Here is a 144,179-nt window from a genome sequence, read left to right as displayed (position 1 = left end):
GTTTTAACGACGCTCACTAGTCCCAGGTTCTTCAGCAGCAGACAGGTTATAAGTTAACTTTTTTAGAAGTCATCATTATGACATTTCTATGACAAAGTCTTTTTCAAATTAACTTGACGTTGGTCTCATAATCAGTCGGAGCTGTCAAAGAACTAGTCATAAGTAAACCTTTACCAGTCAAAATGTCAAATAACCAAGTTAACTTGTTGTTAAGGTTATGACTGGGCAAAGTCTATATATATATAAAAAAGACTGCATAAAAGTAAGAAATACCCGAGTAACCTGATATCAAAGAAAAATAAAATCCATAGCCATAAAAGAAAACAATAATATGTATAGAAATATTTTTGGTCCGCAAAACATCCCACGAAAGAAATTGGTAAACATTAACACTACTAAATTTTTGACATTTTTACCTGTTATGTCTGTTTGCTTTGGTCACACATTGTTGTCAAAATAATGAAATTCTATACGACTGTCATACAAGTGAGAGGATTAGCTAGCTATTAAACCAGGTTTAATCCACCATTTTCTACATATGGAAATGCCTGTACCAAGTCAGGTATATGACAGTTGTTTTCCATTCGTTTGATGTGTTTCAGCTTTTCATTTTGCCGCCATTTGATAAAGGACTTTCTATTTTGAATTTTCGTTGGAGCTCGGTATTTTTGTCATTTTGCTTTCTTATATTCTCTGGAATGGTGTTGTTAGGAACAGAGTGTACTAAGCTAGGAAATACTACCAGGGCAAATCAAAGATAACACAAAAAGTAAAGAATTGTTATGGACCAAGAATATCACATAGAAAACAACAAACTAAAAACCCAAGGATGAACTTAAATGCATCTGAACTGTTAACAGGTCTTTTTTCAAGTGAGGACGTTTTTCAGAAAGACATTTTTTTTTGTTTCAAGTAAACTCATCATAGATACCAGGCTTAAGTTTTTATTTACCCCCGACGAATGTTTTGTCTACAAAAGACTCAAGTTTAAACTTAACATAAGATCATTCAAAATACGAAATAAATGACATATCCTTTTGAATCAATGGCTTAATTTTCGACCAAAAAAATATAAATCACATTTTCTGTTTATCTTGTTTTCCGATATTGAAATAGACAAATAAAGAAATAGAACAAGACATGTGAATAGATTTTGATGCATTTTTTTTTTCTACTGGGAGTTTTAAATTCACCTAAGGAAAATATCACACTGAATCCTTACATACATTCTCACTGAATATATCTCCAGAGGTTACTGTTTCCTTGAATTGTGATTGGATGAAACAACGAATGATGTACACAGAGAAAAATATATTAATTAGGAATTGTTCGATCAGGTTTACAAATCTGCTTGCAATTGATTCTAAAGAGAACACTGTTATATAGATTTTCAGACAAGTAACACGGAGGTTGCTTTTATTAAACGGATCTCTACTATATTAGTACAGTTTCAGAATTATGAGGGTAAGTAAATAAAAAGATTATTTAATTTTCATTTTTTTAAATACTGTACATAAATCTAATTTTAAAAATGCACAAAGTGAGATATATAAAACAATTTGCACTCTTAAATTGATGGTTTAATTTGATTGAAAATAATCATTGTAAAGAATAAACCAGTTACTCCAAATATATCTTACCTGAAAATAAGGAAAAATAAAATAAAGCGTTCATGAGTTCAAGACATTTTGTCATACGAAAATTTTGGAAACAGATTTTCCAACAAAAATAAACTATTTAAACAAAGAACGGGATTTGTTTAAACTTCGTTGAAAAGAGATCAGCAAGTTTCTTGTTTCGTTGTAGTATATGTGTTGTTTGTTTTGTTTTTTTAGGGGGGTCTTTTTTTCAAACATAAGGTACCATTAAGAAAAATAAATGGTCGTCTTTAAAATTAAAACTCATTTGTTCTAGGTTTTGATTTTGGTTTAAATTGATTCTCTTCTCCTTCTGATATTCAAATGATAAATAATTACTATATATGTGCAGTGCTAATGATATTTCAATATTAGTTTGAAGTATCGGCATAAAATCTAATTAACTTTTAAATGGGATGAAATTTCAGTAAAGAGGAAACTGTCCTACTGTTGCCCTTTTAAATAGACGTCTTCTTGATTGGTGTACATATTTTGCAGAGCATGTAGAAAGCTTTTTTTTATATACTTACCGAATTAATCTTTCTACTAACGAAAATTGTGATGCACCGAATAAAAAAAAAACAGTTTGCATGTGTTAAAATTGTGCCTATAGATGACATCTTCTCTATTTATAGGTTTAAATGAACACTTTTATTCAAACAAATCCGCGTTAGAAAAAAAAAAAAAACAAAAAAAAACACTATCACCAGTTTTATAAGTCTTGCACGAACGAAAAAGAAGTTACTACGATTACTAAAACACTAAGTCCTGTTTTTATAAGGGTCATTTTCGTTAAACTAAAGAAGCTGTTTAAACAATCCCGTATTTCATATTTTTATCTTTAGAAAATTTAGGAATGCAAAAACTTTTTCATTTTTTTCAAGTGATCCGATTTCTACAATATCTAATTTATCAATTATCACATGTGTACGTGGTCGGTTCAAGGGCTCCTCTTATTATATTTTTACAGCTTGATAATTGACACTAAAATACATGACTTCGTGATCATTATGAGACAATATGTTCAAAAATATCCCTTAATATCAAAATTAAAATAGTGCAATTATAGCATAAAAGTAGAGCATATATATACAATTATCACTTTACAACAAGATTTAAATATTGCAATTACAATTACGATTATCACGTTCGCAATGAAATCGAATTGACCACATTATTGATGGTGAACTTGCAATTTTGTTAATGAAAGTTGTGGTATTAAGAAGTTTGTTTATCTATACATAGTCATTCTTTAGAAATATGCATAGAACAAAACAGATAGGTTACCGATGCCTTGATTAGTCCAAGTACAGAGAGACAAACACTGAAGTGAAAACGTGAACTCCAGACGTAATGCGACTAGTTGTTTCGACATGGCAAGAATCCTGTTATGTTTGCATTAGCAGTATAAATATACAATATATGTACATTGTCGGAAAATATAAAATTTATTTGTATGAGCTTTAGAAACAGGACGAAAATCGAGGCTCGCCGAGCTTTTCTCCTGTTTCGCAGCGAGTACAAATAAATTTCATATTTTCCGACAATGTACATATATTGTTTTTATCCTGATATTTACACCCAACACAGTTGTTAAAATCTAAATCATTGTCTCTAATTTTTCGACATAGTTTAAACGCGGACCGCGAAGAGGACCTCAAAGTGAACTGGTACGCAAAAAGAAATATCCACATTACCGCTTGCTCAACATGGAAGAGGGGTAACAGGAGACTTTATTTGTACAAGTACAAATAAAGCAAAAATGTATTTATGTACCTGTTATTTGTACAATAGTTGGCTGATTGCAGGATAAACAAATGGTAAACACGGGTGGAATTTGGAACAAACAAATGAAAATACATGGCGCGTCTACCTTAAGTATAAAGGGGCATTTTTAGTTTTTGCTTTGCACATACTGATTTGTGTCATGAATAGATATCCCGTATCTTTTCTTTTCTATCAATATTAAACTTAAAATTTTACGGATTGTGGTGATTCAAACAGAAACCAAGATTTGGCTACAAAATCCTACAAGTGAATAAAGAATAAGCGCAATATTAATTAGCGTACGACAGCAATGTTTATATGTATAGCTTGATCTATATTCAACCAAGCTACTGCGTGCATTCAGACTAGCTAAATGTGTTCCTATCTCACAACTTATTTATTTCTTATGATACTGCTAAACTGATGTTACAGCAGGTTTTTATTTCAAACAGAGAAAAGTAATGTCCTTGTAACTAAGACATACATTGAAAAACAATGATAACTTAGATGAGCATGCACATAATGAAAAAAGCAAAATATCTATGGATCGTATTCAAGTTGTTCCAAGATGAAATGTGCACGATGAACTGAAAGTGAATTCCAGTCATTAAAGCTTACACAAACAGAAGCAATAGTTATCTATTACTTTTCTTCTTAACTTTTCTTCAGTTAGTTTCCTGTTTATAAAAACCCTTTAAGGAAGTTCAGACTCTGTGTACCCTTATTTTGTGAAAAACAATACAGCTACATAATCAACTTTGATATTATCAGAATTAGCAAAATATTTTTGCTTGAATACCTTTGCATGTCAATCAACATAATAAAGTACTTTACACTAGAAAGAAAGTTAAGTCTTAAACCAAACGAACTCCCTCGATATGTAAACTTCATTGAAGAGATTGTAAGCATGACAGAGTTTCATTCATGATACCGTTTATACCACAATTATCACCACTATTCCCATGGCGCTGAAATTCATTGTTGTTCACTGCAGGATGAAATTGTAATTTAAATTTCATCTTCAGCGCATGTTTTTTTATTAGTCATTGACATGTTTGGCTAATTTATTCACATTACTCCAGACGGTGTTCAGATAGAATAATGAGTAAATAATGTGATGATCAAAACATGTAAATCAAAGTTTATCTAAATATAGGAATATTCAGACATAAAAAAAAAGTCAGATAGTGCAAACCTATAACTCTTTTGTTATCATTTTACATTTAATATTGTAAAATAATGTGAAGCCATTTTATAATAATGGCTATTCTATTGTGATGAGTACCGTTTCTTTGCATTTCTTAATATTACATTACCATATATGGTATTATTAATTGGTTGTTAGCTCTGTTGGTTGAAATGACAAAGGCTCAAATTTGAATTAATTGTATACACGCAACACAATTCTACTTTCTAGTGCTTTTAATTTTTTTGTTGCACACATTTAGTAGATTAAAAGATAAAAAATCGAAAAGCCATTATTGTAAGCCATATTAATTTCCAAGCAAACCAAAAAATATTTACATGGTTACCAAGGGATTAAGACTAATTATTGCTTTTCTACATTTATTTTGCTTTTGATGTCTTAAAACATCCGCCATGAGATTTTCTTTAACTTTTAAAGCGTGAATACAAAGCTATTACCTTTTTTTCTCTTCTTTTTTTTAAATGAAAAAGCAACTTCAAAAGGAAATTCACTAGTTAAAAACATTATATATTAAAAGATTATTCAAATGAAATTGATTTAAGTATGTTTACATTTTTTTCATAAAAAGCTGTACATTGAATACATTGCGGTCATCGATCGTATCCGCCTCCTAATTTCCCTTGTGTAGAAGTCATCCGGATTCTGGTGTCGATTCCCTCTTTATATCGCAGCTTGTTTCTTCTCTTAAGGTGGCACGGTAGTATTTGCATTCCGGAATTTAGGTTGCGCTTTTGTGTACCATACTTAAGTCAATGTATCTGAACAATGTGATTGGACAAAAAATACAGTATCAACTGAACATACTTTCCTAACTGAGGGATGAATCAGGTGTAGAAAAATATGAAATAATTTAACATACAGGTGAAAATGAATTTTTGAGAATTTTTTGAAATTTTGTATTCACTGCATGATAAAAGACCTAAAAGCACTAGTGGCCTTAGGTTTTTAAAGATAGCAAAAAAGGTAACGGTCATGATACATAGTCAAATTCATTTCTGAATATTATAATGAAAGTACTTCAGTTAACTATGTATGTAGAATTTTGGGCAGTGTTAGACAGTGGTGAAAATTCTAAAAAGGCTACCATTATCCCTATGGGCCAGGATATACTACCGTGCCACCTTTAATTCTATGTTATACTGTTGATGGATACACAAATCGCTATTAATGAGAACCCTTCGAACACACATTGATTAAATTTGTTAAAGTACGGGTTGAAAAATTATACAATTGCATATGATTGAGAGAAGCTGCTTTACCATTTAATTAAAGAGTATTAAACAACTACATAATATCTTTAATGACTTTCTGACGTTTTTTTTTGTACTCGTTTAAAATCTGAAACATTCCAATTATGTTGTGTTCGTTGTTAGCAACAATAGTACATTTAATAATTGCTGTTCAATTACTTTACCTGTGTAAGCATTATATGAATACCTTTAGTATTTGAAATTAAAGCTGATAAAAACGTTTTATCAACCAATTCCATTAAATATTCCAGCAATTGATCTTTCCTTTAGAATATTCTAAAGCACCATTTTTATTAACATTTATGTCCTATTATAAAGTTAATGAATTCGAGAAGACTAAATATTGGGTCGATGTAGATGAGACAAAGATCCCTTGAAATAGAGCGAAATTTATGCAGTGCATTGACGACGGATAAGTTTGTGTTTTATATGAATATAAACAAAAAAGAATTTTAATGTTTGTATTTTTCCATAAAATGTAACATGCTTGTGATTGCTTTTTTTTTTATAATTTTTAGGTTATTTCTAAGGTGCATTGATAAAATTATACCAACAGAAATAGAGCGCAGCTGTAAAACATTTTTTAAACCGGTGTTTTTCAATAGAAAGTCCCTTTACAAACAAATATTTTGTTGTATTTGTTTCATCATGTTTTCTCGTTTACCAGTCATTTCGAACTATTGAGTTTTTATACTTCTCTGGAGTAAAAAACGTTTGATTTCCTTTGGGTTGGTTGCTATCTCATTTACCTTATCGTATTCCCCATATCTCCTTTTCCATTTATCTAAACTGATTGTAAGGTTCTATGGTAGGGTAAGCATTGATTGGTAAAAGGTGATTGGTTCTGTCTGAAGACAGCTTCAAATACCGGTATACAGATAGTTTATTTGATTTGGAACCACCTATTTCATACAAATACCTAAAAAAAATATAAGTAAGAATAAAATTGACTACGAGATTGTATATTTGTATGAAATGGTTGCATTTTAAGTAACATCTTTAATAAATTAATTATTTATCATCGTACAGGGTGTTTTTGATGAATCAAGAAATCCATTAGAAGGAAAATGCACACAAGATTTGGATCAATTAGTCTGTCAGCTTACCAATCCTACTCTTAATGTAACTGGTAAATCTCATTCATTAGACATTCTATCCAACCCGTCGGATCGAGAATTAACGAGATCTCCCACTGAACTATCGACAGATATAAAATATAAATGTTCTCTCGCACCAGAATCTCCAAAGGACAAAAAGTCAGCGAAGAAAAATTGGAGGAAAAGAATTTTGGAAAGAAAAAAATGTCAAGGAAAGATTGGGTCATGTGACATCGACGAATCTGTAGAGCTATCATTTGATAAAGACACACGTGATGTCAAAGACATGTCTTTTGACAGTACATCGTCTAAATCATCATCAGGTTTGAAAAGTACACAAGTATCATTCAACTGTGATTCGTCATTAGACGCATCTGACCTAGAACAACAACCGGAAGCGAGACCGCCATTTCTGAAGAAGATTGATGACTCTGTGGATCCGGAACAACAGTCTGAAGTGAAAGCTGTCAACATGAATAAAAAAGATAAGGAGTCTAAAAGACAGAGACTCAAGCGGATAATCACTCGACCATTACGGCGGAGTCAGAGCGCATGCTGTGAAAATGAAATCCCATCACATGCATTATTTCTTGATTCGAAAGGCAGCAAATCTAAGGACACTGTAGGTATTTTTTAAATCGTTTATCGTGACTCTCAAAATTATTAAAATTTTCCTTCAATGGCAGCTAAACTTGAAATTTGAATTTGAGCTGAAAGCGCCACAAATATTGAAGAAAGCGGTATTTTCTAAGTAAAAAAAAATGTTTTAAAATCTGTTGTACCTGCCACGCGAAGGTTTCAGAAGTATAGGTACTCGAGTGGGAAATAGACTAACTGCTGAATAAATACACAATGGTCTATATCCAGTGTTAATTTTTCATACACGCTGTAAATGTATACATGTAATAGATATATCAATCAAAATGAAATATTCAAATAATGCCATAAAATCAATAAGCATGATATATATATATATATATATATTTACAATCTTATGTTTTCAACTTAATATTTATACATACATAATAAGTTGTATCAAACAATGAAAAATAAGAGAAAAATAAGATAAACAGCGACATTTCCTATCAATACCATGCCTCTAACACATGAAAGAGTGTTTTATGCCGCGTATACACCATTCCTTCACCCTTATGTGTCTTACGACTGTCGTACAAATATTCTGTAAAGTATTAACTTATATTTATCATTTTCTTTTGTAGATGGAAAGTCGTGCTATGGACCTACTCCTGTATCAAAGACTTTTTGGTGAGCAGGAAGACAAAACAAAACGATTCCATAAGACTTTTTCGGCTGAGTCAGCATTAGCAGAGAAAGAAGAACTACTCAACAACAACTTTTCTACAAAATCGAAATCCAAAAACTTGTAAGTGTTTTTCGAAGGTTTTTTTTTCTCATCTAAAAAATCTAGAAAAAGTTAGAATCACAATAACTCCAAATGAAGTCATACCTGGGGTGCCGTGGGAAGGGTAGCTATCCGGATAGCATGCATCACCGTCAACGTCATCTGATTACAAACAAAAGTCCAGAAGAAGGTGACACAGTCAGGAACTCGAAAAGATATGGATAATCACATTGACAGAAATTTTAGCATGAAACGCTATAAAATACGGCATTATTTCTGAATGGCGCCACAGTTTGACTGATAGACATCTAGAGTATGTAACAGTCAGCCAGGGGGAATTAGAAATGGATTACACCAGACAAAGTTTGTCAGTTGTTTTAGTTCTATGTAGTTTTGATGCTCCCAGGTTTTTTAAGGGTTCGGGGTTATAGATATATTTTTGGTATCACCGTTTTCTGATCTCGGTTGTACGATACAAGAAAAAGCCCTTGTGCGAAGAGAGATTATAAATAGTCTTGTGACATGATGTTTCGGGTTTTTAAAACCGGTTGGTAACTTTTCCCTGTAAGATACGATATTTATCCGTTCTTGGGGCCTGGCTTTTATCGTTTTTGTTTATAAAGTTTAACAAGATTCCCATCTAATTTATTTATTTTGGAAAATGCAATTATATCAAGGTTTTAAACGTTCTATTTCAAACGGTGGATCAATATTTATCTGTATTCATTGATGACAAAAATATGTGAACTGTTTGAGAACATTGTCCATGTAGTCTAATTACTGTGAATGGATTGCAATATCTATTTTTTTCCAATTAGCGATAATAGCCTCATTCACATCACTTTATCAAATTACAATTTTTAAATCAATGAGCGGTCGCACAGAGGCATTAAACTTTGATATTTTAGATCTATGCTAACCTTTCCGTGACTGTTTCTCGTCTGGGATAGAATGTCATTATTAGTTCCATTTCGAAGTTGTTAATTCATCGTGTGTTCTCAAATTAAGGATTTGTATCTGCCATTAATGATATACTTCGTATATGATTACGGTAAAAACTTACCATAGGTGCAATCACATCATAATCCCTAACAGGCTAGATATGGATGGCCGAAAGAATAAATACGACACGACAAATAGGTCCACAAACAGAAAAATAGAGATTTAGTACACATGGCCGAAAGAATGAATACGACACGACAAATAGGTCCACAAACAGAAAATAGACATAAAGTACACGAACCCAAATAAAAGTATATTTTGTATAAATTTTGCATGCATTGGTTCCTATACCATATATTATGTAAAATATTTAAAAATTTAATAATTTTTATCCATTCCATTATGTTGATCGTAGGTCTTCATACAAAATGATATTACCAAGTACAGAAAATGCTGAAAGACATTCTTAGTTCTGGCAATTACAATGAAGTTTTTATATATTTTTTTTTCAAATGTAGGGCTACATTTCTTTTAAATACATTTCAGGGCAAAGAATATGAAGAAAAGATTTCAGTTTCTGAGAAGACAAAACACAGACACAGTCGTGGATCAAGAAAACTCTTTTTCCTTTTTTAGTGTAACAACGTATGATCAAGCATTACAGTGGAGTAGATCAGTCGAGGATCTCCTTCATGATAAAAGTAAGACACACGTTTATATTTCCTTGTATAAAGTAAAATCGCAAAAATACTGAACTCTGAGGAAAATTCAATCGGAAAGTCCCTAATCACATGGCAAAATCAAATGACAAAACACATCAAACGAATGGACAAAAACTGTCATATTCCTGACTTGGTACAGGCATTTTCAAATGTAGAAAATGGTGGATTGAACCTGGTTTTATAGCGCTAAACCTCTCACTTGTACGACAGCCCTGTCACGGGGGGGGGGGGGGGGGGGGGGGGGGTGCCACAACATGGGATTTTGGGTACAGTTGTGCACCTGGGATTTAAAAAACATCCCCATTCATATATTGAATAATTGTGAAATCCCTACCTATACATATATTTCACAGCGAAATCATAACCCATTCATATATTTATCAGCTCAAATAGTACCTATATGCATATACAATTTTATTATATATTAAAAACACTGGTCAATTACTACCTATTGATATATTTCCTCGGTAAAATTGCACCCCATTGATATATTTGACGTTTCAAAAAAGGGACCCATTCCAGCGGCACATATGTATATACCTTCATATAGGAAGAGACCCCTCCCTCCCCGTGAGCCTTGTATATGACTGTTCTATATGTGTTTGTGTATTATATTTTGATGTAATCTGTTTATCTTATTGTTGTTTATAACTCTGTTTATGGAAAATGCCATAGAAATTGTTTTCAAATAGTTCAAAAATATTTATATACACAAGTAAATGAGAATTAATATTAGACACGATTACCGCAGGATATGCTTACCATTCGAGAGCAACTGAAATCACTCCTGGTTTTGATAGGATTCGTGTTGCTCAGTTTGTAGTTTTCTCAATTGTGTTTTGTATACTGTTGTTTGTCTTTAGATCGTTATTTTATTTTTTGCCATGGCATTGTCAGTTTCTTTTCGACTTATGAGCTTGAATATCCCTTTGGTAGTATATTTCCCCTTTCTTTTTCATAGAATAAAACGACTAAACAGAAACCATTGTTACATGAATATAAGGAGACATTCATAAGATGACTTTATTTTCTTGAAGTTCTCGTAAGATAAATTTTCTATTTTTCAGATGGGTTAGAACTTTTCCTTGGATATCTGAGATCAGAGTTTAGTGAAGAGAATTTGGAATTCTGGATTGCTTGTGAAGAATTCCGGTCGTGTAATGAATCTAGTATGGCGGTAATGGCAGAACAGATCTACAATGATTTTGTGGTTTCAAAAGCACCAAAAGAGGTAAATATAACATATATTAAATAAATTTCCAAGCTTTTTATTATTGTAACTGTTATATTCATTCTGATCCATATAAACACATACAACAATTTTTTTGTAGTTTTACCAAAAATTCTTTTTAGTATGAAGTTATTTTAACAACTTTTCTTAGTAATAAATATTTTCGACTTAAAATAATGAATATCACGTAGTTCAATTAATGAATATCACGTAGTTCAATTAATGAATATTCACAAAGTTCAAACAATGGCAAAGCACAAATCCTAACATTTATGTATATGACGTATACAGTAATAATGCTACCGCCGCAGCGGAGGGGGCATTAAGTGTTACCCTTGTCCGTCCGTACGTCCCAAAATTAGATGTTCGTTCCTCTGGTTTTTCACTTTTTGTCAGATTTTCGGAATCCTCTTGTTTTATCCATGTAGTGCCATTAAAACATTTGCCCACTAACCCCTACTTTTCTTTTCATAATTTTATAACATATCGTTATATGTCTGTTCCCCCTTTTTATTAGTTATCTTCCAATTTTGGCGAGCCGAATTTTCTTCAAAAGAAGTTCAACATTTTGCTAAAATAGATTCGAATTACACAACACAGTGTTTAAGATAACATTTCTTCTTTTAGTCATTTTGTTGCCAAAATATAAAAAAGGATAATACAAATTACTTGCTCAAAAATCTTAAGATGTCGTTTTTATTCTGTAGGTCAACTTGGATTCCGACACAAGAATGGAAACAGTTTTAGCATTGGAAAATCCTTCAAGAGATACCTTTGATGTAGCACAGTACAAAATCCAAGCTTTGATGGCCAAAGACTCCTACCCTAGATTTCTGGAATCGGAACTCTACCAGTTTGTTCTGGAGAATATATCCAAGGCTTAGATGAATGAAAATGTTGAACTTACATATGTTTTTCCTGTAAAATTTGCAGATCCAGAATTTTTTTTGATATAATTTTGATTAGACTTATTAGAAGATTATAGTTTTAGCGAAGAAGTAAATTATCACTGTTACTACATGTAACCTATTCTTGGAAGATGGCAATGAAAACTATAAACAGAATGGAATTAGGTAAGAATTTGGTCACATTATGCTAACTATTAACCATACCACGCTTTGTATTAACCACATTATACTTAGTATCAAGCATACTATTCTTACTAGAAACCATTTAATTCTTAGTATTTACCATACTGGGCTAAGTATCAACCACACTATGCTTACTATTAAGCGAAGTATGCAAATTATCATTCATACAATGGTAAAAATTAACCTATACTATGCTAACTATTTACCTTAATATGAAAGATATTAACCACTCTATGCTAACTATTAACACACTATGCTAAGTATTAATCATAATATGTTAAGTATTAACCAGACTATACTAACTATTAACCGCACTATGCTAAGTATTAATCATAATATGCTAAGTATTAACCAGGCTATCCTAAGTATTAACCAAACTATGCTAAGTATTAACCATACTATGCTAAGTATTAACCAAACTATCTTAAGTATTAACCAGATTGTACTAACTATTAACCACACTATGCTAAGTATTAATCATAATATGCTCTAAGTATTAACCAAACTATCCTAAGTATTAACCAGACTATGCTAATTATTAACCATACTCTGCTAAGTATTAACCAAACTATCCTAAGTATTAACCAGATTGTAATAACTATTAACCACACTATGCTAAGTATTAATCATAATATGCTCTAAGTTTAACCGAACTATCATAAGTATTAACCAGACTATGCTAATTATTAACCATCCTCTACTAAGTATTAACCAAACTATCCTAAGTATTAACCAGACTATGCTAAGTATTAACCATACTCTGCTAAGTATTAACCAAACTATCCTAAGTATTAACCAGACTGTATTAACTATTAACCACACTATGCTAAGTATTAATCATAATATGCTCTAAGTATTAACCGAACTATCCTAAGCATTAACCAGACTTAACTTACTATTAACTACACTATGTTATGCTTCATTCTGTTCTAACTGGATTAATTCTTCCAACTTTTTTATCTATACATATTACGTACTTTTCTGTATCATGTTTATTATATTTCGATTTATTGGTATATTTTAGGTATGGTTATTCAAGTATAGAAAAGTTGTGATGATGAAGAACACATTGATTGGTTCTCAATTTCTACCAAAGCGTCGATTAAGATGACAAGTCTCCATTGGTATTTTTTCCGAAATTTAGACATTGCATGCACACTTACATGTTTGATCTCTACAATTTGACCTTATTATACATTATTTTTATATAATTCTTACCAGTGTTTTCTATGATTGAATCAGTATATTGATGGCAATGGTACGAAAGATAACAACTTATTTAAAACATTTATGAATTTAATATTTATTTGAAGCATTTATGAATTTAATATTTATTTAAAGCATTTATGAATTTAATGTATCATTCATGTTTATGTTAGGTGATACAATGTAGTGTGTTCTGATTTATTATTAGAGAAACTGTGAATGAAAATAGTGAGCATTCCGACGTACAATTCTTTGCTTTTTTATCTCGATTTTCTCCTTTGTTTTCACTTATCGATTTAGAATTATTCACATGCAAGGCGAAATGCCTAATATGCTGCCAAAATCGTGGAAATAATTTTGCGTGTAAAAACGCCTAATACCCGGATTCATGTATTTGTATTTGACAAACACGAAATGACTCGCTGACCAATTTTTAAAAGGAGCGAAACTAAAGCTGTTCCTAACATTATACATGCTCTAAAAAATGTATGTATTATAATAGTTTACCCCTAAATTTGAATAGGAAAAAGAACGATAAATCCGTATTGGACTGTTTAAGTTGTTCGAAATTGTTCGATTCAAACGGACAATTATATTTAGGTCCTTTTTTGTCATGAAACTCTTCATCTATTTCGGTTCTTATACATTCTTAATTTCAAATATTCGGCTTTGAGCGTTTCTGGTGAAGAAGTAGACATAAGCTTCAGTATCATTTTATAATTTATTTTGTCAAATATGTCAACTTCCTTACATTCCATTATTGATATTTACAATGTCGTGAAATATTGAAAAAATGCAGGAGTCAACTAGGTAATATACGTATCAATTTCCATGCTAACAAATCATTGAAAAATGAAATTTTTGTTTCATTTCATTTAATGTTTATATGCAAGCACAAGTGCTCATTCCGAACGATTTTTAATATTTACGTTTATCAAATAAATTTTCGTGATTTATTGCATTTTGTTTTGCAATTGTGACATCATTATGTGAAGTTTGTTGTACTGCAGATTTCCATAGTTGTATAACTATTGTGACTTATCATTATATTATAAAATATCTTTTTATTGTTGATCTTTGTAAAAAAATCTGTTAATGTATATATAATATTTTTCTACCAGTTTGAATCTTATGCCCCTTTTTGCACACCATTCCATTGTTATATTTCTATTTTCTTATATTATTAAGCACAATAAAATAATGAAAATACAGTCACTTAGCATTTATTGCCATTTACAGATATATATTATAATTTTTCAAACCATTTTAGTTTTGTTGGGGTTCGTGTTGCTTAGTCTTTAGTTTTCTATGTTGTGTCATCTGTACTATTATTTGTCTGTTTGTCTTTTTATTTTTGGCCATGGCGTTGTCAGTTTGTTTTCGATCTATGAGTTTGACTGTCCCTCTGGTATCTTTCGTCCCTCTTTTAGTCCATGCTAGGTATACAACTAGGCGGGAAGTTGTTATTATTTATTTATTATTTATCAACTGTTCGTTGAAATTGGCTTAGAAAAACTTTTAAGTCATTGAAAGTACTCTTAGTCTTTCTATTAGTTTTCTTTTTTTTTTGGGGTGGGGGTGGGGGGGGGGGATGGTGGGGGGGGGGGGGGGGCTTATTGCTCATCTGATGAATCAAGCCCTTTCCAACTGATTTTTAAAGTTTGTTCTTATTCTGTGTTGTTAAACCGCTGCCGTAGGTTAGACTGAATGTTGAGTCCGCTGTATTATTAAGGTACCTGTCCCAAGTCAGGAGCCTGTAATTCAGTGGTTTTCGTTGGTTGCTGTATGTCCTATTTGTTTTTAGTTATTGTCATAGTATAAATCAGGCCGTTGGTTTTCCCTTTTTGGATTTTTGCTGCTCTACGATGGCTACATAAACGCCTGAATGTATAGTCAATGAAAAATCGCAATCAATCATTCGGTTTTGGTCTGGATTTACCCATCTCGATAAAATTAAACTGACTGCTGATTGTTCCCCTGTCGTACAGGGCACCAATCAAAATTAGAGTTTTTAATGTACGACAAATTCAAGAAAGAGATCGATAACGAACAGGGACTGAATTATTCGGGTTATCGATTTGAGTTTTGATGATTACTGAAGGCCGTGCGATGACCTAAAGTTGTTTCAATCATATTCGGTTGGTCTCTGGTGGATATTTGTCTCGTTAGCAATCATACAACATCTTCTTTTTTTATATCAAGAACATATGCTCTTGAATTGTCACACATTTCCAAAGCCAGCTATTGAAGTTCCCTTTTTCATATTAACAAATAAATGTCAAAACGAATCATTCGTGCAGGAAGCAATTCCAAGGGAATATTTGACCTTTAGATATAAAGATGGCTTATATTGATTTCAATATTTAATTATATACAAGTAATTAAAAATAGATAAGAAAATTTCTTTTCCTAATCTTTAATACCACTCGATATTGGTTTTTTTAATCATATTACTGATTTTGATTTTTTCTCGTGATAACGTGCACGCACGTCTAGTGCGGGTGGTGGAATTCATCAATGCTCGGGCGGGGGGGGGGGGTATCAAAATATTGAACATTTGTATTTGCTGCTTTTACGCTTAGCACAAGATATTTGAGTGTAAGAGCGGAGACTGATCGGCTATCAGAAGACCGTTTCCAGCTTGGATAATGTCTTCATGATGTTACCATGCGACCTAGGTCGTTGAAAATCTAATTCAGTGTGTCGGTCAAGGTTAATGTAGGACTCATCTTCATACCAATATACGGTATGGTTCGTGTCTTTAATATGATTGAAATATTATTACGTGGACATTAATCATCCATTCATCCGCTCAATTTTTTTATTCGTTCTGTGTTTGCTGAATCTTTTTTTAATCTTCATTATAAGGCTTGTCACCATTGAATTTATTAACAACTTAGTATTAATACTCCAGGGTCTGCTTCACTAGTGACATCCGTCAGTGCCAATGTTAATACCGATAAGTAAAAGTCCCTGGTAAGGCTTCATTCCATAGCAGATTAGAAGGCGTATAATGTCTATCTTCACGATATAACCACAAATGTATGACCCTTCCATGAATATCTATTCTTTTAAAAAACCTTAAACATACGTGAAAATTTTAAAAGCAAATACAGGTAGTTTCTCATACCTAATGATAGACGAGATCATCAATTTCATAGATAAACGAATCATTCCTACATAATTTCTGCCAAGTCTAGATCAGATTTTATATGCAGTTTTAAAGAAGATGAAGATGTGATTTCAATACGGTTCTCGGCCAAGCATTTACAAAACCTCATGAGAATATTTGTTAAAAGATTCCCGATCATATTTCAGATAGCTGAAACCATATTTGACCTGAATTGCTTCATAGATAGAGTCTAAATTTGAAAACTAATAAATCATAATCAATAAACGAGTTTAAATGCAGTTGCCTGAACAGAACAAAACAAGTAACTTTTATGGAAGACCTTTTTAACATTATCTTTCAAAAGTTGGTTTAATTTGTCTCAGTATTTTTACAAGAAAGAATAAAATTAGACGGAAAGAAATAAGTAGGATGTCAAACGGCAGTATGAGCTTTTTGCTTGGTTGTATAACATTTTCCAACCAGGTGCGTCTGTACCTTCAATAGATAACCCAGTAACGTTTTCGAAATTGCACTTGATGTGCTTTTATTGAAAAATATATTATATAACTATTCGGTGTTCTACTTTTAGGACCAAAGTCAATGGAAGATTGAATTCTGTCGTTTCTGTTTGAGTAATGTATTTATTGCCACGATTCTTACATTTTTCATTGAAAAAACTTATTTTTATAACGTAATTATCAGAAACTCAACTAGTAAACAGGAAACGTAGGGTTCTAGAAAGTGATTTGTACCAATTTATTTTCTTTTAATGTTCTTATTATTACAAAACATGACAGCTAGTTTTCATAACAAAAGTCAATAGTGAAAGAGGAATGCTTTATCCAATGACCATGGCATGAAACAGCAAATTTCATCATTTATCAGGATGGAACAGACATCATTTATTTCAACTTTAAAAAGCTTAAATACTGATTTTAACAAAATAAATCGGATACTGTTTGCCATTAAATTTCTAATTGAAAAAGGTAATCTTATTGTAACAATCGATCTGATATTTGTGAAATTGGATATACCTCAAACTGGGCCGTCGTTCTTCGTATTGTTTTATTGAAAATCAATGTAATAACACGACAGGCCATCTCCAGTAAATGTTCATTCTTTATCAACTGTAAACTTTCTACCTACTTAGGCCAAATTTGTGTTTTCTTCGTTTTTCGTCCGCTTGCTTGGTTTGAAGTAAAACAAATACATATATATCAGAAAATCTTTTAAAAAAAACCATTATCAAGGTGACATTTGAAAATTATTCACATGAATGTTCGAATATTATTTGGTTCAAACTAACATCATCTTTAGTGTAGATTGCTAAATTGAAAAAATTTAACAAGGCAAATTTTGATTTTAAGAATTGGCATCAATCTGTATACATTTTAGTATATTATAAGTGTCTATTTATCTAAGTGTATCCTTTCAGGCTTTCCATTATTGCTAGCTGGAAGTTTTAAGAAATTTCACGTCACACAAAACAAATTGAAAAATAGACACGGCCTTAACAGAAGCATATACCAGAACAGATCTATTGAATATGATATTGGTAATTTAATTTGCTTTTAACTGTTTCAATAAAGTATTTGATTGATGTTTTACAACAAGGAAAACAGTATACAATGACTGACTGATAAAATCTGTCTAGATTGAATGGCATGGGAATAATTAGAGTGGATATGGTGCAGACATGCAAAACCCCTTTTACGACACAATATTATGCAATCAACACAAAGTAAATATTTTTCCTAATTTTTACCACACAAGAACAACAACATTTCCATGACATTTCACATTATGTCAAGGATAAACTTATTGTTGTTGGAATTTAAATGTTATGACTAGGTCAGAAGCTAGCAAATTCAGACTTGGTCTAAATTTCAGTAGCTGATAAATATAATAGTCACTGCATGGCTTCCAGAGGCGGATTCAGGATCTTTGAAAAAAGGGGGACGTTATACCAGAAAACGGAATATATACTGCCGAGCGGAGCGATGCGAAATTCTAATGGACTATTTAATGCTTAAAAATTATATATTTTTCAATCAAAGGGGTGTATGCCCTCTACGCTCCACACTCTTGAATCCGCCGTTGGCTTCTACTTTGAAAACTTTTTGGGAAAAAACCAAAAAAAACCTTATTGTTCTCTTGTTTTCAAAAGTTGACTGTCAATACAGCTTGATGGGCGCTTGTCCTATGCTTAATATCATTGAGATTTTTCAGAACATGTAATTGATAACAGGAATAAAATCGGTGTGAAAGCTACGTGACCTTTTTTATCATCGTGATCTTGTATAGCATCGGGACCTTCTATTTCATCGTGATCTTCTATATCATCGTGACCTTCTATAGCATCGTGACTTTCTATATCATCATGACCTTCTATACCATCGTGACCTTCTATAGCATCGTGACTTTCTATAGCATCGTGACCTTCTACAGCATCGTGACAAATTAAGAAAACCTGACAACGAAATAAACGTCCATATTTTGATCAGACGTAGCGGCGTATTTATACATCCCGCATAGCCAAAACTCATCAAAGATACCAGGCTTATAATTCGGTATGCCAGACTTGCGTTTTGTCTACATCGGACTCATCAGTGGCGCTCGAATCAAATCAGTTGAAAGGCCAAAGAGAGTCAGATCGAACCTTCCAAGAGGACGGCACAATAAACTCATCATAGATACCAGGATTAAAAAGTGTAGGTTAAACCCTAGGTAACAATTGAGATTTTTGATGTTATGCTTTCATTCTAAGAATGTTTATATAATAGATAATTTCATATTGGCTATATAATTTTTAAAAAAAGTGTTTTTTTTCGGGACACGTCAAATGTAGTCGTTGAGACAAAAAAAAAAGGACAGCCTTTCCAAAATCTATGATATTATATATATATATAATATTGTTTTGTTGCGAGTGAGTTACAATTTAAATCACGAGGAAATGAAGTGAAAATTTAATTGTTTATCTCGTGTGTTATTCCGTCTTGTGTAAAATCTCATGATTATATAGTACAGCTAACGGCGCTTTTGCCAAAGCAGTGCTTAAAGATGACGTGTAGTGTGTTGTATTTACCAGCCACAATTGTTAAAAACACCTGGAAAAAGAAAACAACACTTTAAAAATTTCATTCGTTCGAAGCGCTTTTCTGGATTAACCTTCATCAGAAACGCTAAAATGCGAATATTTGAAAGCCAAGGGTGTATCAGAACCGAATCAGTGGAAGAACTATATGACCATCTGGATTTACCTTCGTCAGGAACTTTCAAAACCAAATATTTGAAAGCTAAGGATGTATATAACGAAACAGTTATTATGCATTAACGTGTTTATTGCTTCAGATAATTTAACCCACATGTAGGTTGGTGACTTGTTACCAACATTCGTCTTGAATTCCTTCCGAAATATAATTACCAATTACTTAGATACAATACTATATTACTCTTTGATGTGCTTGGATACAGTTATTAATTTTGATAGTAAAAGGATGGTAGTAAAGGATAAATTGAATTGAAAATATTTTGAACTATGTCCTTATTTTCTATATTTCTATCGTATTTCATGAATAATATATTGGTATTGATAGTTCTATCCTGAATTGGTTTCATATTATTTAATACGTAGGAGGAACAACTCACCATCTAATAATGTAATGTTCCCAGAGTGTCATATAGATAGATTTATAAATTGAAAATATAATATTTTAAGTATGGTTCGACTATTACCTTTTTTGCTCCATTTTATTCTTACAAAACCCTTTCAGAACAATTAATGTCCAGTGGCGGATCCAGAAATTTTCATAAGTGGAGGCCCACTGACGGCCTAAGAGGGGGCCCGCTCCGGTCATGCTTCAGTGATTCTCTATATAATCAACCAAATTTTTCCCAGAAAAGGGGGGCCCGGGCCCCCTGCCCCCCCCCTAAATCCGCCTCTGATGTCTCAATCAAAACTATAAAAAAAAAAGTAATTATCATATCTGTTTTTCTATAACTGTATGATGCAATAATATGCATATTCTTGAAAGCTAGGTATTAAATTTTATGGCTGAAAGTTTCAAAAATGTCCTTGCAAGTGCACGTTTCGAAGGAGGAATAATGGCTCCTTCTTACAGTTACCTTAATTAGGTACTATATTCTACGAATTAAAAAAAAAACGAATGGAGACAGTGTGGTAAGGGGGAGAGAGTCCTTATCCTAATGTTTAATCATTGCAAGTATTTCATTCGTCCAACGTAAATGTATTGGGAAAATATTCTTGCACCTTTTTTACACTCAAATCTGAATCTAAATTGAAACATAAGATGTATAAAGATTTTCTTTCATGCTAGATGCAAACAGGCTAAAAAAATGTGTTATTTCTTTTGCCCCTGTAATACAAAGAAAGTGTAAAAAAGGACACGTCAATTTGCTATGGTTATGATGTAATGTATTTATGTATATGTGAAGAATCGTCGAGGAAAAAGTTGGGTATGTAAAAGGCTTAACTCTACAACATGCAAATATTAATTTTAATAATCATTCTAGGAAATTTTGTCACACATATTATTTTCGTACTTCTACCATTTTCAAATAATTTTGAGGTTTCTTTTTTCTTATTCACCAAAGCGCACAGACATTTTTTTTACTGTAAGAGTCCTTTTCCACATGTAGAGATGCTCTTGCACAATATATCCTTGTATTATACGAATAAGGCAAATAAAAAGCACATGTATACAGAAGAACAGACAACATAGGTCGATCATATACATTAAAGCAAATAAAAAACACATGTATACAGAAGAACAGACAACATAGGTCGATCATATACATTAAAGCAAATAAAAAACACATGTATACAGTAGAACAGACAATATAGGTCGATCATATACATTAAAGCAAACAAAAAACACATGTATACAGAAGAACAGACAACATAGGTCGATCATACACATTAAAGCAAATAAGTGTCAAAGAGACAACAACCCGACCAAAGAGCAGAAAACAGCCCAAGGTCACCAATGGGTCTTCAACGCAGCGAGAAAATCCCGCGCCCGAAGGCGGGCTTCAGCTGGCCTCCAAACAAAAATGTGTACTAGTTCAGCAAAAATGGACGTCACACTTCAAACTCCGAAACATGGTAAATGAACCAAAATTTAAAAAAAAAATACAAGACTAACAAAGGCCAGAGGCTTCTGACTTGGGACAGGCGCAACAATGCAGCGGTGTTAAACATGTTTTGTGAGATCTCAACCCTCCCCATACCTCTAACCAATGTAGAATAAATAAACACGCAACAATACGCACAGTAAAACTCAGTTTATAGGTCGATCATATACATTAAAGCAACACAGATCTTTGATAGCCTGTTAAATGCATTCATATGTTTAAACTCCAGGAAATTAAGATCTTAACATATTGTAGTAACGCCTTTCAATTATCATTAAAGCCAAAGCTTAGCATTACACTAACTGAAATCAGATACCAAGAGTTACATAAGGTGATCTGGCAGCGTAAAAATACCTTGCTCTGCATGCAGTAGCCGTCGTATTGCCCAGTTGCCCCTGACTTGTGTATAGAAATATGGTAACCAGATTTTCTCCCATCACGAGTAAAACATTTGCTAAAGAGGGCGCTCGTTTGGCATTGAGGGATAATTAAATACGGAGCCACGTCCCGTCAGAATGGGGACGTTAAACCGTACGCTTGCCATAGGTCTCTATGGGGGATTCCTATGTTGCCTGTTGTAAGACAAACTATTGTACCTCTCCATTTTACTCTTTTTACCATGCAGTGGAAGTCTTAATTTCCAGGCCTCTATCCCGGTCCGGTGTGTATAAATTGAGATGGAACCCTAAAAAAACGGACGATCTCGTATCTTACGTTTCGTTTTATAATGATTTTATTGCCTTAACAGAAGACTTTATAAAATTTGCACTGAATTTATTTAATACCAAGGCAATTTCCAAAAAAGTATTACAACACTAAAGCTCCTTGAGGGTACATTAAGTTTCAGAACAGGATTTTGTCATATTTCCCAATACGTAACAAAATATATATTTCAGCTGTCAGGCTTAAGACTCCAATTTAGAACAATTGATGTCTCAATCAAAAGTAATTATTATAACTGTTTTCCCTGATTGTTTGATGCTAATATGCATATCAGTGCTTGCAAGTTGGATATTGAATTTTATGTAATATGTCAATTAAAATTTTAACTATAGCAGACCTCATTTTTTACTATGAAATATTATAACACGAACTTTAGCGTTCATCTCTATGTTGAGACAATTCAAGCTCAGACAACAGTTTATCTATTATTCATTAGGTTGAAACTCTAGTTATATTATATGTGACTGTTTGTCCTATGGTATATATCCCGCTAGATATAATGACAAGATAAGGATTGTTGTTATTGCTATTGTTTTAGAGGTTAACATCATACTGTCCATGAACTCAACCGATAATTGAATTTCAAATAATACATACAGGTATACATACAAAAATGTTATATTTGTATAACATGATTGAACAAACAAACAAACAAAAATTGCCTTAGTCTTACATTGTATTTTGTTGACCAATTCATGTCTTGATTAGCTCTGGTCAGTAGTCAGTACTTCGGTACTGACATAATTTATAACAAAAATTTAAATCACAAAAATACTGAACTCCGAGGAAAATTCAAAACGGAAAGTCCCTAATCAAATGGCAAAATCAAAAGCACAAACACATCAAACGAATGGACAACAACTGTCATATTCCTGACTTGGTACAGGTAAACCCTTCTTTAAATTGTCCCTCAGTTTGAAAATTCCGAAATTTTAAGAAATTTATAAGGTTTCAACTCCCTCAGGCAAAGTTTACCCTATATAATGATTTTGCCCTAATTTTTAGATCCCTGTTTGGTCATATAACTCTTCAACTGTTTTTGGTTCTTGTACATTCCTAACATTCAAATATTCGGCTTGGGGCGTTCCTGATGTAGGTAAATCCAACAAAAAAAACTCTTCGGACGCATGAAATTTAAAAAGTGTTGTTTTCATTTTTTGTAGGAGATAATAGAATTTACTGTGCTCTCTCTCTCCTCTCTTTCTTTTTACATCTACTATCACAAAATCAATAATACTCCAAGGTCAAACGTGTAATTTTCTCGTATACGATGTACCAAAATAACAGTAAGCTCTTTCAACATTTCTTTATGGTGTAAAGATATATAAAAATATTTTATTTTACCGGATAAAAAATATTGTGTAGTAAACCAGTAATTCTTAAGTTAAATATAAATGAATAAAAGATATTCCGGGTATACTTCAATGAGACGGCAAGCCAAAGGCACAAATAACCAAAATACGTGTATATGACAACATACAGTATTCACCAATAGACAAGTGTCTATACAATAAAGCTATGTTAGATTTTACTACACTTGAACTTAGAAAAAGTCCGATCTACTAACAGTGTTATACAATATCAAGTTTTTTTCCCATTTTCCTAGAAAGAGGGTAAAATATCTATACATTTTAAAATTGTGTTAAAGAAGTATATGAACCATTTTTAAACGTCCTAATTTTCGAAATATACGAGGGTAAAAAAAAATTAACAATTGTGATAGTCTATCGACCAATCATCTTCTTCATTTCTCTTGGAAACGGTAATACATTTATACCTCACTGTGTCTACCCCTAATTTGCTATGTCATGAAAAATGTGTGTGTAATTCTATTACTTGTGCGGATTTATTCCAATATTTCAAATATTCAAGATCTTTACAGAACAGCAATCAGTCCGAATTATACAATGTAAATAACACTTTACAAATATCGTGTGTCCGAACCGCTTTTCTACATCAGGAATGTTAAAACCTCAACATTTTCGAAATTCTCAAATCTAATAATCAGGAATGTTCAAAACCTAAACATCATCATGAATGCTCAAATCGAACCTAAGCATCATCAGGAATGCTAATACTTAAACATCATCAGGAATACACAAACTAAAACATCATCAATAATGCTCAGACCTAAACATCATCAGGAATGCTCACGCTTAAACATCATCAGGAATGATCAAACCATACGTCATCAGGAATTCGTAAACCATACATCACAAGGAATGCTCAAACCATACGTCATCAAGAATGATCAAACCATACGTCATCAGGAATTCGTAAACCATACATCACAAGGAATGCTCAAACCATACGTCATCAAGAATGGTCAAACCATACATCATCAGGAATGATCAAACCATACGTCATCAGGAATTCGTAAACCATACATCACAAGGAATGCTCAAACCATACGTCATCAAGAATGATCAAACCATACGTCAACAGGAATTCGTAAACCATACATCACAAGGAATGCTCAAACCATACGTCATCAAGAATGATCAAACCTAAAAATCACAAGGAATGCTCAAACCATACGTCATCAGAAATCCGCAAACCTAAACATTATCTCAAATGCTCATTCCTAAATATCATCAGGAATGGTCAGACTTAAACATCATCAGGAATGCTCAAATCAAACTTAAACATCATCAGGAATGCACAAACTTTTAAATTATAAAACCTAAACATAAGCAGGAGATGTATAAATAGAGAGGAACTTTAGGAGCTACATGCATATGACCAAAAAAGGACCTAAAACGAACAGAAAAATTCCTCTAAGGTGTGCTGCCTGAGGGAGTTTGAACCTGAGTTTCTTAATAATTTCTTTATTGATCAATGGAAAGTTTAGAAGATTTGTTGAAAATCATGTCAGTGCAGAAGGAATGAACTCCTCGAGTTGTTAAAAATCATGTCAGTGCCGATGCACTGAACTCCTCGAATCGTTAAATATCATGTCAGTACCGAAGAACTCTCTACTGAGTTGTAGTGGTAATCTATTAGAATATTTGTGCATGTCTCTATACCATTGTACTTTGGTTTACGAGATTAAAGATATATATATAACCCAAACTGTCAATTGACGTATGATTGAGGACGGTATAATTATTACTGATCCCATCAAGAATGATCAGGATGGATGGAATTAGTATCGCGGTCTCTAAATCAACATTATTGATGTTTCCTTTGTATTCGATAAAAAATATTTACGTATTGAACAAATTATTGCACTGCAATTCAGTATTTAAGTACGTTTTGAAAAGATAAAAATTTTATACAATATTTTCATTGATAGGATGTGAAATGTCTATACATTTAACATTAAGTTTAAGAAGTATAGTTCAACGTATTTATTTTCGAAAAACTATGCAGGTAAAAAAAATCAACAATTTTATATGGACCAATCTCCTTTAACATTACTGTAAGAAACAAGAACAAAAAGTCATGTTTTATCACTAATGTGTGAATCCATAAATAAATTTGTGTAATTTCATGACTTACACGGATTTACTCCCAAACTATTAACTCTGACGTATGATGGATAATGGTATAATTACAACTGATCCTATCAAGGATGATGAAGAATGATGGTAAAAGTCTTCTGCTGTTAATTACAGATGTTCCTCAATCAATAGTGTTGATGTTTCCTTTTTCTCAAATTTTTGTGCTATTTTCACATTTCTTGAGCGGTGTGAGAAAAATATTTCTCCTCACTACTGCAATATCTGTTCTCAGCAAATGATTGGTCTATTGTTACATTAGTGCATCTTTGTTACTTTCAAGTCTGGTGTTTATATAGAAATAAGAAGATGTGGTATGATTACCAAGGAGACCACTCTCCACAAGAGACCAAATGACACAGAAATTAACAACTATAGGTCACCGTACGGCCTTCAACAATGAGCAAAGCCTATATCGCATAGTTAGCTATAAAAGGCCCCGAAATGACAAATGCAAAACAATTCAAACGAAAAATAACGGCCAAATCATTTACAAAATAATGAACGAAAAACAAATATGTTTAGGTTTATGTTGTTTTTCAAGGTCGGAAAAAAAAATCAACTTTTTTGTACAAGGCTCAGAAATTGGAAAAGACTGAGGTTTACCAAGATCTGAAACAATTCGTAAAAATTGATATTTTCAGAAAATGATCTTATCTTGTTTATTTACTGCAGATATATTGTAAAATTTTACAAAAATCTATAAATTCTATCAAAGTATTCACAAAAAAATTATTTTAAGTGCAATTGTGAAGCAAGTCAGTGATTGACATGAAAATGACACGGTAAAAATATGTCTAACTCACTATATTTAGAAAACAAAGAAAACAGGCCTGGGGCTATTGTAACTATAATATAAATGCTGTCCTTACATTTGTATTACCCACTATCGTTTTATTAGGTTTTTCTCTATTGTTCTTTCTGCACTTTTCGGTTCACCTCAGTTGATCCATACCTGCAATATGAAGAAATATCTGCATGTTTGCGTGTTGTAATAATGACTTGTTATTGACACGAAACCGCCTGAACCTCCTTAAACATGCACATTTCCATTTACTTGCAATTGATCAATGTATTTTAATTTGAATAAAAGCAATTAAACAAATTGATACTACAGATGCAATCGAAATTGCTCTGAGGTATATTTCACCTGGGTTTTATTAGTTATCAGCTAATATATTTTAATAGCTCTTATTGACACGGGAGTTATCAGCTTAAAAAATAATATGAACCGAATCTTTTTTGCTACATGTTGTATGCGCGAATGCATTTAACTTTAGAAATTTTATGTTGTGTGTGTGTTTGTGTGTGTGATTTAGTGTGTGTGATGTAATTATGTAATCAGTGTGCAAAGTGAATATGAAATAGCGATACAGTCCGAATAAGAAGCAATAGAGCACAAAAATACACATCTTTTATTCACGTTTTTTTTTTTATAGAATACAACAATAGAAAATAAGCCTTATTAAAAAGGTCACTGTATAAAATGTTACAGAAAACATTGTAATTGTCCCAGAGAAATTTTTGTACGTCATCGATTTATTCTTCCTTCCATACGGCACAATACAACCAGGACAGCGAACTGTCACATCGTCAGTTCATTTAGTACTTACAATTACAACAAACAATCTTCTGATGCTATTATCATCAATCTCTGTATATTCTCCGAAAGAGCAATATCCAACATAATCTCCTGTAGCGGATTACCTGGTGTTTGACGTCACAATTATACAGAAACCCTTCCCAGTTCTTATTTTCTAATGTCAAATGAAATGAAATAAATACTGTAGAATTTGACAATAGAAGTAAGTAACTACATTTTCCTGTATAAATCTTTGATGAATATGAGAAAACTTGTAAAGGATTAGATTGATGAATCATGAAGATGAAAAAAGAACAAAATATATTTTGAATGGAAAACGATTACTATTGCCTTGTGGTGTTGTCATATTAAGTTCGGAATAAATCTTCTACTAAGATCACTCTTGAATCTCAATCGCTTAAAGCTTAAGTTATTTATGATAAAGAATTTAAAAAAAGTTATTTATTTTGGTCGTTATGACTTTGTCATTTTACAAGTAACAAAATATGAATGAGTCATGATTGAAAATGACAATTACCAAATTCTTAGAAAACATAATTTTTAAAGTCATTATTTTTTGAAGTCAAGTTTGGCAAATGGACTGAAATCTTATTCCTTCAATAATAATGCATGTTATAAATGTATAATTCATGTGCACTAAACAAAATGATGATAACAATTATGAAACATAATATAAACAAAATAATAAAGTAATTTACCTTTTCCATGATTTTGATATGTTTTAATATGCTTATGAAAACGATCGCGAGTTTATTTTGTATAAAACACATACTGTTGAATTAATGTTAAACATGTATGGCACTTCAGTTGTTTACATTTATGACATTACATATGTGAAATTAACAATTTGATTTTATATAAAACAATATGAGTTCGTTACCCAAACTATCAGTTATATACAATTGCGCAAACATCTTTCGGTCTCGCCCTACATGATTTTGCAGAGTGGAAAACGACATATAAATAAGGTAGGATAAAAAGAGTGTTGATATTCAAAAAGTTTTTCGAAAAATTACACTTTGACTATTTATTTAAAACATCTATTTTTTTTCAAATACAGACATACAAACGATTTGATATGTTTTGTTCGAATCAATTAAGAGTGCAAATTTCTGCAAACAAGTCTTTTGTGTGTCTATTTTATTTAGAACTGCATGATTGTTTGATTGTTGTTCTGTTTTAAGTCAATGGAACAAATATTTCATGCATATTCATGACGAGAACTAATTTATAAGAAATTGGTTGCTTCTGCAAATTGAGTCGATCGGGACAAATGGCAGGAAATTTAGACAGCAACTGGTGAAGAGGGTGGATAGGAGCAAAAGTTTTGCCAGCAATATCCCACCTCCGAACCCCTCAAAGAGTTTCAAGAGTTCTTCAACGTGTAGAGAGCGTAATATTCACACTGCACGGGCATCAGATCTAACGTCCCCATTCCGAACGGACGTGATTGCGTATTTATACATCCTATACAACCATACGGGCGATCCTCTTCAGCCATGGGTTTTACTGCCGGCTGGAAGAATTATTGTTGATCATATTTCTATTCCCCAGTCAACCCTTTTTAAGACAGTACAAAGTGACAATATACGGGGCGGGAGAAATGAGAAAGGAAAAATAGTTGGAATGGGTAGTAGAGCGAAGAATAAGAATGCTTTCTCTGTTCGTCTTTTCAAGTGTAGCAAGTCTTCTTGTGACCTTGTTCTTGTAAAAAGTAAAATAACAAAAGTACCGAACTCCAAGGGGAATTCAAAACGGAAAGTCCTTTAAAAAATGGCAAAATCAAAAGCAGTAAGAAATTGCTGATAATATTGTAGTTTCATACTCTTAGGCTACAAGGCTCTGAATATTCTTGTCGTAGAGGAGCATCCGTTTGGCTGTGCTGGATAACGATGCAGCAATATCCGCTTAGAATGGGTATATTAAACTATATGTTTCAGGTAAAAAGACATCCACGTTCGCTGCAAGTTAAGAGGGGTCGACTTCTACCGAAATTTAATTCGGGAGAAGTCGACGCCCCCTTTCCCCCATTTTTCCTTTAATTTGGTCATCCACTTTGCACAATACACAATTGGTTTTGATGTTTATTCGTTATTTCCCTATGTACACAGGAAAATTTAATATTTCTCACTAGGCTTTAAGCAAAAATAATCAATCAATGATTGGTAGCAATTATAAATGAATACCTAAGAGGAAAATACTTAGTTTGTTAGATCTATTAGCCTTCTTAACCTTGTTGTAAGCTGTGATATATTTAGATTATCGTTGAAGATCTGCTTGCAATTACCAAGATGAAGAATAGCAATATAAGTGCTGTTATCGTGACATGTTTGATAATATTTTGTGTGTCTTATCAGTATCAAACCCTTCCCGTTTTCTTTCATTCAAAGTAAATTTATGTTTGCTATTATTATTCAAAGAAGGAGATGTTGTATGATTGCCAACTATCCAGAGACCAAAGAACATGTGCGTAAACAATTACTTAAGGCCTTGTATGTCATTAGAACAGAATTACTGATAACAAACATTGGCGATTTTGTTTTATAGTTTATGGAAATTTACTATAAAACCTTTCTTTAAAATTCGTTAAAAGAATATCTTTAGTGGATCATAAATCGATATTTTATTAATGTAATGCGAAAGAAAGGAGATTTTGATGAGTATCATATTTTCCCGGTTATCCATTAGTAAAAACATAAATTTACTTCAATAATTACACTTTTTTTTTCAATTTGATAGATGTATCACAGCTTTTTAAGGATGCTGACTCAGTAACCGAATTATTACTTTGTATTGTAGAGTAAGTTTCTTGTAACGCCAGACGGTAATGAATCAATTCAAGTTAAAAAAAAAAAACACACGCATTAGAAAAACCCCAAGGAACAGACACAATGACCGTTCAATACGAAACAAAAGCTCATAGTTCATGTTCAAGACGGCCTCAAACACCGGTGAGTGGAATTTTTTGCTAGTGGTCAAGAACTATACAGCTGTGCATGGAAGACTGACACAGGTGCGGGGTAAGGCCAGACACAGATGGCGGGGGTAAGATTAAGATGCGGGATAAGATCAAACAGTTATAGGACAAAACGAACAAAAATATCAAAACAAAACCGTCACAATTTGCCGGCAATTTTCCTACAATATCATCACAGAATCAATAAAAAAAAAACACAACCACGGGCATATCAAAATATTTGTTAGAAAACTTGACAGAAAATAATGTATGAGTAAGGCAAATATACAGATATATATAAATATTTATTTAAAAGGTTTATTTAAAAAATGGATTTGCTTACCATGGCCAACCAATTAAATCACATATAATTGGCCTCTATTGGTGTTACTAATTGCATGTTTCGCTAGAACATGTCCTGTCTGAACGAAAAAGTAATAAAAGCAACGAAACAGACTCACGAAACTATAAACAACTGTCATACAAGTGGAAGGTTTAGCTATCTATTAAACCAGATTTAACCCTCCATTTTCTTCGGAAAATGCCTGTACCAAGTCAGCAATATGGCAGTTGTTTTTCAGTTGTTCCGTTGATTGATAGCGTTTGATTTTGTCAGTTTTATGGACTTCCCCTTTTTGAATTTGCCCTGGAGTTCAGTATTTTTGTTATACTTTTTCACACTATAGTTTTCAACAATCAGCAAAACCCATACCGCATAGTCAGCTATAAAACGCCTAGAAATGACAAATGTAAAACCATTCAAACGAGAACACTAACGGCCTAATTTATGTACAAAATAGTGAACGAAAAACAAATATGATACATAGCAACAAACGACATCCACTGAGTTACAGGCTCCTGACTTGGGACAGGCACATACAGAATTCGGCGGGGTTAAACAAGATTGAAGGCGCCAACCCTCCCCTAACCTGGGACGGTGGTGTAACAGTACAACATAAGACCAAACTATAAAAATCAGTTGAAAAAGGCTAAACTCATCAGATGGATGCAAATAAAAATACATATAACAAAAACACAGAGTGGACGTGGCAGGGTAATTATACATCCCCACAACAAAAAGACAGTAAGTACAGATCTGAGAGTACTCGCAGTCACTGACAGATAGTCCAAAGCTAATGAAAACTAATAAAACAAATCATGAATCTAAGACTAAAACTCCATTCAGTACACATCCAACATCCAATGGATTTAGTGTAAAGACGTCATTAACAGTCCGAGAAAGACATGACCTTGTGCAATGCCAAGATACAAGTATCGACAGATTGTAGAGTCATGAATGTGCATATACATATTTAAAAATAATGTTTAGTTTGAATTCAATTTACTGATAACAAAATAAGTTTACCCGGATCGTTTCTAACTTTCCGGGCTCGGTATAGATTACGTTCATTGAAATCCAAAACGTCACAACAGACATGGACATAGCAAACGAATTGTATAAAAACCGTAAGATGTTGCCAAAGGAACCGTCCAAGATAGGAAAATTAACAATAGGGAACGAAAAATAGTCCTTTTTGTCGTACATTTAGTGTAGAGTTTCCCGTGTATAACTGAAATATCTAAATCCAGGAAAGGACAGTTACTACCGTTTATATTTTATTTATTTAAAGTAATTTCCTTTGGGTAAATTTCGGCAGTATATTTAGAAAATTCTTGATTATTTAACGAAAAATATCATCTAGATAAAGTTGAATTTATCAATTAAATGCTATTTAGACGGGTCTTTACTGAGTTTGGTCATAAACTGTGATTCATAACAGTACAAGAACAAGTCTGCTATTAAAAGGGCGCAATTAGTGCCCATAGGAATACCTATACAACCCGTCGATAAACTTTATTACCGAAACGTACATAAATATTATCAAGGAGAAAATTAACAGCTTCAATCATCTCATCACACCTCCAGTAAGTATATCTAGCATATTTAACCTTTCTCATTAGAGAAGAAGGCTTTAAATGAGTTGCAGCAAATATATTTGCATTTAAATTTACCAAACGACTATTTAATTAAATAGGAAAATGTTTGTTTGATAAGATTGTGTGGAAGTGTAGTGTAAAGAGTTGAAAAGTCAAAACTGTCAACAGAATCAAAAGGACCATCAAAACCCCGTAATTAATCTAAAACATCAAAAGAATTTGTTACACTCCAAAAATAGTTAATTCCACTATTGTCATATTCTTTATTACAAAAGTTAATGATAAGTTCTTTGATAGTAGTTAAGGAACTAGTTAAAAGCGCTGACAGATTAGTTGTAGAACATTTACTACAGGCCGCGATAAAACGATATTTTACTGGTTTTGTGTGTAGTTTAGGTAACCAATACATATTTGAGACCTTCAAATGTTCAGAAGAAGCCTTAAGCTGTGATGTGGTTATGCTATGATTGTTTACTATATGACTCTCTGTGGAGCGCACGGACTTGAATGTAGAAGAATTTAAAATTTCATCCTTAAGAACGTCCGTGTAGTATTTGCGGCATACCACCACCACATTGTTGGCTGCTTTGCCGTTTTTTATTTTTAATGTGCATATTACAGGCATATGAGACGATGAAATTTTACGTTGAACATATATAACATATATATATATATATATATATATATATATATATACAAAAGCAACCGCTTAACTCGAATAACCAAACAAAGTTGTCCGTTGGACGTTATATATGCACCCGTCAAGGACACGTTATAAGTATAAATAAGCTCCCAATTAATTTTATTCCTTTTTTTGAAAAAATAAAATTTATCATGTGAACTATTTTCTTAAATCAGGAAATAAAAAAAAATCAAAGTTGTAAGTCATTTGCTTATTTTGATACTTTAAGTTAAGTTTTGAAATAAATGCGCTTGCTGTAAATGATTTAGTGGATTTGCATTCGGTCTACAGATACAATTTTCTTTCGGAATTACATAAGGGGAAACAAAAATCATTCGACACAAAATTGTTTCTGTATAATTGCACGATCTCATAAAACAATGAGACGACCCTGAACAGTTTGTAATAATGTTGCCAATGTATACACGTTTTCTTTTATCTTTTTCTTAAGTTATTTGATTTTAATTGTTAGTGATATGCAAATACCAGAAAGTATAGATAAAGTTTCGGATTGCGCTGCTGGATGACAATCATGCATTAAAAATGATCATTAGAAATGATTGTACTTTGTCGTAAAAGAATAACCGACTGGCGATGATTGGTCCAAATAACATTCAGTGAAAGTTAGTTGAAATAATTATGTCGTAAATATATAATGCGTTGGCCGATCTCTTACATTGCATATTTTTTTTCCCAGATGTTTATGATTTATAATAGTCCCCGAGGGTATCATCAAGTCAGTAATCAGTGCTTCGGTACTGACATGATGGATGTTATACTGTTCTTAAATTCACCGTTGATAAATTTAGAAACTAAGGTTCCAACGCATATACATTTGTTTATTATTTTATGTCACTTATTGTCACATAGCTCCTCACTTATTCAGGTATTTGTACATCCTTAACCTCTGAAATTTGTTGGTTTGACCTACCTTATAAAGGTTAATCCAGAAAAGCGGTCCAGTTGTATTTTCATTTTATGTTGCTTCTTTACTTTATTGTATTTAGAACTTACCATCTATAACTTTTGTTCAAAATAAAACTGTTCATTAAGATTATAACAAGCGAACCTCGCGTTTCACCCTTTTCCTTCGACGCATTATTGACATTTCATACGTCTGTTTTGTTTACGTACCTTATTATAATCGAGTACATTTGCACCAGAAAGAGAAAGTGCGTAGATATATAGTACAACCAATCGTATATTGCACTGATCAATAACTCACAAAAGTATTGAACTACAATAAGGTACATGTGTACTGGATAATGACAATATTTGTTTTTCTGAAATCATTTAACGGTAATTAGTTTATTTTTCAAGAATTGTGATATTCCTTACTAGGTATATACGTTTTAAGTTTACGATTTGACTTTTGTATTGTTATTGTATTTCAATATATAATTACTTTCAAGAAGGACATATAACGACTTGCTTTATACAAAACTTTTATGGTATATGGTTCTAAGTTCCGGAAATAGTATTCGATCATGCAGCTTTTGTCCCTGATGATCCCAAATCATTTGCGACGATTTAAATTCAACAATAACAGACTATTTGCTAAATCGCGTAATAGACCCTGTAATTAAAGATCCATGTTTAGTTGTCTCCCTCAGGAGGGACATAAATTTACATTGGCAACGGAGATCTTGCGGAAAGGGCAATTGCATTTGTTCGTTATGTGTGTTACCTTTATGCTTTTCAAAACTTTTAATTACAGTTACTTTTTTGTTAAGATAAAGCTTTTGATACCATTAGTTATTTTCACTTAAAATTGGTTGAAACGCTGATATATCACTTTCAACTCACAAACATGTATCATAATTTGCGTGGGCAGAGGTTAATTTTGTCCGGTAAAGAACAAGGCAACAAATGACAAAGGGAAGCAATTTGTGTAAAATGTCTGTAATAACAGATAAATAACAGAATTAAATTGGTAATTGTCAAATGGACTATTGTGGGCAATACTTACTGATGAATCGGCATCAGATTCGAGGTCACATACGGTACCGTCTTGATAATGCGTTAAGGTATGAGAGACGTTCCAACAAATATAAAGATGAAGAACAGCAATTTAAGTATTATTTCTTTGAATAGAGAGATTAGGGCAAAATTCCCATGCATTTGTTTCACTAACTTGGGTCAAAATAAAAAAAAAATGATAAAACTTACTTTAATTTTATATAACAGAACAAGTCTTTGGTCAAACTAAAGTTGGAGAAAGGAAACCAATTTTGGGACGAACGGACGGACGGAAAAGAGTAACACTTAATCCCCCTTCACCTATCGGCGGGGGCATAGAAATAAAAATGATTCATCAATTTTATATTTTCCCACACTTTCAAAATGTCATTTTGAGCTACATATCGCTATGAAAATGACATTGAAGACAAATTTTTCATGTTTTTTTGTCAAATTTTTGTTCGAAAGACATTATTTCCCAAACGAGATTTTTTTTATTTACCAAATAAGATTAGATTTATCCTAAATACAATATAGGATTCTTTCCAGTGAATTTTGGTTTTGTTTTGAAATGAGCTTCATAAAAAATATTGTCTAAATACTACTAAAATAACGAGGTCCAATTTGTTAGCCGGCATGACGTTAAATCGACGATAAAAAAAATCAACTTTATTTATAACTAATATAAGATAATAGTTTTGATTACAAATTACACCATTCCAGGCCCTTTTGTTTTCCACAAAATTAATATTTTCAGATAATCAACAAGTTTCGGATCGAATCCGATACCGATACCAATAGTATATCTCACATGTAGTTTCTGGTTGTAGTAAGAAAACCAGGAAGGGTTCAAACAGAAAGATTTTGGAAGCAGAAAAAACTGTGCACTTTATAATCAGCATGACTTTATCAGATGACAATACGAATACTAAAAATCCAGACTGAAAATAAGGCGTAGTTACTTTAATTCAGTCGCGATGTCGCGGGTGTGTTCTAGTAATTATTGAAAATTAATGCAAACATAATATAGATATCGCGGTTATGAAGTATTTGCCCTATATCCTTGTTAATTTGTAGCTTTATGTATCATATATATAATAGTGTTTTATGAGATTGTTGTCAAATTTGTATTTACCAAATAAACTTGCTTTTCAAGCAATCTAAGCTACTTAGAAAATATAAAACAACAAGTTTTTATTAAAACTATTATATGATGAAAACGGTTAAACATTAAAATCGTTAATGTTTTTCTAAGTAATATTGCATCACGAAACAGTAAGTTTTAAGCAATACATATTCCATTATTTCTGTATTTATTACCAAAACTATCATAAAATCAAATCTATTCCTATTTTATCCTACATGCACTTGTATGTAACTATAAAAATTCCCATTAAATGTAAACCTTTTCTAAATGATAAAAGTTTATTTTCTATCATGAACTGGGTTTGGTATTGGATTGATTTTATTAATGATTAGAATTTTAATGTTGTTTTTTATAAACTTAAACCTGATACATGCATTAACACGATGCTTGTTTTTCCGAAGTTTTACAGTCTTCAATTAATTTATTTTTTATGTCATAGTGGAGAAATTCCAGAAATGATGTTTTTCAGCATATTGTTATTTTTGTATTTACTCCAATGTTTTAGATTTATGACCATCCGTTTACGCTCGGAATTTTAGAAAATTTTGAATCCGTTCTGACGCAAAAAAATGAACATATGAATAAAAACAAGATTATATATTTCAGAAAACATTTCATAAAAGAGGGACGAAAGATACCAGAGGGACAGTCAAATTCATAGATCGAAAACAAACTGACAACGCCATAGCCAAAAATAAAAAGACAAACAGACAAATAATTGTACAGATAACACAACATAGAAAAACTAAAGGCTAAGCAACACGAACCCCACCAAAAACTGGGGGTGATCTCAGGTGTTCCGGAAGGGTAAGCAGATCCTGCTCCATATGTGGCACCCGTCGCGTTGCTTATGATATTACAAATCCGGTAAATAGTCTAATTCGGTAAGTCACATTCGTGAAAAGGGAAGGGTATTGTAGTTACGACATAAGGAACATATCCGATATCATCTGTGAAACGGTTATTCCATAACGGTCAACCAACTCGTGATGGCGTCCGTAAAATTTACGAAGGGATGATTTCAACTTCACCATTTGGAACTCTTGGCTTAATAGCTTCCTTGTGAGCAGCAATCCTCTATCAAGGAAATCATGATAGGAAACACAAGCCCGGGAATATCGTATCAATTGAGAGATATATACTCCGTATGCAGGCGCTGCTGGAATGTTGCTACAGAGAAGTGGAAAGTTCACAATTGGGAAGCTGAAATCATCTCTTTTGTCGTAAAATTTTGTTTTCAACCGACCCTCATTGTCAATTTCTAGATGTAAGTCAAGATATGAGGCAGACTTAGCTGTATCTGTAGTATCCTTTATCTCTAGTTCGATGGGATAGATTCGTTCAACATAGTCACCAAATTTTGTACTATTTAGTGAGAGAACATCATCTATATAGCGGAACGTAGAGTTAAAGGATATTGCTAACTTCTTATCTTTCTTCCTAAGAAGTTCCTGTATAAAGTCAGCCTCATAATAATAAAGAAACAAGTCGGCAAGAAGAGGGGCACAATTGGTTCCCATTGGAATTCCGACAGTCTGTTGAAAAACACGTCCTCCAAACGTAACAAATATGTTGTCAATCAAGAAATCAAGCATCTTGATAATGTCAGTTTCAGAGAATTTTTTGTTTGAATCAGAGTGATTCTTTACAAAGTAGGAATTTATCCCTCCCCAAGACAAGATACTTGTATCTACGTTCGCCATTCTTTTTAATGAAACAAAGTAATACTAACTCTTTCAATTTGTCCTTTAGTTTGGAATGGGAAATACTTGTGTAAAGTGTAGAAAAGTCAAATGTTTTAATACTATTGCAAGATGAGAGAGTCTTAGATTGTATGTACTCTAAAAGATCTTTGGAATTTTTTAGTATCCACATCTGATTCACGCCACCTCTAGAATAGGCAGTTTCACAATAACTTTGGAGCCCGGCTTTGATTGCTGATAAAATAGATGTTAATAATTTAGAAAGAGGTTTCGTGGAGCACTTGGAAGAACCAGCAATATACCGTTGTTTGTAAGGACACTTATATAGTTTAGGTATCCAATACAGTGATGGAAGATCCAGTTCTTCATCTTTGGTTGAAATCCCAAAGGAACATAGAACAGACCTATGATTGTCCAGGATTTCCTCTTTGGTAAGTGTCGTGAGGGTATATGTTGAGTTTCCAAGTGAATTGTCAATACCTAATCCATTTATCAAGCAGTTTATGTAATGAAATTTACACACAAAAACGATGTTGTTTGGGGCTTTATCTGCGGGGACAACAACAAATTTGTCATGGAGGTAGGACAAGTGTTTTGCAACATTTGGGTCTTTAAAAATTGATGTAGCGTGGGTATTGATATGCCCATTTAGTTTCTAAATTCTGATTTGTATCAACGACCTCACAGCCTTAATCCACTCGGAAAGAGTATCTACGTCTTCTTTCTCGCGTTTAGCCCATTGCCTGGTATAATCCTCGACTGAATCCATCAGTATTTTGAAGTTGTATTTCCAATTGATGGATTAAGGCTCACGATATTTCGGACCTTCGGATAACAAATTTCGCAGGGAAGTGTTATTGGCAATGTTGAGGTCTCCGGTAATAACGTGGCCAGCCGTATTATATGTGAATTGAGAACTAGCACAGGTGCAATCAGGAAGTTTAGACTTGAAGTCGTCAATGTTGAGATCCTGCAAAACGTGTTTGTAATTGAAAATTTTAGTTGCAATAGGTTTGGTATAGGTATAAGAAATTATTGGTACAGACTGATCTTTAAAATAAGGAGGTATTTTTGACTGAACTAATTTATGATGAAGGATATTGCCTAAGTTGACGCCATCGAGACCTTTGTTGGCAAAGGAAAGTTTAAGAAAAGATCTTTTCTCTTTTTCATCTTTTCCAATGCGAACTGGTTTGGAAAGTCTGTGACTTGCAATATCCGAAATGATAGCTGTAAGTTTGTATTGGTTTGAATGAGGGTTTGTAACAGTGGTTTCCAAACATAAATTGAACAAAGAATGAAGTTTTGAAAGTGGTAATGAATACAGTTTCGTGCGAATGTGATGAATACCTAACGGCTTTTTTATAAATGGCAGCAAGTCATTAATAGAGACATCATGCAAAGTAGGTGATGTATAATGACGATGACCATGACTGCGTCTACAATCGAGGAGTAGAGTTGAAAATATTCATCACATTCACCGAGCTACAGGAAGGACTAGATAGAATACCTATACCATAAATTTTGTCATTGCAACCATATGGTGTCGCAGTTCCCAATTATCGAATCCAGTAGTCCTCTTTTTGTCTACGGAGAGGCGTTGCAAGTTGAGGATTGTTAGTCTTGTGGTATATTTTTTTCGATTATACGAACTGTCATAGAAACGATGGAATGGTCAGGCTGATTAAAATGCTGGTACAGAATGTCGTTTGCATTGAGGTTGATATCTGATCTATGGCCGCACATACGTTTGTTTAGCCTTCCTTTCGTTTCACCGACGTAAACCAATCAACAAAGGTTACACTCTAATCCGTAGACGACATTTATAGATTTACAATTCAGATCATCGTAACTTCTAGTAAAGTAAGACTGTTTAGTTAAATTGCTAGTGAATTGAGCGTCTGTTCTTGGTCATAAGTCTGTTATTGGTCATAAGTTTCAAGTGTAGGATTAGAGATTATATTTTTGATTCGACGTGTTTCATTTTCAGATTCGAAATTTTCATATGTTTATGGAAACCATAGTTAATTCCTGTAAATATAAAGTATAATTTCTGGCGGTACACTATACATTTCCATATAACGTCAACTATTGTTTTCTATCCATATATTAATATTAAAATTATGTTTATAGAGACTGTGTATTAGAACATATGAGGGGAAATTGTTACCCTGTAATTAATGTGAAGATGAGATAATGTAAATGTGAAGTCACCTATGTTAATTTCTCTAAAAATGTAGTGCAAAAATGTATAATTAAATTTAGGTACTTTTGGGAAAAATGAATTGTGATATACCTCATAACACAAATAACGAGCCAAATTTTACCATATACTGTAGTTTACTAATTTCTTCATTTTGCTACAATGTTGTAGAAATTTAGTGTACTTTAATCATAACTTTGAAGTTAATGCAAAGTTTACAGAAACGTTTTCATTTCATTGGCAACAATGGAATTTCAAAAATCAAAAGTCTGAGATGATAGAATACAGAATGGAAACGAGTTAATTTTAGAATTGGTCATTAGACAAGAATTGGATTAAGAAACTGTAAATTAGAATATTGTTTTGTTTTCATGTAAAAAAATACACACGACTATTTTGGCAACATTTTTTGTTTGTTTTTTTGGTAACAAAATGTGTTTTTTATATGTAAAAAAATTGAAATTAAGAAAATCCTTATTTGCACAGAATTTGGTGTTTATGACTTCAGATTCATTGTGTCAAATTTTGATTCTTTGTTTCAAATTTTGATTCATCAAAAGAGACGCAACATCTTCATTAATTTCTTTGGAATAAAAATTTCTATTGCATATAACATTTTATTCCAAAGAAATTAATGAAGTTGTTGCGTCTCTTTTGATGTTGAGTATATATTTCAGGATCTTTATATGAGACGGTTTTCAGTTTTTGCGTCATTCCTTAAAAAGAAAATGTTTCGGTATGTAAAGAAAAATTTCAAATATAAAATTAAAAACCAATTGTTCAGAGAACAATTGAAGGTCTTTTCACATTAATTTTATAGATTATTGATGAGAAGCTACTTCCGGTTTACTCAAAGTTACTATTGGCGTCCAAGCATAGGTTTCTTCATACTGATTCAATAAATAAATGTTTCTATATAGTTTTGCTTGAAATCAGGGAAATAATTGTCAACTTCCGGTTTTAAAAATGTCATTTCCAGTCTCACATGATAGCTTTACACTGATTTCAAAAATATATGGTTTCTATATACTTTTGCCTGTAATACGGGAGATATTAGGTACTTCCGGTTTAGTGAAGGTCACTTCCGGTCTCAAATGATAGGTTGATGTAAGCATATTTAAAATATATATAGTTTCTAGGTACTTTTCCATGAAATAAGTGCAAAAATGGCTACTTCTGGTTTACTCAAGGTCACTTCTGGTTGACATTTTTCAAGGTCATATGTCAACCAACATTTAGCAAAAGACCCTATGGCTTTATCATGTAACAAGTTGAACAAATAATCAATTAACCTAAAATTTATTCTTTTCAGGGACAATAACTCCTATAAGAAGTCATTGGATTGTTTCAGACCAAATGTATCACATCTTCATCACAATGAGGCAAACATTTTGCAATAGTTTTTTTAAATATATCTCTAAGATTGTCAGACGAGATCTCAGAACAATGAAAAGTCAGAACAAGATCTTGACCTTTGACTTTGACCTCAAATTTATTTTTATGAACCCAGGACCTCAAATACACATACCTTAGGTCTGTATTATTTACCATTCGTGTGATACATTGACATATCACTTATGTCAAATTCAAAAGAGGAAATTACTGTCATATAGAGTCTACGAATTGATTCGGTTAAAATTGACAAATCATCCTTAGGATATAACGAGCAATTTAGTAAAATAAATTTGTCGCTTTCTTTTACGGTTACGGAGGAGATATCGGAACAATGAAAAGTCAAAATTTTGAACATGACCTTGACCTTTGACCTTGACCTCAAATTTATTCTTTTGAACCCAGGACCTCAAATACACAGGTCTGTATTACTTACCATTCATGTGATACATTGACATATCACTTATGTCTAATTCAAAAGGGGAAATAACTGTCATATGGAGTCTTTCCACAAAATATTGGAAAGACCTAATTATAGAATATTATAAAAAGAAATCAAGGGGGCAATCAAACATTGTAAGTCATACAACAACATTGTCAAATGAAAAAAAAAACTAGCGGTTGTCAACAGCCTTTGTCGCTCACCTGGATCTAAGTACATCTTCAACAATTGCCTCTCTCCAACACTGCAAACTATAAGATAGATAATGACTGAAAATTCTTTATTCAGCTGGTATTGATGATCATTTTCTATTAAGTTTCTCTCTATCTGCTATAGGTTATGCCAAAAAAACACATACAAGGGTAAAAATTATCATTCTAGGGCAGTAACTCCTATAAGTGGAGCCATCTCAAAGGATTTGTCTGAAGATTTCTGACATGTTGACTTATTTGTAAATGTTGTCTTACTTATTATTTTTGTTATTCACATTTCTCTCTATATATCATAGTTTTCAACTATGACTTATGAGTTTGAATGTCCCTTTAGTATTCTTCGCCTCTCTTTCAAGATAATAGGCAAAACTTTAAAAAAAATAATTTGAACTCTTTCAAGGACAAAGCGTCGATAAGGAGTCTCTGATGATTTTCTATAAGAAGTCATTTAACAGTTTTGATGTAAAAATGCAGTAGGTAGATCTCAACATTTTGATTTATCTTCTGTTGTGTTATTGTATTTCTCGTTTCTTCTTTATCATCATCATCGTAGTGATTATTAAGTCACTAATAAACAAAATTTTGAACTGAAACGATCAATTTGATCTTAACAGTTATATATAACATGTATAAAGACTGAACAATGAATTATGAAATCGTGTCCATTCTATCAGTAAAACCTATCAATTTTTTTTTTATTTTTTTTTACGGTTAATTCAGAATATCATATTGCAATCGATTAAAATATGTTCGGTTTATGTTCAGACAGTTCAGTAGTTTTTTACCTGAATAAAACAACATAAATTGTCTGAAAAGCCACTGAACAGAACTGAATTGACTACATGCGACATGTCTGAACAGTACTGGCTTTACAACAGAAAAATACCTGAAAAAATGACATAAACTCTTAACAAGACATGACGTATTTACCTTCATACTTTTCATATGATATTAAATTAAGGCGACCGAAGTTTACCGATGGTCAAATCTCGTAAATCGAGTAAGAAGAGACAAATGTTAAGATCCAAATCGGTTCAAGAGAGCGCGAGGTAAATGTTAGGACCGAAATGCCCGTTTAAAAATTGAAACTAAATGGGCATATCAATACCCACGCTACGTCAATTTTTAAAGACCCAAATGTTGCAAAACAGTTGTCCTACCTCCATGACAAATATGCTGTTGTCCCTGCAGATAAAGCCCCAAACATCATCGTTTTTGTGTGTAAATATCATTACATAGACTGCTTGATAAATGAATTAGGTATTGACAATTCGCTTGGAAACTCAACATATGTTCCTTTGGAATTTCAACCAAAGATGAAGAACTGGATCTTCCGTCACTGTATTGGATACCTAAACTACATACTAGTAAGTGTTCTTACAAACAACGGTATATTGCTGGTTCTTCCAAGTGCTCCACGAAACCGCTTTCTAAAATATTAACATCTATTTTATCAGCAATCAAAGCCGGGCTCCTAAGTTATTGTGAAACTGCCTATTCTAGAGGTGGCGTGAATCAGATGTGGATACTAAAAAATTCCAAAGATCTTTTAGAGTACATACAATCTAAGACTCTCTCATCTTGCAATAGTATTAAAACATTTGACTTTTCTACACTTTACACAAGTATTCCCCATTCCAAACTAAAAGACAAATTGAAAGAGTTGGTATTACTTTGTTTCATTAAAAAGAATGGCCAACGTAGATACAAGTATCTTGTCTTTGGGAGGGATAAATCCTACTTAGTAAAGAATCACTCTGATTCAAACAAAAAATTCTCTGAAACTGACATTATCAAGATGCTTGATTTCTTGATTGACAACATATTTGTTACGTTTGGAGGGCGTGTTTTTCAACAGACTGTCGGAATTCCAATGGGAACCAATTGTGCCCCTCTTCTTGCCGACTTGTTTCTTTATTATTATGAGGTTGACTTCATACAGGAACTTCTTAGGAAGAAAGATAAGAAGTTAGCAATATCCTTTAACTCTACGTTCCGCTATATAGATGATGTTCTCTCACTAAATAATACAAAATTTGGTGACTATGTTGAACGAATCTATCCCATCGAACTAGAGATAAAGGATACTACAGATACAGCTAAGTCTGCCTCATATCTTGACTTACATCTAGAAATTGACAATGAGGGTCGGTTGAAAACAAAACTTTACGACAAAAGAGATGATTTCAGCTTCCCAATTGTGTGAACTTTCCATTTCTATGTAGCAACATTCCAGCAGCGCCTGCATACGGAGTATATATCTCCCAATTGATACGATATTCCCGGGCTTGTGTTTCCTATCATGATTTCCTTGATAAAGGATTGCTGCTCACAAGAAAACTATTAAACCAAGAGTTCCAAATGGTGAAGTTGAAGTCATTCCTTCGAAAATTTTACGGACGCCATCGCGAGTTGGTTGACCGTTATGGAATAACCGTTTCACAGATGATATCGGATATGTTCCTTATGGCGTAGCTACAATACCCTCCCTTTTCACGAATGTGACTTACCGAATTAGACTATTTACCGGATTTGTAATAACATAAGCAACACGACGGGTGCCACATGTGGAGCAGGATCTGCTTACCCTTCCGGAGCACCTGAGATCACCCCCAGTTTTTGGTGGGGTTCGTGTTGCTTAATCTTTGGTTTTCTATGTTGTGTCATCTGTACTATTATTTGTTTTTTATTTTTGGCCATGGCGTTGTCAGTTTGTTTTCGATCTATGAGTTTGACTGTCCCTCTGGTATCTTTCGTCCCTCTTTTAATTCGTTTACTAATTAGTTCTGGTCTTTTTTCACACAATTTCATCTTCTGTGCTGGTTATTGTGTTTTCCTACCTCTTCTGCGACTCCTTTGATATTAATTGATATTTGTGTTTACCCTCTCTAAAAATACTTTATTTCCATGAATCCATCTTGAACTTTCTGCAAAGTATGAACAAAGTTTTGATGTTTGATATGTTTGAAAACCGTGTATTTTATTTACCTTCTATTACTGTATCTGGTATAATCACATTTTAGATTATATTTGCCAAATATTTTCCAAATTCTGTAAATTAAAAAAAAATGCTTATTTTTATATTTTGGTTTTGTAAATTAGATTTTGTAATAAAAATCCCACACTTTTAAATTTCAATCTTTTTGTCTTTTAATTAAAAGTCGCATTATTCGAAGATTTTATCAATTAATAGCCTAAACTATATTTTGTAGAACACGAATGTTTACTTCCGATGTTTATAGTGCAAGTCGTTTTTGTAAACAAACAAAAAAACATCACGCAAAATGAACATAACAGTTTCGCTATTTAAATTACCATTTTCCCCATTTTTTGTCAACATCGATGATTCATTGCTTTTGACATGTATGAGATAGTACATGTGTTTCCAGTAATTAATTAACAATGCGTTTTTCTATTTTTGTCCAATTTATAGTTCTATAAATAGATATAGAAAACAAGGGTTATCTTGGGTAATGAAGTATGGTTACACAGACTTTCCCCGTACAGCAATAATACTTGTTCAAGGGTTATCTGTTTGTCTGTACGGGTTATATAAATACTCAGTAACGTCCGGTTGGAACGGAATCGTTAAATCCGATATCTGGTGTTAGGAGAGGGTCGAGTTCTTTTCACCGAAAAGAGTAATTTCAGAAGAAGAAGGTGAACTATTACAAGGTTAAATTTCTGTCCTTACTTAGAGTAATCTGTTTTTCCAGTGGCAGTCAAACTTTCCTTCCCTTTACCCAGGCTTTCAATTTTGCAGAACAATGGTTGCAGGAATGTTATTTTGTTAACGTGAAAAACTAAATTATTAAATATTGCTATTCAGTTGGCTACATTATAACTCCATTCATCAATGAATTCATTTTTCAAAACAACATAATATCTCCATTCCATTATTTATTGGGATTTACTTTTGCATTGATATCCATTTGAAATAATTATCTTTTTGTTTAATTTGTTCTCGTCCTGTATATGCTTAATTATTCATAAATAGACGTTAAGGAAAGCAAATAAAAACAATCGATTAAGGTAGATTGCTATGAATTAAGATAACTACTAGTATTTGAAATGGATCACATCCGGAATGAAATAATGTCAAGTAAATACCAATAGATAATGGAATAGATTTATTTTGTGGTTTTGCTAAATAAATAAAATATAGTATGGAATTATTATATGACCAATTGGAAAGCAATGTTTATACTTTTGTTTTTGCTGAGAAACTTTCCAAAACAACATCCGTGCAACCATATGATATCTGTGTCAGTGCGCGTAGGATGTTTTTCTTTAAGAATCGTCATCAAGTAAGCGTGAGACCAAATAAATATACATACTAGTGGTATAACAAACTCACAAAGGAAGAGAAGAAGATGCCAAAGGAGGCAATTAAAACCCATAATCATCGAAGAAAGAGATTAAACATCACCAGGAAAAGAAGAAGAACAGACAAACAACAATCCACAGAACACAAAACACTACATTAGAATATAAAAATTAAACAACAAGAACTCCCAGCGAAACACGGGCGACACAGGGGCTCCAGAAATGCAATCCGTTCCTTGTTCATTGTTGTTTGTAGCCAGTACAATCAAGTGATGAGTCACATTAGGTGATATAAGAAACGAGGAAATAGGACGGTTTTAGGGCTTCGACAAGTGGATCATATCTGTGATGTGATCAAATTATGATGGCATAATTCTTTTAAAGAAATGATTTTAACGTAACATTAAGAAACACTTCGTTCAGCAGCTTCCTTAATAGTAGCCACCCTTCGTGATAAAAACGCAAGTACTGGACTATCGTATCAACTTGAAGATATATGCATCATTGGTAGATGCTGCTTTACAAAGTACTTTCATCCATGGTGTTAATTAACTATGACAACTGCAAAAAGTTTCGTCATCTTCAAAATAATCTTGAAAATTGTTAAACCATACATTCTTTGTGTTATACGCATGACTCATTATATATATTGTTTGTTGCCGTTTAAATGGTAAAAAAACACAGCATTGTTTTTAAAAATACGAGAACAACATTTAAACACAACACACTTCTATTATTTCTAAAGATCTTTCTACATTAAAAATCAGACAAAAAATGAGAAAATATGGGGGCATTCACTTATCATTTATTCAAAATGATTTATAGTTGCAAGACTTATAACCGGGTTTGTACTAACATGAGCAACACGACGGGTGCTACATGTGGAGCAGGATCTGTTTACCATTCCGGAGCACCTGAGGTTACCCCAAGTTTTTGATGGGGTTCGTGTTGCTCAGTCTTTAGTTTTCTATGTTGTGTTTTGTGTACTATTGTTTGTCTGTTTGTCTGTTGGTCATTTTCTTTTTAGCCATGACGTTGTCAGTATATTTTCGACTTATGAGTTTGAATGTCCCTCTGGTATCTTTCGTCTCTCTTTTAGAAACTAAACACATAATTTTTAATGTACAAGCAAATAGTTGCTGCATTTAAGCTAAAATTGTTTGCATATTTCTCCAGATTAAAATGAAAATTATCTGATATGATGTTAAAACAACAATATCAGAATATTCAAATGATATTGGACAATGATAATGTTTTTCGTTTGTATGCTACAATTTATTGCAATTGAATGAATTGAACGTAAACTATAAATAGGAGTGACCGTAAATCAACGATGTTCAAATCTCGTAAATGTACCAACGAAGTGAAAACAAATGAGAGAATCGCATGAACACCTGAATACATCAACTGAACTTGACAAATACGTCGAAAAGCATTTTAAAGTTAAAAAACCGCCTGAGCCAGATTGAATGATTATTGTTTGCCTTACACCAAGTGGCAAATATTTTTTGCATATTCAGGACGAATAAACAGCCAATAAAAAAATAAACGACAAGTGTTTCTGGCACGTCATTAAGTATGTCCGAGGATTACAGTTTTAAAACCAAATATTAAAGTTGAAGAGCAGCAAAAGCTATGAGACCTCCAAACTACAGCTAACACTTTCGGGGATCAAGTCTACGTGAGAGAATTTCAACCTTAGAGTTTTCACAATTAAGTAATTTAAAACAATGGTCTCGAATATTGGAGGTCGTGGGTTCGATCTTAAAATGGCTCAAACAAACTTCTCTAATATTGATATTTGCTACTTATCCACCAAGCTCGCAACATGTAAGTCAAACCGAAGCGATGACAGCTCGGAGTCATGATAATGTGACTCATATAGCTATTGGATTAGTCGTTCCGCGGACTAAAACCTTGTGAATTAATACGATACAAATCAGATTCGATGGTCTACTTAAAACAAGATACATTCACGTCCCGTCCTGTATATGTATGTAACTTTTTCGCATGACGTAAGCAAGCCATCAATCAATCCTAATTTCAACACTGAAGGGTTTTAATCACAATTTATCATTTTAATCATGGCCAGTACAAAACCACAAGTATTAAAACACAAACCTTATAGTCTAAAGAAGATATAAGACAAAACAATATGCAATAGAAACCGAAACAAATAAGTGGAAACCAGCAAAAATACAATAGCAAAAAGCCAATGATACCCGGTAATATTTTAAAAACATGGTAAACGGTTAGAAACATAAAAAGCAGGGCTGATATACATTAAACCACTTAAGTTAAGATATCCAATCGCAGTACTAATTTATCGTATGACATGTAGAAAAATCCGTCCGTTCGGAACAAATCTTAACTTAATTAATTTTATGTATATCAGCACAAGTTTTTAGAGGGATAATTTGTTGTTACTACGTTGTTATCCCATGAACGTTTATCCCGCATTGTCCATTATTCATGTTCAGATGAAATAATTACTGTTTACTTCAGCATAAAAACAGCGAAAATCATTAAAAAATGAATTGCTTGAACGTCGTCCAAGGTAGACTTAAGAACATTCGTTATATTGTTTCAGGTGATCAGATTGAGTCAATATGGTGCAAAGTTACTAGGTAGGCAATATAGCTTCTTGTAGTTATTTACACATGAACTGTTGATTTCTTGTCGGAAAATCAAAATACCATTTAAAAAAAGTAACTTGTAATTTTGATGCAAAAAAAAGTAACTTGTATTACTAATTGTTTTTTAATAATTTTCCCCAGTTATAACATCTTTGATATATATTTATCAATATATATTAACAGACTGTTTATGTGAAAAATATAAATCAAAGATGTTAATCTAATACGTTTCGGCAAAAGTAATTAGTTATAGTATTAACAATAACAATTTAATATAAGAAACGTATTAGATTAACATCTTTGACATATATTTAACACATAAACAGTCTGTTTTATTTTTGTATATTCAAACATTTCTCCTTATTCTACAAAAATAACCTCTACTAATTTACGTTAGCACGTTGTTCTAATTATTCCTGAACATGACGTTTGAAATATTGTTTATTTCGCATTAAAATCTGTTCTGATCATCATTGTTTCAATTTACATGTACAATTGTCATGCTTCTGGGTCGTATGTCTAAAAATATATCTGACGTACGTAGGAGTACTACGTATCTGTTGGAACTATGATTTGATATTATAACTAATTACTTTTGCCGAAACGTATTAGATTAACATCTTTAAAATATGTAATTACTAGTATTACCACGAAAAATCATGAATTTTACACATAAACAGTCTGTTTTATGTTAAAGTTCGTAAATGAATGATAATCGCTGTTATTTGTCATCCTTACATGTGATTGAATACCGGTACCAATTACACTCAGTATTACCACATTTTAAAAGTTGTACCATCTCGCACATAATCTTGTATGTAAATTTCCAATATTATATATTATAGAGAAATTGCATCAAAATTACAAGTTACTTTTTTTAAATGGTATTTTGATTTTCCGACAAGAAATCAACAGTTCAGGTGTAAATAACTACAAGAAGCTATATTGCCGATCTAGTAACTTTGCACCATATTGACTCAATCTGATCACCTGAAACAATATAACGAATGTTCTTAAGTCTACCTTGAACGACATTCAAGCACTTTATTCATAACTACATACCAAGAATCAGCTATATATCTGTTTGGAATGTTGAAAACAGAACAGAATTGTGTGCCGCGATTAAGTCATACATAACAATCAAAAAGAGCAAAACATATATGTGATAGATAATTGAATTACTAATGATATCATTTAAAACTAGATACTATCCTAATATCTTACATTTTCGTATTTCATTAGTTTTGCCTTCCAGCTGTTTTGACCCGAGCGCCACTGATGCGTCTTATGTAGACAAAAAGCGCGTCTGGCGTACCAAAGTGTAAGACTGGTGTCTCTAATGAGTTTTTTTCGACTGGATAAGCTGACTCATAAAGTGTATATTTCATAAAATGTCGAAGGTCATGAGTATCGATAACATAATCATTACTGATTATTGTTGCTAATCCACTGCCCCAGGTAAGAGGGTGGGTTGTGCCTCGCAAACATCTTTAACCCCGCCACATTTTGTATGTTCTTGTCCCAAGCCAGAAGCCTGTAATTTAATGGTTGTTGTTTGTTCCCGTATACTATATTTGTTTTTCATTTATTATTTTGTATGTTAATCAGGCCGTTAGTTTTCTCGTTTTAATTAATCTACATTTGTCATCTCGGAGCATTTTATAGCATGCTATGTGGTATGAGTTTGGTTCATTGTCGAAGGTCATACGGTTATCTATGGTTGTTAACCTCTACCAAATTTGGTCTCTGGTGAATAGTTTTCTCATTGGCATATTAAACCACGTCTTCTTATTTTTATAATTAAAATAATAGAAAGATTTTCCTTACATAACTATTCTGTTTAGAGGAATGTTCCATAGAATAATATTGAAACAAACACAAAGCTAAAATGAAATTTACGTTATTTTGTCACAAGAAGATTAATTTATGATAAACACATACATGAACATAATTGCATTCGATACTTGCAACAATGTTGATAGAAATCTGACAATTAATCCATCGGCTGTAAGTATAGGTCAAAAAGTAGTCGATTGCAAAAACGTATATGGTATCTGTAACTACTTATTTCACAACTTTATACCTTCTTATTGCATCAGCAGAAGATGTTCATGTATTGCAATGAAAATACCAATTAACCTTTTAAGGTATGATAAGCATTTGGGTAATCAGCCATAATTCTTAAAGTAGATCACTAATATATCATTTCCACATACAGTTGAATCTATTGTTACTTTACAGATATTCCTCAGATGATTTTTATCGGTTTTTTGTTGATTTTCACTCGCATTTTCTAATGTTTGATAATTTCAATCTAGTTGGTTTGTTTGTGAAGTTATTAGACATGGTTAGAACCTAACGGAAAACTAAATATCGGAAAATCGATACACCAAACGCATACAATAAAACTCATCAAAGATACCAGGCTTATAATTTTGTTCGCCGGACGTAGGTTTCGTCTACAAAAGACTCATTGTTGACGCTGGAATGAAAATAGTTGAAAGGTCAAATAAAGTACGAAAGTTGACGTGCATTGAGGGCCAAAATTTCAAAATTTTTTTGCCAAATACTGCTGAGGTGATCTATTCGTGGGGTACAAAATACTTAGTATTTCGAACACTTCAAATCTTTGTAAACACTTGAATTATAAATATGACAATGTCAATGATAATGCATGTCAACACAGTAGTGCTGACTACTGGGCAGTTATACCCTTAGGGAGGAAACCCTATAATATGTTTTCGATAAAAAAAAAAAAAAAAACACGGACTTTATCTTTAGTAAAGTATATATTGAGTTCACGATATCTTAGTGGGTTTATGTATCTTTCTTTAAAAATCAATTTAATAGGGAATCACAATTAGTATTTTTCAAGGAAGGAGGTCACCTTACAGCTTGCATTTCACTTTTAAAAGTAATTTTATAATGCCATAATTGTTCACAACTTTAAATTGTCTGAAAAAAATTATTCTAAAAAAAAAATAAATACAAAAAGTAAAATCACAAAAATACTGAACTCCGAGGAAAATTCAAAAAGGAAAGTCCCTAATCAAATGGCAAAATCAAAAGCTCAAACACATCAAACGAATGGATAACAACTGTCATATTCCTGACTTGGTACAGGCATTTTCTTATGTAGAAAATGGTGGATTGAACCTGGTTTTATAGCTAGCTAAACCTCTCACTTGTATGACAGTCGCATCAAATTCCATTATATTGAACAAAACAAACAGACACAATAAGTAAAAATGTCAAAAATAGGGGCACAGCAGTCAACATTGTGTTATCATCTTAATCACTATAAAAACAAACAAATGTAACGAAGAAGCACAAAAAGACAGACATCAAATTTAACATCCTCTTTTTGCTTTTATATTATACGATTTTATTTATTTATGTAAAATCCACCCATAAAGGATGGAAGGTTTTAAGTAATGGTGAAAATCGCGCGTTTGAAATTCGCACAGGTAGACATAAAATAATTTTGTCGTTCAAAGTATGACGTGATACATAAGTACAGAGTCACGTAAAATGACATATCACAAAAAACAGACTTAACAGTAAAAGTAATATTAATAAATAAAATAATATTGTGGTACAAGCTATTGCTATATTATGTAATGTAACTGTGGAGTCATTAATGTGACCCCGTATAGATGATTTGTTAGATCTTTTGCCCCAAAAAAATACTATTTTTAAAGCCTTGCAGCAAATTGATATGAATTACAAGCGTCATCTGTCATACGTTAACAAGTGATTATGTAATCTCACTTTTTGTGACTAATTTTGTTGGCAAGGGTCTTGCTGTATATTATCTTTCAGCCTGCGTAAGTTAAACCGTTATTGTGTTGTTTACTTTTATAATTCTACTATAATTTCTGTAATTTCCCAACTGACTGGCCTGTAAAAAGAAAACAAACACATGAAATATTCGTATAATTATAGCCATGATTAATTGAAGTACACATATCGTACATAATTTCTGCAAATTCGGCAACGTTTAGATAAACATTTTGATTTGATTTCAGTACAAATGTGATCCCAAATTGTACCTTTATTTTAGTGTCAAGAACTAGAGTCTCATAAAACTTTACGTAAGACCAGTGTTTGTTTACGCATGAAATGAATGACTTCGCTGCTTATAAAACTATCTACCTTCATCAGAAGGTTGTGATTTAAAACGTAAAGTATAAAAAATCGAAAAAAGTAGTTCGTAATTGTGTTAACCCTTTAACATTCCTATCGGCCATTTTGACCGATAAGCCAAATGTTTAGACAACTAGTTTGCAACGAAGTCTTGTATAGTTGACATTTTTGACGTACAGATGTGCACGTGGTTGAGGGCTCAAAGTAATACTCGGAATACCAGCAACATGATTTATTGTGCCTGAAACTAGTATCATTCAATGTGTTATGTCAATTTGCCCTTGATTGACAAGAGTATTTTTTGAGATAACTGTTTTTATTTTGATTTTTAAGTAGAATATTTTCACAGAGAATTGTAAAGTAAATCATTGATTAAAAAAAATATGAAAAAACTGTGCCGTGTTTTTTTTTACAAGAACAATATTAAAACTGTAATTAATACCTGTACATATAAAATATTCGATTCATAGAGTATCAACATTTTGACGAACTCAAAACGCACTCAAAATTCATGTTTCTCTATGTTTTTTACAAAAGAGATGAAAACATCTAAAATGTCCTGAAAATCGTTAGCGGAGTTAGAATAGCAGTGACAAAACTTTGTTTCTTTAATGCTTGAGTATGAAGAAGTTGGACACCATATCGCTTAAATGAATGAGTAGTTAAATATCATTGAAAAAACGAACATTTTTGTATTACTTTTTCATATAATTGCTTGAAAAAAGGGATTTGCAGAAATAGCTTCTTAAGAGAAAAGAAGTTGGATGATGTTCTTCCAATTTGTGTTTCTCTTCTTCCAGAGAAATGGACTTACATACTTAAATTCATGACTTCGCCTATGGTTTCTGTGATTCAGCAATAAGACAAATAATCTGACGCCAGAGAGATTGCGTGTTCAAACCTCACTGACGGGATGAACAAATAATTTCCTTATTTAATGTAACTTAACTTAATTTTACTTTTTATTCCAAGACAGCTAAAATACATGCTAAAGTAAAGTTAAAAAAACAATGTCTTTTAACGAATTTCGGTTCCTAGCCGCCCCCCTACCTCCGTTGCTTTTGTTACATTCTAACCCGGAGTACCCAACCACACCAGATTATCATAGTATATTCAGTGAATATTCTTTCGTATAGGACTCATTCTGTTAACAATTTTAATTAACGCATTTTTTACACAAACTTGTGCCATTTATTTGACACTGACAAAAAATTCTTTTAAATCCGTTATTTTTGGATGATATTTCGACGCACCAGGCACGTTTTTCATCTTTCTATATAAAGTTGGCACCTAGTACGTTTCGTTTCCAAAAAGACTTTGTGCATTGATTATTTTACACTGAAACTATATTTATTTTGCCTGTACTATAACTTTTCCCCTTGAATTTTATATTTTTACACATTATTTCAGCAAGTCACGTGACATTTGGAAAGATACCACGTGATCAAGGAAAATAATATCTTCTTGGAATTTAAATTTTCTGAAAACTTTAATCAGTTATCTGTCTAATCAGTCCAAGTTGGCCATTGTATGAGTTTTTGTTAAAATTTCCAAATAGATTGAAATTGGACAGCGTGTATTCGAGTAGAAAACGTTAAAATGCCTTAAAAGGGTTAATAACAGTTCAAAGTCATATGTAGATAAGTTACTCTTTTATTTACCACAAACACATATGCAAACATGTGTTACATTATCGTAGGATGTGAATAAAACATATCTAGAAATGCAAAAGATTGTTTAATATGTAATTTTTTCAAAAGGAATAATAAGAACAAAGACTAATGAAAGCTTATTGAGTTTTAATTTTCCTTTTATGAATTTTATGTTCATGATAGATTCTTCGTAGACTTTTTTATTATATTCCACGTTTCGTTCATTCATATTAAAGAATTTGATTCAAAACGAAAAAATAAAACATAAAAATCCAGAACAGGAAAACAAGGAAATCATCAAAAATAGATTTTATAAAAAAAAACACCCAACCTCAACTAAGAGCATTTTTTAAGTTATATATGATAATGAACATAACACGTGCATAGCTTTTCCGGTTTTGGATCTAATTTAGGTCAATTTGGTTGTAGGTAGCAATACACAATTAGGAGTGTGGTTTTCGCACTTCGGCCCCGGTGGATTTTTCAAAATGAAATTTATTGTGCAATAAAATTCATTTTTAGATAGTTGAAGAATAATGCAACCTTCAGAGTAGGATTATATGAACAGCAAGACTGTTTTTTGTATGTTTTATGATGTTTTTTTCTGTTTGACAGTACTTATTTTCATATCCATACCGGCCAAAGGTTCAGGAACTATTTAAGGGTTATACTATTTTAACTTCTGATCTATAACTAATGTCAATATTTGTACCTCTTCATAGTTCGTATTAAGTTTTGGGTTTTTAATATCTGTTGCATTTTTATACCGTTAATATTATACTGAATATTATGGGCATACGATACAGTTTTGATCCCACGGTGAATTTTTAACAAAAACTTGCATACAAGCTATTTTTTACAAAATCAATTCAAATATGTAATAAAAAATATTCCTTAAAATGCCACTTTTATAGATAAATTGGGTCGACATTTTAGATATTTGCTCGAAATTTCCGTTTCTTGGACATTTCTATCCTTTGGTCAGACATTCCTATCTTTTTTTATTCAAAAAATAAACACAAGCAAATTTTTGTAAAAGCATTTAGAACATCTTATTTACATAAGCATGCTCTAGGTTTGTGTAAAATTTGGAAATGATTCATTTTTATTGAGTTTTCATGATTTTAGAAAAGAAAACGTCTTTTATCTGATTAAAAAAAATATTCATCGGTGATTTGTTCATATAAATTGGTACAAATAACCTTCATACATAATCAAGCCGAATGACTTTTTAAAATGAGATGTCCGTGTACTCGCGTTCAAGCTTATGATAAAAATCAGTCGAAAAGTGCATCTTTTTCCAATATGTCACAAATCGACGTCGCGAAAACTAACATTTTACGTTAGCAACGTCATTACCTCCCCTGTAACTGTAAAGTTTGCCCTTAAGTCTTTAGTTAGTCCGTTCAGATAGTAAGCATGATACAAGTTATGTATTAGACCCTGATATTTGATCAATTGCAATTTGAAATTCAGCAGTTTTATCAAAGGGATTTTGTTAATTGAAATGAAAAATATTTGGGATAGATTGGGGTAGTTTATTGTGGAATTGTAATTTGTTTTTATCAATGTGATGTCATAGTCGCGTCACAATTGATACTATGGTCATTGTGTATTTATATTCATAAACAAAATCTAATTTTTATCTGATTATTATATTTTTCTCACGCTTGTGAGTGATAAATGACAAGTACGTATGACGTCAACGGAGTAGTAATTTCTTCTTTAGGAAACGTTAATGAACAAAATTAAAAAGTATTGCTCCCTATAGTGTAGATTCAGCGATAAATTATCGCTGTAAGACTTGTAATTAGTCATGTATATATTATAAGTATCAATGTATTGTGTTTACCTGGATTTTGTATCCTACGTAATGCTTTTATTTGTGAAAGAATGTTTCATGCATTAATGGTTGCTTGTTATAAGTTTCTCTCCGTCTTAGTTTTAGTTTCTAAAAATTGACGATACTAATCGGGCATAACAAATCCGACAATTTAGGTCTGCAGCATTCGGGATAATTTAAAAATCTTCCAAAAAAAAGTTATACTAAATTTATATTAAGGAATTTAATATCTATAAATGTCAGCATGTATCCGCTGTTACGTTGTGGTTTTGTAATTTATTTGAAAATATTTTGATTCATTTAATATTTCTAATACTCGTTTGATTTTATTTAACCTTTTTATTTGGTAGAATTTTGAATTGGATTCAGAAGACAAAACAAACACGGAGGCAAAACAGGATAACAACAAAATCCTCAAAGCGATATTTTTTATTTAAATGAAACATTCTTAGGATAAAACAAGTCTGTAAATTATGATTGGGATTGTTATTTGTATAATCAATGAGATGTCATACTCTTTATTTACATGTATGATATGTTCATCAGGTGTTTATATTGGTTAAGAAGATCCTATTTTTCTGACTATGTTTATATAAGAGAATGAAAATTCCTTTTCAATGATTAAAATTCTCTTACAAACTATGAATATTGTAATGTACGTAAGCCTCAAATGATCTCTTCTTTGGTTTTAATAGAGAATGTGTTTCATTATCAGTGCAATGTATATAATTACTGTGACTTAACTGTTAGTGTTGCTCTCCACCTATTGCAACTTATTCAAAATTCTGGCCTTATTGCAATTTGTTTTATAAAACCAAACTGTTCAACTGGTCAGAAATTTGAACAAAATGCTGTAGAAAACCACAGTCAAGTCGTGAAAGTGCAAGGTGATAAAGTTGAACAGTTTGGTTTTATAAAACAAATTGCAATTTGGTCAGAATTTTGAATAAGTTGCAATAGGTGGAGAGCAACGCTAACAGTCAAGTCACAGTAATGCCAGACTTCCTCTTAAGACATTTCATTTATGTATTGGTCTGAGTGATGCAAGGACTTTTGGAGTTTTTGTGAAAAGAACTAGAGCATCACAACACCTTACGTAAGACCAGTGATTGTCAACGAATGAGATGGATGACTTTCCTGCTAATGAAACTATATATCTTTGTTAGAAGGAGGTGATTTAAAAGTAAAATGTCAAGTAAAATGTAAAACAAAATTATAATAAATTGTGTTTTAGACATTAAATGAAATTGTCGGAATTGTAAACTTTTCCTAATTGTCAATATAAGAGTAAATGATGTAATATTTTGGTAGGGACGTATCTTTTTGTCTGTGTACAGTTCAAATCAATAAATTCAAAATTTGAGTTTCAACTATATTGTATTCCACAGTCAATATCTTAATTCAGCTCTATACAGCAAATACTATTCTATTATGTGAGGTAATAAACTAGAATTAAATGTTCAAATAAAATTTTTTTTTTTTTATAAATTTCAAAAGCTAATTTAACTTCCCGGCTTTTTTTTTAATTGTATTGGGATATTAAAAACAGCGGACCCAGTAATCTGAGATTTAATAAGCGTATTAGCTTAAAATTTAGGTTATATTTATTTTGAAAGTTTTTTCTTTGTTGCAATGCTTTGGTATTGTTTTTTTTTAGTAATCATCAGCTCAGTATAATAAAGTCTTAATTTATAATAAACCTTTCTTAAATTGCTCGTTTATAACTTTAGAAAATTCTTAGGAAACTAAGGTAAAAACGCCCTCAGGAAAAGTTAGGCTTAGATGGATTTGGCTAGTATTTTGATATCTTTTTGGTGATATAGCTCTTCGACTGTTTCAGTTCTTATGCATCCATGGCTTTTAAATATACAGCCTACAGCGTTCTCGATGAAGGTAAATCCAGAAAAGAGCTTCGGACGCATAACATTTATAAAAAGTTGTTTTGAATATTTTAAAGCAGTTTCTACTGCTGCTGCTGGTGAACGATCAGTCCCTGAGGGTATCATCAGCTCAGTTGTCAGTACTTCGGCACTGACATGATTTATACATGTTATAACAAACCCTTCTTAAATTGTCTGTTTACAAATTTAGAAATGATTAAGAAACTAAGGTTTCAATTCCCTCATGCAAAGTTTACCTCAGATGGATTTGGCTATTTATTAGGTCCTCTTTGGTCATATAGCTCTTCAACTGTTTCTGTTTTTATACATCCTTGGCTTTCAGCTTTCCTGATGAAGGTAAATCCAGAAAAGTGCTTCTGCCGCATGAAATTTATAAGTGTTGTTTTCATTTTTTGAAGTTATTTATAACCACACAATAACATTAACGGTATCATCGCTGCTGCTTCAGTAAACTTTCAACTAGTTAAAAATTTTTTGATCTTTTTTTTTCAAAAAACAATTTAAGTCAATTTCAATCATACATTCTTTCAAGCTGATCAATGTGCTTCGGGCCAGTTTTAATTCATTTATACAAATTCTTTGTGTTCAACTGTTAGTAGGCGTAAACAAATGGATAATCTCTTACTAAGAACATGAAGAATATAATTAAAATTCATTCTTTACAATTAAGAAACATCAAATCCTTCAATTTCGTTGATCGAGATCACTTCTTATATCTTCTCAATTTGTTTTTCTTTTGGAAACGTTGATTAACAAAATTAAAAGATATTGGGTTTACTTTTACAAATTGTGACTTGGATGGACAGTTGTCTCATTTGGCACTCATACCACATCTTCTTATATCTAATTAAGCGATAACAATTTCTTTCTATAACTTGTAAATAAACATGTATACATTATAATAAGTTTTAATTATTTGTTTTACATGGAGTGTTCACCTTACGAAATGCTTTCATTAATGAAAAAAAGTGGACATGTATTAATTGCTGTTTGTTGAGAGTTTCTAATTTTAGTTCCAAGCACCAATCGGGCAATCAAAAACCGGTTATGCAGCCATGTTTCTGTACATTTTTGGTTAAATTTTTTTTTTTGAAGAATGTTTTTACTCAATTCATCTTATGGAGCACAATGTCTACAAATTTCACCTTTCTAAGAAGATAAAGAGTGCTCCGCAGTTTCAAAATTACGTCATTTTTTGTGTTTGGTAAGATTTTTTAGAGGAAAAGAAATAACGAATGTCGACTGAGGTTTGAAAACCAGTCCCAATTCATAAACTGTGTACCCATACGTATATTGCATAGGAAAATCACCATCCATTTATAAACTTCCCAGCTATCAGACACACAATTCAATCAAATCTTGATTAGATGTTAATGACAATAATCATTCTTAATAATTAGTTAAAAAGATGAGCCTATAGCTTTTGCACAGAACTTAACAGTAGATAAATATTTATGACCCATTGACATGTATATTTTTACCCATTATTTAACCAGTATTATATCCGTGAAATTGCATCCCATTTATATATTTGACATTTCACAAAAGTCACCTATACCAGTAGCATGTCTACGTATAACTTTATATAGATAAAGACGTGATGCGAAGCAATAAATTTCAGCAATTATCCTCTGCAATGTTGTCAATTTGTCTTTAATTTGAAAATGTATTCAATACAACCAATGCTCTCTTGATTTTATAAACCTATTGATTATGGAATACCACACTTGTTTCTTAGATTATAGTTAATATTTAAAAAAGCTTCCCTATTAGATAATTTAAGTTGTGCACCTTCTATATTTTATATCATTTGATATTTGCCCCGGAAGCTTTTGTCCAAGGGTTTTCTCTAAGAACTTTTTTTATTTGTATCTAAAATGGGCGATGTGTTATTGTGTTATGATTGCATATGAGACAACTATCCACCGACAGCAAATGACGTTAGTGTAAGCAACAATAAGCCATCTAACGATCGTAAATAATGAGGAAAACCGATACAGTATAAGTAAGCAATAGCATTCCCCGACATGACAAATGTAAAACAATTCACACGACAAAAACCAAAGGCCTGATTTTATGATAAAACAACAATCTGAAAAAACAAATGTGACAGACAGCAATCACCGCACCCACTTAATTACTTGCTCCTGACTTGGAACAATCATATACAGAATGTGATGGGCTTTTACATATTTACGAGCGCTCAATTCTCTTTTTCATTCCTGTCTTTTGAATTGTTTGGTTGGAGAGATCCTGATTTTAGTAAATGAATAGAAGCACCTCGGAGGCACACAATTCATTGATTGTTTTTATTTACATTTGCATGGAACAGTGTCCCTTTAAATTTGACATTATTGTTATAAAATATAACATAATAGACTTACTGAAATATTCTAAACCGGGTTTCTGCCAACTAGCACTATGCCTAGAAGTTTCATTGATTGTGACCGGCAACACTTACAATGAAACAGTTCTTACAGAGCAGTAAATATATGCGACTAAACTATGAGATGAAAATGGCGAAACAGAGCTTGCTCGCGAAATATCAAAGCATATAGCAGTTGAATATATCATAAATTTAACTTAAATTAAGAAATTACAGTTCAGACATGAAAGGGGACTCACGAAATGTCGACATTTATTATACAAAGTGTCATTTTCATCAATCAAACGTCAAGCGATTCCCAATAATTCAGGTTACTATAAGACTTCCTAAATACTAAGTAGCTAAAATATAAGTAGTATAAAGACGTAAATTATTGTTTAGGTGCCAAACCACAAATCTAACTAATCAGCACCAAGAACATTTTGTAAAGAAGGCCTACTCTGGAAAAACTCTTTGTTTGCTGTTTATTAAAACTGCAAGTAATAAATAAATTTACACGACTTTGAGGCCATATCTACTTGGTTATGGTTTTGCGTTTAAATTCTGTGGTAGCTATGCCACAAACAATTATCACCAAAGGTATTAAGAAAACCAGAATGTTTTAGTTGTAGGTGACTTCAGGTAGGTCATTTGTCACTCATTGACTGAAAATACGCATATTGAAAGGTGATATCTGTACAAACATGATATGAATATACAATGTAGTAACACGAATTTGTTATAATTTCAAATTTGTCGTATGTCACCATAACAAACTTATTTTCGCAAATATATGTTTTCTTTTTCTTTGTTTTTGTTTTTGCGTTACGTCGTGTCTAGTTCACTTGCAGTGTTTTCTTTCTTTCTTTTTTCATATTAGAGAAGATAGGAGTTTCTTATATTTCGATATGTTTCTTCTCATAAAAGTAAGGTTCATAAAAAACGTGCCAAAATTAGTTGGTTTGAAGTTTTAACTTTTCCAAAAATTATATTAATATGAAGTGCAGTATAAAATTATGAACTTTGATAAAAATTTTCAAAGCGTTGTAAGAGGAGTATTGCTTGTTACAACGTTTAAAGATAAATGGAAGGACGGACAGAATAGCGACATACGGGCGGAGGGACAATATGATAAATTAATATATATCTTGTATCTGAATTTTAAAGTACCGTTGTGATGCCATAAACTCACTGAATTTTGAACACATTAGTCTTCATTTACTTTGGTTGAAAACTCTCAAACTATGAGTCGAAGAAATTCATATAACACCATTGACCAAACCGAAAAAGTCGAACAAACTACAGTCCACCAAACACTACATAGAACCTATTCATTCGAATATTGAACGAGATTAAAATTATTAAAAGAGAGGCGAAAGAAACTTTCACACTCATTGTTTGAAAAAAATACTGACAATGACTTGGCAAAAAAACGAAAAAAGACCAAAAGACAAACAATTTTACACAAAATACAAAACCAAAGACTGAGCAACACAAAAAAATAAAACCCACCAAACACCGGATATGATCTCAGGTCCTCCGGGAGAATAAGCAGATCCTGCCCCACATGTGGCACTCATCGTGTTCCTCATGTTATTACAAACCTGGCGATAAGTCTAATTTGGTATGTCACGTTCAAGAAAAAGAGGACGTGATTTGCTTACGAGATTGGAACATATCCATCTTCATCTGTGAAACTCATATTCCATAACGGTCAACAAACTCGTGATGGCGTTCGTAAAGTTTTAGAAGGGATGATTTTTTAACTTCATCACTTACGTCACGTCGTACTTAAAGTTTTTGGCTAATTTAGATATAACCACGTCTAAAATTTGCCACATCAACACGATCAACAGATTTGTAAAAGACATCTCGAAGCCAAGTGTCTTTTTGGTCAGGATTTTTCTCTTAACTAAATAATTACGAGAACATGTTAATACTTAACACAATATTCAAGGCCTAAAGCAAATATGAGAACAAAGTTGAAAAAAAGTATTACTAATATCCGAGAGAGTAATGTATTGTGCATCTGAAGCTATATTTTATTAGATTAAAAAGTACTTTGTGATTTGTGTTATATACTGATTAATTATATGTCATAGAGATAAAAGAAAACTCACTGGTTTTTATTAAAATGTAGTCACATTGGAACTTATGCAAATAATAATAAGCATTACATTTTTACCTTTTGCGATAGGGGTTCATTGTCATTGGGTGTTGGCCGGGATTTGGAATGTGTGCATTGTAGGATCTAATAACGTATTAATAGATATAAGAAGATGTGGTATGAGTGCCAATCCAAGTCAAAATTTGTAAAAGTAAACCATTATAGTTCAAAGTACGGTCTTCAACACGGAGCCTTGACTCACACCGAACAGCAAGCTATTAAGGGCCCCAAAAATTACTAGTGTAAAATCATTCAAACGGGAAAACCAACGGTCTAATCTATATAAAAAACGAGAAACGATAAACACTTATGAACCACATCAACAAACGACAACTACTGAACATCAGATTCCTGAGTCTTCAAATTACTTTACATACTATGCATATCCTGAAAATTCTAACAATGGGTCGTTTCACTTAAAAAAATATGTATGTCAATTTAATTTTTGTTTAATGGAAACTAACCATAGGTTTTTCGTTTCTATTGCCACTAAGTATGAGTACTAATATGCTTGACCCGCTTTAAATAATTCACTTACAAATTGCCTTTACACTTCTGCTCATTCCATATTTATTAAAAAGAAAGACTGATTTTGTTCGGTAATTAGATTTTTTCAGTGTTGTGAGTGATAAACGGCAAATAAGTATGACGTTAATGGGAATAGTTGTAACTTCTTAAGGCACATTGTTTAACAAAATTAAAAATTATTTCTCCCCAAAGTGTATATTTAGAGATGAACTATCACCATAAAACTTGTAATTGGCAATTGTTGCATTATAAGTACTAATGTTATCATGTGTACTTTCTTCTCTGTGGAAGGCTTTTATCACTAAACGAACAGTTTCATGTTTTAATGGTTGTTGGTTAATAGTTTCTCTCTGTCTTAATCTTTTTTGTAAAATGGTAAGTCGTTGATGTAGCCTTACGTCTGCAGTATTTGAAACAATCTAATTTCTTAGAAAGCTATTTACTCAATTCAACTTATGTTACATATTGTTTGTCAATTCCAACAGTTACGCACCCGGTTTCACCCCTTTTGGAGTTCGTGCAATTTCCTCAGTTTTTGTTTGTAGCCTTAATTTGTCGTCTGAACCGATTTGTGAGATTTGAATATCAATAAACTAATATTGCCTTAATTTTTGCCGATTGTATAATAGTTTCATAGAAACTTACGTAATCGATTTTAAATGTTCATCAAAGTTTAACTAATATGGCGTCATTATATACAATATGGGGAAAAATAAGTATTTCTTCTTACAATTCAATTAAAAAAAATATTACAAAAATATTAAATCCTTTTAATGTGTCTGGAATTTTTATTGATATTAATGTCGTTAGAACAACAAATCAATGTATGAACTACAGAAATATTCTTTGTCATAAGAGTTCATATCAAGTGCTACACACCATATGACTATAGTTTACACGTATATGGTCAGATATATACCCCAGTTCTGACCGTACAGGGGTCATTATTCTATTTCTTAAAAAAGTAAAATCACAAAAATACCGAACTCCAACGAAAATTCAAAACGGAAAGTCCCTAATCAAATAGCAAAATCAAAAGCTCAAACACATCAAACGTATGGATAGCAACTGTCATATACCTGACTTGGTACAGGCATTTTCTAATGTACAAAATGGTGGATTAAACCTGGTTTTATAGCTAGCTAAACCTTTCACGTGTATGACAATCGCATAAAATTCCATTATATTGATGTGTGAATTAAACAAACAGACATAATAGGTAAAAGTGTCAAAATAGGGGTCCAACAGTAAACATTGTGTTATAATCTTAATTACTATGAAAACAAACAAATATGTAACAAAATAAACACAAAAAGGCATATAGACAAAGCACATAAGCAAAAATGAAAGACAAGAATACAAAAATTTACCATAGCACAATAACACAATGACGGGATGTATAAGTACCGAGCCACGTCAAACGAATAACACCAAAAATAGACTAAACAGTAAAAGTTATATTCAATAAGACAAATAAAAGAATGTTATAACACGTTATTAAGATGATAAACAACGGCAGTACCCAGAATCTATACTTCAAGACCATCGTGTATTATTTGTGAAGTTGATACGGAATATTTATCAACAAGGTCTTGGTACCTTCCGATGAACTTTTTTAGAAAAAGGACGAGTCGTTCTTTGACATATCCCTGGTTCATCAATTTTCTGCTCAGACACTGGTGACATTTTACACAGTCTGAGTAGCAGCTGCAAACTCTTGAATACCGAATAAGTTGGGAAATGTATATCCCATATGCAGGTGAAGTTGGTATATTGCTACTAAGGTGGGAGAAATTGGTAATTTCAAAATTAAAATCGTCTCGTTTGTCATAGATTCTGATACTGAGATGACCGTGTATGTCAAATTCGAGGTATAAGTCTAAAATTGAGACGAAGGAAGCCGTGTCTGCTGTTTCTTTTATTTCTAGTTCTAGAAGCGCATTTTATTGAAAAAAAATAATGAAAACAACACGTTATAAATTTAATGCGTCCGAAGCGCTTTTCTGGATTTACCTTTATCAGAAACGCTCAAAGCCGAATACTTGAAAGCCAAAAATGTATAAGAACCGAATACTTGAAAGCCAAAAATGTATAAGAACCGAAACAGTTGAAGAGCCTATATGACCAAAAGTACTTTAAAATAGTCAAATCCATCTATGGTCAACTTTGCCTGAGGGAGTTGAAACCTCAGTTTCTTTATAATTTCAAAATTTATAAACGGACAATTTTAGAAATGTTTTTTATAAATCATGTCTGTACCGAAGTACTGACTACAGATATTGAAACTTCGTATCGTCGGGTAGTTTCTATAAAAAAGAGCTACTGTTTTGGAATGAAATAACTCCATAAAGGTATATAAAGGAACAGAATTTGAAGAAAAATCGACATGGTTAGAAAATACAAATAATTACACCATTATTAACACAATTCTATATAAATATTAATTCTTCTAATGGTTAGAAAATACATAAGTTAACACCATTACAAACTTAATCCCAATTTGATATCCTATTTTTAGAAATTTACCTGTGACGTATTTGTTTGTGGCGTTGATACATTCGTGTGACGCGCAGTTCATAATTCTATTGTGGTGTAAATTAGAGGTGCCCGTTGTTATTCTGTGGTTTATATGTTGTAATGTACTATTATATTATTCATTTATGTATGTTTCTGTCCTGAGTGTTCTTGTATTTAGTTTTAATGTATTCCTGTTATGTAATTATGTCATTTTAGCTGCATTTTTAACATTGCCATATATGCGGGAGGTTTGGCTAGCCATAAAACCAGGTTCAATCCACCATTTTTTCTTAAAATGTCCTGTACCAAGTCAGGAATATGGCAGTTGTTATCAAATAGTCCGTTTCTATGTATGATGACGTTTGTTTTTGTAGCAGTTCAGTGTTTATGTTGTTCCGTTATTTTCCTCTTATAGTTGATGTGTTCCCTCGGTTTTTGTTTGTGACCCGGATTTGTTTCAGTTAGATCGATTTATGACTATCGAACAGCGGTATATCACTGTTGCCTTTATTGGTAACGGAATTGGGTATTGACAATTCACTTGAATACTCTACATATACTGCCATACAAGTGGAAGATTTAGCAAGCTATAAAACCAGGTTTAACCCACCATTTTTATCGGAAAATGTCTGTACAATGTCAAGAATATGGCGGTTGTTTTTCACTTGTTCTGTTGATTGATAGCGTTTGATTTTTTTAATGGACTTCCCCTTTTTGGATTTGCCTTGGAGCTCGGTATTTGTGTTATACTTTTTACTCTTCGGACAATAACGAAAAAAAACCGGAAATCATGAACAATCATACGTATGTTCTATGTTACTTTTGAAATTGAACCAAAGGTGATAAACTGGATCTTCCTTCTCTGTACTTGATACTAAAATTACATAAGTGTCCTTATAAAGCGTTCTCTTGAGAACTGAAACTCGGTTATCTATTCCACTGAAACTTGTTATGTCGTTAATTTGAATGAAATTATACTGTCGTAAATTGTAATAAATTTATCTACAAAATGGTGTATAAAAAGCCTATTTTTGTTTGTAGGAATCATTTGTAGCAGTCCTTCCAAGTTGGTCAACCGTAAATTATTTCGTCTTCTCACAACGAAATTGCAATGTTTCAGTGGGATAGACAACCGCGGAATCGAAATATAAAGGAAGTGTGCGCCCGAGTGTCATTTCTCAAAAAACGAGTTGGGTACCTCGTGTTATAGTTAGTTATATTTTTTTGCAGAGACAACGAAAGTCAGCATTGACGATGTAGTTGGGTCTTTAGTTTCTTTAAAAATTACAATAAACTGAATTTCATGGAATTGTATAGCCAACTTTCCTCGCATGTTTTAAATGAAACTTAATGTTAAAGGCTTTACATGAAATCTATGACTGTAAATTATCATCATCACTATTAACTGAACTATGATTATGATCTTGCATGATAGTTCGAGAGATGTGAACAGGTTCAGTAAGTTCTATATTGATAACGGCTAAGTATAAACTAATTTGACGACATGCACGGAGTAAACGTAGGCAAGATTTTCTGTTTCACCTCTATGGAATAAATCGTTCAAACTCCAAATCACAGAGACGATATCATGTGAGACTTGTAGTCCTAAAGCACCAGTAAATATAGCATCCAAATACTTTTACGTTGAAATTTATTGATGACATTTCATTATTGGTTACATCCAGACGTTTATTGTCATTGCAAAGACTAAAAAGACATACACACCGTTATATAAAAGACACTGGAGAGTTACAAATTAATAGGCTTTGAAAGAATTATTTCCATTCTATCAGATTATTTTCTGTGAAAACTTTTATTGCTGATTATGTACAATCCTACTTTTGAATTAAACCCTCTTTGGCACGAATATTGATAGTAATCTTCATTAAAGTACGTTTCATAAAAAGAAATGAGAGCACAATAAAAAAGAAAGGTACCGAATATCAGTTCTTAAATTCCATATTTCAGTTTATTAGTAATCGTTTAAATGTAATAAGGCAAATATGTAAAATACCCGATGGATACATAATCAAGCGGTTTTCCACAAAAAATCATGAAGTAATGATATGATATATTACTGTGTTTATTCAGTGGGCTTTGGCGTATCTCAATAGCAATGGCTAAAACAGTTTACCAAATTGCATTTTGAATTCTTCTCCAACAAACTGATCAAGTGGTAAATTATTTTAACAAATTGCTTCAGTGAAGGTTGTTAGTATTTAGTGAGTGCAGTGAAATAAAAAGTAATACTTACCATCCAGCTTTAGTTAGTTGATGTCTATATGTCCTGAATTTCAAACACAATAATGACTTACTATAATATGAGTCACTGATTTAAAAAGGTCTAATTTTGACATGAAAAATTCTATCCTAAATAAAGTTTATAAATAAATAGTTCAAAACATTGTTTTGTAGGTCAATAATTTATAGCTTTGTTTCCTAACAGCAAGTTAGTGCGTAATTGTAATTTGGATAATTTGTTTAAAGCAATTACTAATCTGCTAATATTAAAGGGAAATAATTTACATTACTGTAAAATCAGCAAAATTTTGTTGTCAAATATGAACTTCCTTCGTTTTATAAGTAATTTGTTTGTAACAATATTTCCAAGATTATTTAACTATTATCCCCTCTTCTGAAAAGAACACTGAAATTTACTTTAAGATGATTAAAATTTTGAAAAAAACTGTTAAAAACATATTATGGAACACATTCAAAGTTCTATAAATCATACAGATTTCTCTGTAAATTAAGAGGGTATCACCAGCCCAGTAGTCAGCAATTCTGTGTTGATATGACTTTTCATTGATATGGTCAAAATTATAGATTAACCGTCTCGCAAAACTTTGAATTGTTCAAAGTACTTATGAATTTCTACCACCGAGGATTAGATTAATTATAAGCAGTATTTTGCAAAACCTTTTGGAATTTTGTGTCCTCAATGCTCTTCAACTTTGTACTAATTTGGCATTTCAATTTTTTTTTTATTTGAGTCGTATTGATGAATCTTTTATAGGCAAAATCATAAGCCTGGTATCTTTGATTAAATTTTTAATATACAATGACTCAATTAAATTATTGCCTTTTAATGCCAGCAGATCAGTAATTCTTATACAAAGTATTATCCAAATCACAATTACACAATAACTTCTTCTAAGAAAACAAAGCTATAAATTATTGACCTACAAAACAATGTTTTGAACTATTTATTCATAAAATTTATTTAGGATAGAAGTTTTCATGTCAATGTTAGACCTTTTTTAAACCAGAGACTCATATTATAGTAAGTCAGTATTTTCTTTGAAACTCATGACATAGACATCAACTAACTGGAGCTGGATGGTAAGTATTACTTTTTATTTCACTGCGCTCACTTCATATTAACCTCCTTTCAAGCAATTTGTTAAAATAGTTTTACCAGTTGACCAGTTTGTTGGAGAAGAATTCAAACTGCAATTTGGTAAACTAATTTAGCCGTTGCTATTGAGATACCCCAAAGCCCACTGAATAAGCACAGTAACACATTGAGTGTCACTATTCGAGTATGAAGTGCTGAACCTGAGCTCACACCCAGCTTGCTAAATCTTTATTTAAAAACAGAACTGTTGCACATGTATATTACATTTCATGTGAAGCTTTTGTTGCCATTACACGAGTCTTTATCAAAGTACATTAAGTTTGTGAACTCCTTTTTAGATCGCCCGGTCTTAAAGGCATGTGAGCTTTTGTCATCACTTGGCGTCCATCGTCTTCGTCGTCCGTCCGTTGTCGCAAACTTTTAAAAACATCTTCTCTGAAACTACTGGGCAAAATGTTACCAAACTTTACCTGAATGTTTCCTACAGAATCTAATTTAAAAATAGTATCCGGGGCTTTGGGCCACCTATAAACACCACATATTGGTAAAATGTAATACAAATACCTCTAAATCGTTTTAGTAAAATTGAAAATGGAAACGGGGAATGTGTCAAAGAGACAAAAAAACCGACCAAAGAGCAGAAACCAGCCGAAGGCCACCAATGGTCTTCAATACAGCGGAAAAATCTCACAACCGGAGGCGGGCTGCAACTGGCCTCTAAAGAAAAATGTATACTAGTTCAACGAAAATGGACATCACACTAAACTCCGAAACATATAAATGAACCAAAAATTAAAAAACATACAAGACTAACAAAAGCAAGAGGTTCCTGACTTGGGACAGGCGCAAAAATGCGGCGGGGTTAAACATGTTTTGTGAGATCTCAACCCTCTCCCTATACCCCTAGCCAATATCGAATAAACAAACACACAGCAATACGCACAGTAAAACTCATTTTAAAAAAAGTCCCGAGTCCGATGTTAGAAAAGGTAACAGAATAAACTAAGCAAAATTACAGTGATCAACATAAATTAACAAAGAACTACTAGCAGTTACTGACATGCCAGTTCCAGACCTCAATCAAACTGATTGAAAGATTAGGTATTCATGATGTGAAAATCAAGCACAATCCCCCCGTTAAGGGGTTTAGTATCATACCATCATAAAATACGAGAAAAACATAACCATTATCATGCCAACAACTGGTTTTTATTTCCGATGCAAAGACCCTACGAGTGAATGAATATTAATTCCAAATCATGCCATCTTTAATGACCTGACAACAGTATCGTAACTATATCCCTTCTGAATAAGTCTGTTTAAAGGTTTGGTTAGCTTTTGAGGTGAATGACGACATTTTTGTGCTTTGTATAGAATATTACCAGAAAAGATGGGATGTGAAATACCTGAACGTATAAGATGTCTCTACGCTGATTTATATTTAAGAATGATGTCCTTGTACCGATGATAGAATTTAAAAAATGTTTTGACTAGTTTGTGATATCGAAAAATGTTCAGTAATAAAGAGATTTCTTTCGTTAAAATCAAATACGTTGTTACAAACACGAGCGAATCGAAAAAGTTGAGATATATAAACACCATGAGATGGTGACAATGGAACTTCACCATCTTAAAATGGATAATTAATAATAGGAAATGAAAAATCATCTCTTTTATCGTATATTTTGGTATTAAGTTTCCTGTTAAAGATATAGATATCAAGTCCAGGAAAGGGCAGTGTTCATTGTTAGTATTAGCTTTATTTAAAGTCATTTCAGCAGAAGTCTTTTTAGTGTACCTTCTGAAGTCGTCATTATTGATAAAGAAAGGCAACAATAGTATACCCTATTCAAAAGTCATAAATCGATTAACAGAAAACAAATCCGGGTTACAAACTAAAACTGAGGGAAACACATCAACTATAAGAGGAAAACAACGGAACAACAGAAACACTAAATTGCAACAAGAACAAACGCCAACATACAAAGGAACGGACTTTTTGATAACGACTTCCATATTTCTGACTTGGTACAGGACATTTTAAGAACAAATGGTGGGTTGAACCTGGTTTTATGGCTAGCCAAACCTCCCGCTTATATGGCAATGTTTAAAAAATATCGCTAAAATTACAACACTTCGTGACAGGAATACAGTACAAACAAACGCAGAAAAACTCAGCACAGAGAAATGCATAAATAAATAATATAATAGTACATTACAACATGTAAACCACAGAATAACAAGGGACATCTCCATGACTTAACGACAGCACAGGCCACCACAAACTACGTCACATGAATGGATCAACGCCACAAAAAGTGACGTATTTTTGTGACGTATATATAATCTTGAAATTCATACAATTATATGGAACGAGATCCAAAAATTCACAATTATTTTCACAATACTAGTCCACATAATTATCATGATCATGAAGGTCTTGAAAGGCTATTTTAAATTAATGCTGTGACGACGTCATAATTATTTGGATTAAAACAATACTTTATCCATGAAAAATGGACATTAACTCGACTACACTGACAAATAAGACATATGTGAAATGTACAAACAATACAGAATTTAAACCACAAACGATAAGACATAACACAATATCCAACCGTACTAACAAAAGAAACATCACGACTAAATACATGAATGTTGGATGTATAAATACCGAGACACGTCGTATAGCAATGCGAATTCACACTCGGCAAAACATTCATATTGCGGAATAGGTCACGTTCGGTACTTAGCAGACAGACGACAATCTAAGACGTGGTAAAAGTGTCGTTAGTTAGTTTAGATACAGACACATCGTATAGATCAACTAATTCGTGGTGGTGTACATAAACTTTACGGAGTGTAATTTTTCATCTTTCCTCCTCATAACTCTATTGGAGCAGTTTCTGCGTAAGGAGCACACTCTTGTATAGGAAGTCCGTATAGTGTGAACATGCACGAGCATAACGTATCAATTGAGATATGTAAACACCATACGACGGAGCAGAGGGTATGTTACTGCTGAGAAATAGGAAATTGATAATTGGGAAGTTGAAATCATCCCGTTTGTGATAGATTTAGTGTGAAGTCGTCCATCTGTGTAAATATTGAGGAAAAGATCAAGGTATAAAGCAGTCCTTCTACATGTAGTATCAGTAGTATCCTTAATTTCAAGTTCACTAGGATATATGAGATGCAAGTACTGACTGAAATGAAGGTTATTCAGTGATAGGACATCATGAATATATCTGAAATTAAAATTAAAGAATTACTCAAGGTGCTTTTTTTTTTGTCTTTTCGAAGGTTCTGAATGAATTCTGCTTCATACGAGTACACAAACAAATCGGCCAGAATTGGTGCACAATTAGTATCCATTGGAATACAGACTGTCTGTTGAAATATCAATCCTCCAAACTCAACAAATATATTGTCGATTAAAAAGTCCAGCATTTTGATAATATCATCTTCACTGTATTTTCTAATAGAATTAGTGTGGTTCATTTCTAAATAAGAATCATTATAACCCAAAACAAGAAATTTATATCTACGATTCCAATATTTATAGAAAAAGCTCTGTTTAATGAAATGGTGCAGTCAAAATTTCAATTGAGCATGGGGAATAGTAGTGTAAAGCGTAGAAAAATCAAAGGTCTTAATGTTGCTGCAAAATTGCAGAGATTGTGATCTAAGATTTAGCAGTAAATCTTTAGAATTTTTGAGAATCCACATCTGATTGACACCACTGGTTGCATATATCTTATCACAATATTTTTAAAGGCCATCTTTTTTACTGTAGAAAGAATAGAAGTCAGCACTTTAGAAAGATGTTTAGTCGAACATCTTGATGATCCAGCAATGTATCGTTGTTTATAAGGAGTTTTGTGAAGTTTTTGTATCCAGTATAATGACGGTAAATTTTCTTCGTTTTCTTTAATATTACTACCAAAAGGAAGAAGGAGAGATGTGTGATTTTGTAAAATTTCATTCTTTGTAAATGATGTTAAAAAATATGTAGGATTACCAGTTTAGCTTTTATTCCAAGCTCTTTTGTATATTTTGTATCCAATATATCATCCAAATATCTAAAAGTGTTATTAAATTTTTGTATCAGATGTTGTATCGATGGGTCTTTGCTGAGTAGTTTTTATACAAACGCTGATCAATTCCGAAATAAGTTTCTTGAATTCAAATCCAAAATTAACAGTTAGCGTTCAATGATAATTTAAATTATTGAAGTTAAACCAAAGAACAGCTTATATAAATTGAACCAGACAGAATTTGATTTAGTCTTAATAGATGACTATGATCTTTCCATAATAATGTTGACAGTTACAAGAGAAAAGGTATGATACTATATGTACATAAATATTTAGTTGCTAGAGAAATAGATATTTAAATATTATGAATTGTGAAGAAAATATTTTTGCGAAAATTTCACAAAATAATAATAACACTCTTTTGTTAGGATTATTATATAGTAAAGGTAACCGTTAGAACCAGCGCTTAGTAGCAATAATTTAAACCTACTAAAATTAATGACTGAACCTACAAGCATTTTTTAATAATGGAATGTATAAACTACTCAAGCATCAACTGGGAAACAAATAGTGCAAGAGTGATAATATAGTGTTAGATGAATAAAAATCTACAAAGTGTGTAAAGATAATAATTCATTTCAACATGTAACAAAACCATCTAGATGTAGAGGACTAGACAAAACGCATATCTTAGATTCATAAATGAGGAAAATATGATAAGCGGTATTCCGTCTACCGAGGAAAACCGATCAATGCATGATAAAAGAGATGATTTTTTCATTTCCTATCGTTAAATATCCATTTTTAGATGGTGACGTTCCCTTGTCACCATCTTATGGTGTTTATATATCTCAACTTGTTCGATTTGCTCGTGTATGTAACAACGTATTAGATTTTAGCGAGAGAAATTTATGTAATACTGAAAAAATATTACACCAGGGTTTTCGATATTAATAAACTAGTAAAAACATTTACTAAATTTTATCATCGGTATAAGGACATCATTCGTAAATATAACTCAACATGCAGACATCTTATACGTTCGGGTATTTCACATCCAATCTTTTATGGTAATATTCTTTACAAAGCACAAAAATGTCAGTATTCACCTCAAAAGCTAACCAAACCTTTAAACAGACTTATTAAGAAGGGATATAGTTACGATACTGTTGTCAGGTGTTTTATGACGGTATAATACTAAACCCCTAACAGGAGGGATTGTGCCTGATATTCATATGATGAAGACATAATCTTTCAATCAGTTTAATTGAGGTCTGGAGCTGGCATGTCGGTAACTGCTAGTAGTCTGTTGTTATTTATGTATTATTGTCATTTTGTTTATTTTCTTTTGTTTCCTATTCTGATATCGGACTCGGACTTCTCTTAAACTGAGTTTTACTGTGCGAACTGTTGTACGTTTGTTTTTTCTACATTGGCTAGAGGTATAGGGGGAGGGTTGAGATCTCAAAAAACATGTTTAACCTCGCCGCATTTTTGCGCCTGTCCCAAGTCAGGAGCCTCTTGCCTTTGTTAGTCTTGTATCATTTTTAATTTTAGTTTCTTGTGTATAATTTGGAGTTTAGTATGACGTCCATTATCACTGAACTAGTATACATATTTGTTTAGGGGCCAGCTGAAGGACGCTTCCGGGTGCGGGAGTTTCTCGCTGCATTGAAGACAAATTGGTTGCCTTCGGCTGTTGTCTGCTCTATGGTCGGGTTGTTGTCTCTTTGACACATTCCCCATTTCCATTCTCAATTCTATTTTTATGATACAATTTCAATATAAATATTATTCAAAACTGAAAATAGACAAATAGAACAAGAATATGCTATGAAAGAAATAACTATATAGACTTTAATAAAGAAATAACAGAGACAGACTGGGAAGTACTACTGAACACATGGTACCATATAAACAAAAAATGTGTTAAATTCTATGAGAAAAAAGAATAGATGGAGAAACGTTATATCCCTGTCAGAAAAATAAGATCTTACAAAATGAGGGAATTATATATTGACAAAAGACATTTAAGAAGATTAAAAAAGAAAACCGCTCTTTTTAGTAAATCAATAGCCACGAAAGACCAAGATATAAGTCAGGAATATAATAAGCTATGCAATCAAGTAAAGACTATGACGAAAAGGAACATGAAATAAACTTAAAACAAACGGTAAGAAAACTCCAAAATTAATCTGGAAATATATGAAGTCGAGATCTAAAACAAGAACAGGAATTGGAGAACTGGTAACAGATTAAAGTGATGAAACATCTGTGTTTTTGTTAGATGTATTTCTATTTGTATCCATCTGATGAGTTAAGCCTTTTTGAACTGATTTTTATAGTTTGTTCTTATGTTGTACTGTTACACAACTGTCCAAGATTAGAGGAGGGTTGGTGCCTTCAAACTTGTTTAACCCCGCCACATTCTGTATGTGTCTGTCCCAAGTCAGGAGCCTGTAATTCAGTACGTGGCTGTCGGTTGTTGCTGTGTAACATATTTGTTTTTCGTTCATTGTTTTGTACATAAATTAGGCCGTTAGTTTTCTCGTTTGAATTGTTTTACATTTGTCATTTCGGGGACTTTTAAAGGTGACTATGCGGTAAGGGCTTTGCTCATTGTTGAAACCGTACGGTGACCGATAGTTGTTAATTTCTGTGTCATTTTGTCTCTTGTGGAGAGTTGTGTCATTGGCAATCATACCACATCTTCTTATTTTTATAATAACTAAGAATAAAATGCCATAAAATGAATATAAAGAAGGAAGAAATATTTAAGATACTTAGAGGTCCGAAGGTTGATGAACCTTCAGGACCAGATAGGATACACCCTGGAATACTTAAAGAGCTAGCAGAATCATTATCAGTAACCTTATGCCTAATTTTTAATAAATCAATAAGAACCAGTACTGTTCTAAGTAGTTGGAAAGAAGCACAAATTAGCGTTATTTGAAAAAAAGGGGGCAAAAGTGTATTACTTATAACTATATACCTGTGAGACTTTCGTCAGGTTTGTGCAAAGTAGTGGAAACATTGGTTCGCGAAAAAATTGTCAAACTTATTAAAAAATTTTTTTTACTGATCATCAGTATGGATTTATATCAGGTAGATCGACGTCCTTTCAATTGTTAAATGTCCTAGAATGGTTAGAAGCCCTTCATAATTGAAAATCTATTGATGTTATTCACGTGGACTATATGAGAGCATTTGACACTCTACCAAATAAACGATGAATGAATGAACTAATAGCACACGGAACAAAATATTCAGTACTGAGATGGGTATAGATAGTTTCCTAAGCGACAGGATAGTAAGTGCTTTGATAATTACAAAACTTTGTCGTGGTCAAAAGTTACACAAGATAAACCCCAAAGATCTGTGTTGGGCCCATCCCTTTTGTATTTTTTATAAAATATCTATCTGCGTTAATTGATTGGCTTAATATAATATCCAGCATCATGAGACGATATTACGACATTTCCATTGGCTATTCGTTATGTCATTGATAACTTTCATAGGTTAAGACGATATGTACATTTCGTCCATGGCAACGGACATATGTGATTTCTTTAATAATATACAAAACACTAGTTCACACTCTCGTTTCAAAAACCATCGATAATATATGAGATTGTAGCTGAGAAACACCCTATTGTTTCAAAAACGATCGATAATCTATAATTATTGATGGTTTTTGAAACGAGAGGGTATTTCTTAGCTACACTTTCATCTAAGGGAGACAGCCATGAGATGAGATGTGGCTGCGAAACATCCTCGAGTTTGAAAGACTATTGATAATCTGTTTATCGCTATTTTGTCCTTGCCGACCTCTTCTTATTTTCATTTGAGTTTCTTCAGACACTTGTCAAAAACAAGAAGATCAAAGAAGCCAGATCATTTAATTTCACATTCAGATAAATTGATGATGTTCTTTCCATTAACAATCCAAACTTTTCTGATTGGGTTCCATTAATATATCCTCCAGAACTAGAAATTAAAGAAACAACAGACACGGCTTCCCCCGCCTCATTTTTAGACTTATACCTCGAATTTGACATAAGCAAATTTGACGGTCATCTCAGTACCAGAATCTATGACAAACGAGACGATTTTAGTTTTGTAATTATAAATTCCTCCCACCTTAGTAGCAATATACCAACTTCACCCGCATATGGGATATATAGATTCCACCAGTGCAACAAGTGTGCTACGATATTTCTCCACTCGAGACAGTTAAATTTTAATATTTAAAGCGCGTGGCTTGTCCATCTTTTTAAGCAATTAAAATTTAACTGTTGAGAGTGGAGAAATGTCGTAATACACGAGTTATAATGGTCAAATCTGTTTCTTTAATGATTTTATCCTTCCTTTTCAAAGATTTGCAGAAAGTTGTGTTCTTTATATGTGACCTCATCAATCGTGGTCGCCTTTTTTAATGACTTACAATAGAAAATTCAGAAAAAAACCAAGAAAATTTGACGTCATAGTTAAATTTTGACCAATCATTTACCGAGAACAGATGTTCACTATAGTGAGGAGAACATTTTTTTTTCACAATCTGTTTGAAATGTGAAAATAGTGAAAAAATTAAAGAAATACATTTCCCAACTCATTCGGTATTCAAGAACTTGCAGCTGCTACGCCGAACAACGAAACTACTATCGGATCTTAAGAACTTAACGTACTACAGAGATGAAAACGGTCATCATTAAGTTCCAGAAAAGCGCTTCGGACGCATGAAATTATTTAATGTGTTGTTTTCATTTTTTTGTAGAGGATCAGAGGAGATATGATTGAGAATTATAAGATATTAAATTGGAAAATGCAACAGAGAGGCAGCACAATTTGTTAAGCTATTGAAGGACATGAACACTAGAACAGGAGTACGAGGAAACAGTCTATAAATGTATCCACAAAATAGAATTAAGGAGAAATGCCGTTGCTTTACGAGTTGTAAAAACATAGAATATGCTGCAAGAATATATAGTTTTATCACCAACAACAAATACATTCAAGAACAAACTTGATAAATATTGGATGAACAAAACAGTGATGAACGAGAACATTAAAACTAATATCACCGAAAATTGATGAATGAGACTGATGAATCGGCGCCAAATGCTCCTGTATCAGTAACATACTCTAATAAACCTAATTATAATTATACCCATTATAATTGTCAGTATTTCTGTCTTATGATATCATGATTCTTTTATATATTAACCTATAATAACCATTTATTTATTTTTTCTGTATCGCAAATTACATTTACTTTATCTGAAATTAGCCCAACAATGTTGCAGCTACAAAGCAGAAGGGAGGGTAAGGCCTCTTTTTTGTCCCTTGAATTCGATTATATTATAACCAGTGTGATTTGAACCCATACTTCTGTGGCAGGACTTCCTATGCGTTGTTCGGCGCAGTAGACCACTCGGCCACCTAGGAAGTATGTAAAAATATAGCCTTCGTTAATCAAGTAAGGCCTTATCTACGGTTGTAACACAGTACATGATTGCTTTTGGTCTATAGCTTGGTGAGATACCTTGCAGAGCAGCCGTTTTTGTCTGTTGTAAAGGAATTTAATAGTTACCTTGCAGTCAAATCAATATCATTTTATTGTATACGTCTATGTTTGTGACAACTTTACATCGAACAACAGGAAAAAAATAGCTGTTCTACAAGGTGTTCAACGTACATGCCATAATACATCATGTACTGCGTTACAACCCAAATAAGCCGAGGAGGAAGGGCGTTACTAAACTAACAAAAATAACGAAAATAACATCTTTCTATTGCTTATTTACTCGACCCGTCTAGGGTGATGGACACAGTCCAGGTGATCCGATATATGTTAAGTAATTATACTTATCCCCGGGTTCATACTTATATGAGCAACACAACGGGTGCCATATGTGGAACAGGATATATTTACCCTTCCGAAACACCTGAGATCACACCCGTTTTTTTGGTGGGGTTAGTGTTGCTCAGTCTTTAGTTTTCTATGTTGTATTTTGTATACTGTTGTATTTTAATCGTTTTTCATTTCTTGTCATGACATTGTCAATTTTGTTTTCGACTTATGAGTTTGAATGTCCCTTCGGTAAAAGTTTATTGTAAAGTCTTATATAAGCTATTCTTGGCCTGGAATAATTTGTACGGAGATGACTTTATTTTAATCGCTGATATAATTTGTTCCATTTTAATATCGCTGTCCTTTGAGACGGTGTTCCGTGATTTATATCCCTTTAACACAATATAAAGAGATTACAATAATCCAGTCACACAATCCCGTATCAGTGATCTGATGGAATGGTCGTCAAGGAAGTTTTAAAGTTATCTGAAATGTAAACCAATCAAATTGACGATTGTTAAAAGTACTGTAGACAGAAAACTTTCCATTCATATTTTTAAATGTTCTATGTTTTTACATTATGGAAGAAAAATGAACCATTTGAAAATAAAGTCTTGTTGTAATGAGAAAAATAAATAATAATGGGCAATATATTGTACACAATTTTATGCGTTCGTCTGAAATGTTATTCAAAATTTTTACTGTATATATTTAAAGAGCTCATCGGGCCATACTCTATAGCGTAAGTTAAACACTACCTAAGGCTGACATAGAAAATCGTGCACGCAAGCACACACACACACAAACATACACATAAAAAGAAAACAACATATAAGCCGTATGTGTGCAACTACATGTTACCTAATAGCCCGAATTTGCTAAACCCATTGTGGTATTGGTCTTTCCGATATTTCATGTAACCCCTGCCATAGATTCTTATATACCTCCAACCTGAGACTGCTATTACACATAGCAGTATCAGCTCCAACCAAAGACTAAAGGATTTTCTTTTATCCATATCAAAAAATAATGCAAGAGAATGTATTCTATTAACAGTGTCAATCAGGTATGTTCGTTATAATGCTGCATAAATTTGGAATTAGCTGGCTAGCAACTGTTGCGTGGAAACATTCTTTGGTCAATTTGAAAAACTGGTACAAACATTGGATCCAAATAACCGCTCAAGCCGGTGTAATGCATTTAGCTCCTGTTTTTTTTTTTTAAATTTTCTGTGTGACTGCTTGATTTGTATTACTTTTTTGTTGCTTGTATCTACTGTGCTTCATTTTCTAGCTTATGTTCTGTTTAAATAAATATTACATTTTGCATGCAGTTTTCGAAAATATGACTTGAAACCATGCATTTCATGACTTTTATATATATGTGTGTATATAGTTTATAATTGTTAATTAGTCGATTTGACAAGCTCTATGTAATATGTTTATATATTACTGAATATCGACTTCATATATGACTTTGAATTGAGTTGAATTGAGTTGAATTGAGTTGAATGAAACTTATAAAGTTGCAACTATATCGAAGTTCACAGCTTAAAAATAAATAATCGTACCGATGAGAAGTTTAAAGTAATTATAAAATTTTGGTCTAAATTGTTCAACCTTTTTATGAATAACTCAATAAATTTTTAAGATATTATTTTCATGTTTTCAATTCTTGGTTTAAAAGAAGTATAAAATGGGACGCTTTGGAAAATCAGTAGATTTCTGAAATATGTATATTGGAAATGTCAAGAGAATTTTAGACTTAATCTAACTCAGATCCAAGCTCAACATAATATAAAAATAAGAAGATTTGGTATAATTGCCAATGAGACAATTCTCCGTCAGAGACTAAATGACATAGAAATTAACAACTATAGGTTACCGTACGGTCTACAACAATGAGCAAAACCCATTCCGCATAGTCAGCTATAAAAAGGACCCGAAATGACAAATGTAAAACAATTCAAACGAGAAAACTAACGGCCTGATTTATGTACAAAAGTGAACAATGAACAAAAAACAATTATGATACACAGCAAAATAAGCAAAAAGACAACCACTGCTTTATATCGAACAGTGGCATGTTCTCTTTATCCAGTCCAATGGATGAGCTCATCTATGTGAATGATGTCAGACTTACAAAGATTTTTGAAATTGAAAATTAGCCAGTGCTGTTTGATTATTGATTTCTTTCATATCCCTGTTCTTTCCATGTTGATATGAAAGACAGTTCAAAATGATTTTGATCTAATATATATTTCATAAACATATATATTAGAGACGACAAATTATGTTTCGTAACTTGTGCGTGTTCGTCCTTATATAACAAAATCTGTCTAGACAATTAAATATGTTTAGATAATTAGAGAGTCGTCTTTGTTTGAATTCTGCAAATACGGTCAAATTTTTTTTAACGACATTTGGAGAAAGAAAATTACATCAGGTAATATCCAATCATCTCTGTATTTAAGGAACAAAAACAAAATGTCTTTATCTGTTTCTAAATCCATGTTCATTTACAACCAGTTTCTATCTTCGCTCTGTAACGCAGTATTACTATTTGTGTTACGTACATCTCTATGACCATGGAAGTATTATATTGATATAATACTTCCTTGCTATGACATTGCCTTTCCACTTGATTTATATATATTGTAAAGTGCATCAAAAGAACAATTTGTACAAATGATACATATAGACGATAGTAAATTTGTTTGTTCATGTTTGCTGATGAATAAGTGTGTAACGTTCAGTTGCAAATATAACATGCATTTCAGTTAAGAGATCACGATTAGGTGTTATGAATATGAACCCTGCTTTGTACTAGACAAACACTTTGAGTTATATTTTTAATATGCTACTTCACAATGCAAAGTCTGCAAGAAGACATTACACCCTAATGTAGGACACATTATTCCGACACAGAGCAGACCAGTACGTTGTTGCTCTTACTCCTAAATACCGATAAATAGCGGGAAAGCAGTAAATAAGAATTTTCAAGTTATGGTTTGACTTTGACCGGTGATGCACGGTTTTTATCAAAATAACTGAATTTCAAGAGCTCCTCAAATATTTTTGAGGAGGTCCTCAATGATTGATGGATATCCTGAATTTGAATTATGGATGTTCTGAAATATTTCAGGAGCTCCTTAAAAACTATAATTTTGACTAAATCCACGTCTATAGTGACCAGGCCTAGTATCAAACCCACGACATCCCACAATCGGGGCGAGCACACCACCATGGGACCACTCAGCATGGTAGAATCAATTTTCATAGAGAGAGGTGGAAAATATCAAAGTGTTATTTTAAGTCATAATTGGAAACGACGGACAACGCCATGGTAAAAATCGAGTCAACAAAACAGAAATATATTACTAAATAGATATAACATGTATAAGAAGATGTGGTATGAGTGCCAATGAGACAACTCTCCATCCAAGTCAAAATTTATAAAAGTAAACCATTATAGGTCAAAGTACGGTCTTCAACACGGAGCCTTGGCTCACACCGAACAGCAAGCTATAAAGGGCCCCAAAAATTACTAGTGTAAAACCATTCAAACGGGAAAACCAATGGTCTAATCTATATAAAAAACGAGAAACGAGAAACACCTATGAACCACATCAAAATAAGACAACTACTGAACATCAGATTCCTGACTCCAGATATCTGAACATCAGATAAAGACTGAGTAACACGAACTTGATGTGAACCTATGCACAAAAACAGGGGATGATCTCACTCAGGGTACACTGGAAGGGTAAGCAGATCCTGCGACACATTTGGCACCCGTCGTGTTGCTCATGCAAGTAAAAATTCGGTAATAAGCCTCGTTCGGTGATGTCAAATTCCAGGAAAAGCGGACTGAATTGTGGTACGACTTGGAACATACACACCGATATGCCATAACGGTAATTTCTTCTAGTTCTCTTATAAAAGGACGGATGCCTTGTGATGCCAGAGACTGGAATTAGAAATTTTTGAAAATCGTTCAAGTTTTCTCACCATATGAAGCAAATTAGAGTCGTTCCATGCTAAGCCTTTATTGATTTCTACAAAATTCGGTTCACATCTGTTGTGTAGTTTCACAGTACTTAGAAACATTTGTCAATTAGAATCAAATAATGCATCTGTCGGCTAGGGCATGTTTTTCCTTTGATTGGAAATAAATAAAATTGATCATATTGCGTTTCAAGGGCCTTCCATGGACGTTATGATTTATATGACCGTTTTTGGACTCTGATATTAGGTAAATGAAAGAATTTGAACGATGTGGATCGAATTCTCGCGAGTTTTGTTATTATTGGTCCAAATTTCCCTGAGAGGTAAAAATGTGTAAAATTTACCCGAGACGGACTGACAGACGGGAAAAGGATGACAATAGCTCAGATGGCCCTTTTAGCCAGATAAGCTAACACAATTCGGAAAGGTTGCATGGTCGGAAACCTTAGTCTCGTTATTCGACGACAAAATAATCTAAGAACTACAACAACATTACATTTATTTTAGGATCATGATAATGATGCACAAAAGTTATCATAAATTTGTTTAACGTGTCATACTTTCTTCTTTATACAACTTGTTTGGCCTCAATTGAAGCCAAGTTTTATTCTAAATCAGATTTGTACGTAACTTATGCAAATATCAACCGTGAGAACGGATTGGGAGACATTAACTGCCTTAACTGATCTTAACCTAAAAATCGGTATACAGCTTTCCTGAGCCTGTCTCGTTTATTCATTTCTTAATTTGGTCTCTACGTGGAATTGCCATTGAATGCAAAACAAACTCAAAAGAGTAAGCAAATATTTTTTCCGGATATTTTTCATAGTTTGTCCGTTGTTGCGCCTGCTTCCGGAAACACCTTGATCACGTGACTCAGGTAAAAAAAGAAAACAATAACACGTTCAGCAGTTCAAACACGGATCTCCTATTTCGATTTCAAATAATCTTTTAAATGGGTTCTAAAGACAAAGATAAAGAAGAAATTGAACTGCACAAAAACGGTAATATATTTGACATTTTTATGTACAGAATAAGTGGCAGTGCGCTAAAACAGTACAAATTATGTAAATCGAAAACGAAACCAGAGATCACAGACACAGGAGATTGTTTAGTGAGTCAGAACCACTAAACAAGCCACAGGCACACAAGTGCCTGTGAAACAAGCCCCTATGCTGATATTACTATAAATTAATGTGATTGTTAATGTTGGCCCATTTGAGCCGGTATCGGGTCCGTTCGCACCCTACACGTTCGCCCCTAGGTCCGTTCGCACCCTTCACGTTCGCACCCTTTTTTTATTCAAAAACCTGATAAATTTTTAGATGTTTTGTAGATGTTTATATCAAAATATTTTATTTTCATAAATAAAAATTCGGGAATTTTTAAATGAAATATTGTTTTTAATTGATTTGATGATTAATTATTAAATGTTAATTATGTATGATTACTGCTAATTGGTATTCATACACAGCCTAATATGGTGTTATTGTTGAGTGTTTAAAAATCATGAGTGTTGTCATAGTTGTTTTAACTTGCTTTAAATGTAAATACTGCATGTATTTAGCTTGGTATGAGTAAAACTTTGAAGATTTTAAATAAAAAACATGAAAGATAATTGTTTTTAACATCTTGGCTCATTTGATCTCATGTGTGTCAGAATCTCACTTTATTCATAAACAATGAAAAAAAAAATGTATAGCAATACACTATCCAAAACATCATCAGATTACGAATTATTCAACACATAAAAAAAACGTTGTCAGAATCCCATTTCCTTTTGAAACAATAAAAAAGAAATATTTATAGCAATACACTAACCAAAACATGATTAAGATTTTATCAACACCTAAAAAAAGTTGTCAGAATCTCACTTTATTTAGAAACAATGAAAAAAATAATTTATATATATATATATATATAGATATATATATAGAGCAATACCCTTACCTAAACATGATTAAAAATTATTCAACACAAAAATAAAATACTAGTCGTCAGAATCTCACTTTATTTAAAAACAATGAAAAAAAAATGTTTATAGCAATACATTTACCATGACACAAAATAAACCTTGTCAGAATCTCACTTTATTTAGAAACAATGAAAAAATATATATTTATAGCAATACACTTACCAAAACTCTTTTACAAATTATTAAACACAAAACCAATAAAAATTGGGCGCGAACGTGTAGGGTGCGAACGGACTTTGGGTGCGAACGTGTAGGGTGCAAAAGTGAAAAGGGGCGAACGGACCCAGATTCATTTGAGCCTACATTTATAAAATTATATTAAGGTTCATCTATACACTTTTACAAAATAGGCTGTGTTTACACGGAAGCAAGTTAACTTGTACCAAGGTAAACTCGTACCACTGGGAAGTTGTACCAATCAGAACTGGTACCACTGCAAACTCGTACTATTAAAAATATATTCAAAAATACGAATGTTTTATGATTTTTTTTTTGGTAAACTTAATAAAAAAAGTTGAATTACTTGAATTTTATACTAGATTTTAATGGAAACTTAGACAAAAATATGAATGTTTTATGCTTATTTTTTTAAAGCTTTATACAAAAAAATTGAAATTTTATACGTACCAGATTTTAATGAAAACTTAGACTAAAATAAGAATGTACCTACTGGTCATTCACAATACCATTAGACACATCATTAAAAAAGAGGGGCGAAAGATACCAGAGGGACAGTCAAACTCATACAAAAAAGACAAAGTGCTGAATATTGTATAAAAATAAATTTCATACTTTCGAACTGTTGGTCATAAACAATTTTAAACCTTTAAAACACAATAAAAAAATTCTTTCATTAAATAAAATTCCTTTTAGAAAAAATAGAAAAATACCCAAATCTATTCAATGTTCATGATGTTACTGATTTGGAATGATTAAAAATTAAATCAAATAGTTGTCAGTTGCCACGGTTTTCTCTATCCAATTAGACAAGGAAAATTAGCTACAAATTGGTCATTGTTATTTCAAATTATATACATTTTACAGACTTAAGAGGTATTGAGTGAAATTAAAATATATAGTCATCATTAAACACCATTTGAATGCATTTAAATAATTTGGTACGAGTATGAATTTACCGTGGTACGAGTTTTTTTTAGTGGTACGAGTTGACATTGGTACAAGTTTACAATGGTACGAGTTAACTATAATTCTGTTTACACCATGAAATTTTCTCTGAGTACAGACAAAACTGTGTAATTTTAATAGTTTTAATGCCTGGCAGCACCTAGATGAATTAATGTTACATCCAATTTATGTTCTAAAAAGTTAAAACACTTTATGGATTTTGATGAACATATTTTCTTTCCTTGCCACAGAAGATGGTGAAATAAACAAACACCTGAGTTTTCTTTGATACAGTCCACTCATTTACACTATTTAAATCACCTTTGTTGTGAGTAGATTTCTATTGACTCTATTGTCCATATCAATCAATGATACAATACAATCATAACCTGAGGGGGACCATCTCAAAGATTTCACATGAATTTGTTCATTTTTACACCACCTGTGGCAAGGAAAGAAAATGTTTAGCAAAATCCAAAAAAGTTTTTTTCTTTTTAAAACACAAAATGTATACAACTTGTATATATCTAGGTGCTGCATGGATTTAAAACTATTAGAATTACACAGTTTTGTCTGCATTCAGAGAAATTTTCATGGTGTAAACACAGCCATTTTTGTTAGAGTGTATAGGTACAATGTATTTAATATTAAACACATTTGACTGATTGTTTTATTCATTCAGACTTTCTAGTACATGTCAATGTATATTGAAAATAAATGTACTGTTTGTTACTGGATAGTCGGGTTGTATATTTCATTTTGTTTCTGTTACTTTCATTTTTCAATTTTTATACGACATTGTACGTATTTTGCGGTCGTATATTGGTATGACGTTGTCGTTGTCGTCCGAAGACACTTTGGTTTTCGCACTCTAACTTTAGTTTAAGTGAATCAGGTTCTCTATGAAATTCTACCATAAGGTTCAATACCACAAAAGGAAAGTTGGGATTGATATTGGGGGTTATGGTACTAACAGTTAAGGAATTAGGGGCCAAAAATAAGCATTTTTGTAACTTCCAGACATAACTTGTGTGTTAGTGTATGGATCTCTCTGACATTGTACCACAAGGTTCCATATCACAAAGGGAATGCTGGGATTGATTTTGGGGGTAATTGCCTCAACATTTTAGGAATTAGGGGCCAAAAAGAGGCAAAAAACAAGCATTTTTCTAGTTTCAGGACAATAATTTGTGTGTAAGTGTATGGATCTTTATGAAATTATATACTACAAGGTTCCATATCACAAAGGGAAAGCTTGGTTTGAGTTTGGGGGTTATTGCCCTAAATGTTATAGAATTTGGGGCCAAAAAACAAGCATTTTTCTAGTTTCCAGACAATAACTTGTGTTCAAGTGTATGGATCTCTCTGAAATTGTACTGCAAGGTACCATACCACAAAGGGAAGGCTGGGATTGAGTTTGGGGGTGATGAATCATAAGGGGGTTCAAAAAATTGGGGGTGGGATTTTTTTTCCTTTGTTTTTTCTTTAAAATTTTCCATTTTAAATTGGTTATTTCTGATTTATATGTATAAAAAGCAAATAATAATGATATGGTTTGAATAGGTAAATTAAAATTTTTTAAGTTCTTAGACCACATTCATTCTGTGTCAGAAACCTATGCTGTGTCAAATATTTAATCACAATCCAAATTCAGTGCTGTATCAAGCTTGAATGTTGTGTCCATACTTGCCCCAACTGTTCAGGGTTCGACCTCTGCGGTCGTATCAAGCTGCGCACAGCGGAGCATTTTATTTGGTTTGTATTTGTTTCTCATTGAATGATTTGGCATTACAATACATGCACTACTTATTTAAACCAGACTCACTTTTATTTTCCATCAGTTCAATGACATGACTACAATATGATGATAATATTTGACTGTTAGAAGTTAGTTTAAAATGTAACAAAGAATACAAATATACATTGTTAAACACTCAAATTTACATATTATCATTTATAAATCCAACGTTACCTCAAATTTATGTCATGAAAGCAAGACAGAGCTATTATAGATTCTGGCATTCATGGCATTGGTGGCATCAACATGTAGGTTCAGTCTGTAGTTTAAGCTTTTAGACAATCCTTAACTTTTCAAAACTGTATTGAATTTGATGAAATTTGGACACAAGCTTTTTTATGAGCAAAAGACAGTATATGGGCCAAAGAAATTTTACAAAAGCTGCCATAATTAGCCTAACAATATCACTGTAAAATTGACAACCATAAGGCACATCAAAACGTTTTGTTAGGTTATTAAACTTAACAGGAAATTGTATGAATATTACTTATCACATAAATGGACTGCAAAACAAGTTGCAGGTCTGACAAGAAAAAATGTGTTGTAATAAACTTCATACAAGTCAGCTTTTAATAAAAAAAATACTACAATTAACTCAGGAAACTGCAGGTTAAATACTGTTACAAATAATTATATGAACTGATTTCAATCAGACTTCCTCTGTCAAGTTTAAATTTGTATGTATTATTTTATAATTATATGTATAAAGGAAACGAAGTTTGTTGTAACAATCGGAGACTATTTATTATAATTCATAAAACATTTTTTTATTTCCTATTATACAGCTACATGTACATGTACATTTACATTTCCTGAACTCCATGAAATATTCTCAACAGTGTATTTTCACCTTAATAAAGCAACATACATGTACATACAAAATTATTATTATATTTTCATTTTTGTAAGATATATTATTTATTTTGACATTTTAAAGATTTTTTTTATAAAAACGTTACTTTCTTTAATTCTTGTAAATACCTTTATTTTTCTGTATTTTACAGTTAGTGGTACTTAACTTAAACAAGTGATTTCATAATTACTTAATTATTTCAGTGGTTTGAAAATTTCAATAATCACCTACATGTACGTGTATGTAAATGATTTTGATGTTTCTTTGATTGATCTTCATACAAACTGTATACAGATTTCATGAATTTTCCACTAAATGACAAATTTTTCTTAAGTAAGTGGTAAAACTTTTAAAAAAGAAATACCCAATCTATCATTGTGTCTATCATTTCTATCTGACAAAGGTATATGTATATACAGTTTAAAATTACCTGAATTGACTTCTTTATTTTAAGAATAATTAAATTCAAGATTTTGTCCTACATGCATCTACAAATTATTTTAATTAATTAATTTTTTAATTGATTAATTCTTGCTTAATTTAGATAAAATCTAAAGGTTGACAGGCACATTGAGCAAAGGAGCATTTATGCATGTGTATATTTTTTTCTTTGAATGGAATCTTTGTTTTTTAAATCCATAAAACGATTATAAAGTGTTCGGGAAAAATATCAAGAAAATGTTATTACATTGTACAAAAAATGTATCACTTACTTAAAGTGTTAAATTCTTACATGTACTTCAAAAATTACTTAAATTTAAGTGTTTTTTAAGATTCTTTCTCAAATATTGTTAACATTTTCAATTTTAAAATGACATAATTACTTAATTATGTGATCCTGAAATAACTTATTTAAATCATATTGCATAAAATTGAGAATGGAAAAGGGGAATGTGTCAAAGAGACAACCAGCCAACCAAAGAGCAGAAAATAGGCAAGGCCACTAATGTGTCTTCAACACAGCGAGAAAATCTCGCATTCGACAGTAGGGCTTCAGCAGGTCCCTCAACAATAATGTATACTAGTTCAGCGAAAATGGACGTCACACTAAACTCTAAAACATATAAATAAACCAAAATTAAAAAAACATACAAAAGACTAACAAAGGCCAGAGGTTCTTGACTTGGGACAGGCACAAAAATGTGGCGGGGTATAACATGTTTTGCGAGATCTCAACCCTCCCCCTATACCTCTAGCCAATGTGGAATAAACAAACACACAGCAATAGGCACAGTAAAATTCAGTTTAAAAGAAGTCCCAGTCCCATGTTAGAATAGGTAATAGAAGAAACTAAGCAAAATGACAATAATCAACATAAATTAACAAAGGACTACTAACAGTTCCGTATACTGACATGCCAGCTCCAGACCTCAATTAGACAGATTGAAAGATTATGCAGACTGTTTTACCAATAAAAGGACTACTTTTTTATTTTGAAGTTACACATTTACATATATAAAATTGAGAATGGAAATGGGGAATGTGTCAAAGAGACAACAACCCGACCATAGAGCAGACAACAGCGGAAGGCCACCAATGGGTCTTCAATGCAGCGAGAAACTCCCAAACTGGAGGCGTCCTTCAGCTGGCCCCTAAACAAATATGTATACTAGATCATTGATAATAGACGTCATACTAAACTCCAAATTATACACAAGAAACTAAAATTAAAAATGATACAAGACTAACAAAGGCCAGAGGCTCCTGACTTTGGGACAGGCACAAAAATGCGGCGGGGTTAAACATGTTTTTTGAGATCTCAACCCTCCCCCTATACCTCTAGCCAATGAAGAAAAAACAAACGTACAACAGTACGCACAGTAAAACTCAGTTCAAGATAAGTCTGAGTCCGATGTCCAGAATAGGAAACTAAAGAAAATAAACAAAATGACAATAATACATAAATAACAACAGACTACTAGCAGTTACTGACATGCCAGCTAAAGACCCCAATTAAACTGATTGAAAGATTATGTCTTCATCATATGAATATCAGGCACAATCCCTCCTGTTAGGGGTTTAGTATTATACCATCATAAAATATATGAGAAGAACATAACCCGTGTCATGCCAACAACTGGTTTTAGAATAAATAGGCTTAATTCTGATGCAAAGACCCTATAAGTGAATCAATATTAAAGCCAAAATATCACCATCTAAAAATGGATAATTAACGATAGGAAATGAAAAATCATCTCTTTTATTATAAGTTTTTGTATTAAGCTTCCCGTTAATGATATAGATATCAAGATCGAGGAAAGGACAGTGGTCATTGTAGATACAGTCTGGGATTATAGTTTTTTTAAAACATCCATTTCACGTGTCAAACCTTCATAGAATTTTATAAAACCTTGATGGAAGCTTCTATATGATTAAAAGATACAATATATTGTGTGAACAAAAATTTGAAATTTTTCTGATTTTTTTTGCAGATACATGTAACATTTAGATACTGTTTAATATAAATAATGTGATGTGGTAGGATTGCCTTTGAGAAAACTATCCAACATAACATGGATTGGGGCAATTTAATAATAGGTCATCATGAGGCCTTCAACAAACTGAGCAAAACCCTACCATTTAGTCATCAAAAAGGCCCCAACAATATGTGAAACAATTCAAACGAAAAAACCAATGGCCTGATTTATGATAAAACAATAAAAATGATTATAATGGGGAAAAAAAACAGCAACCAATGACAACCACTGAATACAGACTCCTGACTTGGGACAGGCACATGAAGAACATGGAGAGTTTTAAAAAAGGATTGGGATCCCCCTAACATGTTTAACCCTGCCACATTCTGTATGTATGTGCCTGTCCCAAGTCAGGAGCCTGTAATTCAGTGGTTGTCGTTTGTTTATGTGTTACGTATTAATGTCGTCGTCGTCCTCCGAAGACACATTGGTTTTCGCACTCTAACTTTAGTTTAAGTGAATGGAACTTTATGAAATTTTACCATAAGGTTCAATATCACAAAAGGAAGGTGGGGGTTATGGTACCAACTGTTAAGGAATTAGGGGCCAAAAATAAGCATTTTTGTAACTTCCAGACATAACTTGTGTGTTAGTGTATGGATTTCTCTGACATTGTACCACAAGGTTCCATATCACAATTGGAATGCTGGGATTGATCTTGGGGGTAATTGCCTCCAAATTTTAGGAATTAGGGGCCAAAAAGGGGCAAAAAACAAGCATTTTTCTAGTTTCATGACAATAACTTGTGTGTAAGTGTATGGATCTCTCTGACATTGTACCACAAGGTTCCATATAACAAAGCCTTTTAAGGGAATGCTGGGATTGATTTTGGGGGTAATTGCCTCAAAATTTTAGGAATTAGGGGAAAAAAAGGGGCAAAAAATAAGCAGTTTTCTTGTTTCATGACAATAACTTGTGTGTAAGTGTATGGATCTTTTTGAAATTGTACTACAAGGTTCCATATCACAAAGGGAAAGCTGGAATTGAGTTTGGGGTAATTGCCCGAAACGTTTAGGAATAAGGGGCCAAAAATAAGCATGTTTCTAGTTTCCAGACAATAACTTGTGTTCAAGTGTATGGATCTCTCTGAAATTGTACTGCAAGGTACCATACCACAAAGGGAAGGCTGGGATTGATTTTGGGGGTAATTGCCTCAAAATTTTAGGAATTAGGGGCCATAAAGGGGCAAAAAAACAAACATTTTTCTAGTTTCAGGACAATAACTTGTGTGTAAGTCAGTATGGATCTTTATAAAATTGTACTACAAGGTTCCATATCACAAAGGGAAAGCTGGGTTTGAGTTTGGGGGTAATTGCCCTAAACGTTAAGGAATTTGGGTCCAAAAAGGGGCAAAAAAACAAGCATTTTTCTAGTTTCCAGACAATAACTTGTGGTCAAGTGTATGGATCTCTCTGAAATTGTACTGCAAGGTACCATACCACAAAGGGAAGGCTGGGATTGAATTTGGGGGTGATGAATCATAAGGGGGTTCAAAAAATTTGGGAGGGGGAGGGGTTTCATTTTTTTTCTTTAAAATTTTCCATTTTAAATTGGTTATTTCTGATTTATATATAAAAGCAAATAATAATGATATGGTTTGAATAGGTAAATTAAAAATTTTTAAGTTCTTAGACCACATTCATTCTGTGTCAGAAACCTATGCTGTGTCAAATATTTAATTACAATCCAAATTCAGTGCTGTATCAAGCTTGAATGTTGTGTCCATACTTGCCCCAACTGTTCAGGGTTCGACCTCTGCGGTCGTATCAAGCTGCGCCCAAGCGGAGCATTTTATTAATTTTGTAAAACATAAAATGCATTTGAATTTTATTAATCTTAATAGGGCATGATGTGCTTTAAAATATTTTAACTGGATTTTGCAGTGCTCTTTTTCATTCATAAGAAGGTGCCAAAATAAACAAAGTTGGGAAAGAGGTTTGAGAACTTTCCCACAGGTAGTAATAAAAGTGAACTGTATTGATTGACAAGGACAATAGAAGGACAGTAGATACCTGAAAATAATTGGTGATTTAAACTGTGTCACTGAGTGAAACTCAACTGTTTGTTAATTTTATCTTCTTCTGCAGGAATGGAAAAAAGTACACAGCAAAATTCAGTTTTCAGTTTTCCAAAACATAAAATACATTTAAATTTTATTTATCTAGGGCTTATATTGCTGAGTCTTCAAACTTTTCTAGATACACAGGTTTGTCTGTACCCAGAGTAAATTTTGATGTGGAAACAGAGCCATTTTAGCCAGATGGTCCACCTGAACCTAATTAAAAGATGGGAACCTAACTATTAAATTCTTTTTTGTGTGTGTTTCCTGGGGGTATACAGTACTTTACATTGTAGTCACATATGTACTTTAAGTCTAATTAGGAATAATATATTGACTACATTTTATTGATAGTGTTTTAACAGTGATGATTCATGTTTTGTATAATATGAATTTAAGATGGTCATAAATAAAGTAAAGTGTGCTACCATAATACTGGTTATAAATCTATTTAGCTAGATTTTCTCAGGAAGATTTCATAATGCATGTGCACCCTATGATTATGAACACAAATACAAGACCAAAACATAAGAAGTATGATAATAATTTAATCCTCCCTTATATGATACATTTGTATTTGTCATGGTGGCAGGCCATGGTTATTTGTAGTGATAGTCATCATAAATGATATAATGAAACAAACAGGATGTTACAATGTAGTCAATGTAGATTAAATGATATACATTGTACATATGATACATACATATGTATATAATATATATATATATGGCAGTCAGCAGGGTTTAAGAACATCCGTTGTTCGACCTGCTAGTCAAATGCGTTTTGTTAAAATATACTTTTTCACTTATTTGGTCTTTTGGAAAATGTTGTTTTTGTGTTGTATTTAGACCCCTCTACAAAGAAATTTGTTTTGCATGCACACGTATAAAAATTGCGGTTTTTATCCAACGCAATCATAGGTTTGAACGTTGTTTTCAATTTAGACTTGTTTATATTTTTTATTTTGGGCTTGTATTATATTTGCCTTTGGGTTAATATGATCCGTTCATCCTATTTCGACTCTTCAAAATTCAAGAGTCAATCCCAAATTGAGGTAAATTATATGGCCTTCCAAATACCGTTTCGATTCCTAACATCACTGAAGAGACATTAATTGTCGAAATCCGGATATGGTGTACAAATTTTTGCACCTCATGTTTGCGGTATACCATCTTTTTCGCAAGTTTATTGTTTTCTGTTTGGTATTAAATTAATATAATTAAGATCCATTGTGTTACATCTGTGATCCGTTTATTTGGCAATCGCCATGGCAGTCAGCAGGGTTTAAGAACATCCGTTGTTCGACCTGCTAGTCAAATGCATTTGTTAAAATATACTTTTTCACTTCATTGGTCTTTTGGAAAATGTTGTTTGTGCTGTATTTTAAATTTTAGACCCCTCTACAAAGAAATTTGTTTTGCATGCACACGTATAAGAATTGCGGTTTTTATCCAACGCAATCATAGGTTTGAACGTTGTTTTCAATTTAGACTTGTATATATATATATATATATATTGTGATTTGTCACAATCTGGCAGATTGTGACAAATCACAATATGAATCAGAAAATAACACTTTTTAAAGTTAGTGGGTCTGAAGCCCTTTTCTGAATTTACCTTCATCAGAAACAGTCTCACTCTAAACATTTGAAAGCCAGGGATGATAAATTTACGTCAAATTATTAGGAGATACATGTACAAATGTATATGACCAATCGGGGTCTTAAAAAAAAAGCCAAAATCATCTTAGGTCAATTAGGAACATATTAAGTTTCTTAATAATTTAAATTAAGGAATTTTACAATTTATGTTTTGGCATAATGCACTAATAATTAAAACACCATGATTTGGTTGGGGGAGTAAGTTGTGCAAATGGACAAAATTAAGACATTAATAGAAAAGTACATATATGTATATGTGCTAGGAACCATTGCAATATATATGTAAATTAAAACAAAAAAGAAAATACATAGTTGGCTATTAAAAACCCAAGTGAAAGAAAGAGACAACACAGTCGCCAAAAGAAAAAAAAAAACAACACCATGGCCGAAAGAAAAAAGAACACGACACAATGTCCAAAAGAAAAAGAAACAAGATTTGACAACAAAATGACCAATAGAAAAAAAAGGACAACACCATGGCCAAAAGAAATAAATAAAGACAAACAGAAAAATAACAGTTCACGAAAACAGTACACAGAAAACACAAGATTGATCAATACAACCCCCACCAAAAAACTGAAGGTGAGCTCAGGTGGTTTGGAGGTTTCATGGATATCTGGTTCCTTTTTTTGAAGCCGTCATGGAAAATATGACCACGAACAATGAAGAAAAAAAGATGTATAGATAATGAAGTGGTGGTTGGTTGTAACAGTTCAATATTCTCTTGTATAATGAAATGTTCATTTATGACATTCATTGGTTGTATGTGATTTCTTTCATTATGCAAAAAATTGAGGATGGAAATGGGGAATGTGTCAAAGAGACAACAATCCGACCAAAGAGCAGAAAACAGCCAAAGTCCACCAATGGGTCTTTAACACAGCTGCCACAGCGAGAAAATCCTGCACACTGGGAGGTGGGCTCCAGCTGGCCCCTAAATAAAAATGTGTACAAGATCAGTGAAAATGGATGTCACACTTAACTCCAAAACATATAAATGAACTGAAATCCAAAAAAAATACAAGACTAACGAAGGCCAGATGCTCCTGTCACTTGGGACAGGCGCAAAAATGTTGTATTAGATGTAAGGTGTAAGCTGTTAAATATGGCACAGAGAAATGAGCCTTCAAGATCACCACCAGTCTTGTTATTCAAGATTTACATATTATGACATATTTAAAAATATTATCCTGCTCTTTACAGGTAAAATTAGAAAACATGATAAAGACTTCAAAGGTCCAATAGAAAACAGGTAAGTACATGTAATATAGTTTATCTTTACAAAGCTGATACATATATATATACATGTATTGCTAACTGGCATAGATGCTTGAGTTGTAAAAAATCAAAGATACACAACCTTATTAAAATTAGTTATATTGCTCCTCATTTTTGTTCAGTTGTTTATATGTTGTGAGAGGAAGATATCCGCCTGTTTTTCTTCCCTGCAGAAAAAAATGGCAGGCCAGGGGAAAATAAGAGATCCTCTGGCTGAGGTAATCAGCTTGACAAGGGAAGTGGGGAAGCTGCAGAAAAAAACAGGCGGTTATTTTCTATGCACAACATGAAAACAACTAAACAAAAATGAGGAGCAAGTGCGGAGAACTAATTTTAATTGGTTTGAACGTTACAAAATTGATGAATGGTCATGGTCCCAAAAACCAAGCAATTTAACAATGCAAATCAACAAATGGGTTATCATTGGTATATGATAAGAAGTCATTTTTTATGCCCCCGCCGTAACGGAGGGGGCATTAAGTTTTACCCTTGTCTGTACGTACGTCCGTATGTCCCAAAATTGGTTTCCGTTCTCTAACTTGAGTTTGCATCAACCAAATGTTATGAAACTTATACACAATCATGAATGCTTATTACCACAAAATACAGATCAAGTTTGAATTTTGGTAGCGTCACTCAAACTGTTCTAGAGTTATGCCCCTTTATAAATGGAAAAATTGCAAAATTTTTAGTTTCCGTTCTCTAATAAGTTTGCCTCAACCAAACGTTATGAAACTTATACACAATGCTTATTACCACAAAATAAAGATCAAGTTTGAATTTTGGTAGGGTCACTTTAACCATTCTTGAGTTATGCCCTTTATAAATGGAAAAAAATGCAAAATTTTTAGTTTCCATTCTCTAACTTAAGTTGCCTCAACCAAATGTTATGAAACTTATACACAATACTTTTTACCACAAAACACAGATCAAGTTTGAATTTTGTTGGTGTCACTTTAATCATTATCAAGTTATGCCCCTTTATAAATGGAAAAATTGCAAAATTTTTAGTTTCCGTTCTGTAACTTAAGTTTGCCCCAACCAAACATTATGAAACCTTTACACAATACTTATTACCACAAAACTCAAATCAAGTACAAATTTGGGTAGCGTCACTTTTATTGTTGTTGAGTTATGTCCCTTTATAATGTTGTATGCAAGCGGGGCATCATCTGTGTCCATGGGTCCGGGACACATTCTCCATTTTTTTGTTCTGTCGACCTGTATCGTGTATTTTTCATTAAATTTCTACAGAGTGAATTGTAAGCAGCAAAGTGTACTGGCAATTTGGCAATATAACTCTAATCATATATAGAAAAATTTCCACAGATTCATGTATAGATCTATAGAATAAAACTATTTATCGTTTGTTATCATTGATTGAATATTCTGGTGTCTTGACTTACTAGATAGGTGTTTACTTTATCATACTGTTTTCCCTTTTTTCATATAATCATGATAGTGTAAATCCCACAAGGACATATTCACCATCATCCATCTGATATGAATAAAAGGAGATGTGTGGAAAACTTCAAAGAAACAGCAACCCAAGGACATCAAGTGGGTGTTGTCATATAAATTGCCTTCTCTAGAAACAGCCACTGGATATGACTTTGGAATTGTGTAGAAAGCAGTTTAAAATTTGATGACAGTATGATGGCCTTGATCTCTTTTGTTTGTGTAGATGGGTAGCTGTCTCTTTGATATCAACCCTTTTATCTCCTTTTATTCATCATGTTCATATAAATAAATCAAGGCAAAAGAATTAAAGTATTGCTGAAAGACACTCTTGTATATATATATATAGTAAGTTCATGCATGTAACATAAATTAGCTAATATCATGGTAGAAGAATGTAGAAATAAAATTTCTTTTTGCAGGTCTTGTACAGATATCATATGTTGTTTGCTATTTTTAGTCTTCATCTTTGGACTTATAGCTGTGTCTATATTAGGTATGTAACTTAAGATTGATAATGATTGATTTTTGCTTATTGCTTCACATCCAGCATGTCCAGTGAAAATCATTCATGCATATTCAGGACAGCTTTAGATTTATAAAACTGCAACTTTCTGCTGATTGATAATTCATAATCAGTGTTAATTATTCCCTGGTTAATACCCATGTAACTGACTTTCAGGAGTTATGGTACTTGAATGAATGGAAAATGTCACTTTATGTTGTTGCAGCAGAATTGCTTATGATCCTTTCAACCAATGCTTTTAAAATATTTTGATATGTTGTTACAGAGAAATGACAAAATGGAGGTTTGTTTTTATATTAATTTTCTGCTGATTAGTAATTAATTTTCAGTGTTTAGTATTCCCTGGTAAATAGCCATAACTATTGTGAAATGTAGATTTTTCTAGCACATCACATTATATCCTTACTATGGGTTGCTCTCATTAACGTTAAAATGTACAAGTATACATGTACAGCCAAATGGCCACAATATGATAAGTTGGGAAAAAGCTATAAATCAAAGGATTATTATTATTATCTGTTTTTTTTAATAGAAATGTCTATACTGATTTGGGGTTGATGTGGTGGGAGGATGGGAGTCTGTCTCCAGTCATTTCAATGCAATAATTTATGAACCATTCAGCCAATATTGCTTTTCAAATTTTGAAATGTTGCTACTGATGACAAAATGGGCTCATGTTTGATATTCATGGTTTCCACTTTTACCGTTCAGGAGTTAGGGTCCTTGATTGATTAGAAAATGGCACTTTGTTTCAGTAGAATTACATTATGAACCTTTGTACCAATGATTTTTTAATTTTAAATGTTGTTACAAATGACAAAATCATGAAAATGGAGGTTTGGTTTGTTATTGGCGATTTTCACTGTTGCGGATTAGGAGTTGTGGTTCCTGATTGATTGGAAAAGGACACTTGATGGTGTTTCCTTTTTACCTGTAGTATGTTGTTACTGATGACAAATTGAGGTCAAGTTTGATATTGACAACTTTTGCCATTCACTAGTTATTTTCCTTTATTGATTTGGAAATAGCATTTTAAGTCATTTTTGTGCATTAACTTGAAAACTGTTCAACCAAATCTTCTTAAATTTTAATGTGTTGTTAATGTTGACAAAATTGAGTTCAAGTTTGATATTAATGATTTTCACTTTTGCTGTTTAGGAGTTATGGTCTTTCATTACTTTTACAATGACACAGATAAATGTAAGAAAAATGTTTTTGTAAAATTTGCACTGAGAAACTTTTGAAAAATATGCAGTTTTGTACACATGTTATATGAATTAGAGTGCACCTACAAGACATAGAAGATTTTTCTTTTTTTAGAATTTTACTGATGGTCTGGAATGTTCTTATTATTTGTTTCGATTAAATACTCAAAATTGCAGTTTTGAATCATCTTTAAGCTTGTGCATGTTAATCAGTTTGAATTATTGTTGTAAGGGAGCTACCATTTCATTTTTATTGGGGTACTTAGGATGAAATTTGAAAAAAAGGCAGGACAGAAGTTTTCAGTAAAAAAAAAGGCAGGATGAGCAACTTGGCAAAAAAAAAAGGCAGGATGACAAATTATATATAAAAAGTCAGGATAAACTAATAAAAAAAAGGAGGGACCGAATAAAGTGAAAAATAAAAAGGCAGGACCGAGATTACAACTAAAAAAAAATCCTTCTTGAAAATAGCTTTTATGTGAAATTAATTTAGGGAAAATTTGCCCTTGGGCTATCTCTTTTGCACATGTAGCTGTTTATAAGATTGAAGGACTAGTGGTTTTGAATTGTAGACATTAATTTGCATTAGACATTGTAACTGTATCATTTTTAACTTTGAAAATATGAATAAAATTATTGATTTTAAAGGCATTTAGTAATATGAAATATAACAAACTAATGTAGAAATATAGATATGATAGATATTCCCTGAAGAAACAGCTGGCAATGCATTTTCAAATTCTACTATTACATCAAATAGGGTTTTATAATAAGAGTATAAGGTGATATAAAGCCTCTCCCATTAATCTTATTAAGTTGAATGATTACTTTTGCTATGACAGCATTTCTATGCTTTCTAGATTTATATGATAAACTACATGAGTAGTTCAGGGTTTATTTATTAATTAAGAGTGAAATATGAACTTTACTCATACCTCAACTCCTTATTTTTATATACACATTTAATTGTTTATATCTTTGAAATTATAAGATAGGAATGAACATTTAATCTTGTGACAAAATGAATATAGGAAATAGAAAATACACAGTTATTATAAATTAATACTGCAAATCTGAAAACTTTTAGTTTGTCATCTGAAGTAGCATTGATTCAAGGATTTCATTAATTACAATATTGAACTGTTATATTTCTTTCACCAAATTCTTCCACCATTAATGAATTATAATTGCCACATTTTTGTCTCGCCTAGACATAGGTATTAGTACTATTACTATCAGGCGGCGGTGGCGTAAACTATTTGTATAAAGCTTCATATTTCAGAAGGTAGAAGATCTGGATGCTTCGTACCTTGTATGCAGATACCTAATTATGTTACGAAGTTTCCGTCTGTCATTTGCCCATTGTCCTTGACCTCATTTTCAAGGTTCAGTGACTGCTTGAAAAAAAATTACAGTTTTTTTGTCATGTGAATTTCTCACTTATTATGAGTAATAGGATAACTATATTTGGTATATGGGTTCCTTGCAACGTCAGAAAGTCTACATGTCCGTCAGACAGGGTTAATCTGACCTCGACCTCAATTCATGGATCAGTGATCAAGGTTAAAGTTACTTTATTAGGTCTGTCTCTCAGATACTACAAGCAGCAGGTCAACTATATGTGGTGTATGGAATGATTGTAAGGGGTACATGTCAGACTGGCAGATTTTCCCTCATTTTCATGGTTTATTGGTCATTGTTAATTTTTTGTGTTTTGGTCTGTTTTTCAAGTACTGTAAGCAATAGGTAAACTTTATTTGGTGTATGGAATGATTGTAAGATGTACATGTCTGTCTAGCTGGTGTCATCTGACCTTGACCTCATTTTAATGGTTCATTGGTCAATGTTAAGTTTTTTGTGTTTTGGTCTGTTTTTTAAGTACTATAAGCAATAGGTTTAAACTATATTTGGTGTATGGAATGATTGTAAGGTGTACATGTCTGTCTAGCAGGTGTCATCTGACCTTGACCTCATTTTCATGGTTCATTGGTCAATGTTAAGTTTTTTTGTTTTGGTCTGTTTTTAAAATACTCATAGCAATAGGTCAACTATAATTGGTGTATGGAATGATTGTAAGGTGTACATGTCTGTCTAGCCAGTATCATCTGACCTTGACCTCATTTCCATGGTTCATTGGTCAACATTAAGTTTTTGTGTTTTGGTCTGTTTTTCAATTACCATAAGCAATGGGTCAACTATATTTGGTGTATGGAATAATTGTAAGGTGTACATGTCTATGTGACAGTTTTTATCTGACCTTGACCTCATTGTCATGGTTCTTTAAAACTGTTAAGTTTATGTGATACTTGTAGTAAAACCTTTATCTTTAAGACTTTCAACATAATATCAATGGTCTTTAAAACAGACGAGACATTTCATCATGTGCACTCTTGTTATTTATTGATTGCAAAATCTGATAATGGCAACCTCCATTAAAATCCCTGCATAACATAATAATATGCATTGTAATATAATTAAAGTTTGAATAATCAAATGTCATTTTCATATTCAAAATTTGATATTCCAAGCAACAATTTAGTGCTTGTTTGTTACCTTGATTTTAAATGATGTAATTTCTGGCTGGTATTTTTACTTTATCACATATTTGTTACGAATACATTGGGTTTTGCATATGTAATAACCTCAAAATTGCCATGGGGCAAAAAAGAGGTTATTGGTTATTGTGCCCTGATTCCAAATGATGTGACGTCATTGCGTCCTTAACGACAATGGCGAATAATGACGGTGCTGGTTTCATCACAGTGGAGGAAAGCGATACGGCAGACTTTGTAGAGCAAATGAAAAACGCTAACACAAGGAAAAGAACTGAAAGTGACATTAAAATTCTAATGGAGTGGCTAAAAAGTGCCGGAGAATTACGCAATTGTGTATTGCCATATTCCAAAATAAGTGGAAATGTGACAATAAATTTCTATGGAGTAAATGATAAAAACTAAATTTGAAAATGTGATAAAACTTTTGTGATAAAATTTTTAAGATTTTACCTGTTATATTTCATTAAGTTATTACAATTGAACTTTTTTCTCTTTTCTGCAGAACTTAAATATGTGATAAACAATGATAAATAGATTATAACATGTGATTTCCATATTGGCCCTGGTATCATCCCTCAACCCATATCGGCCCTTGGCTAAAGCCTCGAGGCCGATATGGGAGTCTCGGGATGATACCAGGGCCAATATGGAAAAGGGCATGTTATAATCTATACATATTTAATAAGAAAGAACATGCTTTTTGTCTGGGCCTGTCAATTACCAACTGATTGAGGGATTGTATTTGTTGGAACTTGTCAATAAAAGGATTTTGCCATGCTTTGTTTATGGACTTGAATATAAGATGGATCAAGTATTTTGTTTAAACTTTTCATTAAAGCCTAATTAGTTTTTACATTAGTTTTTTCATAGCTTACTAATCAAACCTAAAGAAAGTTCGAACAATATTCCCATATGCAAATTTTAGATTCACATTGAATCTGTAGATATATTTCTTGTAGGTACACAAAATGAAAGTTATAATTTCTATTAAATTGCTTCATAAAGCTCTGTTCTTAAACTAAGAGATAAATAGTATCATAGCAAAAAGTTTTACAGAAATATAAAGTACATGCATTCAAAGTGATAAATTCTTCATCTATTTTTTTTTCAGGTTTTGTATGGGGCAATCCCAACAGATTACTACATCCTACAGATTCTTCAGGACTTATATGTGGCTATGATGCAGAGTAGGTTCAAATTGTAGGATAAATGATACTAATTATAGACTCATTTAAAGGTTATGTGTACATACAGTACATTATAGCTCAATTGTTGTGACTCGGTGGCTGAGTGGTCTAAGTAGTTCATCTTCTGTGATCACTAGCTATAGCCTGTCAATTCTGATGTTGTGAGTTTGAACCCCTGCTCAAGGGGAGGTGTGTTGACCTGAATCTAATTGACAAGGATAGTTTATTTTCCTAACAGGTTCTTTTTGGGTACAGTGGTTTCCTCCACCAATAAAAATCTGCCCTCCATGACAAAGCTAGGTTGCTGAAATGGCATTAAACACCATTTAATTCCTGAAACTTCACAGGAAGATTGCACATAGGTTGAGCAACTACTTTTATGAAATTGTTTGAGGATTTTTTCTCATTTTTCCTTTCTTGATAACTTAGTCATATTTTAACAAAACAATTTAGGAAAAATAAATATAACAGACATGAACCAAAGACAACCACTGAACTACAGGCTCCTGAATTGGGACAGACACATAAAGAATGTGGCAGGGTTAAACATTTTTGAAGGCGCCAATGCTCCCCCTTACCTAGGACAGTGGTGTAACAGTATGTAAACATAAGAACAAACTGTATTAATCAGTTGAAATTCACCATATATAAGAAAAATTCTACGCAACCCGGCCGTTCGAGTCTTTGATCTATTTTTTAAAACTAATCTTATATTCTGTATAAGCAATTGAATTTTTGTCCCCTCCGCAACACATTGGGGGGGGACATAGAAATGCCGGGCGTCCGTCCGTCCGGTCTTGTTAGCACTCTCACATGTACAATTCTTGGCAGATTTTTATAAAACTTATATCATAGGTTTATATCAGCAATATCTCAGATGAGTTCGAAAATTAGTGCCTATCAATTATTTTAAAAAGAGTTGCGCCCCTTGAAAGCATTACTTATATGAAAAATTGCATCTTTAGTGCTCTCATGTGTACAATTATTGCCAGATTTTCATGAAACTGATATTGTAGGTATATATATATATCAGTAATGACTCGAACAAGTTTGGAAAATCAGTGCCGATCAATTATTTTTGATGAGTTGTGCCCTTTGAAATATAAATTATATGAAAAATTGCATTGTTAGCACTCTCATTGTACAATTCTTACCAGATTTTCATAAAACTTATAACATAGGTTTATATCAGCAATGTCTCAGATGAGTTTGAAAATCAGTTCCGATCAATTATTTTTAAAAGAGTTATGCCCCTTTGAAACATATATTATATGGAAAATTGCATCGTTAGCGCTTTCATGTGTACAATTCTTGCCAGTTTTTTATGAAACTTTTATTGTACGTTTATATTAGCAATTTCTTGAATAAGTTTGAAAATCTGTGGCGATCAATTACTTTTAGAAGAGTTATGCCCCTTGGAAATATTTATTATATGGAAAATTGCCTTGTGAGTGCTCTCTTGTACAATTCGTGCCAGATTTTTATGAAATTTATATAACAGGTTTATTTCATCAATGTCTTGGATCAGTTGGAAAATCTGTGCCGATCAAATTTTTTTAAAGAGTTATGCCCCTTGGAAATATTAATTATATGGAAAATTGCATCATTAGCGCTCACATGTGTACAATTCTTGACAGAATTTTATGAAACTTATATCATAGGTTTATATCAGCAATGTCTTTAACACTTTTCGAAAATAATTGCTGATCAAATATTTTTAACGAATTAAGCTCCTTGGAAATATTAATTATATTGGAAATCACATTGAATTTTCTCTGTAGCATTCATTTCTCTAAGATATTTATGAACAGTTTTAAAGAACAAAAACAGTGATTCTGTTAGTTATTGCCCTTGTACCTGGGATAGATAAAATATGTGCAACACGGGGGACATTGGAACTCTGTTCATTTATGATATTTATGACTGTTTCAACACTATCTGTAAAATATGATATGATAATCATATTTTTTCAGGGTTAAAGATAGGCCATATCTAGTATACTTTGACATTTCAAAATGTGCTCAAATGGGTCCAAGTGCAGTGGCATTAGGCTGCCCAACACCTCAAGTAAGTCTTTATGATAGTATTATATTCTGATTGTAAAAATTCAATTATATATATTTGCTTTCCTCTGATGAATCTGTATTGAAATTTATACAATAGAAATGATATGTTTTATTTTTTGTTTTATATTTTATTGATTCAGTCCTGCTAATACCAGTTTTCAAGTTTTAAAATCTAGGATGAAAGTTTTATCTGAGGCAGAATGTTAACATGACATTATTGTACCTTACATATACTATATCAGGAAATTTGTGTATGTGTCTATATTTTTTTTTATATTTGTGGTGTGCATTTTACCATGAATTTTCCTTAAGGAAGCGTGCAACTGTCTATGTAAATGATCTGTACAAAGTTGATGAATGTGAACAATGAACATGTCAAAAGTTGTAACTGCCCATTCTATGGCTAAAACCATGAGAAAAAAAATATGATACAGAAATAACCCAATATAGGGTATATTTGTATTTGTAGTTGTAGTTATTTTGTTTTTTCAGGGTTCCCACTCTTACTTGAAAACTGGAAAAAGCTGAAATTTTATTTCAGTTGTTCCAACCATGGAATACTTTTTAGATTTGAGCAAAAGAGAGAAAATGAAAAGAACAAAGAATTTTTATCTTCTGTAGCATTTAACAAAAAATTAAGTTATTTCCCTTTTGCAATTCTATATAAAAATAAGGAGATGAAGTATGATTGCCAATGAGACAACCATCCACCAAAGTTCAAATGAAGTGGATGTAAGAAACTATGTCGATTCAAAATTTTTTATAGTTTTTGCAATGATTATTAAAGACACGTACAATTTTTAACCTTTGTTCAAAGGCACTTCATGACTGACAAATGAGTGTTTGTAGGAAAGAGTATTTGTTTGTAACAGTTGAAAATTGTAATGTTATACAGTTAAATATAACTTAATTATGGTTTCTTCATCTATGCATGTCTATCAATACCATCTTGGAAAGTAAATAAATGTCCTGGCAAAATCCTGGAAAAGCACTGGAATTTTAGTTGTAAAACAGTAGGAACCTTGATATTGTACTATTTCAGTGAAATTTGTTTTACAGTACTGTTTGTACGGATTTCCCCAGTACTGTTTTAGTGCATTTTTTGTTCTAATCCACTTCATTATCGTTCCTTTACTCAATTTTATGAGTATTGTTGAAGTGCTGATTTTTTCATTACTTTTATACTAATTTTTTTTTTAATTTTTTTTTTTTAATATATGGACCAAATCTCCAAACCCCCTCCCCTATTTCTTATTGGACACACTATGAAATCATACCCTTTTTCTTTTTTAACAAAACTATATTTTACAGTTATGAGTTTTTTGCTTGTGAGAGAGCCGCCTACCATTAGTTTTTATTATCATATTTGTACTATCTTTGGTAGATAGTTGTCTCATTAGCAATCATACCATTACCTGTCCTTATTTTTATAATAATTAGGAAACTGAACAGATTATACATTTTATGTACATACATAACCATTATCTTATCTAAAAGGTACTATGATGTGATGGAAGACGTTTAAATTCTGCACCAGATTTAATCCAAGATTCTAGACTTTTTGATATTTCAGTCGATATGCCACTTTCTTCTATGTGGGAAACATGAATGTTAGTAAATATGATTGAGAACACTAGTACTCTAATCAAGATTAAAAGTATGGCATAGTTTATACTTATAAAGAGGTTGCAGTGGAGTGCATATTTATGTAATATTGTGGGGGAAGGTGATTGTATAATATCATCATGATCATGGAGGAGGAATTTTTATTGCCAGTTTTCATGAATAAATAATACATTGAAATTCAAAATATCATAAAATGTTTGAACTAATAGACTAAAAAGATAGCAAATGCTGAAATAAATCTTAGCTGCATCAATTAATTGAAAATATTTCTGATATACAATTAGGTAGAATATTAATTGTGAATGTATTAGAAGTTAATAATATTTACTTGCCAACTTGGGTTTTATTAAAACTATATATATGGAAGATATATGATTAAGATGATACAATTTCAGCTGATACTGATCAAGAACTGAAAGCTTATCATTTGATTTGTAGATTTCTGCTGATATTTCAAACCAAATTTAGATGTGGTCATGAATAATTAAAATAAACCCATTACAACTACTTGTGTTCTTTCTGGTGAAAATGGAAAGATGAGTTGGATGCAACAATATTTTAAATTAATGTTAATTATGAATTTATGTAGCTGATAAATAAAAGATAATCTTTTTAAAAACAGCATTCACTTTGAAATTATGTAATATATGTAGGTGTTAAAAATAATTAGCAAGCCTAACATTGATAATATAGAAATATTTTTTTTAATATTTGATTTATGATACAGAATTTTGTTGAATTTTTTTTATGAAGATTTAAATGAAACTATATTTTACAGCATTTTATTATAAAATTGAGTTTAGGGATTAAAATATATGTTGGAATTTACTTAAAAAGTGTAGTTTCAGCTTTACTGGTTGAAAAGTAAAAATATTAAAGTGCAATATTTTCTTTTACCACTTATATTTGCAATGAAATTTTAAAGGTCATGTAAAAAGATGTTCTTCCTTGTTTAAAGAATGAATGAAAATACACCTCAAAATATGTACCTTGCTATCAATTGAAAGGTGAAATTAAATATTTGTACTAGTAAATGAAGTTATTCCATTAAAAGATCAGTGATGAATGCTTTTATATTTATATACAGCTCTCTGTGCAATGTTGCTAAAATTCTTAAACCTACACTATTACAGTGAGTACAACCATCTCTTGAAATAAACAGGTATTTTAAGATGCTGTGATTGGTAGCCATAAATAATGAATTATGATACCAAATTATTGGTAGCTTTTTTGGTCAAACTGAAATTTGTGTTCCTATATCTAATTTTAGTTTTTTTTTTTTACTTGAAAAGTGTAATAGGTATATAGAAACTCAGATCAGCAAAAATGGTTAGCAAGAAAAAATCTTCTAATGACCAAAATAGTCAGTCTTCAGACTCCTTTTCTTAAATGATGATTTTTACCCATTTTTAGTGTTTTTGTATTATCTTGACAACTATAATAGATAGATAGACAATTTGAATAGCAAAAATGATCAGCAAGACAAGATCTACAAATTAGTCAACACTGCTGAAATCGTCATAGTTCTTTTTCTTTAATGACAAGTTTTAGCAATGTTTTGTGTTTTTGCCTATTACCTTGAGAACTATAAGAAATAGATAGACATTTTATAGCAAAAATGATCAAAAATGCAAGAAAAGATCAACTTATAAGTCAAAATTTAATAAAATTATTTGCAGACTTTGTTATGTTTTTTAGGAGTGATTGTCCTTAAACGGCGATTTTTATTACCCTTTTTAGCTCACTTGGCCTTTTATGCTAAGTGAGCTTTTCTCATCGCTTGGCATCGTCGTCATTTACTTTTACAATAGCCTTCTCCTCTGAAACTACTGGGCCAAATTAAACAAACTTGGCCACAATCATCATTAGGGTATCTAGTTTTAAAAATGTAGTCTGTGACTCCATGCATCTGCCAACCAACATGGTCGACATGGCTAAAAATAGAACTAGGGGTAAAATGCAAGTTTTGTCTACTATCTTGAAAACCGCTATGAATAGAGAAATTCTGATGGGGCAAAAATGTTCAAAATGATGAAATCTGCATATTGTCTATTTACTTCAAAACTGTTATATGAGCTATTGCCCTTAAATGACGAATTTTACAGATTTTTTTCATGTTTGCCTATTATCTGAAAAACAATAATGGATTGGGAGAAGCTTTATATACAAAAAATGATCAACAAGACAAGATCTACAACTAAGTCCACATGGTCGAAATCATTAGACAACTCCTTATTGGAGTTATTGCCCTATAATGACAATTTTTATCAATTTTTTAATATGCATTTTTGCCTAATATCTGAAAAAATATAATAGATGGATAGAAACATAATTAAGCAAAAATGATCAGCAAAACTTGATCTAAAAATAAGTCAAATAACAGAAATCATCAGTCGACTCCTTGTAGGTGTACTTGCTCTTTAATGACGATTTTTTCCAATATTTTACCTTTTGGCCTACTATCTTGAAAACTATAAATGATAGACAGACACTTTAAATAGCAAAAATGATCAGCAAGACAAGATCTGTAAATAAGTAAAATTTTGCCGAAATTGTTGGTTTATTCTTTTAGGAGTGATTGCTGAAATTGATATTTGTTTTACTGTTTTTTGTGTTTTGGGCAAAAACTAAAGAAAATGGAGAGAAACTGTAAACAGAAAAAATTATCAGCAATACAAGATGAACATAAAAAGATTTTTGTCATGAATTCTATTCTAGTCCACAATGTTGGAGAGAGTCCATTGTTGAAGATTTTCTGATAGACCTAGGTTAGCAACACAGGCTCTTAGAGCCTCTAGTTTGTGTTTTGGCCTGAAACAAAAGAATAAAGAGAGAAACTGTACACAGAAAAAATAATCCGATTGATAATCTAAATCAATGAGGATAGGTGATATATCTTGAATTCTTAGTTTAGTTAGTAAATTTTGGAATCATGTCAATAACATTTAAGTGTTGCAAGCTACTGAGAGACTTTAATTGCAATACAACTATCAACAAAAAAGAGATTTTAGTCATGAATTCTATTCTAGTCCACAATGTTCGGGACTGCTCATTGTTGAAGATGCTCATAGACCTGTGTAAGCTTAGCACAGGCTCTTTAAAGCCTCTTATTTTTTGTCCTTAAAGTAACTTAAGTAATCTACACATAGAAACTCATCTTGCCCCCGTTTACTACACAATGGAAAATTTTGTATAACATATTATATCCTGCCTACATTCAGCTAATGAAATGACTTTCGTACGACTGAATGCCAGATTTGCTGACATAACATGGAAAAGAAAAAGTTAAGTGGATCGTGATATGTTATTCGATTTTCGTAGCCATGAAAAAAAAAGATTATAGATCACCGGTAACTATGGATTAACAACAGATGCATTATCTACATGTGATGTTTTTTTTTATTTAACAGGTTTGTCGGAAATCTTGCACTACTGAGTATTATGTTTACCTAGAAACAGTTGCCAAGGCTACTGTAGGTTTACTGCAGCAGGCAGACATAGATAAAATGGTGTGTAAAGATGGCATCAACATTACAGAATCAACATCAGTGGTATGTAGTATAATTACTTGAGAAGATAAAAACCTAATAGGACCTGCAATGATAAGTGCCAACTTGGTCTGCATCAATAACCCTGCCAGAGAGTCATTTCCAAAAGTGAATTTGACACTGAAATTATTTTTTTATGGAGTTATTCCTGAGATCCTTAGTGTTAGAAACTTCAACTTTTAATTGCAGTATGAGGGAATTGATTAAAGGAAGGTAATCTGTGAATTCCCACTAATAGTAGTTTGTTAATTCAAACTTCATAACCGCTTACAGGTTCTTAAATGATTGAAAATTGAAAATGAAAGTGAAATTTGGAATATTTACACAGGTAATCTTTCATCATATACTTATCTGATTCTAGTGCAAAACTGCTCTATTATTCAAAGGCCTTTTTAATGATTTGCTGGGAACATGAGACACATGGCTCCCACATAATATCTCCAAAAGGCGGTCAGATGTCAGTGCTATCTCAGAATAGTTGGGTATAGAACTAGTTATGAAGAAAATGAAACCTCAAAGTTTCACATCCTTACTTAATGATATAGATTTAAACACATTCTGGTAACGACGTCAGTTTAAAATGATGAAATATTTTTAAGGGACTTAATTCATAAGTAATGTACTGCTTTGTAATTTGAATTCTACTTAAAGGATAAAGAAACCTGTAATTGTGGTGGTATTATTCTTGAGATGTAGTATGATAGCCAATGGGACAACTATGCATGAAGACCATTGTACAAGCTCTTTAATAAAGTTTATTCATTTTCAGACAGTATGTAACAATGTTTTTGTTAAAATGTATTTTATCCCAAATTATATTTGCCAAAAAAACTGATTTTATTTCAGGAGGATATTCAGAAATATGTTGGAGATAATGATTGTGCTGCATATTATGTAGAGACTACAGATAGTAAGTACTTGGGATACAAATATAAATCAAATTATCGCTATTTTATAAAATTTTGCTTTGATCATTGGTTGTTATAATTTTTCATATTTAATCATACACTATTTGAGTGATATGGTTTTTTCTCAGTCGTGTAGAAATAGGATGTTATGAAGTCACTGACGTTGCTCTAAAGAAAACAGTGATAAACAGATTTTTAATTGTCTTTCAAACTCAAGGATGTTTCTAAGCTACATCTCATCTCAGGGCTGTTTCATAAAGCTGTTGAAATATTCCTTGATCAATCTCCCCTCTGCCTGTATACCCTGCTTAGCTCTTCATAAAATTTGAAAGTGAAAACTTTGAATGTTATGTTTTCGTCATTCATTATAAAAACTAATTTCTTAAACTTAACCTTATTTCAATATTTTCCTATCCCAATAGCTAAACCTTACAGTTTGAATCTTTAAAAAATTGAAACTTATTAAATGGATAAATATCATAATAGTCATACCATGATGGGGTATTGTAGTAGAATTTATGGTGTGCTCATTATAAATAATGGGATGTGAACCAAAGTATGGGGGTCTCATAGGGGGGGAGGGGTCTGATCCTGTATCCCGCTTATTGTCAGAATCCTGTATCCCGCTTATTGTCAGAATCCTGTATCCCGCTTATCATTGTAATTTCAAGTGTACGGGCCGACTTCATTTTCCGTTTTCATGCAAAATAATTTTACTTTTCACGTATCACGCTTACAAAAAATCGGCCAATCACGCATCATGCTTACACCCCAATGAGACCCACAAGTATGACAAAGGGAAATATGAGATATACAGAGACAGCAATCCAATGACACAGAAAAACTACTGTGGATTCATTATTATTGGTGGGATACCTATTTTTCGTAGATTTCGTGGGTACAGGTGAACCACAAATTTCAGTATTCAATGAAGTTCAAATTTTCTATTGGCTTGTATGCAGATTTTGTAAAACCATGAAATCAAATATCCATGACAATAGGATTTTTCCAAATCCACGAATGTTGGTGAATACTGTGGATTCATTTATTTTCGTGGGTACCATTTTTCGTGGATTAAGGAAAACTTATATGTTTGTGGATATTTAATTTCGTGGTTTTGCCAAAGTCTGCATACAAGCCTATCAAAAATTTGTCGTTTGTTGAATATTTAATTTCGTGGTTCAACTGAAGCCACAAAATCAACGAAAATTGGTATCCATCGAATAATAATGAATCCACAGTAAATGGATCCACAGTAACACAGTAACAAGTATTTAGAGGCCAACAAACTGTCTTCCAATAATAAACCGATGTATACCGGTATACAAAAGGTCAATCAATAACCCTGGGCCTGGACAAGTAATAAATATAACGTTAGTAGTCAAAACTATAAAACATATACCTCTAATCAGGAGAACATTTTGTTGCTTATTTGGCAATTTTTCTTTTTGTAAAAAAACTTAAGTAGTTTAGATTTTATTGATTTTTTCTAATTTACAAATAATTTGTAACTAGAGCCATTAATGCCTTTCTAATGGACTTTTGTTTCTCCATTAATAAAATGATAAACTCTCATGTTACCTTACTGGCCTTTAACAATGTCTAATGTGCTCCAGTTTGTCCGCAAAAACTATACACCATTGTAGACATTGGTGATAAAATGTTCCAGTGAATATTGTATGTTAACACTATTCTACATGTTCTATATACTGTAAATTCAGAAATTATTGAATGCATTTATTATTGAGATTTCTGAAGAATGGACAAAAAATTGATATCAATTATTGCAATTTCAGAAAAATCTTCATAGAGATACATGTATTAGATATCAGAATGCAAGTTCTTATCATTGGGATACATACCCAGTCGCATTATTCACATTAATAAAATCTTCACAATAATTTCTTAATTTGCAGTATAAAATAAATTAATATGTATTTTTTTGTAGTTGTTGGTCGATGTATACCATCAATATTCAAAACTATTTTGGAAACAGCAAAAGATGTCATAACTTATACTGCTGTAAATACAGATGGTTCAAATATAACTTATAACCTGACAAACACAGATAATACCCTGATATCAGGAAATTTGATCAGCAATGGGACAGGGTAAGTATTTAGTAAAGGAAAATTATGTACAGTTAATGACCACTTTACAAGGTTATGTCATGTATATACATGCATATTGGGTTCAGGCCTAGGGCAAAAGGCATACGGCCCGAGAACACAGTTATTTCGTAGTGCATTTCTTTTAGACAATAAATTCAAATTAAAAAAATCGCACCTGCTCTATCTCAAAAAGATTTTTACAGTGTAGTGTACTACTGCTGATACAAATAATATCAAAATTTTAGAAACTTCTACCAGCTCTAACTCAAAATATTGACAATTCTGTGTTAAGGGGGGCTAAAATTCAGTTTTGACAGCTTCAGACATTCTAATTTTTGACCTTTTTTAACTGGACCAAATCACTACTTAACTTAAAGATTCAGTACCCAAATTTTTTTTAACATGTAATTTCATCCCCTTAATATTTCATGCATAAAATATCAAGAAATAAATTGGGAAAGTGTATAAAAAAAATGCAAGTTATACACTGTTCACACTAGGGACTATATATTCGTAGACAATGAAATCCAAAGGAAGATAACTGTGTCCTTGGACCATACTGTAAGTCAAATGATTGCAAAATATTAACAAAAATTATAGTCACACGTAGCAAGATTGATTGATTGATTGATTGGTGCTTAAAGCCACTTTCAGCACTATTGTGCTATTTATGGCAGTCATTTTTTATTGGTGGAAGAAGCCAGGGTAACCAAAGAGAACCACTGAATTTTGGTAGGAAAACTGACAATCCTTGTCAATTAAGGTTGCAGAGTTGAGCACACCTACAACTCGTGTGATTGGAACTGACAACCTCAGTGATAGGCTAGTGATACAGTATTTCGACAACTTACACCACTCAGCCACCAAGGCCCCACTTTATGAGCACGAGGTTGATATAATATCTTTATCAAATACATTAATAAATGGATAATATTGGATGATTCGCTGGATGGAACTCCTGGAAAAGAAAAAGATTTAATAGTGACCTAATTATCATTAAACTTAATATGAAGCTTTTTGATAGTGAGAGGGTAAATTATATTCTGTTTCAAGATGTAAGGCAAGGCATCATATGTATTAGTTTGTAGACAAATAGAGAATTTGGATTAAGGATGCATTCTTCTGACGTTTCAGTCTCGTTGAAATCTCGTTCTGGAATTATTTCCAAAACATGTGATACAAGTGGAAAATATCAATGAATTCAAAAAATGTTATAATCAAACTTAACTCTGTGAAAAAATTGTGTAGTTACAATAAGTAGTTTTTGAGTAATAATTTTTTCAAATTTTATTACCAATCAAGTCAGTCTTTTTAGCCAAAATTTTGAGAAAATGTATGAGATTACAAGAAATGATTTTACCAGAAACATGTACATCCCATATCACTTTTTTCTTTTCAAATTTCTCAGATATGTATTTTTTCAATCATTTATAACAAAGAAGTTGAAATAATATGCATTTTGTTTTTAAAAATAGAGAAAAATCACAAATTTACAAAATTGGCAGCATGGTAAATTTGACCCAAAAAGCATCAAAATATGATAAAACTTTCTTATATTAACACCTACCTATATTTTTTTAAGTTAAATTTATTCAGATTGGTCCACTTCATCTTTATTGAAAGTATGAAAAAAAGTTTAATTGTGGAACTGTGATTTTTTTCACGATAATAGCCCAAAAATGGATAAAAATTGATGAAAAATGGGAAAATCATCAAAATTGTGTACTTTCAAAGGGCCGTAGCAAAAAAAGAAGTGCACCACCATATGATTTTTTCTTCACCAATTATTTTTTTACAGTCATATAAACCCAAATATCAGGTTAAGAAAAAAAGTTTGATTCTAGAAATTTTTGGCTCCTCAGAGGTGTACATCCTTAATATCTTATTTTCTTGAGAAATAGAGCAATGCGTGTTCATGTCGAGAGGGAAAGCATATGCCTTTAAGGTCATATAAATAAAAAGCTTGTAGGAAGTTACTATGTCTTCATCTTGTTATGAAGTCTCAAATGACATTAAAAATTGAAAAAAAAATAAACCTTTAGATCATTGACAACTTCAACAAGTGGCAGTTTGTTGTGATTGTGTAGTTCCCTTCAGTCCATATGATACTGGATTTTGTATCTTCATGAATAGAAACTCCTTTGAAGTTTTCTTTTTCTTGATCCTCCAGGTATAGCTGTCTTCCAGAAAAGAATGAATTGCCTAGAAATGAATTACAAAACTAAAACTTTTTACTACACACTAGTCTCAAAAATTAACCTGAGTAAAAATTTACTGCATATAGTAGTGAACTATTGCTGATATCTGAAATTTTGGTACTAAAGTTTTTAAGATGTTATGCCAAGGGAGGCAATGCAAACTATGCTGGTTAATCTTAGCATATTTTGATGAGCATTAAATTTCAGTGAATCTACTTTTTGTTTTGCCTACGAAGAAAGTAACTGTCAATGTCTTAATACACCTCAGTTTGATGATCATTTTGAAGCTATGCCCTCTGTGTCATGATCCAGCAACTTTGAATTAATTAGCAATGTTGCAATCCATCAGATTGTCTTTTTATCTGATTTTCTGCTGACAAGCAAGACATATCTCTGTGTCAACAGTTTATGTTAATAAGGTACCAATATTATCAAAGAATTTAAGGTTAATCAGAATCATAAAGAATTTTAAATTCCAACCACAAAGAACATATTTGAATATAAAAATAAGAAGATATGGTATGATTGCCAATGGACAACTCTCCACCAGAGACCAAATGAGATGAAGTTTATTTGTCATGTTAAAAAACTCAGGAAATGTTTTTTGAAAATTCACAACCAGTCACTTTTCACATCCCTTGAAATTTAAAACCTTATTACTCTCACTTAGATAATACAATAAAAATAATCTTCAAATTCTTTCTGATTTCAGATTTCTTGCTTTGTTTTATTCAGCATCACAGGAGGCAGAAATGATATTTAAAGATGTAGTATCAGCATGGCACCTGATCGTCATGTAAGAATTTTATTATAATATGTTTGACTAAGAAATATTGAGAATTTATACAGCATTATTTCCAGGTTTTTAAAACACATGAGGCTTACCAAAACACATAATTTACAGCGCCTTGTGATAATCTGTAGCCTGACCAGTTTTGGTCCTTCACAGACCTTCCTCAGAGGCAGAATGGTGGATTGAAAGATGCACCCTATTTATATAGATCCGGTATCTGGCGTATAATAGTTATCCGGTATCCGTCCGATCCTTTCAGCTAAAAATCCAGTGGAATTTTCTTTGGTTACGGTAAACTTTTTATAAATTTTAGTATGTAGTAATGGTATACTGACATAAGGCGCTGTCAATTATGTGTTTTGGCATATACTATATTTTTTATTTGTCATAATTTTTTCCGGCTGATACACAGAATTAATATGGCTTCCACTAACAAAAGTTCCATTTGGAGCTACTGTGTTTAGAGACCTCTTATGTCAGTATACCATAACATACTCATCTGATCTTTTCCACTGACAAAAGAACTCTAAAGCGAAAGCCTAGCAATTACCTGAACTTGATGAGCATATGTAATACCTGAATAACATACTAAAGGTGTTTAAATCTTTAACACAGATGATTAATATAATATTACCCTTTACTTTTAAATGGGAGTATGGAAGACTTAAATAAAGCTTACATTGTTTAGAACCCCCCTCCTCCAACAAACATTTTGTTGGGGGTTGGGGGGTAATAGTTTAGACTTGATATTTTGGCCAATAACAAGCTAGAACATTGTGACTGCATGACTACCATGTAATACTATTATGTTAGAAAACTTGATATTTAGGTGCATCATATATAAGCCAAAGATCAAGACTGCATGACTACCATGTACTTAAATTACAATGAAGACACCCTGTACCACAATGTAGAAGCCCAAATTTTGGTTATACCATTTGGTGAAATGTTTATTGTAACATTATATAAAGTTTACCGTAACCAAAGAAAATTCCACTGGATTTTTAGCTGAAAGGATCCGCCGGATACTGGATAACTATTATCCGCTGGATACCGGATCAATCTAAATAGGGTGCGACTTTTAATCCACCATTCTGCCTCTGGGGAAGGTCTTTCGAGGACCGAAATCGGTCAGGCTATGGATTATCACCAAGCGCTGTTAATTATGTGTTTTTTGCATGTACTATATTTTTTATTTGTCAGATTCTTTAAAATAGTTAATTTTCACATAACCTACTTTGTATTTCCAATTTTGTAATTTTTGGCAAAGTGTGACAACTCTTTGACTCGTTCTGTTACAGGCTTTGTTCCCTGTCAGTGTAAACCTTATGGTTCAGAAGCATGTTTTGATGTACATATTAAGATGTTAAGAATTCTCAATTATAAACCACCTAATTCCCAATCCCTTTAAGCTTTCTATCGTGAATGTGTAATGTAAAATTATTTTCAGGTCACACACAATACACTAGGCTTGTGCTGATTGCTTTGTATAGACCAGTCACATTTTGTCCTATTACTTTTAAGTTTGTTCCTTTTAATAATATTCCAAAAAGTTTGAAAAAAAACAACAGTAATTTGTTTAATAAAATATGTTATTACACATCCAGACATTTGAATTTTAAGATCATCTTGTCCAAAAGCAAATAAAGAATTAATTAAGCATTATTTTTTAATGTATAGTAATATTTTGCCAAGGAAAAATTACTATATTTTGCAGATAATTTGACATTTAAAGTTATTTTAGAGCCTTTTATTCTCAATTTTTATTTTAGATTCTTGGTAATTGCCATGGTAGCATGTTTTGTGTGGATTGTTATTATGAGATGGATTACTGGTTTTATGGTGTGGTTCAGTATTTTTGCAGTTTTAGGAGTCATGGGTTTTGGTAAGAGTGATTTTCCTACAAATATTAAATCCTGTCATAACAAGTCTGCTTCGATTTATAAGTTCCATTTAGGAGTAAGAGCAAAGTCTGATGGCCCTGAAGTTAGAATATTTTGTTCATCTATTGAATACCAGGGCTCTCGGTCATAAAACTTTACTCAGTACTCGGAATACAAAATTAGTGCTCGAAACACCAAATCCAGGATTTTGATTGGTTGATTTCTTAGTCTGAGTACGAAAATCGTGCTCGAAAGTTTTATGACCGCAAGGCCAGATTATCCTTTTATTGTATATGGATATGATTCCATTGAATCAGAAGAATGATGATTTTATTGTGCCATTGCATCAATCTTTTGAAAAAGATTTTAATATTTATTTCCAAAATGGCTTAATAATTATTAAACATTTCACAATGTACTGTATATATATTTATTTATAGTACCTTTTATAAATAAATATCAATTATTTAGAAAGATATCACTGAAAGGAATTGAAAATCTACTGTTATTGGCAATCAAAGGAGTAGGCCCAGTAAGACCCCTTTTTGGCCCCAAAATATAGCAGTTTTACAAAATTGTTAAAATGTAAATTTTAAGCTATTTATTGGAAAGAAGAATACTTCTGTTATATAAATATGGGCTGTTTTTGACAATACAATGCACATGTATCGGGTACTAGCATCATTACGTCATGCTAAATTACTGAAATCTTCGAAATTTTAGCATTTTGGTTAATTTTTAGACGGTTTCCGTCTGAAATGGAAGTGGCCGCATTTGTGTTCATTCTTAATATTTAAATGTAAGTTGTATTTGATGATAATACATAACATATATAAAGGTTGAGAATGAACACGGATGCGGCCACTTTCATTTTTGACTAAAACCATCTGAAAAGTGACATATTATGGCATATTTGATAGATTTTTCATATTTAAGCTTGAATTTGAGCGTCTTTAATGACTAGATCAGTTCAAATCTTTCACATAAACTGATTGAATTGACTGAAGTAGACACTTAAGTGTTTAAAAAGTGTCCAAAATCTTTCATCAGATGAACTTGAATTTTGAGGCCAAAATCGGCCCTTACCAGACCTACTCCTTTCACATTTTTTTATTTTGATGTTTTAAACAAATTTTGGTGAATTTTGTGACATTTCCAGAATTTCCGTCTTGTTTAATAAAATCTAAATATAAGAAATCAAATCTTGATTACATAAGAATATACATGTATGATAATTTACAGTTAAGCTTGATTTGCTTGAAATATCAAGAGTGCAGCATCATTTAAAATTATTAGGGCAATTTTTTATGCCCCCGCCATATTGGAGGGGGCATTAAGTTTTACCCTTGTCTGTCTGTACGTAAGTACGTCCGTACGTCCCAAAATTGGTTTCCTTTCTCTAACTTAAGTTTGCCTCAACCAAATGTTATGAAACTTATACACAATGCTTTTTACCACAAAACACAGATCAAGTTGAATTTTGGTAGCGTCACTTTAATCATTATCGAGTTATGCCCCTTTATAAATCAAAAATTGCGAAATTTTTAGTTTCCGTTCTGTAATTTTAAGTTTGCCCCAACCAAACATTATGAAACCTATACACAATACTTATTACCTTAAAACTCAGATCAAGTACAAATTTGGATAGGGTCACTTTTATCTTTCTTGAGTTATGTCCCTTTATAATGTTGTATGCAAGCGGGGGCATCACCTGTGTCCATGGGGACACATTCTCCTTTTATATTTTTATTCATTTCCAAACTAAACGTTGCTATAGTAACCTAAATATTGCAGGATAAAAACATAATTTTGTAATTACTTTAATATTTTCAGGTTGTTACTATAGTTACTCCCAGTATTATGATTTGAAGAACTCAAATTCAACATCAGAATTTGGTATTGCTCAGGCTTTTGCTCTCAATTTTTCATATTACTTGACATTAAAAGAGACATGGCTTGCATTTGGTAAGTAAAGATAGTATTGAAAATCTTTCCCTTTATAATTTTCCATATTTTCCAGGTATTATTTGGTCAAGGAACAGTTACCATCATTTATTAAATGTTGTTATTTTTAGTTTTCCATATTATCACAGAAATGAGAGAATGTGCATACAAATGTCTTACTGTTGTCAAATTTTGAAGTACATGTGAAACTAGAAGTTTAACAAGATAAAATTGACCTCATGGTCCACTTAGCAAACAAATTAATTGTACCCACTCAAGTATAAATTCTTTAATTACAAGAATGTGTATTCTATTCCTGTCATGTGATTATTTTGTTGATGATATGTGAAATAGACCCTTATTTTACTTTATGCTTTATTCTATTTTCAGGTTGTACAACAGCCACTTTCCTGATAATATTTTTATTGATTTTGATATTTTTGTGTCACAGAATTTGTATTGCCATAAAGCTTATAGAGGAAGGAAGCAAGTAAGTTATTCAGTTGTAAAGGAAGATGATCTGGTAAAAGAATAAAGTTTCCAACAAATATTATAGACCTTTTGCATCAATTAAAGTATTCCCATGATTTTTTGGCTAAAAAAAAATCGTTTGATGTCATAGTTTAAAATTCTTGTCGGATAACTTCATTTGACAGTCAGAATACAGAGAGCAAAGATGGTTTTAAAAAAAAGAATAATGAAATTCATAAATTTTTGCATCTAAGTAAAAGTTTAATATTATTGCTTTTGAAAAAATATCAATCTTTTTTTCCATTTTTCTAAATGGGTCAAAAGTTTTGATAAGTGTATTAATTATTGTGTGCAATATGTCATTGTTTAAATGTTTATTTTGTTTCAGGGCCATTGGAAACATGATCTTTACCCTGTTCTGGCCAATTATTCCATTCCTGTTACAGATAATAATGATAGCTTATATGGCAGTGGCTGCAGTGTATCCTTCAATAGATATTTGTTGTCAAAATTGTAATTATGTCATTGTTTCATTGTTGTTTTCCATCATTGAATGCATCATGGTAACTGCTGTGTGTCAGTTAAGAAATAGAGAAAGAGATTCTGGGGGTGCCATACAAACAATTAATTGAAGAAAGTCACATGGGACACAGATTTATAAAAGTTTTTCTAAACTTGTTTCCGAATCCCATATTTGAATTTTATGTAAAATTGTACTACTTCATTGTTATAATTTTTCATTAATAAATACTGTTTAAACTATTAAAGAAAGACACAACACTATTGCAAAAAGAACTATATATTGTTATATAGTGATTTATTTAATTTTCATTTAAATGTAGTTACAATCTTTAACCTGGTACCAGATTTGTAGCTTCTATGGGAGGAAAAGAGTATTACAGAAATGATACCAGTAGTCAGATTGCTAGTGACTTATTGTCGGATTTACCATGTAATGAAAGTGTAAGTAGGAGAGGTAAAAACAAATTGTTTAAATACATATAAGGTACGGTCTATATCTGTCAAAATTAGGGAAAATGAAATTAAAGAGTGAAATCAGTAGTTGGAAAGCATGTCATGTGAATGAACCTTACATGAAAATTTTACATTTTAAATTTGGTGTGTCATATGTGCTTTTCATCAGAAATCAGAACAACCTGTAATTCAGTGGTTGTCGTTTGTTTCTGTGTATCCTATTTGTTTTTCGTTCATTATTTTGTGCATAAATTAGGCCGTTAGTTTTCTCATTTGATTTGTTTTACATTTGTCATTTCTGGGCCTTTTATAGCTGACTATGAGGTATGGGTTTTGCTCATTGTTGAAGGACGTACGGTGACCTATAAATGTTAATTTCTGTGTCATTTGGTCTCTTGTGGAGAGTTGTCTCGTTGGCAATTATACCACATCTTCTTATTTTTATATCTAACCCAAATATTTGAAAACCAAGAATGTACTGTAAATTCAAAAATTAATGGGTGCATTTATTATTGCGAATAAATAAATACTGGTAAAAATTTGACATCTAATTAATGTGATTGCAAGAATTTTGTTAAGGAAAATCATTACTGAAATTATGAATGCCAGCTTGTATATATTGTGAACCTGAAACTGTCACATTTTTTGCATTAATAAAAACATTGCATTAATTTTTGAATTTACAGTATGAATAACTGATAATGTGAGGAGCTATATGACTAAAAAGGACATAAAAAGTATAGATAAATTCATCAGTTTGCCCAACTTTCTTAATATAATGTCATTTGGAAATTGAAAACAGAGAATTTAAGAAAAGTATTTATTTAAATCATCTACTTTATATTCAATTGGCTATAAACAATACAAACAGAAATCGGATTAGTTGCTTGCAGTAACATATTTTTTTTTCTTGCCACACAATTTTTATTATAATTAATTGTACTGTTTTTTACCATTCAAAACCATATAAATACATGAAATAAAAACGTAGCAGCAACTGTATATATATATACAAATGTGACTTAAATTCAATTCGACATAACTGGGAGTACCTTCGATACTAATACATTTAAATGCCAAACTTTTCTTGTGCCATATGCACCTAACATCAGACTTTATAAAAAGTAGTACCGGTACTAGTACTGTTTTAGAACTTGTTATACTAGTTCCCATCTATACGTAAGTCCTACAAATAACAAACTGGAAAACCTCAATTGCAAACAAAATAAAATATATTTATATACATGGAATAGTTTCCACTGAATCTTGATTGACCAACAGTTCAAACTGAATATTTTAATTTATTGATAATCATTCAAAAATTGTTCTGCTCAGGATGGTGCACAAATATATAGATGTAAATTATCTGTTTTTTAGGACACAACGTTTGGAGAATTCTGTGGGTTTGTGAAATATGGGGGAGATCAGTAAGTAATTTCTTTATGAAGAATTGATTGAGTATATGCAATAATGAAAATTATGATGCAATTAACAAAATTGGTACATAATTCACAAATGTATTTTAAGTTTGTGTGTATGAAACTAAAATCCCATGAAATAGTTGGGTATTGATTAGACATTATTTGGGTTGGAGTTATTTCCCTTGGCTGTCATGTTGGTGAATCTGGTTGATTTTATTATTTGACTAACCAAATAATAACATAGTACTAGCAAATAAACTCATCATAGATACCAGGATTAAAATTTTGTATGCCAAAAAACTTGTTTGGTCTACACAATACTCATCAGTGACGCTCGAAGCAAAAATGTATTAAAGTTGAAGAGCATTGAGCAAGCCTGAGAAAAAAATCCTTACTCATTTGAAGTGATGAATTAAGCAAGGCTTAAACAAATTCAAATTGTTAAAAAAAAAAAAAAATTTTCTTTAATCAGTATTACAAGTTGAATTTGGCTGATTTATGAAGGAATGTGAACATGTTGACCTCCAACAGTGTGGTAAAGGGAAATAAATCTTGCTCAAACTATGTCAAGCAAAAACTATCATTAATAGAAAATATGATGTAAAACTTATCAAATGATCACACTTCTATCACTGTAATTCATTTCGATATTTGATGGAAGGATTTCCAATTGCAAATTAACAAACTGAATTCTTTGTAACGGCAAAATAGAGAAATCTCCTAGTGTTAACATAATCAAAACTCAGATTTTCATCAATAATCTATGCATATTACTTGAGATGGAAAATATATGGGTGTTTTTGTATTTTTCAGATATATAATACCACTTGAGGTGTTTCTACTGTTCATGTTTTTCTGGTTAATGAATTTCATCATAGCTCTAGGACAGATGACATTGGCAGGAGCATTTGCTTCATACTACTGGGCAGCCAATAAATCCAAAGATATACCTACCATGCCAGTCTTGTCTTCATTTTACAGATCTATCAGGTAAGATACTACTGGGCAGTCAATAAACCTAAAGTTATACCTACCATGCCTGTCTTGTCTTCATTTTACAGATCTATCAGGTAAGATACTACTGGGCAGTCAATAAACCAAAAGATATACCTACCATGCCTGTCTTGTCTTCATTTTACAGATCTAGCTATCAGGTAAGATGCTACTGGGCAGTCAATAAACCTAAAGATATACCTACCATGCCTGTCTTGTCTTCATTTTACAGATCTAGCTATCAGGTAAGATACAACTTGGAAGTCAATAAACCTAAAGATATACCTACCATGCCTGTCTTGTCTTCATTTTACAGATCTATCAGGTAAGATACTACCGGGCAGTCAATAAACAAAGATATACCTACTATGCCTGTCTTGTCTTCATTTTACAGATCTATCAGGTAAGATACTACTGGGCAGTCAATAAACCCAAAGATATAACTACTATGCCTGTCTTATCTTCATTTTACAGATCTAACAGGTAAGATACTACTGGGCAGTCAATAAACATAGAGATATACCTACTATGTCTGTCTTGCCTTCATTTTACAGAAATATTAGGTAAGTTACTACTGGGCAGTCAATAAACATAAAGATATAACTACTATGCCTGTCTTGTATTCATTTTACAGATCTAACAGGTAAGATACTACTGGGCAGTCAATAAACATAGAGATATACCTACTATGTCTGTCTTGCCTTCATTTAACAGATATATTAGGTAAGTTACTACTGGGCAGTCAATAAACATAAAGATATAACTACTATGCCTGTCTTGTCTTCATTTTACAGATCTAACAGGTAAGATACTACTGGGCAGTCAATAAACATAGAGATATACCTACTATGTCTGTCTTGTCTTCATTAACTTATATGCCTGTCTTGTCTTCATTTTACAGATCTAACAGGTAAGATACTACTGGGCGGTCAATAAACAAAGATATACCTACTATGCCTGTCTTGTCTTCATTTTACAGATCTATTAGGTAAGTTACTACTGGGCAGTCAATAAACCCAAAGATATCCCTTATATGCCTGTCTTGTCTTCCTTTTACAGATCTCTCAGGTAAGTTATGATGCTACATATGTGTTTGTTCACTTACCTCCGCAACATTGCTTAACCCTGATGACTGAAGTCAAACAATTTGGACTACCAGATTCAATTTGTAACATAATTCTGAAATTTCAGATTACTTTAAAACTTCTCTAAAGTCTTGAACTGTAAATTTAAAAATTATTGTGTGCATTTATTATTGCAAATTTATAGGAATGGACAAAAATGTGAGATTAATTTTTGAGATTTCAGGAAAATCTGCATACAGATATCAGAATGTGAGTTCTTGTTATTGCGATACTCACCCTGCTGCATTATTCATATTAATAAAAAGCTCACAATAATTTCTGAATTTACTGTACTTTTCTGAAAAAAATTGCCTATTTGAAATATCAGTCTTGAATACTACATTTTGAAGAAAAAAAAACACAATATTGCCTATTGGAGATATTTATAAAACAATCTACTATTAATCTAAGATTCCTAAATAATTATTATTAAATACACTACATTTTAATATGTTATTACTTTATACATTAATATCTCTCTGTGTTTTAGGTATCATTTAGGATCATTAGCATTTGGGTCTTTAATCATTGCTATTATCAAAATGATTCGTGTTTTGTTGGAATATATTGACGCCAAGCTAAAGAACTCAGAAAATCCAGTCGCCAAGTTCCTTATAAAGTAAGTTCAATCAAGTATAAGTTCTTCCTGGTTTGTAAAAATTACATATCAATGCTTCAGTAAAGTGCCATTGTAGAATCATGTACTCTTTTAATATAAACTAAAATTGCACATATTATAGTATATTTTGCAATTTGTTAATGGTGGATGTGTGTTCCAATTGAGATTTTTACCTCACCTGGCCCAAAGGGCTAAATAGCTATTCTCATCACTTGGTGTCCGTCGTTGTTGTCCGTTAACTTTTACGAAAAATTTCTTGTCTGAATCTTTATGGCCAAATTTAACCAGACTATGCCACAAACATCATTGGAGTATCTAGTTTAAAAAATGTTTCTGATTACTCCGCCTGCCAACCAACATGGCCGACATGGCTAAAAATAGAACATAGGGGTAAAATGCAAGTTTTGTCTATTCGCCACTATAGATAGAGAAAATCTGACAGGAACAGAAATGTTCAGAATGTTGAAATCTGACTTCTGCCCATTTACATCAAAACTGTTAAACAACTTCTTATAGGAGTTATTGCACTTAAATGACAATTTTTACCAATTGTTGCATTTTTGCCCATTACCGTAAATTGGGAAATTTTGGCGTCGGGATATTTTGGCATTTTTTTCTCGAAAGGCATGTGTTTTATTTTGGTGTGTGTAATTTTGGTGCTTCGTCTAATTGATATGTTTAATTTTGGAACAACAGTAGTGAGCAAGCTTATTCATATTTGCCTTTATTTACCCGTTTATTGACAAAATATCATTGAATTTCTCAAACTAGAAACATGACAAAGTTAACTTAATAAAGGAATCGCATACGGATGCAATTGCAAATATGTCCGTGTATTGTGGTTCAAAGCTGAAAGAAAAAATGAAATAAAATCTTAAATACTTAAATCACTTTTTAAATAGATTTTTATTTTTTTTACAAATATCATATGAAACAAATTTTAATCATCTCTATAGCAGTACATGTTAATCTATTGACGATCAAGGATTTAAATTTTAATCCTTGTGCCTCAGGCAGTACATGTTAATTAATTGAAGATAAAGGATAACAAGGAGTTTTGATATTCTAATTACCAATAAACATCAACATCGTCATAGGAAAAATAGCGATAAACAGATTATCATTGGTCATCTCAACTCGATTGCTTTTCTCACTTTCGCCGTACTGTCTTAAGTGAGAAAATCAATCTTGTTGAGATGACCAACGATAATCTAATAACATACAATGTTATAGAGTGTCCCTTGTTGAAGATGCACACTAGTAGAGTGACACAGGCACTTTAAAGTCTGTAGTTTAAATTTTGATAGCTTGTTTATGGGAAAACATTGACATATATATGATATCTGAAGTAGTTGCAAATTGGATGCCCACAAGTAGGAACCAATTTAAACTTTAAAAATTGTAGTTGCAACATACACTTTTTAGAAATCCAAGTTTGACATTTTGATTTATATATGATGCACAAAATGGTTTGTTGCCATGCTTACTCATCAGATGTGAAATTTGGGTGTTTTGGATTTTTTTTAGGGGGGTGGTCTTTACTATAAATCAACTCCTGTAGGAAAATTTACATGTTAAAAGATTTAATTCACTGATATCTTTTTACAGGTGTATGAAGTGCTGTTTTTGGTGCTTAGAGAAATTTATAAAATTTCTTAACAGGAATGCTTACATTATGGTAATTATATACAGATTAGAGAGGGTTTTTTTTGTTGTTGCCACCACAGTAGAGACTTTTAGGTTTCCCTTATCCAACATACCCTCATTTTCCAGTGGCAGTTCAAATTTCTCGCCCTTCAAACTGATAGACCTGACTTTCAGAACTTGCCTTTCATATTGTTTATGTGTGCTCATTCTGAATATGCATAAGATATTTGCCACTGCATGCCAGAAAAGAGAACAATTGATCAGTCATAATATTTTCCCTAAAAATTATGAAAATGGAACAGGAAGTGAGATCACACAATTCTGTTAAACTGTACTACTTTGTAGCATAACAATACTGTATGTTGGTATGTTGTAAAAAATTTTAATTTGTTATCTGATGTAATGCCACTGACTTGAAAGAATTTGAAGTAAAAAATGTTGATATTTTAAGAAATGTAATAAAATAAAAAGTAAATATAAAAATAATGAAATATGGTATGATTGCCAATCAGACACCTATCCACCAGCAACCAAAAGACAGAGATGTAGACAACTAAAGGTCACCGTACAGCTTTCAACAATGAGCAAAACCCATACCATATGATATTGTTTTAAATTATATAAAGGCGAAGGAAAGAGTGATTAGCAAATAATAAATATAATTTTAGTTTGGAGGTGACACAAAATATGAATGCCATTTTTATACGACCGCAAAAAAATTTGCGGTCGTATATTGGTATCACGTTGTCGTCAGCGTCATCCGAAGACAGTTGGTTTCCGGACAATAACTTTAGTATAATTAAATAGAAATCTATGAAATTTAAACTCAAGGTTTATAACCACAAAAGGAAGGTTGGGATTGATTTTGAGGGGTTATGGTCCTAACAGTTTAGGAATTAGGGGCAAAAAAGGGGCCCAAATAAGCATTTTTTCTAGTTTCCAGACAATAACTTGTTGAACGGTGTATGTATCTCTCTGAAATTATACCACAAGTTTCCATACCACAAAGGGATGGTTAGGATTTGCTTTGGGGGGTTATGGCTCAAACCGTTTAGGAATTAGGGGCAAAAAAGGGGGAAAAACAAGGGTTTCCTGGTTAATGGACAATTACTTAAGACAATTTAAAAGCAGTATAAGGGAGGTAAATTACCTCAGGTAATCCCAAAACAACGTTTTGATTACCTCCCTTACACTGCTTTAAAATTTTGTATAAAGAAATGTTGTATTGTCTTGAGATGATTAGCTGTCAATTTATTTTTAGAAGTTACTATTAAGGAATATTAATTTTAGCCAATTCGCAACAGCAAACTGTTTTGCACAATAGCAAAAAATTGAATATAAATTCAAATCATATAACCAATTCTAAGTTCTTTGACTACAGTTATTCTGTGTCAGAAACCTATTATGTGTCAAATATTTAATTACAATCCAAATTCAGACCTGTATCAAGCGCGAATATTGTGTCCATTTTTGCCCCAACTGTTCAGGGTTGGACTTCTGCGGTCGTATCCAGCTGCGCTTGGCGAAGCAATTTATTTCAAATGAAATACATTTTTTTTTTCATTGCATATATGTGATAAATTTATATAAATGTGTCAACACAAACACAGTTATTGTCAGAAATTAAGTTGTTCTCCCTATGAAAGAAGACCCTCCAAACTTTCTCCAGGATTAGCCTTTAGCATACTGTAAGTTTCAACTCTACATTTTGTATTTTTACAGATAGCAGTATATGGTAGAAGTTTCTGTCCTGCAGCAAAAGATGCATTCTTTTTAATATTTAGAAATGTTGTCAGGTAGGCAAGATATTTATCTGAAACTACTTACAACTGATCTACTTGAGTTTGTATCCTACTTGGTGCATAAAAGTAAAGTTCGATTGGTTGTTAGCTAGTTGAACCATGAATTCTTTATTATTTATTGTAAAATGCACTAAATAACTGGTTCAAACAGTTTTTACAGTCATCCTTTTGTTACCTGTCTAGTGATATGATTGGCTAGTAATAGCGTTTGTTACTCTTTCAGTAGATTGTATTCAAAGAAATAGTTATTTCATGGTCCACTGGCAAACAACCAAACCTAACTATTGGTCTTTGTAAACACTAATGTTATTTTTTTTGGAAATTTTATGCATAATGGTTTCCAATAAAAATCAAGATTTGGGGAAAAATTTTACCATTTTTATACGCCCATTTATGGGACGTATTATGGTATACCGTTGTCCGTCTGTCCGTCCGTCGTCAACATGTCGGACATTAACTCAAAAACACTTTAACCAATTTGCATAAAACTTTGGTGAATTGTTTATATCTATTGACGTGAGCTCCCTTTCGTTTTTTATAAATTTTAGATTTCATGTTTCCGAGTTATGGGGTTTTATTCATTAAAAAAAGGGGGATTTTCCAGTTTTCGGACAATAACTCAAGAATGCTTGCACCAACTTGCAAGAAATTTTGGTTAATTGTTTATATCTATTGACATGAGCTCCCTTTGGATTTTTATAAATTTTAGATTTTACGTTTCCGAGTTATGGGGTTTTATTTATAAAAAAAAGGGGGATTTTCTAGTTTTCGGACAATAACTCAAAAATGCTTTCAGCAGTTCTCATGAAACTTTGATGAATTGTTGATATCTATTGATGTAAGCTCCCTTTAGAATTTTATAAATTTTAGATTTTACATTTCTGAATTATGGGGTTTATTCATTAAAAAAGGGGGGATTTTCCAGTTTTCAGACAAAAACTCAAAAATGCTTTCAGCAATTCGTATGAAACTTTGATAAACTGTTTATATATATTGATGTAAGCTCCCTTTAGAATTTTATAAATTTTATTTGTTTATAGTCTGACAACAGATTTACTAAGCATTGCACAACAGCACAGTGTATTGCACAACAGCAAGAAATCTTTAATTGAATATAAATTCAATTCATATAACCAACTTCAAGTTCTTTGACTACATTTATTCAGGAACCTATAATAGATGTATGTCAAATATTTAATTACAATCCAAATTCAGACCTGTATCAAGCTTGAATATCGTGTCCATGTTTGCCCCAACTGTTCAGGGTTAGACCTCTGCGGGCATATCCAGCTGCGCTCAGCGAAGCAGTTTATTTTCCATGCTGAGACAACTGATTACTTTTGCATATGGTTGGATTAGTTAGTTATTTGATTATTTAGAAATGGATATACAACAGTTTCATTATATTTTCATTTCTTATTGATAACAGATCATTATCATAATTACTATTCTAATTGTAATATCAACTTGTTACACAAATGTGAATAAATAAAGATGTTGAGAGTATATGTCAATGAGACAGCAACCCAATGATGCAAAAAACCAAAAAGACATCTAGAGGTCAACATATTGTCCTTAAGTGACTACAACATGTCAAGCTCTAAAGAGGGGCGTAAAGGGGGGTATCTGCACGGAAGATTGCAAAATAAAATTGCCATTTCACAATGAACAAACAATTTAAAATTTCTTGCACGTTGATCTTTTTACCGATTTCATGAAACACCGTGATAAAACGAACCTTTTTCACGGCTGCATGTGAAATAAAAATGGTAAAACACGTTGCACGAAAATAACCCTTTACCACCCTCTCTAAACACCCCAAATAAAATAAAAGTTGCGAATAAATTTTAATAACTTAACAGTGGGACAAAAGGCCATACATCTTTATCAATAGATTTAACTCATACTGATTATCAAAGATCTATCACTAACAACAAATTTTCCCAAAAACTAAAAACATTAAGATAAACACTGGTGAGGTTCCTGAATTGGAACAGGCACTTAAAATGTAACTTGATTAAACCTGCCTTCTTTAGCTCACTTGGCCTGAAAGGAGTCAAAAGTCTGTAATATGAAAATAGTCTATTGTAGGATCAAGAAATTGTTTTCAGTTTCAACTGTGTAATCTATTGGTTTTTATGGAATATATCAAAAGGGTATTTGTTATTCCTATGTAAGCCTGAGTAAGTTTTACTCTATTACAGGGCCATGGTTCTTGACAAAGTCACAGATTATGTATTGTTTATCAGCAAACTGGTGGTCACAGCTGGTGTTGGTAGGTTATGTAATGAGAGAGAAAAGAGACAAAAAAATTAGACACTATAAAATACACCTCATGATATACAAGATTAAACCTAGCATACACTCTATGTGCATTACTGTTATTAAAAAAAATTAAAACTTTTGAAGGGATCTGACTAATTTTTAATTGTTATAAGAAGAAGAATGGTTCTTGATAAAGTCATAGATTATGTACTGTTATCAGCAAACTGGTGGTCACAAAAAACTAAAACTAAAATACTGAAAAAACTAAAATACTAAAAAAACTAAAATTTTTTTAGTTCCAAGGCAAAGTTGATTTCTTTACAGATTATCTCCCTAAGCTTTATTATTATCTGGTACCAGTCATAGTAAGTAAAGATCAATCAGTTTTAACTGATATACTTGGTTGTTGTTATATGTCAATACAGTAGTTCTTTAAAGAAAAAAAAACACTAAATTCTGGGTAAAACAGGAAACCAAAATTCCAGTTAAAACTTTTGATTAAACTCAAGTTAATGCATTGATTACAACACTTTTTACCTGTTTTTCCACATGCCATATATAAAGAGGCATGCACTGTACTATGACCCCAATATTATTAGCACACATATTTAAACTTTGATAAAAACAGTAGGAATAGCTGAACATCTACTTCCATATTCATCCAAAACTACAACAGTGTAATTTCTGTGTTGACATGCATATATCGAATTGTTTTATATCTTTCAGGTGTGGGTGCATACTTCTGGTTCCAAGGCAAAGTTGATTTCTTTACAGATTATCTCCCTAAGCTTAATTATTATCTGGTACCAGTCATAGTAAGTAAAGACCGATCAGTTTTAACTGATATGCTTGGTTGTTGTGTACTACTTCAAGATAATTAGAAATAAAGCTTCATAAAATGTGTGAATATGAAAGAAAGGCAATGTGGGGCAAATGGATATCAAACAGGAAACCAGCTACACATACATGTATGTAGGGGTTATAACATGGCCTTCAATTATAATCAAATGTCCAACTATATGGAGAGCTTTGAATTAACTTCCAGGTAGGTTTTAGTTAGTTTAGGCAGGTTGTTACAGCTCTTCTATAAAAGCATGCAAAGCAAACCTTTGCTTGCTATGTTTAATTGGATGTTTGCAAACAATAGGAAGGCGGAGTTTCAGTCTGTTTTGTATATACTGGAATTTGATTAGACAATAAAAATTGACATACAATGAAGTTAATGTTTATTGTCCAATCAAATTCCAGTATATAGCTATATAGTAAACAGACTGAAACAGACTACCTACCTTTTGTTTACAAACATCCAAACAAACATAGTAAGCAAGTTGATCAAAGGTTTGCTTTACATGTTTTTATACGACCGCAAAAATTAAAAATTTTTTGGTCGTATATTGGTATGACGTTGGCGTCGTTGTCGTCGTCGTCATCTGGCGTCGTCCGGCGTCGTCCGAAGACACATTGGTTTTCGCACTCTAACTTTAGTTTAAGTGAATGGATCTCCATGAAATTTTACCATAAGGTTTAATACCACGAAAGGAAGGCTGGGATTGATTTTGGGGGTTATGGTACCAACAGTTAAAGAATTAGGGGCCAAAAAGGGGCCAAAAATAAGCATTTTTGTAACTTCCAGACAATAACTTGTGTGTAAGTGTATGGATCTCTCTGACATTGTACCACAAGGTTCCATATCACAAAGGGAAGGCTGTAATTGATTTTGGGGGTAATTGCCTCAAAATTTTAGGAATAAGGGGCCAAAAAAGGGGCAAAAAACAAGCATTTTTCTAGTTTCATGACAATAACTTGTGTGTAAGTGTTTGGATATTTCTGAAATTGTACTACAAGGTTCCATATCACAAAGGGAAAGCTGGAATTGAGTTTGGGGGTAATTGCCCGAAACGTTTAGGAATTGGGGGCCAAAAAGGGGCCAAAAATAAGCATTTTTCTAGTTTCCAGACAATAACTTGTGTTCAAGTGTATGGATCTCTCTGAAATTGTACTGCAAGGTACCATACCACAAAGGGAAGGCTGGGATTGAGTTTGGGGGTGATGAATCATGAGGGGGTTCAAAAAATTTGGGGGGGGGGATTTTTTTCTTTTCTTTTTTTCCTTTTTTTTTTCTTTTAAAATTTTCCATTTTAAGTTGGTTATTTCTGATTTATATTTAAAAGCAAATAATAATGATATGGTAGGAGATACACACCAAACAGGATGTGTAAATTATTATGTAATAAGTATTGTGCAATAGCAAGAAATTTTCAATAGCACAGTATTGCACAATAGCAAGAAATCTTCAATTGCACAGTATTGCGCAATAGCAAGAAATCTTCAATTGCACAGTATTGCGCAATAGCAAGAAATATCCAATAGCACAATATTGCGCAATAGCAAGAAATTGTCAATTGTACAGTATTGTGCAATAGCAAGAAATATTCAATTGCACAGTATTGTGCAAAAGAAGATACTTCGTATAAATTGCTTATTTCTTGATCAATTTTAATGGGGTTTTATTCTTGAATTCTTGGGGTTCTTTAATATGCTGAATCTAACTGTGTATTAAGTTTTTGGATTTTGGGACCCGTTTTTTAATTGGTCCACATTGAGGTCCAAAGGGTCCAAAATTTAACTTTGTTTGATTTCATCAAAAATTGAATTATTGGGGTTGTTTGATATGCTGAATCTAAACGTGTATTTAGATTCTTAATTTTTGGTTCCGTTTTCAAATTGGTCTACATTAAGGTCCAAAGGGTCCAAAATTAAACTTAGTTTAATTTTAACAAAAATTGAATTTTTAGGGTTCTTTGATATGCTGAATCTAAACATGTATTTATATTTTTGATTATGGGCCTAATTTTCAAGTTGGTCCAAATCGGGGTCCAAAATTAAACTTTGTTTGATTTCAACAAAAATTGAATATATGGGGTTCTTTGATATGCTGAATCTAACCATGTATTTAGATTTTTGATTTTTGGGCCCCGTTATCAACTTTGTCCACATTGAGGTCAAAAGGGTCCAAAATTAAACTTTGTTTGATTTCATCAAAAATTGAATTCTTAGGGTTCTTTGATATGCTGAATCTAACCATGTATTTAGATTTTGGATATTGGACCATAATAGGTGAATGTCCAATTTAAAATTTTTAAGTTCTTAGTCCACATTCATTCTGTGTCAGAAACCTATGCTGTGTCAAATATTTAATCACAATCCAAATTCAGAGCTGTATCAAGCTTGAATGTTGTGTCCATACTTGCCCCAACTGTTCAGGGTTCGACCTCTGCGGTTGTATCAAGCTGCGCCCTGCGGAGCATTTTATTATAGAAGAGCTGTAATGAATTGAATAGTCGACCCAAGATCTAACAATTTATTAAAAAGGCTCATTAACGTACTTTCAGAGGTATAGTTGATGATATAATATTCTCTCCCTTTGAAACACCAATATCTAGATGTTATGGCAGGAAAGATATTTTAGCCAGTTTTTTTCCATGTAGGAAATATTTAATACTAGATAAAGCAATCTTACACTGAAACTAGCCAATTCTGACAATACTACCGCTTGAAAATTGTACAAAATTTAATTAGAATATGCATCTTATTAAAAGTCTTCAAATGATTAGTTTGATCAGTCAGAGTAAAACCTGTGCTTGAAAATGAGTGAGATTTTATATATTTTCTTGTTAGATTTTAACTTTTGAAGAAAAAGTCCTGGATCTGTAAAATTTGTGCAAGAGCATGAAAAAAATGTGGAAGGCCTGATTTTTGTGCCTTTTCATTCATAAGTGTAAGCAGTCCTGCTTTCCCTAAACTAGGCTCCAGTTTTAATGTGCCAAATTTTTATATCAAATTTGAGGATGAATGCTTTCCATTGTCATCTGATGTTTAATCTTACTTTATTTTTTACAGGTTGTAATAATGGGAACATATGTAATAGCAGCCACTTTCTTCAATGTATATACCATGGCAGTTGATACACTGTTTCTATGTTTCTGTAAGTATTTTTATTGTTCGGATTTGGTAGAGTGATGTTGGATTTGTTTTTGAAGTTATTGTGTGGTTCCCCTTTTACCAGAATTTTAGAATCTTTCATTTTCCAATTTTCCCTTTTTTAGTTTTTTTTTTTTTTGAAGGAGGAAATTTCGCTAATAGAACATAATAATCCCAGCCCTCCCTTTCAGAAAAAAAAATGGTTTGTTCCCTAATGATTTTAGATTTTTTATGAGCTTTCAAAAGTTCAACTGATATAAAAGCAATAATGTTAGTTAATAAGTTGTTTAGATAATTGAATATGTTTTGGATATTGAAGTATAAAATGAAACTCATCTTGGATAACATTCATGGAACAAGTTGAACAAATTTTATTTTAACTTTTCAACACATAGAAACACCTAGTTTCAATAAATAGATTTTGTAATGATATTTGTTAATTAGTCAAGAATCTTCTATTAGAAGAAGACTGTCTTAAATAATACTAGTGCTTTATTCCAAAACACAACATCTTAAAAAAATACACTGCTGGAAATGTCAAACTTTTCATGCAGTTCTTGTTTTACTTTGTCAAAATTTTTATTTTTTTACAAATTTCACAGACTTTTATCAAAAACAATAATATCTTTTATCTTATAGTGGAAGACTTGGAAGTGAACAATGGCGAAGATAGGCCATATCGTATGGGTAAAGGATTGCAGAAATTATTGTCAAAAAAGAATAAGAAATATAAAGAACCAGAGGAAGAAAATAGAGCTTAAATGGCAAAATGTGAAATCCTGAAATTTACTGTGTGAATGGCTAAGGGCAGATAAGAACTTATAATATGAAAGATAAATTGTGGAAATGTTACTTTCACAAAAGGTGCAACACCAATTATAAATTAAAACTTTTTTTAGGTTTTTTTTCTTCTTTTTTTTGATAGAAAAGCTGTTATGAATACTTAAACTTTTTCAGGGGCGAAAATATTACATTTTCCCATTCATTATTCAAACCATAATCAAGCCAGTTGAATTGAATTTTACTTAACAAGGAAACACCTTATTTTTGTCATAAATTCAAGTCTGCATTTAATACACTATAAATTTTCAAAAGAGAAGAGATTTTCCAGTTTGATTTTTTCTCATTTTTTTTAATTCAATGAAAAGAAAATGTAGAAAATGCAATACCACTGATAAAATAATGTTTAATGTGATGAACATAGGAACATTTAAAAATACTTAAATTATTAGATGTTTTGATAATAAACCAATCTGAATCCATGAGCTTTTGTCTTATTTAATTGCTGTAAAATTAGACAATGCTTTAAGGATCTATTGATAAAAGTTTTCATCCAATAACATGCTTTCCGTGAATCAACTTATGTTTTTCTTTCTTTTTTAGAATCAGTTGTTGTTATCAAACCTACTGAGTCATACTATGACAATCAAACATATATTGAAATATTTACCTCATTTAGTGAAATCCTTGATTTTTATCAACAACAAAATTTGTTTTACATTTTTAGCAGTATTTCTTCAAATCAAAATACAAAATGAGATTCTTTATAAAAAATATATCATAATTTTTGTGTTAATCAATGTACATTACAGTCAGAAATGTAATGCATGATAAACCTTATTTGTACAATGTATATTCAGAAATGAATGTTATAATAGCATTGCTTACATCTACTTCATTTGAACTTTGATAGATAGTTGTCTCATTGGTAATCATACCTCATCTCCTTATTTTTATATTGAAGTGACTGTTGTCTAAATGTCATATTTATTTGGATACATATTTTAATTTTAGTGCTATCAAAATAATCAATGCAAATGTTTCTAATTCTATGTTTGACAAATACATATATAGTATGAGAATGTAATGTACATATATAACAAATAGAACTAACTTGAAAATATATTACAAATAGAACAAACTGTACATATATTAATTTTTATTGTTGTAATTTTATATGACATTTCAGCTAGATAACATTAATAGAAATTGTAGCTTAAGTTTGATGTTAAAGCTTCTTACATTTGGTAATTTGTTAAAAAAAGTAAAAGGGACCAAAAGTGACTTTTTTTTAAAAAAATCATGCATTTTGATGTGGAATTTTAATGAACTATGAAGTTGAAATTAGAAAGTGATAGTGAATTTGGTTAATCTATTTCAGCAAAAGCCATATTTTTATATTTTTTATGCAAACAATAAGAATATTTTTTTTTAAATATTAGTTGTTGAAATCTAGATTGCTTAGACATTTGACTCCCAGTCTTCCCGAAAAAGGGCATTATTTGCAACAAAATTGTCATATTTTAAATTGATTTTAGAAATTTGGCCTTACAATAGGTAACCTACGGTTCTCTTATAAAATCATTGCAAGGTCTTTTACCTTCAGACAGTATTGCAAAATCACAGCCCAGGGCATCAGATTTATCTAGTCCCCATTTCATACTGAATTGGCTTTATTTATACCTCCTGCACAGGAAAACAGATATCCCTCAGCCTTGGTCTTACTGAAGAATTGGGTTCCTTGTGTGTACAGTAAGGACTGGCTTTCCTCAGCTGCAATGAAATATCTATATGTTATGCCATACTTTGTGACTTTTTTACATGAGGGTCTGGATTGGGTTTACAGAATAGAGAATAATGGGCAAAAAGTGCAGAATAAAGGGCAAAAAAAATAAAGAATAGAGAATATTGGGGTGCTTAAATATAAAGAATAGAGAATAATGGGCGAAATAGATAAAGAATAGAGAAAGATAGTCTACAAAAATGAAGGACACGCCTTCCAGACCCCCTTACTTAACAATTGTGTCATGATGCTGAATCCAGCATATTTCTTATTGTCTCATTAATAATTTAATAAATATTGACTTCATGTACATTCCTTGCTCAATGTTTGTGATTTGTTAACATGTATTATAGCAAATTGTGATGTGTCTATATATAATATGTATGTGCCTTGACTACTTGTCTTGTTTACCGGTATATTTTTATTATGATATTTTTAAGTTGAAATTAACAAGATATTTTGAATATTTGTACTTTAAAATCTTTTTGAAATTTCTACTTTTCTTTATTTATCTGTCAACACAATTTCTAGAAATCCATATGATATTTGATATTTATTTTTTTTTTAATGGATAGATTTTGGCAAAAAGATGTTTGTATAGAGTTATGTCTAACTTTATATATGGCAAATGTTTATTCTTGTATTTGTACTGTACCTACAAATATTCACTGTTATAGTAAGTGTATGTGTATTTGTGAAAATCAATTATGCATATGTTATGTCTTATATATTTATATAACCATTTTTATATTGACCATGAAGTATCTAAATCATATGTTAAAATGGGCCCAAAACATCAAGAAATGCATTATTTCAAAAGCATACTGCTTTGTTATACTTAAGGCATCATGTTGCTTCGTTAAAAGGTGCCATGAACAAATTATCTCCCTTTTTTATACTTTGATTTTTTTTTTCCAAACTTCTAATGAAAGTCATTCATCAGAAATTCAAAATTCCTATCATCAAACATGAAAAGAAATATTCTCGCAACACTTCAGATGCACATTCAAAGTACAATTGTTTTGTAAAGGATTATTCCAAAAATGCCCTCATTGCATCAGTCTGCTCCCTAGTACAGAAAACTTAGTAAGTAGCACATATGAGATTTTTTTTGGGGGGAGGAGTATTATAGCAGATATAATTTTTGGGTCAACCCATTTTCTAGCAACCAAATTTAATTTAAACTTATTGTAAGTTATTAAAACTGTTGTTAAGTGTTGAAATCAATACTGTTTACTAGACACCATTTGTGTCAAGTATCTTACCTTCAATTTATCTGAGATTACCAAGAGGAATTTTGGTTTAAAAACACCATCAAATTTTTAAAAGCTTTTGATAAGATTAAAATAGAATTGACTGCTTGCGAGGAAATTGGTTGGCACATGAATAGGTTCTGCTATAAATATAATTGAATCCAAGATCTGACAGAAATCCTGGTGATTTTTATTTTCTTTATTTTTTATGTATTATTTATTTACACTTATATTGTATACTGAATCTAAAGAAATTCCCAGCATTTAGTGAATTTTTTTTTTAACTTATAATATTTTCCTACCTAGAAACTTAGTAGAAATTGAAGTGTAAACAAATCAGTTTCATTTGTTTTGAGTAGTATTTGAATTATTGAGCCATGGTAGCTCCAAGAATTTAGCTTAAAGGTCCCTGGATTATGGGCATTTTTTTTTTGTGATACTCAAGCCTTTTACTACAGAAGGAATCGGCCAATGAAATTTCTTTCATTTAAATTGACCCATTATATTTTTATATATTAGATCTGAAAAAAAAATAAGTGTGTATTTATTATAAAACTAATTATGATGTAAAATTAAAACTATGATATTAAATTGTTATAAAATACTACTTATTTATATTTTTGTTTACATTCAATTATATGCATAATAATTTGTAAACATACTCTCTAATTTTTACATTTTTGTAGATTTAAAACTCATTACAGTAAAGTTTTTTAGCCATCTGAGATTGAGGCAAATAGTTGAAACAACTAAACATTTTGAATTTTTTATGTTGATATTTGTGATTGTTTTATTTTTGCATGTTTTGCAGCAACTGCTCATTTGTGCAAATTAAACTACGCAAAACCTATATGAAACATTTTTATTATTGCTAGATATAAGAAACACAAAACAAATTTTAAAATCTAAAGTGGTTGCCAAATTTTCACAACATACAAATAACTGATAATGATATTTGACATATTTATCAGTTGCCTGTAAATGTATATCATATAGGTTGGAATTATTTGTGTTTTTGATCAGCTGATACTGCACACATTTTACAATTAATCACAACTTTGATTCTGATGAGGCAGAAAGGTATTACTTACTAACATTTTTGTTTGCATCTAGTTTTTATATTTCTTATTTTAATGTACACAAAAAATAATATACTGCTGATGATTTTACAACCATTTTGTCTATTAAATTCAATTTTTGGTAGGCTTACAATGACCTGAGAATTAATCTCGCATGGCCATATATGTATGAATATGAATGATACAACGATATTTGTTTAGCATAATCGTGCTTCTTTTGATTTTTTCTGATCTTTGTTGATAGTATTCCATTGCAATAATGAGTTAATTTGTTACATAGACATGCTACCCAAACTCTTTCTTGTAATAATGTGTGTGGGAAACTGTTCCTAGCAAAAATGTTAGTTTTTATGAGACTGTGCACATCATTTCAATTCAGAAATTTTAAATTTTTTTAGTGATGAAACATGAAGAAATTCAAATTTTGCTTAGCATAAAAAAACTTAACTTTCAGAAAGTAAAAAAATCCAAAATAGTTATTTGAATGGTTTGCATCAAATATGTGTTTGTGGTTTTTTTTACAGGTTTTTACTTAACGAAATTAGTTGTGATGATATCTTCTTGTAAATGAAATCCATTTAATATATTTTTATCTATTTTATTAATTTTTGATCATTTATTTTACCTTTCTGAAGATAGATTTAAAGTTATCATAAGTTAATATATAGTTGTTAATCTGTAATGGGTCCAAGTTCCAACATTGAAAAATAATTGAAAATATGTCAGTTGACTGCACTGATATGTATATGCATCCATGCATTTTGTTTCTATTACAACCAAAACCATACATGTTTTATGATTCATTTTATTTTTTTGTCTGGTGGTTTAATTTTGCATTTTGTCTATCACATTTTTTACAGTTATCGTAAGATATTGAAATTAAATTTGCTCTGGAGAAACCGGTTGACTCTGATAACTAAATCTTGTTGATCTTTCCTGTCCATGTATCACTCTGCTAAAAAATTAGCACATATTTCACAGCTTTTAAAAAACAAAAAGGACGTATAGTTCCTTACATGTTTGGTCTCATGTGGATAGTTGTCTCATTGGCAATTATACCACATTTTCTTATATTTATCTTATTAACTTTGACCTGAATTATCGACAACATCATAATGTTTGACATGGCGTTGATAAGTTTGACCCAAACTTATCAAATCCTCTTCTGGTGTGCTGGTGAAATAAAGAAAAAATAATGTTTCATCGACAAAAACTTTTGTTGCCATCTTTGTCAAATTCACTATCAACTAGAACACCTTTCTTATTGGAGTCTTTGTTAGATTTATTTGTATGTTTGTTTGAATTTTTAAGTCAGTTGTGTTGTATGTCTGTGAAGTATGTTTACACAGTTTTGACTGCTGGATCCCAACTATTGTCACATTAACCTATTATGTCTGCTTGGGTTACTCATCTAATTTTTCTCAATATAAATGAACTATAAACAACTGCCATACAAGTTGTAGGTTTAGCTAGCTATAAAACCAGGTTTGCTGGTGAAATGAAGAAAAAATATTGTTTCAAAGACAAAAACTTTTTAGTTGGTGTCTTTGTAAAATTTACTATCAACTACAACACCTTTTTTATTGGAGTCTTTGTTAGATTTATTTGTATATAAGAATAAGAAGATTTGGTATGATTGCCAATGAGACAACTCTCCACAAGAGACCAAATGACACAGAAATTAACAACTAAAGGTCACTGTACGGCTTCAACAATGAGCAAAGCCCATACTGCATATTCAGCTATAAAAGGTCACAAAATGACAAATGTAAAACAATTCAAATGAGAAAACTAATGGCCTTATTTATTTACAAAATAATGAACAAAAACAAATATGTTACACAGCAACAAATTACAACCACTGAATTACAGGCTCCTGACTTGGGACAGGCACGTACAGAATGTGGCGGGGATTTAAACTCGTTTGAAGGTGCCAACCCTCCCCTAACCTTGGACAGTGGTGTAACAGTACAACATAAGAACAAACTATAAAAATATGTTGAAAAAGGCTTAACTCATCAGATGGATACAAATAGAAATACATCTAACAAAAACAAAGAGTGGATGTGGATTTTGTTTGAATTTTTTAGTCAGTTGTGTTGTATGTCTGTGAAGTATGTTTACACAGTTTTGGATGCTGGATCTCAATTATTGTAACATTAACCAATTATGTCTGTTTGGGTTCTCACCCAATTTTATTATTATAACAGAACTATAAACAACTGCCATACAAGTGGGGCGTTTCATAGCTAGCTATAAAACCAGGTTTAACCCACCACTTCCTTCGGAAAATGCCCGTACCAAGTCTGGAATATGACGGTTGTTTTTCACTTGTGATAAAGTTTGATTTTGTCAGTTTTTATGAACTTCCCTTTATTTTTGTTATTCTTTTTTTCTATTATGAAAAACAAAATAATACAATCTGATAAATGGATAAGCATATTTACATCATATTAATATTTTTAAATATCAGTTCTTAACACAATATGAAGAAAATTTTTTGCTATGCTCACTCAACACAAAGCTTCATATTGTGACTTGCTGCTGTTATTTCACTGTATCCATATGAAGGAAACTTGTTAATCTATGTTTAGATTTACATGAGTTTCATCTATAAAGCAATTCTCCTTTCTCCATTTGATACTTTTCAAAAAGTCTTGTTGAAATTAACATATTATTGTAGTAAATAAACCATTTTGTAAGACGTTGTTGCCACTGGCCTTCTTCAGTTTCTTTTATTATCATTCTTAACTACATGGTAGACATTTTACTTTCACAATCATTAAGATGTTATAGATAATCTTAATGATTGTAATCTTAATGATTGTGAAAGTAAAATGTCTACCATGTAGTTAAGAGTGATAATAAAGAAACTAAAGAAGGCCAGTGGCCCAAACATCTTACAAAATGGTTTATTTACTACAATAATTTAATATATGTTCATAATTGGAATTTTGACAGAAAAAAAATAGTAAAGATTCTAATACTAGAAAAAAAATAGATATAGAACAAGTATGGTTTTTGTTGTAATCATTTTTTTTTTCTTTAAATTGACTCATGCTTTTAACCATTCCTAAAGATGGTGCCATTTTTGTAATAAAGATATATCATTGGTGCATTTTGTTAGATCAAGACCAGGGACCAAGACGATGAAAGTTATTGTTGAGCTTTTGAACTGC

The 144,179-nt window shown here is 31.9% G+C and overlaps 2 protein-coding genes across 4 annotated transcripts; both read left to right on the top strand.

Annotated features, from left to right (window-relative positions):
• The first annotated feature begins 1,346 nt into the window (after positions 1–1,346).
• LOC127729909 (uncharacterized) lies at positions 1,347–14,705 on the top strand. Its single transcript, XM_052237843.1, has 7 exons — positions 1,347–1,464; positions 6,891–7,580; positions 8,179–8,342; positions 9,810–9,964; positions 11,053–11,216; positions 11,924–12,289; positions 13,332–14,705. Exons 1-6 carry the CDS (start codon positions 1,459–1,461, stop codon positions 12,098–12,100), a joined length of 1,356 nt encoding a protein of 451 aa, XP_052093803.1. The 5' UTR covers positions 1,347–1,458; the 3' UTR covers positions 12,101–12,289; positions 13,332–14,705.
• A 69,744-nt stretch (positions 14,706–84,449) lies between these two features.
• LOC127729901 (choline transporter-like protein 2) lies at positions 84,450–143,660 on the top strand. 3 transcript variants are annotated; one of them, XM_052237833.1, is made up of 23 exons: positions 84,450–84,577; positions 96,725–96,773; positions 98,680–98,753; positions 103,655–103,730; positions 105,704–105,797; positions 110,833–110,973; positions 111,817–111,880; positions 113,827–113,989; positions 116,900–116,983; positions 118,753–118,865; positions 120,697–120,828; positions 121,198–121,297; positions 121,667–121,759; positions 122,145–122,241; positions 123,631–123,680; positions 124,488–124,664; positions 126,282–126,410; positions 128,019–128,088; positions 129,780–129,853; positions 132,064–132,134; positions 132,851–132,939; positions 136,025–136,109; positions 136,745–143,660. In XM_052237833.1, the coding sequence occupies exons 1-23, from the start codon at positions 84,529–84,531 to the stop codon at positions 136,864–136,866; spliced, it is 2,196 nt and encodes a 731-aa protein (XP_052093793.1). In that variant the 5' UTR covers positions 84,450–84,528; the 3' UTR covers positions 136,867–143,660. The 3 variants fall into 3 exon arrangements, 2 of the variants coding, with proteins under 2 accessions (XP_052093793.1, XP_052093792.1); XR_007994891.1 differs by lacking the exon at positions 84,450–84,577 and having other exon boundaries at positions 95,461–96,773; positions 136,745–142,168; positions 142,486–143,660; XM_052237832.1 differs by lacking the exon at positions 84,450–84,577 and having other exon boundaries at positions 95,461–96,773.
• Positions 143,661–144,179: the final 519 nt, after the last annotated feature.

The sequence above is a fragment of the Mytilus californianus genome, unplaced genomic scaffold, assembly GCF_021869535.1.
Source record: "Mytilus californianus isolate M0D057914Y unplaced genomic scaffold, xbMytCali1.0.p SCAF_2, whole genome shotgun sequence".
NCBI classification, from domain to species: domain Eukaryota; kingdom Metazoa; phylum Mollusca; class Bivalvia; order Mytilida; family Mytilidae; genus Mytilus; species Mytilus californianus.
Note: the sequence above shows the minus strand (reverse complement) of the source record. Positions and strands in the feature narration are given on the sequence as shown.

Coding starts and splice junctions, on each gene's coding strand:
- LOC127729909 (XM_052237843.1), top strand. Junction 7,581..8,178: donor GCAGCAAATCTAAGGACACT/GTAGGTATTTTT, acceptor TTTCTTTTGTAG/ATGGAAAGTCGTGCTATGGA. Junction 8,343..9,809: donor AAATCGAAATCCAAAAACTT/GTAAGTGTTTTT, acceptor AATACATTTCAG/GGCAAAGAATATGAAGAAAA.
- LOC127729901 (XM_052237832.1), top strand. CDS start 96,640: ATGAGCCTTCAAGATCACCACCAGTCTTGTTATTCAAGATTTACATAT. Junction 124,665..126,281: donor TCATTTTACAGATCTATCAG/GTAAGATACTAC, acceptor TCTGTGTTTTAG/GTATCATTTAGGATCATTAG. Junction 132,940..136,024: donor ATTATCTGGTACCAGTCATA/GTAAGTAAAGAC, acceptor TATTTTTTACAG/GTTGTAATAATGGGAACATA.